The sequence below is a fragment of the Oxyura jamaicensis genome, chromosome 1, assembly GCF_011077185.1.
Source record: "Oxyura jamaicensis isolate SHBP4307 breed ruddy duck chromosome 1, BPBGC_Ojam_1.0, whole genome shotgun sequence".
Lineage (NCBI taxonomy): Eukaryota > Metazoa > Chordata > Aves > Anseriformes > Anatidae > Oxyura > Oxyura jamaicensis.
In genome coordinates, this window is record NC_048893.1 from 80,403,619 (window position 1) to 80,526,660 (window position 123,042).

The 123,042-nt window shown below is 41.2% G+C and overlaps 3 protein-coding genes across 12 annotated transcripts; all 3 read left to right on the forward strand.

Moving 5' to 3' along the window:
- The first annotated feature begins 11,892 nt into the window (after nt 1-11,892).
- Nucleotides 11,893-17,555, forward strand: TMEM139 (transmembrane protein 139). Of its 3 annotated transcripts, none has more exons than XM_035313675.1 (4): nt 11,893-11,959; nt 12,181-12,373; nt 13,480-13,788; nt 16,251-17,555. In XM_035313675.1, the coding sequence occupies exons 3-4, from the start codon at nt 13,514-13,516 to the stop codon at nt 16,654-16,656; spliced, it is 681 nt and encodes a 226-aa protein (XP_035169566.1). In that variant the 5' UTR covers nt 11,893-11,959; nt 12,181-12,373; nt 13,480-13,513; the 3' UTR covers nt 16,657-17,555. The 3 variants fall into 3 exon arrangements, with proteins under 3 accessions (XP_035169566.1, XP_035169552.1, XP_035169560.1); XM_035313669.1 differs by lacking the exon at nt 11,893-11,959 and adding an exon at nt 12,019-12,052; XM_035313661.1 differs by lacking the exon at nt 11,893-11,959 and having other exon boundaries at nt 12,014-12,373.
- Nucleotides 17,556-19,976: 2,421 nt separating this feature from the next.
- Nucleotides 19,977-39,827, forward strand: CASP2 (caspase 2). 2 transcript variants are annotated; one of them, XM_035313623.1, is made up of 11 exons: nt 19,977-20,179; nt 20,243-20,400; nt 24,630-24,797; nt 26,475-26,550; nt 29,055-29,149; nt 30,681-30,857; nt 31,773-31,901; nt 32,339-32,429; nt 36,107-36,256; nt 36,350-36,459; nt 37,068-39,827. In XM_035313623.1, the coding sequence occupies exons 2-11, from the start codon at nt 20,251-20,253 to the stop codon at nt 37,200-37,202; spliced, it is 1,281 nt and encodes a 426-aa protein (XP_035169514.1). In that variant the 5' UTR covers nt 19,977-20,179; nt 20,243-20,250; the 3' UTR covers nt 37,203-39,827. The 2 variants fall into 2 exon arrangements, with proteins under 2 accessions (XP_035169514.1, XP_035169520.1); XM_035313629.1 differs by lacking the exon at nt 37,068-39,827 and adding an exon at nt 32,543-32,604 and having other exon boundaries at nt 36,350-36,464.
- Nucleotides 39,828-44,220: 4,393 nt separating this feature from the next.
- Nucleotides 44,221-116,136, forward strand: CLCN1 (chloride voltage-gated channel 1). 7 transcript variants are annotated; one of them, XM_035313584.1, is made up of 23 exons: nt 44,221-44,467; nt 82,353-82,506; nt 83,001-83,132; nt 84,295-84,423; nt 84,526-84,659; nt 85,003-85,080; nt 89,543-89,621; nt 92,512-92,637; nt 96,024-96,108; nt 100,272-100,373; nt 101,515-101,599; nt 102,012-102,161; nt 104,508-104,577; nt 106,156-106,266; nt 106,400-106,613; nt 107,314-107,447; nt 107,950-108,176; nt 108,293-108,398; nt 110,102-110,184; nt 110,919-110,957; nt 111,601-111,705; nt 113,884-113,970; nt 114,805-116,136. In XM_035313584.1, the coding sequence occupies exons 1-23, from the start codon at nt 44,417-44,419 to the stop codon at nt 115,201-115,203; spliced, it is 2,880 nt and encodes a 959-aa protein (XP_035169475.1). In that variant the 5' UTR covers nt 44,221-44,416; the 3' UTR covers nt 115,204-116,136. The 7 variants fall into 7 exon arrangements, 6 of the variants coding, with proteins under 6 accessions (XP_035169475.1, XP_035169480.1, XP_035169494.1 ...); XM_035313589.1 differs by lacking the exon at nt 44,221-44,467 and adding an exon at nt 73,121-73,308 and having other exon boundaries at nt 84,295-84,436; XM_035313581.1 differs by lacking the exons at nt 44,221-44,467; nt 89,543-89,621 and adding exons at nt 73,122-73,540; nt 85,826-85,904.
- Nucleotides 116,137-123,042: the final 6,906 nt, after the last annotated feature.

The window sequence follows — 123,042 nt, forward strand, 5'->3', positions numbered from 1 at the left end:
GAGTATGTTAAGCAGATAAGGGGAAGGTCCCACTGTACCAAAATAAGGAGGATAGCTAAGTAAAACAAGATGAGCAGTACGAAATCAGTAAAAATAAAAATCATGGGCTCTCTAGTCATGAGAGAAGAAGGAAAAAAAAAAGAAAATGAGACATTAACGGTTAGTCAAATAAAATTGTACATATATGGTATAGAAGTGCGTCGAGTAGGTTGTGAACCTGTAGTATTCAGCCAATGAGGAAATGGGACAAATCAGGTGTCGGGTAATAGGGAATATAAGGTTATGATAATTTTTTACTGTGTGCTTCTGCTTGCAGGACACCCGCCATTGCAATTGCAAATTCATCAGGAGATCCTGTCTGAAGAAAATTATTGAGATTTTTCTCACAATATACAAAGCCAGTACATGTCAGTGAATTATACATGGAATCACAGCAGAAAAGGAAAAGGATTGCCAGGATTATGTTAAAACAGCAATGGCAGATTTTTCTGATAGCAGAGAGTCAAGTCATTATAGTGAGGATGGACTGAAGAGCACAAAGCTAAAAATATGGGCTTTATCTCAGTTGGATCGACAAGTTAAAAAGTTTGCAGCAATGAAATGGTATTCAAAGGAGGGTAATAAGAGCACTCAAATTGAAACAGAAAGACATGGTGCATATAAAAAGTTTTTGTGCTATGTATGCACCTACAAGTTTCCAAATTCTCAGTAGGACTGCTAGAATGCAGACACTGTATACAGAAGGAAGTCAGACCTAAAGGGATGTATTGTGGTTAGGAGCACTTTCAGGGAAAATACCTGGATGGAAAGGTAATTGAACAGCTAAGGTTCTTGTTCAAAACTAGAGATAAAGCAGCTTCCAATTTTTCTCTGTCCAGATAATCTGAACCTCTGAAACTTTGAGGGGATTTTTCATATTCTGATAGGGATGGACGTGGTTAAAAGTGTCTGAAGTACAAAGGGTGGTAGGGAGTAACCTCTGCTAGGCTCCCACAAGCTTGGAAACCCCTAGGGGTACAACACCACCAGTCCAGAGCCCTCTTCCCTGGCAGGAATCCTCTCCTTTTGTCAGGTTTCTGCGAAATGAGAAAGATGCAGATGGTCCTTTAAAAGCATGAGCAGTTGCCTATTAGTGTGGACAGCACAACCCACTGCAATGTACAAGCAGGCTGGAAGCAAGGAGTATCCACAAATCATTGTGCCTTAAAAATATTAGGGAAATCCAACATGGCATAAACCCAAAGGTATAGAAGTTCACTTAAAAATACATTGGACAGGGGGAATGTTCATTGTCCTAATTTCTTACATCATCAACACTTGAAATGTTGTGAAATTACATGTTTCAGTGAAATATTTCTAGTCTTGGGGGGGGGGGGGGGGGGGGGGAAAAAAAAAAGGGGGGGGGAGAGGGAGAGAGAGGGAGAGAGACAGAGATAGAGACAGAGACAGATAAAGATATTGAGGGAGGCTGTAAAGACAGCTTAGTAAGATCTTGGCCTTGTTTGCAAAGCACTAAATAGGAGTCTGTCCCCATCCTAAAAATACTTGTTCTCCAAGAGACCTGCAAGGAATCTGTGTGCTTAAAGTCACACCCAAGATAGTTTGTTAGAACTTGATATTTAATTCAGATTACCTGAATCACAGTCCAGTTCTTTAGCTACAAGAACAGTCTCCTTGCTTCCTCTTTCCTTGCTCTTACTACTTAACAGATGAAAATCATGGGGAAAAAAAAAATGTCTTTCTTTAATAGACACTGTTACTTAAATCAGAACAGTATACAAACAATATGCAAACTGTTTACAATTACTTCCTCACGATAATGTGATCAAAAAGCACCTACCTACCTTGGAAGCAAGGAGTATCCCACAATGACAGGATATCAGGAGAATGGAAAAGATGGTTTATGTAGAGCACAGGAATATGTAGGAAACAAAACCATGGATCATTTATCATTTATTTGTTTGTGAAATAGTAAGGACACATAAAAATAAGGTAGTCTAGTGGTACAACTATGTATGGCAGCAGAGAACATTTGATACGTGCTTTGACAAATATTTAGCATACACAATAAACATGAACCACACACTAAATACTCAAAGAACCTATTAATGAAGAATCTGGGAGACTTTCTGTTTGTGTGAAGGACTAAATATCTCTTACTGTGTTTTTATAGCACATATCACAATAGAAAAAAAAAAAAATAGAAAAATCACCAGGTACCAAAGACCTGGAGTTTTTGTCAATATCAATGGATCTACACCCAGGTGTAGACTGACAACTGGCAAGACATCTGGGTGTCACATACTGCCTCACTTCCAAGCATGAGAAGTAGAGGGTCTTGTAGCAGTGACTCTGACAGGAGGTTATTAAGCCTTTTATCAAGTAAGACAAAATTTGGCGGGAGCTGGGAGGAACAGAGAAGGCAGCAGATGAGAATATATACCTCATCAGTAGTTCCAATGTATTTAAACAAGTCTCTGCAGCCTGGATTATGACCTACCATGCACTCAAAGTGAGAGCACTCGGATGAGAGCTTTTCAAAGAGTTTACAATGTTTCCTGAATCACTCTGATGTCTTTCAACTGCAGGTAGGGTCACAGAACAGTCTTACGAATCAGAGGTTGCCATCAGACTCAGCAACTCTTCTCAATAAACAGTGGAATTATCATGCATATCATTTTTGGCATCAAATATGACTTCAGTCCAACACAGATGGTCCCAGCACCCAGCAGCCCTCATGAGGGTGGTTGATGTGGCTTGGGCAGAGCCAGGAGCACCCCTCTTCTGTCATACAAAGGGGGCCCCTGGGTAGTGCAAGTGGCCAGGGCTGGCTGTCAGGGTGTGGCATGCATGCAGGGAGGATGCTGAAGCTTGGCCAGCTCATCCCAAGAGTGATGGTATACACCTAGCAGCCACTACATAAGAAATGAAGGTTCCCCTACCCCCTCAAAACCACGCAGAGGGAGGGGATCTAAGAGACAGGGGGGAGTGGAAGCTGGTTCCTGTTTGGCACAGCAGGCGAACCCCCCTGCTGCATACCTCACCTTCCCAGGTGCCCCTACACAATAGGTATGAAGCTCTGGAACTGGCTGGGCAAGCGAATGACAATGTGGACAAAGGTTCATCCATATTAGGGGAGTTGCCCAGGGCAAGTCAACCTATGCCCCACATCACAACAACCCCCACCAAGAAAAAAAGAAGGGTTATAGTCATAGGGGACTCCCTTCTGAAGGGAACAGAGGACCCAATTTGCCATGCAGACACGACCCATAGGGATAGGGAAGTCTGCTGTCTCCCGGCTCTCAGGTAAGAGACATTGCTCGGAAAGTCACTCGCCTGGTATGTCCCTCTGATTATTACCCTTTATCAGTTTTTCACATTGGCATTAATGAGGTAGCAAAGAGAATTTTGGGTTTCTTGATGGTGGGAATGTCTACATGACACCAGGCCTACTGGCTCCTGATGGAAAGCACCTTTCTCAGAGGGGATTTTTGCCCAAGAGTTAGCACGGCTGATTCATGGTACTTTAAATTAGATTTGAAGGGGGAAAGGAACAAAACTGGGCCTGCCAGAGATAGGCTATGAGACTGCATGCCAAAAAATAAGAGACTGCGTGCAAAGCTGGCAAATGTGGTCCCAATTTTCAAGAAGGGCAAGAAATAAGATCCTGGCAATTATAAGCCTGTCAGTCTCACTTCAGTACCTGGTAAAATTATGGAGATTATTCTTTATTGAAAAACACCTGAAGGACAATGCAGTCATTGGTAAAAGCCAACGTGGGTTCATAAGAGGAAAGTCATGTTTAACAAATTTAATTTTCCTTTATGATAAGATCACCCACCTAGTTGACTAAAGGAAGCCAGGTGATATAATCTTTCTGGATTTCAGCAAAGCTTGTGATACTGTCTCTCACAATATCCTTCTGGACAAAATGACCAGAATACAGTTAGATAAAAGCATAATAAGATGTGTGAACAATAGGCTGACGGGTTGGGTTCAAAGGGTTCTTGTAAATGGGGTTACATTGGGATGATGACCTATCACTAGTGGGGTTCCCCAGGGCTCCATTTTAGGACCATCCCTCTTCAATGTTTTCATAAACAATTTGGATGTATGACTTGAAGGTTTTTTGAGCAAGTTCATGGACAATACCAAATTGGGTGGAACTGTTGACTATATCGGGGGTGGTGAGGCCTTGCAGAGAGATCTAGGGAAACTAGAGAACTGGGTAATCACCAACAATATGAAGTTTAACAAGAGCAAGTGCTGGATTCTGCACCTGGGAAGAGGCAACCCTGGCTATACATACAGACTGGGGGATGAGATGCTGAAGGGCAGCCCCACAGAAAGTTATCTAGGGGTTTTAGTTGACAGCAAGCTGAACACAAGCCATTAGTGTGCCTTGGCAGCCAAGAGGAGCCAACAGTATCCTGGGGTGTGCAGAACTAACAGATCTTTCTTTTCTGAAAAGTCACACTTAAGAAGTGTTTTCAGGGCTGCTTACCCATTTAAAGTACCCACGTATTTAAGATTAGTGAAGCCAGGAGGATCCAACTGTATCCTGGGGTGCATCAAGCACGGCATTTCTAGCCAATCACAGGAAATGATTGTCCCAGGATTAACCTGGATTGCCTACTCTGCACTGCTACTGCCCCACCTTGAATACTGTGTGTAGTTTTGGGTGCCACAGTATAAGAAAGATATAAAACTGTTAGAGGATGTCCAAAGGAGGGCTACAAAGATGGTAAAGGGTCTGGAGGGGAAGATGTATGAAGAGTGGCTGAAGTCACTTGGTTTGTTTAGCCTGGAGAAGAGAAGACTAAGGAGAGACCTCTTTGCAGTCTACAGCTCCCTCATGAGTGGGAGCGGGGAGGCAGGTGCTGATCCCTTCTCTCTGGTAACCAGTGATAGGACATGAGGAAATAGCTTGGAGCTGTGACAGGGGTGGTTCAGGGTGGATATCAGGAAAAGGTTCTTCACCGAGAGGGTGGTGGGGCACTGGAACAGGCTCCCCTGGGAAGTGGTCACAGCACTGAGCCTGCTGGAGTTCAAGAAGCATTTGGACAACACTCTCAGACACATAGTCTGATTTCCTGGGTGGTCCTCTGGGGACCCAGGAGTTGGACTCAATGATCCTTGTGGATCCTTTCCAACTAGGGATGTTCTATGATTCTATGGCTATACAAATAGTAGCCTGGTCTGGCATGGTGCTCTTTATGAGACTGCAGCTGTTGGCTGACATTGGAAACAACAGTTCATCCCACAGAAAAAAACATGGAAAACATGTTCGCAATGCTATGCTTGAATGTACCAGGATAACAATTCAGATGTCATACAAACTGCAATACTATGGCACATGATCATGGCATATATCAGAAATTCATTATGATCTACTCTTACTAATTTGTCAGTATCCATCAGAAATGCAAATTCATGTTAGAACTGGATAAAACCCGTACTTACCACTAAGTAAACTGACAGCTCAGACATTGCAAACCATGACGAGATAAAAGATGCATTCTTCTCCGCTCACATACCTTCTTGCTTTCATGGTGTAACAAAGAAAATGCTCTTTCACTGACACATATGAATGCCTATTTGAAGAGATGTAACACTTATTTTTTTCCTGAGCCAAAAAAGGAAAGCTTCTAGCTTCCTCTCTCCAAGGTATGCTGCTTCTATGGTATGGCTGGAGCAAAACATAGTGAAAACTTGTGCTTTTTTCTTTTTTACTTTGTTAGCTTTATGTCTTGTTGGAAATGCAGAGCGTGTCAGGAGGGCAACCCTATGTGTTGGCAACATAAGCAGCAAGAATATGTCACTAGGACCAGGGGGAAAGACAAGGGCACAAGAAATATGCAGCAATTACATGTTAACTTTTCTCACTGCATATCATCTGTTTTGGCTTTATGTCTGCAGAAAGGGACTGCAAACACTGCTCTACAATAAAGCTGCTCAGCATATTCAAGTCTCATTCTCTCTTATTTGCAGCATGATCTAATATAGTCTAGTATGACAGTACATGATCTTCCCATGTTCTTTTACCTATTCTCAATTGGTTTATTAATTTCATTTTAAAACTATTTCTTTCTCCTCACTTCTTCCTTTCACAATAGGTATTCCACTTGATTCTTTCACAATATTCTAGCAGTTGGATCTTAACTGCCCTCCTTCCTTGCATCTAGTCACAGTCAAGTTCTCTCCTCCTCTTTCTGATCCACGTTAGGAGCTCCCAATTAGCATGAAAGGAGAAGTGATTCTTGTGCTCTATTTAGTAGCATTAAAGTGACCAGGGTGTTCTCCTTCAAAAGAGTGTATACTGCCAATTTACATCTTACCTGTAGCAACATCTGATTTTTCAGCAATACAACTATTGCATGTGCAGAGATCCTACAAAGTATAGAAAGTCCTCCAACAAAAGACAAATGATACAGACCACACTAGGTTCTGTCATCAAACATAACAAGCTGCAGAAAGGTTTACCAGTGCAAATGAAATCTCAGGTTTATAGCTTCTGTCATAAGCAGGCTGCAGAATAAAAAGCTGAGGAAGTTTCTAGATTTTTTCCTTTTTTTATTATTTATTTTCAGAGAAAACACTAAAAATATGAATATAAAAGGCTGAAATAAGAGACAAAATTCTCAAATACCACAGCCCTGGTAAATGCTTGTTACTCTTCTGCCATACTCATGCCATAAAAGGGGGCAGTGCTTCACTAATTTTAAATACTTGAGTACTTTAAATGTGTAGGCAGCCCTGAAAACACTTCTTGCAGGCTTTTCAGGTATCCCTGAGACAGATGAGGAGTTATTAGCAAGAGCAGAAGCTCTCCTTGCAACAGTAGAAACTCTCCCTGCAACATCAGTCTTTCTATGAACACATTTCTACAATGACTGATACAGAAAAGTCACTGCTGGTGGAAGACAGACATGCCAACAAAACACCATAGAGTGACTACACATACAATGACTTTCACCTTGATCCAATAAGAACTGGAATAAGCTGGAAGACAGAAAGAATCTGCTGGTTCCCAAGAAACGAATGTTTATTCAACCATGAACGTTCAAGCATAACAGCCATTCTCAAAATTACACACATTTTTGAACATCCAAGCACAGGTGTAACTTTGGTGAGGTTTTACTTCCTCATAATTGAGACATCAGACTGACCAAAACCATATCAACCACAGGTCATGGCAGCCCCATAGATACAACATAATCATGCCTTTGACACAGAGTAGTCTCAACAGAAAAAATGAAGTCATGCTTTACAAAGGTGACTAAGCAGAACCTGGAAGTCAAAACAAGTGGTAGACAAGACAGGAAAAGGTGGTTCTGTACTACTTTGTTCATAATACTTGTGCAGACTCTCAGAAATTGCTTCAGGAAAAGGTTATAGACTTAGTGATTACAGAGATTAATGGTGCCATGGTACCTACGTCACAAGCCCTTGGGAATAAAGCAAGTTCTCTGCATACCCTCCTGATAAATGAGGTTACTCTAGGTACTAAGTTAATTAGTAGCAGCCTAGGCAGGAGGTAAAATAGATAGTGAGAAGAAACAGGGGAAAGGTGAACTGATACTTAAGAGACTGAATGAAGAACAAAGATCAATGAGATACTGGAAGAAAGACTACAAAACAAGACCTGTGGTCTTAGGAAATCTGCTGTCAAATGAAGACTGATCCCCACAGCATGCCTGAACAATAGAGAACGCAAATAGAGAACGCTTTTTTATAAAAAGCATCTCTACTTCACATGTAAGGGAGATAGTTTAGGATGACAGTATAAATGTCCTTGTTTACTCTCGTTGACTTGCACCCCTTGTTTTTTAACCACCGCATAGTAATACCTATCAGGCCTTTCCCAAACAATTCTGGGTTGTTTGGGAAACTTCCTGATGTGGTCATGTGATTGATTTTTCATTGTTAAGGATAGTGACACACTGTAAGCAACATCTGTCTGAACCAGACTAGGGAGATAATCAGAATGGCAAACAGAAATTTCACAAATCATTCAAAAATGAAAAATGTTCATACAGCATTGTATGTTTAAATTCACAAAGCAGTCTATTATATTGAGAGAAATGCTGAATTAATGCACTCACAGATGCATTACAAAGTATTTTTCTTGTAAATGCATAAAAATCATTCCTAAAGATTCATCTCAGAAATCCCTAAAATTCCATGAATTACTAGAGTGTTAATGCTTATGTGAATTAATCGTAGAGCTTCATAGGTCAGTGACACCTGTTTATTTTTGTAAATGCCTACCTTAAGAATACATTAATCTGGTTAGGTAGTATTTTTCTCAGAGTTGATACAATGTGAGATATGAGTTTCCTGTAAGAGCTGAGAAAAGTGCCCATTTATCTGAGCTAGAAATGTTTTGGCACTTGTGTCTACATCAGCGTACCTGGCAAATACCTTGGCACTTGTGTCTACATACCCTACCTGGGCAGCCTGCTCTAAGGAACCTGCTTTGGCAGGGGGGTTGGACCCGATGATCTTTCAAGGCCCCTTCCAACCCCTACAATTCTGTGATTCTGTGATTCTGAATTAAATATACAGTAGTTATATACTGTGGTGGTTTTACCCCGCTAGGCAGCTAAATTCCACCACAACCATTCTCCCACTCCCCCTCCTCAAAAGAAAAGGAGGAAGAAGAAATTATGATGGAAAGAAAAAGGTTCATGGGTTGAGATAATGATAATTTAATTAAAGGGAAAAGGAAGAGTGGAAAGCAAAAAAAGAAAAAAAAAAAAAAAAGCAAAGGCTGAGCAGAAGCAAAGAGAAAAAAAATATTCTCTACTTCCCACCCACATGTGATGTTCAGACATGTCCTTTGAACCAAGGCCTCAACACACAAACACAAATAGCATTTCTGGGGGGAGGACAGATGTCTTCATAATGAGGGGCCCACCCCCCACCCTTTCTCCTTCCCCTAACCCAGTTTTTATTGCTGTGTGACATCATATGGTATGCAATATCCCCTTGGTCAATTTAGGTCAGCTGCCCTGATGATGTCCCCTCCCCACCCTTTGCCCACCACCAGCCTCCTGGCTTTGTGGGATTTGGAGAGGGTCTTGATGTTGTGCCAGTGCTGCTCAGCAATAGACAAAACACTGGTGTGATACCAGTGCTGTTCTAGTTACAAGTGCAGTGCACAACACTATATATGGGCCACTGCAAGGAACGTTAACTCCATCCCAGCCAGACCCAGAACAAGCTGAAATAAACTGAAGTAATAAGAGCAACAACTAATGCAACAGAGATACCCACTATTTGTAGCTTTTGTTTTTGTCCTGGTATATAGACTGTCTATAAATACTTTTAAAAATGGTGCACCAATAAAAACCACTACAAAAAATCTCAACAAAACCTATTTCTTTTTAGTTTTCCACAAATCAAACAGAGCCTTTCCAATTGCAGAGATAGTTTTCCATAAAATAATGAAGATTTTTCCACCTTTATAACTTTCTCCTGACCTGGCAAAAAGGCCTAGCTCCTAAGCAGTTTTTACGTGTCTACTTCCCACAGCAGAACGTGCAGATGACTGTAGTGCTGTGGCTCTCTGCAGAAGGAAGCTTGTAGAAAGTTAAGTACTTTAAGATGGGATTTGATAGTCATTGTAGATACCAGAGCTGGAAGTTGCCTCAAGTCATCAGTCTGTGCTAGAAATTCCTGATACAATTAACAGACAAGGTGAATCAGCTTCTACACCTTTCTCCACGGCTTTGTTGTTTATTCAAAGAACTTCCTTCTACCCCAATAGTTTGGGCTGGGTTGATCAAATGGTGCACACTGCAGACCTAAGAGATATGTCTGCTCTTCCTCCCTTCCCCTCCACCACTCCAGTTATACATTTCTATTGCTTCCCTTGAATGGGGATCTAGTGATTAGATGATCATTTGGAGATCAGATTCTGCCCAATAAATTGGCAAATAATCCACTCTGGAAAAATATAAATACTTTCTGGCTAGCATAGACAGCTGAGCTGGCTCCATGAGGGATAAGCTGATCACTAGAATCCCTGCAAGGTCAGGCCTTGATAGACAGCAGATGGAGAAGAGAGCAGAAGGAGAAAGGGCTACCATTTTCCACAGCCGTTATCAATTAGTTTTATTCAGCTGCCTTGTCAAATCATACTTTAACTTGCTACTTTAAAAAGTGGAAACATTTTCTTTGTAAATAATTCTTCTGATAGTAATGCTCTTTTATTAGAATAGCTCAGCAAGTAGAACACTTAGCCAAGGTCTAAAGTGTATTTTTATTCCCTCCTGAAACAAGTAGGATTTAAATCTTTTATCTCTAAGGAACAGTTCTAACAATTACCAACCTACTAGCTACCTGGTTAGAAGGAAGTTGCTGTTTGTATTCAGGCATCAGATTCCACCACCATTCAGTCATACTTTCTGTGCAGAGAAACTGTGAAAACAGTTTTGTCAAATCCTCCTTATCAGTTAAGGTGTTCTCAACACTAGGTAACCCCAGAACAGAAAAGACTATAAGAAACAAATCAGTTTTCCTATTTAGATGATAGTCTTGCAGAATGACATGCTCACACCAGAAGCCTGACTTCCTTCTCTTTACATGGATGTTAAGTCTTGCATCTTCAATGGAATTCTCTTGAAAGTAATGAATTGGCAACAACCAGAGAGCCGAAAGCTTTTATATGTCACCAGCCAAAAAGGCAACTCTAAAGGTAAGAATAATAGAAACACAGAAGCATAAACAAGTCTATGCCTCAAGGGCAATCATCTAGTCCGAAACCAGGGCCTTAAACTCAGCTGAGTCTTAAATATTTCCAGCCAAGATGATTCCATCACTTTCTGGGCAAGTAACTGCAACATTTACTTGTTTTCACATTGAAGATTGTTTCTCACATTCAGAAGGCTCCCCTCTTCCCTATTGCCTCCTGCCTGTCACCATGCATCCTTGTGAAAAGAGTACCATCACCCTCTCTGTAACTACCTACTAGGTATTGGAAAACCATGAGTAGGCATTCCCCACCTGTCCAACCCTTCCATTCTCTAGGCTGCACAAACCCAGTTCCTTCAAATTCTCTTAACTTGTCAAGTTCTCCAACACTCAAATCTTGGTGGCAGTTCACTGGGTCACATCCAGTTGTTCAATTGTTGGGAGGACCAACACTGTACACAATAATCTCGGTATGTCATAACAAGTGCTGAGTAGAGTGAAATAATCATATGCTTGGTCTCTTGACTATACTCTTACTGACGCAGCTCAGGATAGTTTGCTTCCAGTGCTTCTAGCACAAGCTGCTGACTCCTGCATAGCTTGTTGTTTATCATGACCACCAGGCCTATTTTGGCAGAGCTCCATTCCAGACCCCAACCTGCTTGACATTATTCCACCTATCCATGACTTTACGTTTATCTTTGTTAAACTCCATACCATACCTTGTTGGCCCATGGTGAATTATAACCTCAATACTAATTAATAAACAGTCAGCAGGACATATCCCTATTACAAATAAACATGAGCTGCAGCTAGCCCCTTGACATAACTTATGTTCAGTGTTTGAGAACTTCCAACGATTTTCAGACATAAAGGTACAGGTGGCAACAGACTTCAAAAAGAAATTCTGTACCTGCTCTGTTGATTACCAATATTCCTCATTCCCAGATACACCTGGGAGTAAAAAGGATTTTAATCCAGCCCTCTATAAAATAGTAACCTGTTTTTTTCCTTTTGTCTGTAAAATCAAAGAGGGCATAAAACAATACCTGACATGCATCATCCAATCAGGACAGAAAAATGTACCAATTTACATTTTACAGAACTCATAAACAGGTTTATATGTGGGCCATGAGATGTGGGCTGGACCTGCAGTCCTTCCTGCTTTGTGAGGCAGAGATCAAGATTCTTCTGCTGTATGGAGAGAACGTAATTTTCAGAGCAAAGTTTCTCTTATGAAAGTAGAACATATCTGACGCAGGTAAGCACTCCCCCTCTGTTTACTCCGCCCTCTTTTCTAATGAGTTTCCTGCTTTTGTGGGACAGACCTGGAAGAGCTGGAAAAGTGTAGAAGGTATGTGATCGTCCAGAAATTTTTTCAGAGTCAGAACCTGGAAAGCTGAGGTTCTACTTTCCCACATAAGACTAGCACAACAGGATCTCCCTGTGGTTTTGTGCCTAGCCATATTCACTAGTTTCCAGCTTTTACTTTCAAAATAAATCTTCCTCGTCTCCCTGAAAGAAGACTCAAAAGGAGGAAGGGAGAGTTTTTACTGGTATCCTGTCCTCAGGTCAGAAGAGGAAGAAGCAGGGACAGAAGAGCTTGCATGAATCTCCTTGTGATGAAGATAGAAGTTAAAACATGACTGTTCCTACCTGCCAAAGCCTCATTCTGGTAAGTCCATGTTTAAAGCTGACAGTAAACAAGGTAGTAAGAACAATAATCTGCTCAGAAATAATGTGTTTCTTTATCTGGCATTTATATATACATACATTTACATATTTTTTCTGTGTAATGAGAATACATTTAGTGTGCAAAAGCACACAATGTAATGTGGAACTATATAACACTGTATTTGTTTGGATATTTATAGTAATAAAAACATGCCTATTTTGTCATACTTTTTTCATTCAAAGCAGTCTTCATCAAAATGGTGGGATATATGTTAGTATAACACATACTAGATGACTCTTTAATGATTGTATTTCTTAGATACCACAGATCCTTGGCATTCATTCCATATTGACTGTACACAACAACTACTGTCTCTTTCAGAGATATGTGGTTTGGAACTAAGGATAGGAGGAGCACTGGTGAGAATAGAATGGTGAAAAAAAAAAAAAAAAAAAAAAAGTAGATCAAAAGAAAAGAACTGAAGATACAGACTTGTACTTAAATGTGTCTATATTTTACAAAAACAGACATACTGAAGCTATATCTAGAACCTAATATAACATTATTGCTAAAATGCTACACAGAGGACATTCAATTACTGGGACAGAGAGCACCTTTGGCTACCTTTATTCTGTGATCTGAACTAGTACCTGAATGTTCATTATGCAACTTTAAAATGTCCTCGAATAAACCTTTACATCTATTCCATCTGTTACTTTTATGCAAAGTGCACAGAATGAGATTTGCATCCTAGACTTAATAGGTAACTCTACCACTTTAGATAAGCCTGAGAGTAAGTGCTGATGGTCTATTTATGCATTTTATGTTTTGTGCCTTCAAGTCCAAGCATTCCCATTATTCAATATGCACTCACACAGGAAATGCTAGTAAATTTACATTGGCATCTATTTATGCACAGATCTCCCAGGCTTACTACTGGATAGTAATTCCATGATGGGTAATATTCCATCATGAGGACATACAGTTGATAGCTGCATGTTCTCATGATGGAATAAACTTGTGCATGCATGTTATTTTGGTCATGATACTGGTAACGTGTTTGTATGGCCACATTTCAAGCTGAAAAAATATTTTATCTTCCACAGATGTCTGTCCCCTTAACTGGTTACCTGTTCTCAAATGTCTGCTACCACCACCCATACTACCATGTGGTTAGAGTCACACTGGAAGAACATCCGCCAAGCCTTGTTGCTTCTTTTCACTGCTGCTCTTCTCATTGGGGTCACCATGCTAGCCATTTCATCTAACATTAACCCAATAGGCTACTTCTTCCTAGGGGTAGGTGGAGTATGCCTGATTGGCTATTTGCTGAGCGTGTTTGTTGAGTGTTACTTGAAGAATCAACACCGACGTGACACAAATGAGATACCTCCAAACAGACAAACCCAAGCAGGGTAAGCACCCTCTCAGTTATTCCTCTGTAACTCTGTCTCTCTCCTTAAAATCATTTTGTTTTGCTGCCCTTCCACTAGGAAATCAAACACAGAAACCATTCCAGAAGACAAAAGTGTTTTTTTGTTGTTGGTGGTGGTGGTAGTGGTGGTGGTGGTGGTTTTTTTAGGTTGTTTTCCTTCATTACTCTGCTATAGCTTATAAATTTCTGTGCTATGGATCTCCTTTGTTCTGTTCAATATATATTTTCTTCCTCCTGGGAACTATTCCACTATTTCCAAGGTTACCAAGGTTAAACAGATCAGGCCTAGTTTTATCTTCCCTTGAGTAATCAAGTCCTGCTGCCAATGAGTCAGACAAGGAAAAAGAAAAAATGCTGAGGTAATACTGAATCTTAGCTGGGTTTAGTTCTATAAACCTGACCTCCAAAGCAACTGTTCTTTGGCAAACTTTTAAAAAAGAACCTGTAACTGGGTGTGTTCCCAGTCTTAAAAACCCAACTTGACACTAACAGGACCTGATTTTGAGAGTCTCTGAATACTCACACAGTTTTTTTGGATTCATGTATGTTTGCAGGTTGCACTTTATTATCTAATTTACCCACAATCTGTGTACTGTAGTTGAAGGGTTTAACTTTATTTGTATGTTTGCTTCCTTGTCTGTATAATCCAGACAATCATTATCCAGCTGCATAATTTGCTCGATGTTCTGAAATTTACGGTGTTGTAAGAATGCAAAAATGTTATTGTGTTTATTTTATCAAGATTAGAGAGAAATTCTGTAGTTGTCTTTGATAGTTTGGGGGCATAGTAAAGGAAAACTAGTATCTCTGTATTTAAACATATGTCCTAAAAGGGAAAACATTTCTAAAGTAACAATTTTCACAGAATCACAGAATCACAGAATAGTCTAGGTTGGAAGAGACCTCCAAGATCACCGAGTCCAACCTCTGACCTAAGACTAACAAGTCCTCCACTAAACCATATCCCTAAGCTCTACATCTAAACGTCTTTTAAAGACCTCCAGGGATGGGGACTCAACCACTTCCCTGGGCAGCCTATTCCAGTGACTAACAACCCATTCAGTAAAGAAGTTCTTCCTAAGATCCAACCTAAACCTCCCCTGGCGCAACTTTAGCCCATTCCCCCTTGTCCTGTCACCAGGCACGTGGGAGAATAGACCAACCCCCACCTCGCTACAGCCTCCTTTCAGGTACCTGTAGAGTGCAATAAGGTCACCCCTGAGCCTCCTCTTCTCCAGGCTAAACAGTCCCAGCTCCTTCAGCCGCTCCTCGTAAGACTTGTTCTCCAGACCCTTCACCAGCCTCGTTGCCCTTCTCTGGACTCGCTCAAGCACCTCCATGTCCTTCTTGTAGCGAGGGGCCCAAAACTGAACGCAGTACTCGAGGTGTGGCCTCACCAGAGCTGAGTACAGGGGAACAATCACTTCCCTGGCCCTGCTGGCCACGCTGTTTCTTATGCAAGCCAGGATGCTGCTGGCCTTCTTGGCCACCTGAGCACACTGCTGGATCATATTCAGCCGACTATCAACCAATACTCGCAGGTCTTTCTCTGCCTGGCAGCTTTCTAACCACACATCTCCCAGCCTGTAGCTCTGTTTGGGGTTGTTGTGCCCCAGGTGCAGGACCCGGCACTTGGCCTTGTTGAACTTCATACCGTTGGCCTCGGCCCATTGGTCCAGCCTATCCAGATCCTCCTGCAGAGCCTTCCTACCCTCGAGCAGATCGACACACGCACCTAACTTGGTGTCATCTGCAAACTTGCTGAGCGCGCACTCGATCCCCTCGTCCAGATCATTGATGAAGATGTTAAAGAGGACTGGCCCCAGTCCCGAGCCCTGGGGGACTCCACTAGTGACCGGGACTCCACTAGTGACTCCACTAGTGTCTCTGCAGACATTCTTCTTAAGACAGAATAGTAAATCCTTGTTTAAATTAAATGATTGATTTTTCTCCACTTACATTCTTAAATACTGATGAACACCGAGCTAATGTGTTAAGACAGAGATAAAAAGTCCTGTTTTATTCAGAGAAATAACTAGTAATCAGTAATTCCTTCTAATTCCTTCTAATTCCTTCTAATGAATTTTAACTGCTGGCAGATTTCAAATGAGTAGATATCAAGCTAAGCCTAACACACTGAACTGAACAGTGTGTTTTTGTGTTTTTTCTTTTAAACTTATTCTGGTGAATGTAGGAAAATGGTCAGATGAGCCATTCTCTAGACCAGGAAGCAAGGTATTAAGCTTGCTGGATAAGTGAACTGATGGAATAACAGAATATGACATGCAATAATACCACATAAAATATCCTGCCTCAGTTCCATCTACTGATTCTAGCATGGTCCCTATTCTACATTACTCAAACTACAAGCCTCTACATAAAAAATAAAATAAAAAATTAGTAAAATGTCCAGTGTAACTGACATTCTGCTTTTGTGCATAGGGTGAATGCTGCCTATGAAGCACCTACATACGAGGAGGTGATGACTATGTCAGTTCCAGCGATATGGACAATTGCATCCAATCCAGGCTCAGTGCCCTCACCATTGAGCGAACCCCCCCCTTACAATGTAGCTATTGAATCACCTGCCCAGGAAGAGACTGTGATGGAAACCCTGAGGGTCTCAGTGGCATCAGACACAAGGAACGCCTCTGAGACAGACAGAGGCTCCAGGATGCACTTGCAGCTGGTGCTGCCCCCAAGATTGAGATTTGCTTCAGACATCCATGAAGTGAAAGGTACTACAGACAGGTCTGAGCCATTGGAGCCGCTCACTCCACCACCTGCTTATGAGAGTGCCATCAACGATGAGGTCTTTGAAGATGTCTTCCAGCCCTCCACAGTATGATTAATTCCACCTTCTATGAAGGCAGGACCAAACCCCCACCTGGCTGAACATCATGGTTCTCCTGGAGGGAAGGTGAAAGAGCTGATTTTTTTTTTATGCCTGAAACAGGAGAAGTTTGTCTTATCATTCCTTGAACCAGAGCTGAACTACAGACATAGCATCTAATTTCACTACAGACTTTGCACACTATACAATTCAGTGCAATACCATGATGCTTCATCTTGGCACAAAATAAGCAAAGCCACTGAAGAGAAAATTGTGTGAAATACAGCAACAACTGAAACTGGAGATACACCTTTATGGGAGAGAAGAGCAAATCATAAGGAAAGACAAGCTGCCTTGGAAAAGAGAAGAATAGAAACAGCACTGAGTTGATTCTGCCTGTGCATTACAAACAGTATCACTGAGTTTTGTGATCATCAACCACCCTAAATTTCCTATTGAGAGACTGAGACTGCAGTTCCCTGACTGTAAAAGTTTTGGCAGCGACACAAACTTAGGTTCTGTGGTGTTTGTTGCTACGCCTCTGCTGCACTCACAGCACATCCTCAGTTGTGCTAACACGGAGAAGAGGGGGGCTGTATTCATTCGGAAGCTGGCACTACCTAATACTATCACTTTGCTACCAATCAGCTCGAGGTTGAAAACCTCACAGCGGTTGTGGCATTATGAAATGACGTGTTGTTTAGAAGGTTCTCATCCTACACTGCCTGCAGGTGATGAACATAAGGAAGACAACGCCATTTTTTATTCCAGTGAGAGAGAGGTCAACAATGGAACACATATACATACACTCTGCCTGGATGGTTGGGCCAAGAAGAACCTCATGAAGTTCAGCAAGGGCAAGCGCAGAGTCCTGCATCTAGGGAGGAATAACCCCAAGCACCAGTACAGGCGTGGGGGTGACCTGCTGCAGTGCAGCTCAGCAGGGAGGGACCTGGGACTGCTGGTGGACAGCAGGCTGACCGTGAGCCAGCAATGTCCCCTTGTGGCCAAGAAGGCCGACAGTATGCTGGGGTACATTCAGAAGAGTGTTGCCAGCTGGTCAAGGGAGGTGATTCTCCCCCTCTTCTCAGCCCTGGTGATGCCACACCTGGAGTATTGTGTCCAGTTCTGGGCTCCCCAGTACAAGAGCGACATAGAACTACTGGTGTGAGTTCAGAGGAGAGCTACGAAGATGATTAGAGGACTGAAACACTGAAGCACCTGTCATACAAGGACACGCTGAGAGAACTGGCCCTGTTTAGCCTGAAAAAGAGAAGACTGACAGGAGACTTCATTAATGTATATAAATATCTGAGGGGAGGGTGTCGGGATGATGGAGCCAGCCTCTTTACAGTTGTGCCTAACAACAGGACAAGAGGCAACAGGCACAAACTGAGGCATAGGAGGTTCCGGCTCAATATGAGATGGCACTTCTTTACTGTGAGGGTAACAGAGCACTGGAACAGGTTGCCCAGAGAGGCTGTGGAGTCTCTTTTTCTGGAGATATTCAAAACCCACCTGGATGCCATCCTGTGCAATGTGCTCTAGGTGATCCTGCTGTGCAGGGGGGTTGAACTAGATGGTCTTCCAAGGTCCCTTCCAACCTCATCCATTCCATGATTCTGTGGACCACCAGTTTTGACAGCTCTACAGGAGGGCTTATTACTCTGTTACAGTACAGGCCCAACCAGATCACTTGATATACTTTGTCATCATGAGGGTGAACACTGCAAGTTCACCATAACAACCCCATGCATGCATGGGCATTTCTCTCTGGTACCTGGAGAGTGTCAGTCTGTCAAGGCTGTGACTGTAGCAGAGAGCACCTGAGAATAAGTCACAAAGCACAGGGGGTCTTCATTATGACAGTTCTGGTTTGGAGCCAGGTTCTAGCTTTCATCAATTAGTGATGTTATTCAGTCTTTTAAAATAGGCAAGTTTAAGTGTTAGACTCTGTTAAAGTAGTTTGCAGTAAGAAAAGAGACATTCAGGTCTGGTGAATGTCCAAATTAAAAGAGAAAGACAAAGGAGGAAAAACAAATAAGGTCATCCAGATCTCCTTATGACTGCAGGCAGCAATCATCACAGCATTGTTTCATACACCTACATCATTTTTTAACTCATATCATCGGCTAAAAGCAAATAAATTATTTTATTGATTCTTTACAAGTGAAAGAAAACATTTTGTATGTTGTTTATTAATAAACAAGACGTTAAAAATACCTAGTGTCATTGTTCACTTTTCTTCTCAAAATATGTATTTCACAAATCCACGATTTATACCTGCTTACATTATGCTTTTTTGATAAACTTAGCTTAGAAAAAAAAGTGATGAGTTCAATATCTAAGTCTACAGCTGCATCTCTTTATTACCATTAACGATGAATCAGCTATGAAACCTGTCATAAAAGCAGTATGAGACAAGTTTGCTGATAGATAAGGTGATTTTTTTTTAATGTTTTTTAAAGTCAATCATTTTCTGCATGTTTCAAAAGGTGTCCTCTGCTTCCTGTATCTGCAAAAGAACAAACCACAATAAACAATACAGGTGTATAACATGGGAATAGACTTATGCCTAAAGTAGGCAGCCAGGACTTCTCTCGGTGTCAGGAAGAAATTCAGTTCACTGGCACAGATAAAAAAATAGCCAAAAGACAAAACAGTCACCAGTTATGAACACTAGGGCTTTGTTTTCTGCATCTGCAGTGGTTATGAGAGCCTTCAAACACCTGCCAGGTTTTACCACATGCACCACCTGTGCACCAAGGAAAAACTGCATGAAGCTTTACAAGAGCTAAAAATTTGCCTGTGCTAAAACAATGCTTGCTTGTTTTTCAAGTGTCCCCTGTGCGGCCTGCGTGCTACTTCTCTTCCCTTTTTCCTTACTGAACACTAATTAAGCCCTTCACTTTTATTTCTGCTGAAACGCGTTAATAACAGAAGCGCTAAAATAGAAAATAATAACGATCACAGAACTGGCGTGCTCGCAAAGAAAGCACACCTGCTAATTCTTATCCGCTCGCAGAACCCCTTCCGTTAACCTGATTCTGCTACGACGCTGACTTCTCTGCCTCTACGACGCGCTCTGTGGGCCCGTTCCCCAGGGAGCGCTTTCACCACAGCCCTTCCCGCGCTGGGTACGCCACGCCCGCACGCACGCGCCCACCCGTGAGGGGCGGGCAAGCCGGCGCACGCGCACTGCGAGGCGCAGGGGCCGGTGAGCGGCGGGGCGGGCGCTGGCGCGCACGCGCAGAGGGCCGAGTCTTGTTTTGTTTAGTTTTCGCAGAAGCGCGGAGGGCGGGGGAGGGGGGCTTTCTGCGCAGGCGCCGTGATTCGGCGCCGTTTGAATCGCTGGGCCCGCGGCGCGGTGAGCGGTGGCGCGCTCGGTGCCGGGAGGGCGGGAGCGCGCTGCGCGACCTCGGAAACCGGCGGTGCGAGGGGGAGCGCGCAGTTCCTTGGCAGGGCCCGCCGGGGCGGGTGCTGGAGGCCTCTTCCGCTCGTTGTGGAGCGGCTCCTGCCCGCGGAGGCCCCTCCTGGGCAGAGCGGTGGGAAGGTGAAGGGCGGCTCCTTGCTAGAGAGTCCGGGTTTGGCGTCCCCTCTCGCGCTGGGATGCTGGGGGCGTGCGGCATGCAGCGCTGTCACCAGGAAGCGCTAAAGAAGAACCGGGTGATGCTGGCAAAGCAGCTGGTTTTGAAAGAGTTGATGGAGCATATGATAGAGAAGGACATCATCACCGCCGAGATGGTGGAAATGATACAGGTACGCGGCTGCCGGCTTTATTTCTGCCTAAGCTCAGTGCCAGTCTTGGCCGTGGCAGCAGAGCAAAACTCTCTATTTCTGCTACCGATGTTCTGTTGTGTGATTACGTGTGGAGAGCATGCACCGAGCATAGATAGGGCCTGTCTGCAACGTGCACGAGAACTGCAAGTTACTTTTGGAGATCTGTATTTCGACTGAAAATTAATAAACTATTAGTTTGCATGCTGGCATGTAGTTGTGGTAGACTGTTCTTCATGAGCCTGGTGGTATCGTCCAGCCCTTTATTGTTATTTTGTGCTTCTCTTTTTTTCCACTTATAAAGGCAGAAATACTACCAATTTCCAAAATAATCCTGTGGGAGGAAATAAATAAACGTATTATAAACAAGTTTGTTCAGGCACTTGCACACCTTTCACATTCTTGAAGTATTTCATGTGATTTTGTACATTTTGTGAAGAATTTTACATGACCCAAGACTCTAAAGATGACAAATACTGATCATAAGCTTTTGTTACTTATGCTGAGTGGTGGGCACTTACGAAAAGAAGTCATTAGAAATAGTTCAGGATTAGCCTGAGCCTTACAGTAATGCACTGAAGACTGCAGAAAGGAGATGCAGGCCTACAAAGAGAAAGGAAACAGAAGGTGATGACTGAAGGTGGGAATCAAGTACGTTTTAAGGGTCATGTGAGCAAGGGAGAGGCGTTTTGTCAAGTAAGGTTGATGGTCCTGTCTTATGAACAGATTCTGAAAAACAAGAATAATGAGCTGTTTGCTGGGTACTAGTGCAGGTGGTATAACCCTGAGACTGACAAGGTTTTGGTAAGGAATAAGGAAAAAACTTTGAATTTTGGCTTGGTGTGCACCAAAAGATAATGTGAAATTCTTTGAGACACACACATCAAGAATACTTGTGTCAAGTTGTGGGAGTTGAAAGCAGTCTCACCTGAAGTAGCTTCTACTCCTAGTGAAAGAGGACAAAGATAATAGGAAGATGGTGAAAGTCAAAGGGTGATTCAGGAACTTAAAAAGTATGGGTGGTTACTAGAGATGCTCAATTGCTGACCTGCAGTTAGTCACTGGAGGAAAAAAAAAAAAAAAGTCCTCTCGAATTCAGGATAATGACAAGTACAATTAGTGTCTTAGAAAATACTGCTGTAGTCAAGTTGTTTTAAACTAAGACAGAGAGGAAGAAGATTGAGGGAGTCTTCCCTTCTGGTTATAATAAGTAAAAGAAGACGCAGAGTTACTTACTCGTGGATAATCTGTAAGGAGGAAGTTTTTAGGATGGAAAAATCATGTAAATAGTACACTTTCTACACAAAAGTGAGAGCTTAGATCTATATGAATAGAAATAGCAGCCTGATCAAGAGAACAGTGACTTAAACAGCTGTTGCTGGGTATGAAGTTGGAAACTGCAACTAAAACAGAAATTTGACAGGGGCAAGAGGACAACTGAAACAGTAATGCTGCAAAGTATACATTGCACTTGCAGGATAGAAATGATGGCAGTATTTGCAGTATAATACTAATCATTAGAGTGCAGTAGATAAATAAAAAGTAACAGGCATTTAAAGAAAAGATCTTCTGAGCCAAAACCTCTTTGTCCTTTTTGCAAATTCATAGTACCCTAGAAAAAAACAATAGTATTACACTCTCTGGCTTAAATGTGTGCTAAGGCCTTAGGAGAACTGTTATACAGACTATTCTTGAAAATGTATTGACACTAACTATCATGTACCTTTGTGGAAATAGCAGGAGAGAAATGCCACTGTCTGACAATAGAGTGTAGGCTTTCCTGGAATTAATTTCTATGTACGCCTTATCCTACACACACACAAAAAAAAATAGTCATAGAATGAAGAAGATCTGGATAAATAATTGGATAAATACTTGGTTTAAATCATCTTGTCTTAAAAAAAATACGCTGGTGATATGTTTCTTTGATTTTAAAATCAAATGGAAGAATAAACAAATTGGTTCTGGAAATATCTTAAACTTTTGTAATCTAAGGGAAGTGAGATAAACCAAGGAGCTAAGGGAGATGAAAGAAGCATAGAATTTAGAATTATGGAATGGTTTGTATTGGAAGAGACCTTTAAGATCATATAATTCCAACCCCTCTGCCATGGACAGGGACGCCTTCCAGTAGAGCAGGTTGCTCAAAGTCCCATTCAGCCTGGCCTTGAACATCTCCACAGATGAGGCATCCACAGTTTCTCTGGGCAACCTGTTCCATTGCCTCACCACCTTCACAGTAAATAATTTCTTCCTAATATCTAATCTAAATCTACCCTTTTTTAGTTGAAAACCATTACTAGTTGTCCTATCACTACGTTCCACGTCAGAGCCCCTCTCCTGCTTTCTTGTAGGCCCCCTTTAAGTACTGAGAGACTGCTATAAAGTCTCCACAGAGGCTTCTCATTTTCAGGTTGAACAGCCCCAACTCCCTCAGCCTGTTTTCATAGGAGATGGGCTCCAGCCCTTTGATCATCTTCATGGCTCTCCTTTGGACTTGTTATAATACTTCCATGTCCTTTGTGTGCTGGGGGCCCCAGAGCTGAACTCAGCTCTCCAGGTGGGATCCCCTGAGTGGAGTAGAGGGGGGATAATCACCTCCCTCAACCTGGCCATGCTGGCTATGCTTCTTTTTTTGCAGCCCAGGATATGGTTGGCTTTCTGGGCTGCAAGCACACATTGTCAGCTCATGTTGAGCTTTTTAGGACCCAACACCCTCTGGTCCTTCTCCTCAGGGCTGCTCTTGATCCATTCTCCACCCAGTCTGTATTTGTGCTTTGGATTGTCCCAGCTCAGTTGCCAGACTTTGTGCTTGGCCTTGTTGAACTTCATGAGGTTTACACAGGCCCAGCTCTCAACCCTGTCCAGGTTTCCTCTGGAAGCTTGTCCCTTCCCTCCAGTGTGTCAACCGCACCACACATCTTGGTGTCATCAGCAAATGTACTGAGGGTGCAGTCGAACCCACCGTCCCCGTCACTGACAAAGATGGTAAAACAGTGCCAGTCCCAATACTGACCTCTGAGGAGCACCACTCATTACTGATCTCCACTTGGTCATTGAGCCATTGACCACAATTTTTTGAGCGCGACCAACCAGCAAACATAGATTTGATTTTAGTAAGAACTTTGTTAGATAATGGAATGGACAGAACACTGAAGTCAAGGGACTTTGTTGATACAAAAATAAGTGCTATTGGCCAATTATGAATGAACATAGCTTGAAATTATAGTAGTAGCATAAGATCAAAAAGATTTTGCAGTATCCTTCCAATGCTGCAGGACAAAAGCCAAACTACTTTGAAGAACAAGCCGAATATATTTTATGAAAGAAAATATGGTGTGAAAGTCTTGTGCAGCATAGGATTTACACATGTGCCTTGAGGTATTTTGTTTGATTTTCCTATGATTGCTCGTGCAGTGTTAGTGTTTGGTTCTGTGTAACCGGTCACTTCTTATCATTTAAAAAAAGAAGAGTTCTTGGATCATAGTGGTAATTTAAAAAATGTAAGGTCAATTCCATGGAACCCATAAAACTTACTTTCAGTAGCCAGTATTTTAGTATGTGATGTTTCCATTTTCTACACAGGGAAGGCTTTTATAAATTAGATAGTTTGTTAGCAGATGTCCTGCTAACATGCTAAAAATGAGAACTTCCTGTGAATGTTTTACAGGAATGTAAATTTAATTTTTGATTGTTACTTTTTTTCTCATATACTACCATGTATTGCTTCATCAGTGTAAATGTAACACATTATACATATACAGTGTCTTTTTGGAATTGACTGTATGAAATACATATTTTCATTCACACTTTCCAAGGGATTTGTGTATTAGTGCCTGAGACCATAAATACATTGAGCAGTAGTGAAAACGGGTTCTGGACTTTGTGTGTTGAAGGAGGATAAGCAGATACTATTCAGACAGTAACTGGAAGTAAGAGGTTAGAGAGAACAAGGTGTATTACTGTATGAGGAAATGTATGAATTGTTGGCTTGCTTCATTGTCATACACTCTCCGCCTTGAGCTAGTAGGAACAGAGGGGTGGGAGTGAAATCAGCTAGGAAAAGCTGTAAAAAAGGATCTAGCACAGCTAAGCATGGTGACAGGATATTTACATGAAGGAAAAATGAAGTTGTTCTGAAGCTTAACTGAAATGAAAATGAATTGTGTTGGCGTGTTACTTTGAGTGTTGGTTTTGTTCTCTGGATCTAGGCCAAGTCTGGGAGCTTCAGCCAAAACGTGGAATTCCTCAATTTGTTGCCCAAGAGAGGCCCTTATGCCTTCTCAGCCTTCTGTGAAGCTCTACGAGAAACCAAACAGCAGCATCTGGAGGAAATAATCTTGAAGACAGAATCCAACCTAAGCAATGGGATTGCACGGGTATATCAGTTTTAAAAATTAAAATGGATGGGCTGCATTTGGGGTTGGGTTTGGGCACACAGGCATTTTTTTCAAATGTTTAGAAAAAAATGCTTATAGTGGAAAAGATGGGATTTAGTTGCAAATTGAAACTTGCAGTAGCCTCAGAATAAAAGGACAATGAAAAGAATTTGAGATGAAGATAATTTTCACACAGAAGCAGAGAATGGTTGTGGTTGGCAGCAAGCTCTGGAGGTCAACTGGTCCAATCCCCCCCTGCTTCAGCAGGGATACTTAAAACAGGTTGACTGGGACCATGTGCAGACAGATTTTGAATATATTTAAGGAGGGAGACCTCACAACATCTCTGGGTAACCTGTGCCAGTACTCAGTCTCCCAGCTGTGTCGGGATGTTCAGACAGAATCTCTTGTGTTTCAGTTTGTGCCCATTGCCTCTTCTCCTGTCTTGACACCACTGAAAAGAGGCTGTCTCCTTTCAGATATTTTTGCACATTGATAAGATCCCCCTGAGTCTTCTGTTTTCTGGGCTAAGCAGTCCTAACTCTCAGCCTTTCCTCATGTGAGAGATGCTCTGGTCCCTTAAGCATAGACCCTTTGGCCCTTTCTTAGACTCCCTCCAGTATGTCCATGTCTGTCTTGCACTGTCAAGCCCAGAAGTGGACACAGTACTCCAGGTGTGGCCTCTCCAGAGTTAAGTAGAAGGGAAGGGTCACCTCGTTCTATCTAATCTGCTGGCAACACTCCTAAAGCAGCCCATGATACTATTAGCCTTCTTTGCCACAAAGGCACATTGCTGGCTCATGTTCAGCATGGTTTCTACGAAGGAACCCAAGACATTTTATTTAAAGCTGCTTTCCAACCAGTCAGCTTCCAGCATATGGGATTGTTCCTCCCCAAGTGCAGGATTGTGCACTTCTTGTTGAATTGCATGAGGTTCATGCACATTCTTAAGTTTAACACATTCTTATTGATGTGTCATCAAGAACACAAAAGCTGCATTTTTTTTTTCTCTAAAATCTTTTAATTTAGCGTTCAAAGATTCTCCAAGTAGAAAGCTACTAAAAGACAGTCTTCTCTGCCGAAGGGAGGGACTTCCCTTTCCTAATTTTGTTATCTTTATTTTCACCTTTTCACTATCTGCTGTTGTTAACACCAGACTAAAGGAAGAATTTAATAAAGATTCAGTATTCTCAATGCATTGAGAAGGATGGGAACTTTAAGTAAGCATGCTTTATACTAAGGAAGAAAGACCAGGTATTTCTGAGCGGAGATGTTGCCTTATCAGAATGTATAATTTATTAGACTAGACAGACAATGAAATTTTGAAAGCAACCAAAAAGAGGAGTTACTGAACAAACCAAGTTTTGGCAAAAATAAGAGTAAGGTGTCCCAAAAGCGTATTTGGGTAAAAGTAGAGATGAGCAAAGAAGGGAAGGAATTTTGCATTAACAGAAAGTGCTGCTGCGATCTTGTCATGATTTGTTCTATTCAGATGTAAACCATAGTGTAGTGTTTTATATTAAATTGTATACAATATATATAGAAGGTATCACAGCAAGTCATATATGTGTGTGTAAATACCTTTATATTTGTTCAGTGATACCTACAGCATTGTACTAAAGAAAAAAATAGATGTCTTTTGCTAATCTTCTCATGGATTTATTGGATGTCTTGTAGCTTGAACACTGTTACGGATCAAATCTTCCACTCCCTCCAAGTGAATCATATAATTCAAAGAGGCCACGCTGGACTGGTGAGTCATACATTACGTCATGAATACCTGATTGGTTATCTGGTTGGTTGACTCTATTAATATTCTTATTTCAATTTTACAAATAAGCTTGCCACCACTTTGCTCATCCTCAGAATGCGAAGTTGAAAATGAACTGACTATATTATGATCAGATATAAGAGGCAGAAATAGGCTGGAAAATTATATTTAAATAGCATAGTGGAAAGAGAACCTAATTAATTCTAGTCAGCTTCATTTATTCTTACAGGAAATTTCATTGCTTAAGTAGAATGTGTCAGTTGTAAAATTTTAGATCTTCAAGGGTTTTCTTCTTCATTTAAATTTACAATAGAGTATAAGTGAACTAGAGCTGTGGAAAGATACTGATTATTGACAGTATTCTTCTTAAATAATTGTAAGGTGATATGTAAGGTGGGCCCAACGCAGACTGCTGTAGCTTCCCATTGAATTCAGCAAATCTACCTTTCATTAGCAAGAATTTTTGACTTACATCAGGGATCTGGTTGTTGGAATTAATCTCCTTGTTAGTTTATATGTTATATCTGGTAACACCTGGAGAGTACTCATGCACCCTAACCACAGCTTTAACTGTGCTGGTTATTAGGAGCTGTCTCTGGTATTAAAGAACAGATGTCTAGTTTTCAAAGGTTGGTTTTGTTAAAGCTACAAAGGTTATAGTTTTTTTTATAGAGCATTGTCGTGGTGGTTTTACCCAGCTGGGCAGCTGAACACCACAACCATTCTCTCACTCCCTCTACGCAGACGGAAAGACAATGAAAAGGGCTCAAGTTTTGAGATAAGGACAGGAAGAAAGGTCACTCAACAATTATCGTCATGGGCAAAACAGAACAAGCATAGGGAGATTAATATAATTTATTACCTATTAGTAACAAGCTAGAGCAGTGAGAAAATAAAAACCAACTAAAACACCTTTGCCCCTCCAACCTCTTCTATGTCCTCCCCCTGAGCGGCACAAGGGAATAGGGAATGGGGGCTGCTGTCAGTCCCTAACACTTTGTCTCCGCCACTCCTTCACAGTCACTCTCTTCCCCTGCTCCCCGTGGGGTCCCTCCCACGGGATGCTGTCTTTCCTGAACTGATCCTGCTCAGGCTTCCCTCAAACAGCAGCTCAAGAACTGCTCCAACATGGGTCCATACCAAGGGGGTCCCGACAACTCCCAGCAACTCCCGACAGATCACCTGCTCCTGCATGGGCTGCTCTCCACGGGCTACAGCTCTGGCCTAGAGTCTGCTTCTGTGGGGGCTCTCCATGGGCCGCAGCCTCATCCAGGCCACATCCACCTGCTCCACCAGGGGTTCCTCCACGGGCTGCAGCATGGAGATCTGCTCCATGTGGGACCCATGGGCTGCAGGGGGACACCATGGGCCTCTCAGAGGCCACAGGGGAACTTATGCTCCAGTGCCTGGAAGACGTCCTGCCGTCCTTCTGCACTGGCCTTGGTGTTTGCAGGGCTTTTTCTCACTCCTCACTCTCCCAGCTGTTGTTGCACAGCAGTTTTTTCACTTTCTTAAATCTGCTCTCACAGAGGTGCAAACAGTGTGGCTTATTGGCTCAGCTCTGGCCAGCAGAGGGTTCCTTTTGAAGCCAGCTAGAGCTGGCTTTTATCTAGCATGGGGTAGCTTCTGGACTCTCCTCACAGAGGCCACCCCTGCAGCCACCCACTACCAAAACCTTTCCACATAAACCTAATAAAAGTATATGGTCCTCCAGCTGGGAGAACTGTGTCTCAAAATGCTGAAAAAAGGATTTCAAGAGACCATGAATGTTATTAGCTCAGTCTCTTCTGCACAGGAGAAAGAATGTCTGTAAATGGCAAATAGTTAACTTTCATCCCCTTTATCTGCTGCTGAACAGAGGTAAAGGGTTGTTCAAAGGCAGATAAACTTAAAAAACAAAAACAAACAAACAGAAAAAAAAATTGCACTTTATGGAAATTAGAAATGTCTAGTTTGAATACTAATGTACCTGTTCAGCATAAAATGTGAAACAAAATTGTGTCCAGTGAGAATGGGAATCTTTTATGGAAGGAAGAACACTTTTCTATTTTAATATTTCTAGTTCATCAGGTTCATCAGGTTCATTTAAGGTTCATCAGCCTTACTGGGAAATGGGTGAAATACTGAACAAAATGACAGAAAAGCACACTGCTCTAATTTTAGATATAAATTCTGTTTTCACACTCTTTAGAACTAACCTTGATAGGCCGTAGGTTAACCCACAAATGAGACAGAATATTAACGTTTGTTGCCAATAAAAAATATAATAAATATGCTGTACCAGTATGGTTTTTTTTTCTGCTGTTTTTCATCATGTGTGTACAGTCCCTAATCAAACAAAATTTTTAGATGTATGAATAGAATAATACAGGAGTGTGCCTTTAGACATTCATAAATATGTACTTATTAATATCCAAATTACTACCTTATGCAGAGGCTATTTAGTTAGTATTTTTTGTTGTTACTGGTATTTTTGTTTTGCATAGAACCAGTGGAACATTCCTTGGATAATGGTGATGGTCCACCGATTCCTCTAGTGAAGCACTGCACTCCAGAATTCTATCGTGATCACCAGCACTTGGTAAGTAGTTGACAGAGAAAATCTCTTTAAAATGTGAGGTATTTGAATATATCAGCTGAACATGTACTACTTACAACTGAGTTGAAACATGTACTTCATTGGGATGCAGATTAGTGTTACGCTCCTGCTGTAACTGTGAGCTCTTACCAATCTCATTTGATTTGATGTAGTTCTCATTTACAAGTGACAAGAAATTCTGAGTTCTGTAATTCTGTGCAAATCTCTGTCTCTGGGTTTTGTTTATGAAGAACTTCATGGAATGCCTTCTGTTCTGTTGCTCTGTGCTTGTAAGCTGTCTATCTATATTACTGCCTCGTATTTATTTGTCTGCATCCCCATCTACCTCCTCTTGTGTTCTGTGTGCTGACACACTCTGCAAATGTCTGTACAATTTTAGAACTGTTTTTCAGCACGCTGTCACAATCTTGGCTGTTTTAATTGCTAACTGTATCGGGAAATGTCTCCTTAGGCACAAAAATTAGATCAGAGTTCTGTGCAGTCCTGGGTAGAACAACCTGAATTTCTAATCCTTTTCTGTAGCTGCAGAAGTTATGTAGATAGTCGTAACTATTTTCTTGATTGTTCTGTGCGTAAAGCATAGGTTGTGGTGATGGTGAAGGCTTAAGGAAAACAAAGCATTTCATGTAATAGGGCAGATACTTTACTAGGGTTACACTATATGCTAATACTTAACATTTCTGTTAAAGGCTTGATGTTGTCACAAGGCAAAGCAGGCTTTGTTTTGCTTTGTTTAGGTTTCCCCTACAGAAAGTTACAATTGGGCAACATCAGTATGAGCCTAACTCAACTCTTTATATCTGTGTCTGTTTACACCCTGTTTGATATGGTCCTTCAGTATTAAAATTTACTTCTGATTTAGGTCCTTCAGTATTAAATTTACTTCTGGTTTACAGGGATTTGCTATTACTATTTACTATTGGTTCATTGTTAGAGTGGGAGAGGTAAGCTTGTTTCGAAGACACCTTTCCTAAGTTAGTTTTTTTCCCTGTTAACATTTTTTGACATCTTCATAATTGTGAGAACAAGTGATTCATTGTCCCTTTCTGCTACCGTTGTGCTCACATGGTGTTTTATATCTCTACTTGGTCCCAACCAAAATTAAGAAATGTTGTGCTAGGCTTTCAATGGGTGTGATGAAAATATGTTTGGTCATACCGGGTTGTGTGTGAAAGAAGGAGAAAATCATTAGCAAGAGTTAATTCACAGTATGAAATGTGTAAGCTGTTTTCCTTTTAAAATAAGAAATAAGGCAAGGTATTACATCTTATTAATAGTTTTGTAAGAACACTAGTTGTGGAGACTTGCAGAAACAGTTGCCTTTGAAACCCTTTGCAATATAAGCATTTGTTATGTTAAACCACACTTTTTTGACCTCTACCATGCCTTCTCAAAGTAGAAATTCTGCATATTATTAGTAATCAAGCTAGGACATAGGGCTTAGTGTTCTACTCTGAGACTCTATTATTTCCTTGTATAGTCTAAATTTACCAATTTTAAATCTTCTTCTCAGGCATATAAACTGATATCGGAGCCCCGAGGCTTAGCACTTATTCTCAGTAATGTCCATTTCAATAGTGAGAAGGACTTGGAGTATCGCTCAGGTGGAGATGTGGACTGTACTTCCCTGGAGCTGCTTTTCAAGCATCTTGGATATCAAGTGACTGTCTTTCACGATCAAAGTGCAGAGGTAAGTGGGATCCTAGTACTTCACAAACAGTATGGCTGAGTTTGTAGCTGTTACATGAGCATCTTAAGAGGTCTGCTTTGGTTTAGCTAAGCTTGATCAGGAAGACATGAGTAGTCACTTTTGAATAGAAAAGGAGGCTAAATGGGATGATGTCTGGTAGCATACCAAAAATAAGAAGCTTGTAAGGCAAAGGAGTTACCTTATAAAGTAGGATCACAAAGGACCACAAGAGGTACTGCCCTTGTAGTGAGAGATGCAAGAATATCTAGACCACACCTGGCATGTGTGTTAATACTGAGAATGAACAGGCTCCAGTTTACTCTAGGTAGCCCTTTCCAGTGTTCTGCTATCCTAAAAGTTATGGTTTGCAAATATTTTAGTGGTACAGAACCTGTTAAAGAGTGTTTTATTCAAGAAGGCAGCTTTTACAACATTTTAAGTCTTACACACCTGCCACGCTATCATATTTCCTGAAGTTTTCTGCCTTAAATAGTTGATGTGTTTTGATCATATTTGAATGTCAGAAGTACGAGAATATGTATCTGTTAAGATGGTCCAATATCCCAGCCAGACTCCAGTGTCAGTATAAAACCTCTGTAAAGTATCAGTTGCTTTCTCCTATGTTAAATCCACATATACCAACTCTGGTATTTGCTGTGTCCCCCTGTTGGACAGTATGGAAAAGCAGAAGTCTTAAGTTATTCCTACTCTACAATGTTATACTTAGGACTAAATGATACACAAAAGAAAAAAGAACATTTTGCTATTTTTAATTGAACAGATGTCTTTTGTCCTGTAAATCTTATGTATATAGCTTATTCTGTAAAAGGAGGACCATTTTTATTTTTCCTTTCACATTAGCCCATTTTCCATATGTAATTCTGGGAAGGATTAAACATTTTTTCTCTCTTCCAGGAAATGCAGAGTGCGTTGGAGAGATTCTCTAAGCTGCCAGATCATCGGAACGTGGATTCCTGTGTAGTAGCTTTACTTTCCCATGGTGTAGAGGGTGGAGTTTATGGCATTGATGGCAAACTGCTACAGGTATATTACTTTGTCCTGGTGTGTTGTAGGTTACATCTTAGAAAGTAAAAATGCAAGGAGAAAAAAAAAAAAAGGAAGGTGAATTGATGGGGAAGCTGAGGATTTACATTTAAAAAAAAAGCAAAAATAAGAGTTTGTGGGAAGAAAATGGCAGGGAGAGCTGTGAGAAGTCTGTAAGATAAGGAATGACAGATATATGCCAGATAAGAAAGTTGTTACCCCATTCTCTCTTCCTGTTGCATGTACTAGGTAGAGTGCATGATCTCAAACTAATAGGAGCTTGGGGTGCGGTGGATGTTTGTCATAAAGTTAGTAGATAAAGGATAAAATATCAAGAGTAATGAGGTAATAACTAAAATACAGGGAAGCAAGGTGCCACTGAGTTTGGCTCACAGAAGGCTGCAATAAAGCATACTTAGCTTTTTTCCTTCTCTCAGTTGCAGGAAGCTTTCCGGCTCTTTGATAATGCAAACTGCCCAAATCTCCAGAATAAGCCCAAAATGTTCTTTATTCAAGCCTGCCGGGGAGGTGAGTGCCCAAATACTGGAAGCCATGATTTGGCATGCCATTAAGGCTCATTTTACACACATACACACCCTCACATTCAACTTGCTGTCAACTCTCCTCTTTGCTTCTCTCAGGTGTAAGTGGGATCCATATTCACCTCCCTCTGCCCTGCTGCTGCCACTGCATCTGTTGCTCTGTAAGTGTCTTTTGCTCTGCATGAGGTGTGTGCATTGACTTGCAGACCCCAGAGCACCTCAGATGTAAAGCTCTATCATAGCCCACTCATATATTGAAACTTTCTCTTGCTATATCTGCAATAGGGGGAGTGGGGCTTACGGTGCATCAAATTACAGCACAGCATGGAGTGGTACACTAGCACTGGAGTCTTGTCTGATTACCTGTCTCTCTCGATCCTGGATATGTTGTCTCTTGTTGTCTCATGAGCTATCAAAGTTAGATGTTACTTGTTTTTTTGTTTTCTTTTTCTTTTCCAAATCTCCTGCTTTCAATCTTTTTTTCACATACTATTGCGATTATAAAATCATTCTCTTAATTCTCAGATTTGTTCTTTTTCCACTCTTTATGTTCCTATAGTTTTTTTCTTAATTTTGCTATTCATTTTTCCTCCTGTTGTAACTAAACATATGTCTATAACAAACTACTTTTCAGATCTGATAATGGCCAAATTTTTCCCTAAAGTGGACTTAAAAAGATAGCTCTGAAACCATGAGTACTCCAAAGAGAAGTTCTGTCTTAAAAAGCTTTGTTTTTTTCTCTTATGATAGAAAAGTTCTCTTTTCTAACATGTACGCTTTTTCCCCTTCTTTTTTTTTTTGTTTGTTTGTATTTAATTTTCTGTTTGTTTGTTGTTTTTTTTTTCCATTTTAAGCTGAGCTTTATAGTTTGTCCTCTAGGCAAGAGCATGTTTCCTTCACCTATTATCATGTTTCACCCTAATATGGGAAAAACTATAAAGTCTAGGTAAAGTATCAAAAATATTTGAGTATATTTTAGTATCAAAAATACTTGATCCTTTAAGCATTTGGGAATATTGTAATGTGTATCTTTACACTATAAATTTAATGCAATTCTGTTCCTTCTGTTATTGAATGTTTAAATATTCTTGAACTAATGTGAACATGCAGATTCTTAACAGTATGGAAATAAGTGTAATAAACCAGAATTGAATGCTGACCTGATTAGGTAATTAGGTTTATTTGACTGTAATGTTACTATAATGGATCTGTTCATGTAAAGACATCCTGTTTGGCTTTCCTCTTCCCCAAAAAATTTTAGTTAGGAAAGAGAAGCTTGCTATGCAGAATGCTGCAGAACTGGGATATTGCAATAGGCAAAGGATGGAGACTTGAGCAACTGAAAGGGGAAAAAAAAAAAGTAACTATTTTATTTAAATAGATTTTTTAACCTCATGTGTAAAGCTTGATTAATAGTCGGAGTGGAATACTAGTTATGAAGTAATTGAGCTGTCAACAAAATGTATGCCTTTTCATGCTGGCATTTAAAGGTTAGACTAGCCAATGCTGCTTAAAAAATATATATATATATTAAAAATATATATATATATTAAAATTTTAATATATATATATATTAAAAAGTAATCAATATCTCTATGCCTTGCAAGTTAGCTGAAACCAGTTGAAGTAAAGTGAGAAATGCAGAGGATATTTTTTCTTCTAACTATATGTAGTATTTTTCCCCTAACTATATGTAATAAGCCTTATCTTTCTTCTATTAATGACAAATGAAAAAATGTAGATAAAGAAGAGTTGATATGATCTACTTCATTTCCAAAGGACCTTTGGAGGGAGTCTACTAAAAAAATGAAGTAATCCACTTACTGTCATGGATCAAAAAACAATGGTGACAAAAATCAGTGAGAAAAGATAACTAGTCAGATTTCACTGTTACATCAAATGAGGCTTTAAAGCTGTTTATCTGTGTTTAATATAGTAGTTGGTTCATCAAAGTGAAGAACTGATAACTATTGATAAATGTGCAGTTGGCAGTTATTGAAATCAGTTGGGAAAAGTGAAATCTAGGAGCTTCAGGGACATTTAAACAGATTGGATCTGTTTGGATAGCAGTTATTGGTGATACAAATTAGAGCTTGAACATGCAAAGTAATATCTCGACATAGTTAATGCTTTATACTTTTTAGTTAGATTAGTAAGTTGACTGGAATGATGTTTGAAGATAAATGCATAAGGAAGACCTCTAATTCTGAATTTTTAATGAAAAAATATTTGATTTGATACACTGGAATATGGAATGATGGCAGTGTGAATAATATAGCTTGGCTATAAAATTATCTTCTTATCTGAAGTAACATATGCTATGAACAGTACACTGAAGTTTTAAGATCACATAGAACAATAAGGGATTGGAGAAGTGTGATAAAAGGCATGGGGAAAAAAAGTGTGGTTAAAAACGGGAAAAAATGCATTGCTATCTTAAAGAGAAGAGGAAGGAACATAATGGAGTATTCACTAAATTTTGAGCTATGGAACCATAATCATAGACTATATGTAGCCTATAAGACAGTTATACTTTTCCCGCTGTTGCTTTCATTTTGGAGGAAAAGAAGAACCATCTTGCTGCATTATGAACTATCTCCTGTGTGTACTTAAAAGATGCAACTAGTGCCACTGCCTGTAAAGGGGTTAGAAATCCAAACACATTTCTTAGGTACAACATAGCAACAGAGACATAGCACCATCATAACAGGAAGGCCTCTGAAGTGGATGCTTATGCTTCCTAAATCTAGAATCTGATTCATGCTGTTAGGAAGTAAGTAGAGCAGTAGATTTTTGTCTTACAATACAAGAACAAAAGGGCAAAATTACATAGAAAGCCTGTAAAATGTAGCTTTATTTTTCTTGCAACATAGCCGGACTCTTAATGTTACTGCCACTATTGTTAGTCTAGATTACAATGGAAAATCTGTGTCATGTAAACAACCAATTGGGGCTATCTAGTATTGTCATAATACATACTAATGAATCCTAGAAAAGGCATTAAATGTTCAAAATATTCAAAATAGTCAAAATATTTTTGCATTTTCCTATTGCACATATTACGGTTTTGATTGAAGCAAATGGTCTTATAGTTAGGATTTCGAAGGTGAGATATCTGGTTAATGTTTTCTTGGAGTTAAACCATAGCAACTAACATTACAGCTCTTGTTTGCATTCTGCAATAAGTAGATACTAAGCACCTCAAATTAGACTAGTCATTTTTTGAATTTCTAAGATAGCCAAAAGCTCAAAATAGAAGCTTTTAGGGCTAGATATCAAATCCTTCCACAGATCATGAAGAACTCTCAGAAATTTCTTTGCTTTGCCAGTTATCTATATTAATCTGCATGGGAAAGAAGGAAATAAATCAGTTGCCATGCAGACTATCAGTCACATTATATTGAGCAGGTTCAGCACTTGTTGGTGTCTGTACTAGTTTGTGCAGGAGAACTTTTAGATGAGTTTTTAAAACAGCTGAAAAAGTTAACTGTTCACACAGAAGCTTTCAGCTTGACATCAGTTGTGGCATTATTGACAGGGGCCCAAAAGTAAGGAAAACTGCATCCAGTAATTCAAGATAATTTCTTCTTTTCTTATATATATATATTTTTTCCCTCTTATTTGTTGTCCCTCACACCCTTCCCCCTCCTTCTCCCCCCCCAGATGAGACAGACCGGGGAGTGGATCAAAGAGATGGGAAAGAACGGTCAGATTCTCCAGGCTGTGAGGAGAGTGATGCAAACAAGGAAGAAAATGTCAAGCTGCGTCTCCCTACATGCTCAGATATGATCTGTGGATATGCATGTCTGAAAGGTACTGGGGAGGGGCACTAATTCTTAGGGCTTAAGCAATTTATAAGTGTCTGTCTTCCACAGGAACTTCATTGTATACGCTCTTTCTTCTCAGGCACTGCAGCCATGCGAAACACCAAACGTGGATCCTGGTATATTGAGGCACTCACCTCTGTGTTTGCAGAGGACTCCCGCAACACTCATGTGGCTGACATGTTGGTGAAGGTGAGATGAAATGCCTTTTCTCTCCCACACTTACCTGGTTTCTGAAGAACCTTCTGTTGCTTTAACTTGCTAGGATTAATATACTCTTTAACTAAGTGTTGTTGCTCCATTCATAGCAAAATTACTACTTCCTTTCCCATTTAAATATATATTTATATACAATTCCACATCAGTTTAATCAAAGTAAAAAACGCAGTGTTTGACTCTTTCCATTACACTTATGTGGCCACATGATGAATTTAGGAGGCGAATTAATCTGACTTGACAAGCACCACTTTTCTTATATAGAAATAGTATTTTTTTTTCAGGTGGATTTCATTGCCTGAACTGTCTTGGTACATAGCAGCAAACACTTGTACTTACATAAGGGAAAGATTAAGAAAATGGGAGGACAGAGAGGGAAGACTGCAGTGTGACCACAGTAACTTGAGCTACTGTGGAACTGCACCCCAGTTCTTTATCCTTCCTGTAGTTTAGAAAAGCAGTATACCAGCAACTAATTAATAAAATAAACAGAATAATTTGTGAGTAAGGAAAGCAATGACACTTTCCTTACTTCCGTTTTCTTTATCCTTACAGTCACTTTCTTTTTTTAATCTTATGTTTAGGTGAATAGACAAATCAAGCAACGAGAAGGTTATGCCCCAGGCACAGAATTCCACCGCTGCAAGGAAATGTCAGAATATTGTAGTACACTCTGTCGGGACCTTTACCTATTTCCTGGCTATCTGCCAGGAAAATAACCCTGCCAGCTCCACTGGAAGAGAGATACTGCCAAAACTGAACTCTTGAGTATGGATGTCTACGTTTCTGTTCTTACGGGCTGTGGCATCAGATGCCCAAGCAAGGAGTGCATCTTTATGTTTGGCCAGACCGATTATTGATGGTTTTTTCTAAGATAATTTGGGAACTCTTTGTAATCTGATTCAGTTCAGGTTTTAAAATTCTAATATTCTGATTTATTCTGTATGTATGGACGTTGATGAAAACAGATCAGCACTGCAACTAGGAAAATGTGGGAACATCCTTTGGAATGAGACATAAGGACATTTGTTAGAAATGTGAAAGCAAAAAGGGAAACAGACTATTCATATAAATTTTGGAAAAGATAAGTATTTTTGAAAGGAAAAAAGTTTCATAAAATGCTACTTATCTTATGCTTTTATTTTTATTTTTTAAATACTTTCTGCTTGGTTATTCATGCATGACAGTCAGGTTCTGTGTACATTAGAGAAGAACTCTGTAGTGAAGGAGAGTCCGTCTCTCTAAAAAGGAGTTTTCCTGTTTTCAGTACTTGACATTTACCACTACTACCATCTTGATTACTTAAGTCTATTTTTGTGCATTTTTTGGTAGTCAAGTTAGCAAGAGAACTCGAGAAGAGTTATGCAAGACATCCTGGGTTATTAGAAAAACTAATGGAAATCCAGTATTCCCCATATAGATGAATGAGTCTCATTAAAATGCCGCAGAAATAATTTTGAATCCAGAAATTCTAGATTAGCTCACCTTAGTCCAAGTGGAAACAACTGTATAGAGTATTACTTTTGATGATTTTGTTTGCTATAGTACCTATATGCCACAACAGGCATAGCATTCAGACACTTCACCAACTTCTCAGGAGTCTATAAATGGCACTGTATAACTGAATCCCTGAAATCCTACAGCCTTGTGGAAAGGGATCTCTTTTAATAAAAATATTCAAGGCAGCTCTTTACAGTCTAAGCATGTTGCTTAGATTATTGGTCACTGCAGTCTGTTTCCCTTTCATTTAAAAGGGTAGAGTTTCATATTATTACCCTGACAAATGAGTTTTCAGCCATGATCATTTTAAAGCTGTTTGTTCAGCTAAATTGTTTGCAAAGTGTCATTTCAACTGGTCAATCAGAAATGTGCTATAATCCAACACTTTGTCTGGAAGTTTCCTGTTCATTCTCTTCATACTGTAATTTGCCTCTTGCCTATATCCAGTTGCAGTTACTCCCATGTGATGTAATGGTGGGAGATGGGCATTAACATTTTCTGCAGTTGCTTAAATTCTGATATACTGGGTTATGTATGGGCTACAATCTGTATACTTGAGTACTTGAATCCTTGTCTTCTCCATTCTGCAGCAGTAAGTTAGCACAGTTCCTGGTGTATTCTTTATGCGTGTGTTTTTTGTTTGTTTGTTTGTTTTATCTTTCAGGATAGAATTATGAATAGAAAGCACAAAGAGATGTGGAGGGAGGCGGGAAAATTAGGCATGTGCTTTTTTATTGTTCTGCACAGGAAAACAAAGGCTGTGTTTTCTCAAAACAAAGGTGCAGCATTAATATGAATCTTGCACTTACCTTACACACAACATGTGATAAACAGAAGAATCATACCTGCCAATTGTTGCCTTAGTCTGAAGATACCACTATAGGGCCCTGCAGCTGTACCTCCCTGGTGTAGACACACTTCCTTCCTCAGTGCTCCCTCTTTGAAATGGTGCAATATTTTACAGATACGTAAATTGACAAAGCAGTCCACTCTGAAAGCTTAGATTTCTGTAGGATTGCATCAACTTGCATTATCACTGCCACTTTCGTATATACATTTTGTATACTTGTATTTTACTGCCTTGAGGTGTCAAAATAAAGAATTACTGTTTGATTAATTAATCTGCGCAGTATCTTCCATTTGGAGAGCTGTACCTCTGTGCAGAAATGGAATATCTATATAAGGAGAATTTTGCATAATTTCTTAAGATAATACCTCCCAGAGGTACTTCTGAACTCTCAGGCAGAATCTTGCGTCTTGCTAGCTGGATCCAGTATGGGCTACTTGTGAAGTCTGATAACACCTGAACTAAAAACTTACTAAATTCATAAAGAGACATGAGACAGAACCATCAATTATGAGGCTGATGTTGTCATTCAGCACATAGAATATTTAGACGGGGTAAGCCAGGGGCTTGGTGTTCCAGAAGGAAGAGTTGATGCCAAAAGGTTTCCAGAAAAAAAAAAAAAAAAAATGGCGGGGGGGGAGGGGGAGGGGGTGGGGAGGGTGGCCTTGTAAAGAGGAAGGACCCAAACAGGAGGCAAATGTATGAACTGCAGAAAAAATTCTGAAAGTGCTGAGGAAGATCCGCGGACTCAGCTGCATAGAAACTAATGTGAAGGGATGCCCAGAGAGCTTGACCAATAGTGGCCAAGACTGGTAACTGCAAGTAGCTGTGCAGCACAGAGCTAACACAACTTTCTGGCCTGCCTTTAGAAATAAACAGTGATCTCTCACTGCTGGGAGTTGAGACCCAGGTAATGCACGTGGGGGGACCCAATGTGTGTGTATGTGAAATAAGAAGATTAAAGTCCCATTCTCGTTAGTTCAACCAAACAAACAAACAACTATCCATATCACACTAAAGTTTGTTGTTTCACTCTCAGCTGTGACACCTAGAAGACTAAGGTGTCTTTTTATGAAAAGTATAGTGGTTTTTCAATAGTACCTAATTCTGGTACAGGAAATCCAGTAGGAATTCATTGGAATTATTAACATCTATCTGTGCAGAAACTGATGAAGTAAATATAATATTTGTAGTTTTAGAGAAATAAATTTAAGTTACTGGCATACTTTAATGAATGACTGTAGTAGTTGGGTTAGCAAGAGCATGTTAACTGTTCCAAATTTTGGCTTAAAACCAAAAAAATAAGGTCAAAAGTTCTGTTATGTGGGAAGGGGAGTAAAAACAGTTAAGGAGATGTAGGTAAGCTATATATATTAATCTAAGTTACATGAAAATCATTTTAATTTGTGGAACAATTCATTAAATTATTACAGTTACAGTAATTCTAAAGTATTTTTGTTTCCCTATTTGCCTTTATAAAAAGCGATAGATACTCAAATGATCTGACTTTGTAAAATGTCATAGTTCTTTCCTTAAAAATTAGGATGTACAGAATGATATTGTAAGAAAGCATGCTTTTCAAAACATCAAAAGATGTGGCTGAAAATCTGTAAAACATCTTGTAAAATAAAATTTACACGAAGATGAGATTCCTAAAATACACTGTACATGTTGCAGGGAGCAATATGCTTGTAACCCTGAAGAAAAAGCTAAGAATATTTTTCACCACATTGCATCACTACATTACTAAGTTTGGGAGAAGGAAAAGCAAGTAAAGATAATATTGTTATGTAATAGTTCATCTTCATTATGAAGTGATGATATTATCAGAGCATGTATACAGAAAATGGTTTCTTTTAAAGGAGAAGAACGAAACAATCTCCAGAGAAGTTATAATCAAGCATTGTCACAGGAGTAGCCTTGGCAAGGCCAGGCTTCACTAGGAACAAGTAGTAAATCCTACACGGTGCTGTTTGGCCTACTGGTGCTGCTATTGCCGATTCTACTTGTAGAACTCTTTCCTTTAAAGCTCTAGGTTTTTTTTTTTTGTTTGTTTGTTTGTTTGTTTGTTTCATTCATCTGCATTTTGTACCTTATTTATAGTTGCAGTTTATCGCTTGAAGTCTCCAGACCACATTTTTGCATAAACTGTTAAGCAGACACCTCCTGTGTAATTGTCATCTTTTGAAGATGTAAATGTCATCTTTTGAAGAGCTCAGTTACATTCAGACTTACATAATTTATGAAACATAACTGGAATTACTATGTTTAGGCTATTGACTTTTTTGTCACTACTGAAAATTCTGATCTTCAGATGCCAAATAACTGCAAATCAGCTTAGAAATCACCTTTCATAGAAACAGTGCTTTAACAAAGGTGAATATTGTGCTGCATTGAGAAAATATATAGATTATGATTTGTTATTTTCATGTTGTTAACAAATCTACACAAACTAGCCAGTCCCATCCCTGACCTTAACTATTCCATGAGTTTGCTGTTTGCTGGCTAGTCCAGCTTAATACTTGTTTGCAAACAGATGCACTCAGACACTTTCACAGGCACTTCACGCTCATGGGTCTCCTTGAATACCAACACAGCCCCTCTGCTCTCCTGATACCCCTAACTGGACACAGGTCCTCCTACTCACTGACTAGTCCAATTTAAAGTTCACCACCAAATTACATACACACACTCCCAGGCAGCCCGGGTATGAGGAAGATACTGATGCTCCCATTCAGCAGCCAGTGTCTGACACATGGGCTGTGTCCCATGGTCCTTCTTATCAGTTACAAAGTCCAGGCCGGCTCTCCATATGCTAGCTATGTAGTTTCTTAATGGCCAATCAATTAAATGACTAGACTCTTGGACATTTTCATCATCTCTATTACCCGTTCTCTGTCAGTTTTGATAGTCTATGTAGTTTTGTTTGTAGCTTCACCTTCTTCACTAGAAAGATCTTTGACTAGATAACCTTAATGAACTAAGTGGTTTCACATTTGACATAGCCTTACAAAACCTATCTTTATTTGGTAGGAGAAATAGCTTGGAAAGTCATTGTGTTGCCCAAAGTAACTGTCTGCTTTGTCTAGTTAAATAGAATTCATAAATTTCCCTGAAAAACTTTACAGATAGCAGTGGAAAAAAACAGCAGGTATCTGTGAAAAAAAGCTGTGACCTGTTGCACTGGGCTTCCATGACAAGGTTTGTTTGTGGGGGGTCTGCAGGAGTGGCCTCTGAGAAGAATCCAGAAGCTGTCCCAAGTTAGATAAGAGCCAGTCCCACCCAGCTCCAAAAGGGACCCACTACTAAGCAACACTAGTTGCACCCCTGGGAGAGCATATTTAAGAAAGGGAAAATAAAATGCAGTGTGACAGCAGCTGGGAGAGAGAGGAGTGAGAAAAAGCCCTGCAGACACCAAGGTCAGTGCAGTAGGAGGGCAGGAGTTGCACCAGAGCAGAAGTTCCCCTGCAGCCTGCGGAGAGGCCCCTGGTGGAGCAGGCTGTCCCCCTGCAGCCCATGGGTCCCACATGGAGCAGATCTCCATGCTGCAGCCCTGGATGAGCCCCCGGTGGAGCAGGTGGATGTGGCCTGGTGGAGACTGCGGCCCATGGAGAGCCCCTGCAGGAGCAGGCCCCGGGCCGGAGCTGCAGCCCGTGGAGAGGAGCCCACACAGGAGCAGGGGGCCTGGGGGGGGCTGCCGCCCATGGGGGACCCGTGCTGGAGCAGTTTGCTCCTGGGGGATGGACCCCGTGGTACAGAGCCATGTGGGAGCAGTTCTTGGAGCTGCTGCCTGCGGGCAGCCCCCGCAGGATCAGTTCGGGAAGGATGGCATCCCGTGGGAGGGACCCCACATGGAGCAGGGGCAGAGAGTGACTGAGGAGCAGCAGAGACGAAGCATTAGGGATAGGGACTGACAGCAACCCCCATTCCCTGTTCCCTTGTGCTGCTCGGGGGGAAGACAAAAAATTGGGTGGCTGGGGGGAAGGTGGTTTTAGTTTGCTTTTAATTTCTCACGGCTCTAGTCTACTAGTAATAGGCAGTAAACTGTATTACTCTCCCTATGCTGAGTCTGTTTTGCTTGTGACAGTAATTGGTGAGCGATCTCTCTGTCCTATCTCACATCTTGAGCCCTTTTTCATCTTCTCCCCTTCTGTCTCTGAGGAGGAGGATTGAGAGGTAATGTAGTGGAGTTTAGCTAGCCATCAGTGTGAAAGCACCACACCTGTCTGTTCCATTCCCTACAGAGCTCTGGGCTTGCTGCTGCCTCAGGTTATGGGAGACACTAGCTACCACTCAGCTGAGGATGCTGTGTCTCATGGCAGTCATCCAGAACAACACACCCTGACTCTGCCATTCTACCTTACTAGTCCCTCCCTCTTTTTTTTTTCCTTTTTTTTTTTTGGGGGGGGGGGGGGGGGGGCCGCCGCGGGGAGGAGGGAAGGCACAGTAAAGGCACAGTAAACACAGAGGTACAGAAAGGAGGACCTCCCTTCTTAACACCTCTGCTGATGTTCTTGCATCCTCAGTATCCTATCAACCCTTCCAGAATGTGCTGAGTGGCTTTGGACTGACTTTGAATATAATGAATTGGGTTTCTTCAGAATATTTTTTTGGTTGTCTTTATGTTCTAAAGCCATTTCTAGTCAGAGATTAAGAGGAAAATCCACTAAGAGAAGAAAAATATGAGATCTTTTAAAGGTAGTTCTCAGAAATTAGATGACATTTAGATGTTAGAATGTGCATTCTTTTTGTCTATCCATCTATCACTAAGTGTTTCAAAACTTGAAATTCACTTCAGAGGATGATGGGCAAAATTTTTTAAAAGAAGGAAGGAAAATGGAGAGGAGAACTTTCAGTAGTTGAAATGATACTGAGTGCTGGTTATAACAGTGGATGAATATTCATGAAGGGATGTTCAAACAGTAGGAGGAACATGGTTTATCTGTGGTGAGTTATTATGGCCAGGAAACCAGCAATAATGTGTATGCTTGAAGGTAAACTATGTTAAATGTAAGGACAGTATGTAATTTATGTAAGGAATAGTCTTCCCTATACTGCTGAGAGAACTTGCCCTCTTAGATGCTTGACACTTCACAAAGTTGCTTCTAAAGGAAATCATAGGAATAATTCTGATCAAGCTGCAGGAAGCTTCTCTTGTCTAATTTTGGTCATTTTATATTTCCATTCTCATCTTCTCAAGTCTCTGTCATCATCCCCCATTCTTTCAATGGTCCCACTGTTGACCACTTCTAAATGCAGTGAAGAGTGATACTGCCTGAGAAAGGAGAGGGAAACCTTACCTCCTGTTAATTTACTAAGCTGTCCCAGTGCCAGCGCAGCAGAGATATTAAAGCAGGGAAATGCTTGCCATTTCCAAGCACAGATTGAACAGGAGGGGGCAGGGAGTCTCTGGTTACACTCTCCCTCTCTGTCTTTCCCTCACCAGTAACCTTCTCTCTCAGGGTTCTCTGTGGGATTTTAGCTGAAGCCTTGTGTCTGCTTCGCTCCATGATTTTGCAGTGGAGAGCAGAAGGGAAGACATTGTCCTGAACAACCCCTGCTCCACAAAAGGTTGTCTCTGGGGACATGACTAGGGATGCCTCTCCAACAAAAGCATTCCGATACCAACAAACTCTGGTGAGTACAATACCTGCAGAAGGACATAATATTTCCTACATAATAGCTGTTCCCTTCTCTGCTAAAGGGGCTAAACGCTTTCTTTGCTTACAAATATTCTTCCCTGCTTGTATTAGGAAGAATTTGTGAAAGTTCTGCATGAGCACATGCCCCAGAAGTGCCAAGAGAAATGGCACTTCTCTTTTCCTCATTATGAAATTGGGAATAGTTTCTAATCCCCATGGGTGAAAAACGTACATCATTGAATTCACCAGATGAGGAAAAATGTGCTGGAGAGACTCAGGGCTGAGTCTGTAGGGACACCTGATTTGCAGAGCTTCATAGAAATCCAGCTGCTCATTGCGAATTGGCTTCCGTTTTTTTTTTTTTTTTTCAGAGAACCTCTGAAACCTTTAATTGCCCTCTGTTATGGCTCTCAGAAGAGGTGGTTAGAATTCTGCCATGCTGGGTGTTAATGCATGCTACAAGAGTACAGACCACGTTGCTCTCATTTGCATCTTTTAGGCACATCCCAGTGGGATCTTGCACTGCTTTGTTTTATGGATATGTAGATGGAGATTGTTGCTCCATTTCCTGGTTTAAGTACCTGCCAACCGTGGTACTAAGATTTATTGCATCCCCTCATTTCTCCTCAGACTTTTCTGGACAGGTTGAGGAAGCAGTTTGTACGACATCTAAGAAACCACATCCTCTATTCAAGGAAGTGGTGTTTGAAATGAGAATTAGCATCAAACACTACAAATCATCTAATGAACAGCATGAATGGAAACCCCAGCCTCTGAAAATGTATGATGGTGACCTGTTCCTACCTGAGCATCCAAAGTTTTTGTAGCAATGTTTGGAGAGAAATTAGACTGTATCAGGGCTGCAACAAGCATGAAATCTCACCTTTTTTGAGCTACTAAAAGAAACATGGAGGCCCTCTTTATAGAAGATAGCACACCCGCTGTATTAAGGGAGTTGTACAGTTGCTTGTGGGAACAGAAGGCTGAGGCAAAGACCAAGAGAGTACCTTTTTTTTTTTTTTTTTCTTTCTTTAATGCTATTAAATGACCCTGCTTTTGTGCATGACCTAGTGCATTGCAGATGAGTGAAGAATTTTATGATCTTTTATGTGACCCTAAAGCCCTTTAAGACTGAAAGCTTGATTTCAAATCCTGTCTTACATAATGGATCTAAGTTTCTCAGTGCTCTGCATAGGCACACCACAAGCACTCAATCTCTTGGTATTTCAGCTCAACTATGTTTTACTAAGAATGCTGCTTATCACTTGTTAAGTGCTAACATTGCTGAAGAAGCCAGTTATCACAGTGGATGGGATGAATTTCATGTCTGTCGTTTAGTTTCTGTAGCTCAACACTGAAAGTAGCTTCCTCAGTGTCAGGATTAAATTGCATAAATACTAGAACACTGAGACTGTGGGCCTAATGTACAACACAATGGGATTGCAGTGGCCTGCTCGCACAGTATACAAACTTGTAAGATTTGTGGAAGGAGAACAAGAGTTGAGTTGTGAGATAAAAAATTCAAACTGAGTTGGTTTCTGAGCTGATCAAATTGCATGAGGTATTGAACTGTAAGGAAATGCTACAAAATTGAACAAAAGCATTAGTAAAGAAGGGAGCATGAGATTGCAAAAGATCCAGAAACAGAGAGTATGCTACTTATAAAATGGCTATATTTCTTCTGTAATTGTAACACACTCATGAACCCTTGTGGGAAGACACAATTGTTATTAGACTTCCTGAGTTCAAAGAGCATAATCTGTATAATTCAAGAAAAGGCAAGTCTCCTTTGGCAAAACATTTGTAGGTTACTAAGCAGCTATTCAGGAGAGAAAGCAATTCATAGGTCTGCATTTATTCATAAACGTGACTCAAATATTTGTCAATGAGAGCTTTCGTTGTCTCAACAGGATAGGATTGTGTAATAAATGGTAGCTGTTTGATCTTTCAAATATCTGCATGGATAAACTCAAATCATTTAGTATATTAGTTGAATTCAAGTAAGCCACACCTCAGATAAGCTTTAGACTCAGAAGACAACTATACTACAATCTGTTTCATTTAATAGTGGGCTATAAATATAGGCATTCTTTGAGAATGATCATATATTTGAGTCCTTTAGGATCAAGAGGAGCAGCTAGTTACTGGATCTATTCAGGCATCAGTGCAAGGTAGATGCTCAATCACTATGATGAAGGATAAAGTATTATTCAAAACAAGAGAAATAAAGAACAGTATAAGGCTTATATAGCAGGTGAGCATGAGACTACAATTCTGGATGTAGACATTTCAAGTGGATTCTAGACACTTTGGGGACTTGAGTGTCTTAGCAATTTATGTTTGAGAATTCTACCCCTGGCAACATACTCTTATCAAGGATCATCATTATCACCATCCACTCCACATAGTCAGTTTTGTTAGTTCTTTCTTGTTTAGTGAAGAGAGAGTAGCAGAAGGCATATGATTGCTGTCAAACTGATACTACAGACATTAGTTTTCATACATAAAGTCACTGCTCTCAGAGCACACTGGCCTGTAGTCAGAGAGTAGGTCATCACCTGGCTTCAAAGGCTGTGCCAATGGCTGCTATTTTCCTCTAATTTTTAAGATCTAATGCAGTGTCACAGTCCAGTACTTAAGTCGTTATACCTTGGGAAGAGGTGAGACAGTAGACTGGGTACTGGCTAGTCAGCATTCCAGGTCACAAATCATCTAAATAACAGATCTGATAAGTCAACTGACCAATTCCTGTCTGTGACTAAAGCATCTCTGTTCATTTATGTAACATGGCCACTTTATTCAATTTCTCAGATACTGGCTCAGTCCTTCAGCCATTTATCTCACATGTTCTCTTTAAGAGATTTCTTTCCCATGTTTTTATTACTTTTTTTTTTTTTTTTGTAATTTACTCCATCATTCTCTTGTTATCTTCATGTACCTTTCTCCCACTTTGGTCTTCTGCTGTGTCTCCTCAGTTTGTTTCTCTGATGCTCCTGCTCTCAGTATATATGAAGCCAAGTGTTAAGTTTCACAGCTGTGTTTTTCTCTGTGCCTTCTCCACGTCACTGCCATTGGATTCTTTTCTAAAAATATCCCATGTGGCTCTTTCCCTGTGCTGTCCCAAGGCTGTGGGGGGATCCTCCACAGCCCCTCCTCTTTTGCTTTCTGAAGTTATTGTCAATCATACACAAAGTAATGTTAGAAGGAAGAGGAGACCTGGAGATCTGAGGTCATGAGAAAGATCACTTGTGCAGATTTGTACTGCTAATTCCAAAGCTGGAGATGGCAGATGAGGCAGACGAATATAGGGTCATGCTCGACCAGACAAGACATAAGCTTCTGACAATGACAGTAAAAAAGAAAAGGAAAAAAAAAAAAAAAAAAAAAAAAAGGAAGTCTTCAATTACTTGCTCTATGATTAAAATGCAGACATGTAGAGAAGTATCACCTACTGTTACAAGGAAACAATTTTTAGCTTCTTACCTCTTGTATGTTGACAGTACTTGTTGGCTCACAGGGCAGCCTCTACTGAAATTAATAGAGGTGAACAGAAGAGGTCCATTTGTCATCTTCCCATGAGACTGGAATTTAGTATCTACTGAAGATAAGAGCTTGCTATTCACTTATCCACAATATCCACCTTGCTCTCTACTTCCACTTGCTTCAGCATCTGCTGAATCAGTTCTATAGGTATGTGTGAAGGTTGGCATTCATTTCTCTTCTCCACTTCCCATTAATGGGATCACAAATCTTGCTTTATCATAAATTCGCTACAGAAATACATGGTAAGATCTTTTCCAGGCTGCATGGTACAAATGCCTGGGGAGTTAAAAAACAGTCCCCTGCAATGCAGACATACTAGTGTTCCTCTACGCTTAACTGTCAGTCAGTTGCTGGAAAAATAAATCTCCTCTGTTTGTGCTGTAGGATTGTGCCTGGACATCTTCTATTCAAGGGATGGATTAATTTTCAGAACCCCTGCAAGTATCAGAATGATTCCAGTGTGACCTGACATTCCAGTAGGAAGGCTGAGGAAGACAGAAATGAGAACAGGCCCAGAAACAACTGGCTTTTTCTTAAAATAGCACTGACTTTATTTTTAAGATTTTAATAAGGCAGAATACACATGGCATTCACTGATCCTGGATTAGTAGCAGGCTGAAGCTTGGTCAGAGTGCAGATTTACTTCTCTGCAGTGCCAGACCCTAGAGACGTATCATGAGACACTGTTTATAGCTCTCCTATCCACACAGTTTGAACCTCTTCCACAAACAACAAAATAGTGCTCTGTCTATCACAGCATGGAAGAGATGTTTAGATCTGCCCCTACCTGTGTAAAATACGGGGATAGGAAATTCTTGTATACTTTGCTGTGCTTATAAGCTCCACTGTGAGACCAAGCAGGTGCTTCTTGAAGAATTGTTCTTTTCCAGTTTATGTTGCTAGCAGACCCAGACTTTATAGTTCTAGTAATAATCTACGCTTGTCTGGCAGTATTTTTTTTATCTTCCTGCACCTGATATATTTTTATCATCCAAGGAAAAAAAAAAAAAAAAAAAGTAACAGAACGATTCAGATGGGAAGGGGCCTCTTGCAGTATACAGTCCACACGCCTGCTCCGTCATAGATCTCCCTTCTTGCAATCCGTCTGTTACCTCTTGGGCATTCCCTGTGCCCCTCTGAGAAGAGTCTGGTTCCATCTTCTCTATACCCTCTGTCCAGGTGGAGTCAGAGTATAGAGACCCCCCTCATTCTCCTCCAAGGTCAAAAAACCAGCTCTTTCATCTTCTCTTCACAGGCTACATGTTCTTTGCTGACAATGCTATGAAAGTTAAGCTTTTCCAAAAACTGTACAGACCTCCAGCCCAAGAAAATAAATGTCACAAGCTGGCAGGATGCTGATCAATCTAATCCTTGATGTTGATCTTTTGTTACCAAAAGTAAAAGAACCTGCTTGTGTGTAAATGACATAAGAGGGCATCCCACATTTGTTTGGAATCTTTATATGGTAGCTACGTGCTATAAGCTCTTTTACATGGACAAAAAAAATGCATCATTGTTTTGACAGCTGATACTTGCATAAAAATTTAGCAGTATAGCAGATTAAAGTATTTCAGACAAGCTTATGGGGCCGAGTGAAAGACAACTTTTATTAGCATTCCCGGTATTTCAAAAAGTTAGATCAGTTTCTAGTAAAATTGTCAACAATAGTAAGTGGTGAAATTGGAATACAAATACTACTGCCCAAGCTGAACAGCAGGTGGCATAAGAGGTACAGTACATGAGAAGTAATGCCTCAATACAGAAATGCACAGCAAATACAAAATTTTCCTGGTAAGCTTGGCTACTGTTGTGAATCTATACAAATCAGCAAACAACTTGGGTGTTCTGGAGGTAAACACTGAGTAAAAATAAGTTGTTGTGTTAATACTTGATTTAGTGAAGCAGCAAGAAGTTGCTACTCTAGTTGCTGCTGTTAGTATTGATAGAACAGCTCCCAGATACCTCCATGATGCAATAACTGTGTTCTCTTGTCTTGTTAATGCAGAGGGAGGACAGGCACAGGCTATTAATGTCGGAGACTAAGTTACCTGAATCTGCTTATTCACACTGTTTTAATTTACCACTGAGTAACCCACTAATCACTAAGTGATTTACTCTTAAGTGACCTGGGGAACCACATTTCATTGCTGGTTCTCTGCACGTGATGGCATACTATGCTTTTGGATTTGATGATGATGCAAGTGGTACAAATCTCATTTAGCATATGAGTAGCAAAGAGATCCTCGACAAGTTGTTATAGCAACACACAGTCGGTGGACACTACTAAAGATATAACTAGGCTAATGGATTTGCTTGCATTATTACAAGTGAACCACACATCTGTACAACAAATTTCTGCTGCCTAGTGAAGTAATTGATTCTTATGTGACCTTAAAGGAACCAAATGACTGCCGAGATTGACAGTCATTCATTTCGAGAGAATATTTATAAGAGGTTCAGGCATGTTTGACAATCAGCCATGGGCATGAGAGTAGATTCTAAAAGTGGTTAAGAATACACAGCAACTTCACTGTATTTATTACACAGTGCTAATGCAAGTGTGTGTGGCACCTAGATCTTTTCAAAGAAAGTGATCACCTGCAGCTCTGAAAACTCCAATAAATTATAGGTAGTATGTTTTTTTCTAATTCGATGATGAAAGGAAGCATGGTGTTTAAGAATATTACCTTATGTGTAAAAACATTACCAGTGTTTAAGACAATTACATTGTGGACCCTCAAGTTCAGACTGAAGTTATGCCAGCATCATCATCAATGATCTGGATGATGAGGCTGAGTAAATCCTCAATAAATTCACAGAAAGTAGTTGATACATGAGATGGTTGAACAGCCATTCAGATCCCTATAGGCTTGAGGAATGGGCAGAGAAGAACCTCATGATGTTTGAAAAAAGGAAATGTAGACTCCTGCACCTGGATAGGAATGACCCAATGCATTAGTACAAGCTGGGGGCTGATCATCTGGAAAGCAGCCCAGCAGAAAATGACATAAGGGTCACATTGGTCACCCAGTTGAACATGAGCCATCAATAGTCCCTTGTTGCAAAGAAAGCTGATGGAATCCTGGGCTACTTAAGGAGGCAGGATGCCACCAAGTCAAGGGAGGTGGTCCTTCCTGTCTGTTCAGCACTGGTGAGGCCACACCTGGAGTACTGAGTCCTCTCCAGTACAAAAAATTATAGACTTACTGGAGCAAATCCAACAAAAGACCAAAGATAATGAAGGTACTGGAGCATTTCTCATATATGGAAATGATGAGAGCTGGCATTGTTTAACCTGGAGAACATTGTTTAGCCTGGAGAATAAGATACTGTCTGATGGGAGGCTGAAACAGACCAAGGCAGATTCTCCTCAGTTGTGGGCAGTGACAGTTGCCTCACCAGAGATTATTACAGGGAATAATTACTTCTCTAGTCCTGCTGGTCACACTGTTTCTTATGCAAGCCAGGATGCTGTTGGTCTTCTTGGCCACCTGAGCGCACTGCTGGATCACATTCAGCCGACTATCAACCAATACTCCCAGGTCTTTCTCTGCCTGGCAGCTTTCTAACCCCTCATCTCCTACCCTGTAGCTCTGCTTGGGGTTGTTGTGCCCCAGGTGCAGGACCCAGCACTTGGCCTTGTTGAACTTCATACTGTTGGCATCGGCCCATTGGTCCAGCCTATCCAGATCCTCCTGCAGAGCCTTCCTACCCTTGAGCAGATCAACACACACACCTAACTTGGTGTCATCTGCAAACTTACTGAGGGTGCACTCGATCCCCTCATCCAGATCATCGATAAAGATGTTAAAGAAGACTGGCCCCAATACCAAGCCCTGGGGGACTCCACTAGTGACCGGCCTCCAATTGGATTTAACTCCATTCACCACGACTCTTTGGGCCCAGCTATCCGCCCTGTTTTTAACCCAACAAAGTGTATGCCAGTCCAAGCCATGAGTAGTCAGCTTTTTCAGGAGAATGGTGTGGGAAACAATGTCAAAAGCCATACTGCAGTCAAGGTAGACCACATCCACAGCCTTTCCCTCATCCAGTATGTGCATCACTTTGTCATAGAAGATCAGGTTTATCAAGCAGGACCTGGCTTTCATAAACCCATGCTGACTGGGCCTGATCGCCTGGTTGCAGGCATCATCCTTGTGTTGGACAAGACACCAGATGACCCTTCCAAGCTCAAATATTCTGTGATTAATTAAAGTGCTCAGAGGAACAGTAGTGCAAATTACCTAATGGTCAACAACATTTATGTCTTCTAAATATGACACAGTTGTGTTTTTTTTTTTGCATTCTTCATCTGTAACAGACTGTCTTATCTACCCTTATTTTTAAAGGACTCACAAAAAAACTATTTACTTCTGTTACTGAAGAGCAAATTAAAACTGCATCTAAATTCCAAGAAGCTGTGACTTCAATATAACAAGATGCGTTTTGTCTGACCAACAATTTATTTCTTTTTCTTGTTGTGGTTTAAAACTGGTAGGCAGCTAAGTACCACACAGCTGCTCTTTCACTCCCCATCCTCAGTAGGACTGGGGGAGAGAAGGGCGGGGGGGAAGAGGGGAAATGACATGGGAAATAAAAATAAATAATAATGAGATAAGGAGAGGTTTAATTAAGGAGAAGAAAAACAAGCAAAGGACACATGGAAGCAAAAGGAGAAAGAAAGATATTCTCTATTTCCCATCAGCAAATGATGATCACCAACTTCTTGGGAAGCAGGGCCTCAATATGTTTAGGAGTTGCCTGGGAAGACAAACAGTTTCATAACAAGCGTGTGCCCCTCCCTCCTTATTTTCCCCTAGCTGTTATTGGTGAACATGACATCATAGGGTATGGAATATCCTTTTGGTCAGTTTAGGTCAGCTGTGCTGGCTATGTCCCCTCCCCTCCTCTTGACCACCCTCAGACTACTAGCCTTTTTTGGTGGGGGGTTGGAGAGAGAGCCTTTACACCGTCCCAGTGCTGCTCCGCAATTGCCAAAAAGGTGGTGTGATACCAAGTCTACAAGTGCAAAGCATAGTGCTAAATGAGCTGCTGTGGGGAAGGCTAACTCCATCCCAGCCAGATCCAGTACAGTTCTGAAGCCACTACCTACCTCCTGAGATATAACAGAAGTGTGAATAAACCTTCTCAGTTCACTTTTTCCTTATCGCTCATGATTTTATTCATGTTCAGCCATTGTTGCTCTTTCCAGCCTGGGAGGTTCAAGTCTGCTTAGTTGTTCCTCATACAGAAGCTATTCCCTAATTTTAACCATCCTCTGTAATTTATCCAATTCTACCACATTATTTTTGAAATCAGGGGAAACAGAAATGCAAATATTATTCAGAATGTAAATGCACCCTGCATTTCATGTAGTTTTCTTTTCCTATTTCTGAAACAATGGTTCAGAATATTGAGGGAACCATTATCATGTACAATCTCTTTAACTCCAAGACCCCACTCTTACATAGTAAGAGTTAACTTAAAATAGCAGCAGTTAGCTTATTCTTGTGCTAGAATGTCTGTTCCTCCCCCGAGTCATCACTTTATACTTATTGAGATTGTTTCATCTGCCATTTTATTATTCAGTCATTCTGTTAAGGTCCTTATCCAATTCTTTACTCAGCCTTTGGTTTTACTTCTTTTATTTTACTGGATTGGTTTCCCACATCCTTTGGGAGATTGCAACTTCTTAGGTATAAACTGGGAACATCATACTGGGAAATTCCTAAAGCATGCTGAAGATGACTTCCTGTCACAAATGCTTAGTGAGCCAACTAGGAAAGGTGCCCTCCTAGTTCTGTTGTTTGAGAATAGGGAGAAGGCCTTGTGTGAGAGGTGATGGTAGGTGACTGTCTTGGCCACAGTGATAATGAAATAGTTGAGTTGAAAATTTCGGACACAAGGAAAATAAGCCACCCTGGACTTTAAGAGACCAAGCTTTAAATCACTCTGGAAGATAGTTAGCAGTGTCCCCTGGGAATCTACTCTAGAGTGTTTAGGAATTCATGAGAACTGGTCGCTTTTCAAGAACCACCTTTAAAAGCCCAGGAGCAGGCAATCCCGCTGTGCCACAAGTCAACTAAGTGGAGTAGAAGACTACCTGGATGAACAGCAAACTTCTTCTGGAACCAGGATAGAAAAAGAAAATACCTTTGGAAGCAAGGTCTGGCTTCACAGAAAGAGTACAGAGCTGCAGTTTGCATCTGCAGGCAGAAAGCAAGAAAAGCCAAATCTCAGCTTGAGTTGACATTGGCCACTGTGGTGTCAGACAAACAAAAAGGCTTTTTCAAATATGTCAACACCAGGAGTTCTAAGGAAAACATTTGACTGATATTTGATGAAGTTCATCACCCAGCAAGTAGGGATGAAAAGGCAGAGCCATTTAATGCCTGTTTTGCCTCAGTTTTTAATCTTAATGACAGAACTTGGGCTGCCCAGTCCTCTGAGCTGGGACACCCTGACTGCGGGAACAGTGATTTTCTACCTGTGGTGACCAACATTGGACTCAATTCCAGGGCTGGTTCTGTTCAACATTTTTATCTACTAGCCGGATACAGGACTTCATAGAATCATTAAGGTTGGAAAAGACCTCCAAGATCATCTGGTCCAACCATCACCCTACTAACAAGGTCACCCACTAAACTATGACCCTACGCGCCAAGTCCAACCTTTCCTTAAACACCCACAGGAATAGTGACACCACCTCCCTGGGCAACCCATTCCAATACCTAACTAGTCTTTCTGAGAAGAAATGTCTTCTAATTTCCAACCTGAACCTCCGCCTGGCACAACTTCAAGCCATTCTCTCTTGTCCTATCACTAGTTATCTGCAAGAAGAGGCTGACACCCAGCCCCCCACAACTTCCTTTCAGGTAGGTGTAGAGAGCAATAAGGTCTCCCCTGAGCTTCTTCTTCTCCAGACCAAACAACCCCAGTTCACTCAGTCACTCCTTGTAAGACCTGTGTTCCAGGCCCTTCACTAGCTTCTCTGGATATGCTCCAGAGCCTCTATGTCCTTGTACTGAGGGGCCCAAAGCTGAACACAGTACTCAAGGTGCAGCCTCACCAGAGCTGAGTACAAGGGGATCACCTCCCTGGTCCTGCTGGCTACACTATTCCTGATACAAGCCAGGATGCCATTGGCCTTCTTGGCCACCTGGGCACACTGCCATCTCATGTTCAGGCGAGCATCAATCAGCATCCCCAGATCTTTTTCCACTGCACAGCTTTCCAGCCACAAAGCCCTAAGCCTGTAGCACTGCATAGGGTTGTTGTGACCAAAGTGCAGGACCCAGCACTTAGCCATGTTGAACCTCATCCCGTTGGCGTCTGCCCATTGACCCATCCTGTCCAGATCCCTCTGGAATGCCTTCCTACCCTCCAGCAGATCGATACTTCCCCCCAGTTTGCTGTCATCTGCAAACTTACTGAGGGTGCACTCAATTCCCTCATCTAAATCATCATTAAAGATATTAAAGAGGGTGAGCCCCAACACCGACCCCTGAGGAACACAACTCATGACTGGTCACCAGCTGGGTTTCACTCCATTCACCACTACTCTCTGGGCCTAGCTGTCCAGCCAGTTTTTACCCAGCAAAGAGTGTACCTGTCTAAACCATGGGCTGCCAGCTTCTCCAGGAGAGTACTATGGGAGACCATGTCAAAAGCCTTGCTGAAGTCTAGGTAGACTATACCAAGAGCCTTTCCTTCATCCACCAGGCGGGTCACCCGGTCATAGAAGGAGATGAGGTTGGTCAGGCAGGACTTGCTTTTCATGAACCCATGCTCATTGGGCCTGATCCCCTGCTTGTCCAACATATGTTGCATGATTGCATTCAAGATGACCTGTTCCATTACCTTTCCTGGCACTGAGGTCAGCCTGACAGGCCTGTAGTTCCCTGGCTCCTCCTTACGACCCTTCTTATACATGGACTTCATATTAGCAAGTCTCCAGTCATCTGGGACCTCCCCAAATGACCATGACGGCTGATGGATGATGGAAAGCGGCTTGGCAATCACATCTGCCAGCTCCCTCAACACCCTCAGGTGGATCCCATCTGGCCCCATGGATTTGTGACAGTCCAGGTGGAGCAGCAGGTCTCTAACTGTTTCCAGATGAACTGTGGGGGTATCTTCTGCTCCCTGTCCCAGACTTCCAGATCAGGAGGCTCAGTACTCCAGCCTGAATTATCACTAAGGGGTAATAATCAGAGGGGCGAACAAGGTCAGGAAGTTTCCTAGTGATGTCCATGACTCGGGCCCCAGGGAAGCAGCAGACTTCCCTATGCATAGGGTCTGGCTGACATATGGGGCACTCTGTTCCCCTCAGAAGGGAGTCACCTATGACTATTACCCTTCTTTCTTCCTTGGTGGAGGAAGACTTGAGGAGTGGAGTCGACTTCCTTGCCCTAGACAGCCTCCTGGGTGGACTTTCCCCCACATCCTCACCACCCTGTCCCTCGAGCTCCAGGGCCTCAAACCCGTTGTGTAAGGGCAGCTGGAGAGGCAAGGCATGTAATGAGGGGGGTCATGGTGATTCCAAGCAGGACCTGTTTCCATTCTTCTGCACCTCTCAAGCCCCCTCCCTCTGCCCGACAGGGCAGGAGGTCCATCACTTTTTGGGGTGTGGCACCCTCTGTGCAGAAACTGCCACACCATGCCCTGTTTGCCTGCCCTGGTCACCCATGCTTCCCAGGGGCTGCCTTTGTACAATGGGCTTCTGGCTCCACCAGTGCCTTGTCAGCCGCCCTCACGAGGGCTGCTGGGTCCTGGTGGCTCCCTTGGCTACCTTAAGTGGCCTCAATGCCAGAAAAACACCTGCCCACTGCAAACCCCCACTCTACTGCAGGACAGGACTGCCTCAGAGCTGATCACCTGGCGAGCTGAACACATCCTTAGCAAGTTCACTGATGGTATTAAATTGGGAGATGCTGTTGACTGAGTCGAGAAACAAGAGGCTTTACAGAGGGCTTGCAAGAGGCCTTAAAGAGGCCTCCGATCTAGATAAATTGGAGCATTGGGCAATCATCAGCAGCATGAAGTTCAGCAAAGGAGAGTGATGGGTTCTGCACCTGGGACAGAGTAATACCAAACCCAGGCATGGGCTGGGAGACAAGTAGCTGGCTCAGCAGAAGGGGGCTGGTAGTTGACAGTAGGCTTAACATGAGGTATCAGTGTGCCCAGGCAGTGCCCAGCAGTGCCCAGCAAACATTTTGCGTTGCCTTAAACACAGCATAGCCAGCTGGTCAAAAGAGGTGATTCTTCCACTGTATTTAACATTGGTGTGGCCTCTCCTTGAATATTGTGTGTAGTTCTGGGCTCTGCAAAATAAAAAGGATAATCAAATACTTGAATGCATGCAGAGGAAGGCAGCAAAGACTTACAGTCTTTGGTTGGAAAGAGCTGGAAGGCATGTCCTAGGCTGAGGACACTTAGGCTGTCTAATCTGGAAAAACAGAGTCTAAGTGGTGACCTCATTGCTCTCTGCAACTTCCTGAGCAGGGGAAATGAAAAAGGAGGTGCTAATCTCTCCTCCCTGATAACCAATGATAGAACATGAAGGAATGGCAGAAATGTGCACCAGGGAAGGTTCAGACTAGCTATTAGGTAAAAAAGTTTTATAGTCAGGGTGGTCAAGGACTGGAACAGGTTTCCCAGTGAGGTGGTTGATGCCCCATGCCTGCTGATGTTCAAGAGGCTTTTGAATAATGCCCTTAATAATATGCTTTAACTTTTGGTTAGCTCTTAGGTGGTCAGGCAGTTCAACTCTTTTCAGGTTCCTTCCAACTGAACTATTCTAATTCTAAATGACTTATTGGTAAACTGTCACTCCTTTTCAAGACCAAAGGGGAATTTGCTGCCATCAAGTTTATAATCAGCAGTAGAGGACAGTACACTTTGTGTACTCTGCTTTTAGATCTGATTCCATACAGAAATAGGACATGTTGGAAAGCTCATTTCCATTAACTAGAAATACACAAATGCCCCAGGCCCATAGAGTAAAAGAACTGCAGATTCACCTAAGCTTTGCAGGAATGGTAAAGTCAAATGCAACATTAAACAGATCTCAGCCCTGCTACGTACTAGTGACTAAAGAAACAGTGTAGTAAAGGAAGTTTAGTCCATAATTACATGAAAATCTTTCTGTTGGGAATAGAAATACAGGGTTAATTAAAGGTGAAGTTCTTCTCTTGCCTAAGCATGTGTTTTAATTCTTCATTTGAGAGTATATTATAGCTGAGATGATCTATTGACTAGCACATGTAGGAGCTTCTTAATGCTGCTTCCCTGACCTGTTGTGAACACATTCTAAGCACGACACTTGAGAAGTTAACCACATAAAGACATGAATGTTTTTCTATCAGTTTACCTTCCAGAATGCTAAGGCCACACATATCAGAGCTGGTGCAAGGCAGAGAATGTGACTGCCCTTTTATGCCATTCACAGTTGTGAGTCAGCTGTGAAGGTTCAGGTCAACTCTGAAAAATCTTGAACTACTGTGTGTTCTCTCTCTTCTCTATCTTTCAAAAGTTGTCTGGATTACTCTTCCCCTGTGACCCTTAAAGAGTTCTTTTTTCTTTTCAACTTACACCTCATGTTATACATACGGCTTATATATATACCTAATATATGCTGCCCTTATACCAAAAGATAAATGACCAGACTTCAGACTGTCTGGAAAGGGAAGACCTTTCCAAACAGGAAAGGAGAAAGGAATAAAGAATAAAGGAGATTAGGTCCAAGATCCTATACATTACTGACTTTTGATTAGGCAGATGCACAGTGTGACAGGCAGCATTTTTACTGCTTAGGGCTCAGGTAGTGTGGGATATTCAAGCCCAACTGGTAGCCCTTTAACACAGGCCCACAGGAAGACCCAAAATATCTGCAAGAATTAGGCATCTTTCACCCTCCGTCACTAGCCTTCAACCACTCTGTGTCACCCTCACTCTTTACAAACCGCTTTATCACTGTGGGAAACTGTTCCAATACTACATAGGCTGTAAAGCTACCCGCAGGCATAACTGTGTCAAAGAAACACCACTCTTGAAGAGCCAATCAACCACAACAGTTTAAATTTGTGAGGCAGTAACAAGAACTGCCCAGTGTGCCCCCCTGGGTCAACATCTGTGAGCCCTGCTCTACTATCTCAGCAATATCTTAAGGAACAGAATATCAGGGGTGAGGCAGGTGCTGGATTGACCTCTTTCATTCCAAAGAGCTAGTCCTGGGAAAGAAAAGGAAGGAATTCATATTTCCTCAGTTGGCAGCAAGATATTCAATAAACATAACTTGCTTATTATTTCTTGATGTGCTATTTCTTCCAGCCTTGTTGGTTTTATATTCTATTCAACCATCTAACTTCTGATACCTTACAAAACGTGGCATCATCATAGCAAGTATGTAGTACAATTTAGTATAAAGTGATAACAAAACACCCTTAGATACTCTGGCATTTGTTAACTGACGGCATTTTTGTACTGAATCTTGAGGACTATGGGATTGACACAGCCAATTCCATACCAGTACAACAGCTGACTACACTTTTGAGAGTAAAGTTTCTCTTCAGTCTTCCCACAGGAATTACAGTGTCCATGTTAGAATGGACAGCAGGCCAACAGGAAGCGACAGCAGCCCTCACAGAGAGTAGATGGTTGTATGGGAAGGACAACAGTCCAGTGTCAGAGGCAGTCCATGAGAAGTTCCAGTGTAAGATACAGAAGCTATCCAGTCAGGAATGGCTCAGCCTGATCTCCTTCATCTGGATGTAAGGTGAAAGAAATACTGTTGAATGGCTGGAGATGGCACCAGGTATCTATTAGGGAGGGCTGACGTCCTGCCTTCATCATGATATCAGCCTCGCATTTCCAATGCAACTCTGTGGACAAAAGTAAAATTCACAGCCAGGGCCAGACGTTCCTTAGTATTGATACTGCTGTGGAAGGCCTCTTCATAAAAATAACATTGCAGACCTGGTATCAGAACATAGGTGCTAAAGGCTTTAGTGCACTTCCAAAAAGACCTGAATGTGCAGTAGCTGATTTAGTAGAATGATCATGTTCCCCAAAACTCAAGACTATAGGTCAAGAGAGGGGATAGGACTGTAATGATCAGTGTGGCAAAATTCAATATGAAACCAAAGTGTCCAAGTGGTCCTGCCACAAAGGACAACATATGTTCATCATGTCTTCTGGGTTCTTTGTGAGTAGTGACAACACTTCCTGATCTCTGCACCCTTCGTATTGTCTCTGAACAATATATACAAAGGGACCAGTTGAGGTGTATCACATGGTTTTCATTCCACGTGTTTGTTTCGACCTTATCTGTGGCATGGGGCTGGTACAGTCAGGAACCCATTCAGTGCCTGCAAAGTTCTTCCTCTTATCTGTAGTGTCTCTTGGTTTTCATGGCTGTTCTTCGTTTTGATTCCATGCATGTGCAGCCTTCTTCTAAAGCCATTGCTCTGCCATTTCTTCCAATGCCTTTACCTTTACACTCTCATTATTGCTCCGTGTAAATGTAATGTTTCCATTAAAAACATTTACAGAATCACTGCTTCATCAGAGACATCCATGAGGCAGCTAAAGTAGACCATTCTCTACCCCTGCAGCAACTAGCTTGGCAATCAGATTGGTGAAGGTCTCCTGAAGGAACACAATGCCTAAATCAAGGAGGGTAAACCAGCCCCTACAAAGATCTTACTTCCATCCCATGGCGTTTAATGAAGAGATTTTGATCTGTTTCACCAGGAGACTGAGGAACCTGGTGCCTAGCAGTGGTGGTGCCAGTGGTAACAACAGAGCTGTATGCCAGCAAGTCATATAGACAGAGCTACAGTCTCAAGGATGCTGGAAAGCATTCTGTCTCCTGGGTCCCCTTTCCTCCTTGAACAGGGCCCTCACTGATGAAGATGAGGTGGTAATCTGCCATGGCAAGGGTCAGATGTATCTTCTTCCCAGAGCAATGAGTTTTCAGTAGGTAGCACAGCTTGTCCCTCAGCATGATGGGTCTAGGGAGTCTGCAGACCTGTGTAAACCCACAGTCCTTGTAGTGCCCAAAAGCTTCTGGACTGAGACATTCCTGCCCCTCTCTTGCTAAACAAATAAATAAATATATCTACAGCACAGCACAGCCAGTGCACCTAACAGAGAACACAGACTCCTCCCCAGACAAAGACAAGCAGCAGAGCAAGTGGTCTAGCTTTTCAGGGGCCACATGAACACCAAACACCTCCTGAAGGTTGCTCTATGTAGTGGGAAGATAACTTCAGGGACAGCAGGGAAAATCAGGGGGTGGGGTTAGAGGCTGGGGTATTAGTGGTTGTTCAAGAAGCAGGCACATTGCAGACACATAAGCTATTTATTTTTTGGTTTGGGGGGTGGTCCTTTGGGGACCCAGGAGTTGGACTCGATGATCCTTGGGCTCTGGTCAGTAGCTTATAATGTTGATCCACAGCCACTCCCTGGATTCCTGTTCCAAATTTAACATTTTCAGATGATGTGGTCATTAAATGTCAGCCCTGGTACCCAATGCCATTTGCAGTAAACATTCTTCCACTTATTCTGCTGACTTATTTTGTCCTAGGCTTGAAATACAAGGCTACCTTGAAATACTACCTATTCCTGTCTCTTCGGTATCTGGAGACTGTTTCTCCCTCATTGCCCTGGAGTCCTTTTTCCACTTTCTTCCCCCTTGTGACAGTCAAAATTGGTTCTTACTGATAAGCATACAGCAGCTTTGTTTTAATGAGTTCCACAGAGAAATTTCTGCAGCCTTCATGGCAAAGAGTGACTCAGCACCTCAACTTGGGAGCACTTGCTACATGCAGTTCTTCCCTTTCATCACCACTTTCTTAAAAATCAAAGTACAGGGCTGATAAAAGAGGGAGAGAGTCCAGTGACTGTCATGCTGACTCGCACTATCATCCCTGTAACAACAGCCAGTGATAACAAGAAAGGTTATTTCCACGATGAAATTGCTTTGACCTTGTTTGTGATGGATTTATTTATTTATTTATTTTGCTATCAAAAGAACTACTCTCTTCCTTCTGTTTATCTTCATCCTTATCTCAGATTGTTATCAGGGATTGTTGTATGGGAAACAGGGAAGATTTGTTGTTTTGAGGCTACAAGACTACTTGTATGCAGGAAGTTTATGTGTGCTTTTATGGGTAGCTGCATTTGGATGGAAGAAGGACAAGGGAAACGGGAAGCATAGTCAGAAGTGTACAAGATTTAAAAGACTAGCTTTTGTAGTAAATGGTATTTAAAAGTATTAAATGGTAGTGATAATATGTCTGTGCTATGACTTCTATATTGACATCATTTATCTCAGCTATGACTTCTATATTGACATAATTTATCTCAGCTGAGACAGGACAGGACACACTAGTACAGTCAAAGCAAATAGTACTTGACATCCATGGAATTCATGAATAATTTATATCACTTGCACTAGTAATACAATTAAAGTGGTGAAATTCTGAAATGTAGGCAAGAGCCTAGTATTACAAAGAAAAGGTTCATAGTTGCTTAAGACAGCCCCTTTCTTCATTTCTAGATGTGTTCCTGCCTCTTTCTTTCCTAGCATTCCTGTGTCCATGCATCAGCTAGATGCTGATGCTGCCTGAAAATTATTTTTTTTATTTTTTTCTTGCATAAGCTTCTTGATCATTAGTTCCAGTATCTTACAAAGTCAGACTGTCCTTTTCAACCAGCCTGTTCCGTAGGTCCCCTATGCCAGTAGTGTGATCACATTCTCAGAAACATTAACAGATTCTTGGAGCTCAAGGAAATGTCTTTTCAAGCATTTCAAATTTGAACAAGAATCAGGAAAATGAAATCTATTTTTGCTTTTCTTGTTTTCTTTTCTTTGCTTTTTCTCTAATCCTAGCCATGGCCTCCCAGAGATGTCTGTCCATACTTAAGGCCTCTTCTTCCTGCCCAAACACATCTCAATGTTCTCCTAACATGTATTTTAAACCTTACCACAAAGTTAAAATAATTTTATTTTATAAGTCTATCTTCCTCCTAAACTTTTCAGCTATGATCACGCTTTTTCCTGGTTGTCTGTGGTTGGTGTAGGAGGCAGCAGTCTTCTCTTGAAATTAGCCAAGTCCTATACAGAATAAAGAGCCCTAGCACAGTCTGTGCCAGCCCATTTCTATACAGCTCATCACTGCATTTTCTTCCCACCTTTATGATGTCAGGCATGCTGCTTTCAACCAGTATAACTGCATGACTGACAGATTAAATGTGTGTCTATTAATTTTACCTGTGCAACGAGCAATCTGCAGGGAAGAGGGGAATAAAGGCATAAATCATCTATGGGAGCACGGTCTGCCTCTCACCTCTGAAGGATGTTTTTTCTGACAATAAAATACAGGACATGGTGCAGATGGCTTATTAGGGAATATTCACTATTTGGAATTAGAGCTTGTCATCTAGATAGAGATGTAAAGAGTGATTGCCCAGAGTTTGTAGACTCTCCATCCTAGAACAATAAATTCACAAGTTTGGAAGCATCCCTAATGAGTTTTGATCACTAGAGATGAACCTGAATTTCCTAGACATTCCTTAGTCTCTTCTCATAAAAATGCCTTCAGGCTAATACTTCAGATCATGTTTGTTAATGCAGCATTATTCTAGAAAATAAGCACAGATCCACTGAACCCACTTCAAACGTACATTGAGTGTTCTAACTGACTAGCTGCTTTTGAATGCATAATACATCTGTAAAAATTTTGTGCTTCTCACCAGCATGTAGTCTATTTTTAATTTTTCTCTCTTCTTTTTGATATACCTCTTTGATATTTGCATACATACTATGTGCATTTGTTCTCAATTTATTCTAAGGCAAGGCAATCAGATCTTCCCCCATCAGCAAAGTACCTCTTGTTTTGGAGAGCCATTTTGGTTTAATAGAAGCTATACGGTGCCGTAGGGTAAAGAGTCTCAGACAGAATTGAGGGTTGCAATTTACGAGGAGCAAACACTAGGGGAAGAACCTTAGAAAGGAGCCCAGCCTTAGAAGTGTGGAAACAATCTCCTAGGCAACAGAGCAGGAGCACAAAATTTTAGCAGCTCAGAAAGTCACCATGTTAATTGCAACCAAGCTGGACCTGGACGCAAGAATGTACTCTGCAAAGTCACAGTGGGTGGGAAAGTGTTTTGTATAAACTATAAATTTATTGCTATACTGCATGACATATATGCTTGGAGTTTTCTCTATTTGAAAAAAAAAATCAAATAATCTTGTTTTTATTCTAGTAAAGACTAGTGTGTTTATTGAATATGAACCCTGTTGATCCTAACTGGAGAGCTCACCAGGACATCTAGACAGATCTGTCTTTAAGTTCTGGATGAGTTGGGATCAATTTAATTTTGCTGTCTTCTCTTTCTTCTGGTTTTCTGTGTCTCACTCTTGCTGCTGGGTTTGTTAAATTTCTCTCTATTTGTTCTTTTCACAGGCAGGTCCAAACTGTGACCATACTGCAATGTAAGATAAGACAATCCCAAATTAACAGGTTATCTACCCATCTCACTTCATTTTTGGCAAGTCATGGTATATCATGATCTGTTCAAGTTTCCTTCTGGGTTCATCTATTTCAGCATTTACTTTAGTGGGACCTTCATGTCCCTGTTTTCCTTTAAGAGTTTATCTGGTTACAATCATGAGATCTTCTTTTTTAAATTCTGCCTCTTTTCTGATAACTCCGTCATTCCCCTATTTAAGTTATCACATCATAATTCTTAAGATCTGCCCTGTTTCTGTCAATTCTGTTCTGTTCAGTCTGGTATTAGTCAGTACATGTCCTCTTAAATACCTTCGTATTAGCTTATCACCTCTCAGTGATAAAAGCCCATAAAGTTTCTGGACAACTTATTTTTACTTTTCACTGTGAACTGAACCTGTCTTTCCAATTATCTTTGAGTTCCCTGTCATCATCTCTCCATATTCAGTCTTGCTTACAATGTGTTATTGCACAGCTTAAATGTCTCACTTTTTCTGCTGTTCGTGCCCTAGTCCATGGTATATTTCTTTCTTTCACTATAAAAGCATCTTTTCTCCATCTCCTTCTCTCTTCCTAACTCAAAGCATTCTTTCTCTCCCAGAGTTCCAACTGCATTTTATAACGTTTTAAAACCTCCACAAGTATCTTGTCTAATAAAATGTCCCATTTAAACACCTTGCTCTCACATACAAGTCTTATGTCCACTGTAGTCTTTTTCCTACCTTCTCACTCTTTTTTTTCTTCATCTGTTGCTACTGTTTGAGGCAAGGTATATTTGCTGTGGCTAACTTCCTATCCCTCATCTCATCCTTCATGTCTTTTCATGCTTTCTTTGTCTTCTATTGCCTCCAGGTTTATCTCTTGTAGCTTTTGTTACTGTTAAGTAGTCCTCCTTTCGTCATCTTCCTCTTCTTCCTCTTTTAAAACTACCTTTTTTCCTTTCACCTTTACAGTTTTTGTCTTATAACCTATCTTTTATATTGTCTGCTTCACAGCCTTATGGACCTCGTGGACTAAGTTGACTGAAGCACAGAATATTATTTTTCTTTTATTCATAAATGACTGCTTTTCTATTCTGCATACACAGTTCTGAGGAACAATAACTCTGCTTCCACAAAGTCATCTTCTCTCAGTCCGGGGTGCTAGAGCGCTCTACATCACCATCTCCTATAATTTCAGTATACATAGCATTCATAGTAACCGAACAAGAGGTGTGATCTTTCATTACAGAGAAAGGTGCAGTCTGTTGGTGGGCTGTGAGGTTTGTATACAGTGAGGCCATGATCTGGGTAGATCTGCTAGAGAAACAAAAACAAACAAACAAAAAACAAACAATCAAAAAAAACTCTAGTGTAAGGAGAAGTCTTAGAAGTTATTATAATATCTCTGTGGGCAGGGCACAGGGGAAAATGTTAACCTTGTCACTGTTGATTAATAGCACTGGGATTTCAGGTGATAAATCTCCCTGAGACAGGACCATTAGAGAAGTATGGGTCTTCAATCATCCCTTCCCCCATACTGTCAGAGCATTAGCTATAAAGGCTGGGGACTGTATTTCTACATCATGAAAAGCATGCAGGAGAAAGGAATAAAGGCAGAGAAAGACAAGGGGACCTGAGAGAAAACTGGGAAGAGGAGGGAGATAGATGGCTGACTGGAGAAGAGACCTGTCTGGGGTGAGAGTTCATGTAACTTATATTCTTTGCTTTTTCTTCACCTAGACCATCCTTTGGGCTGGAGCTGTAGTTTTGTCTATCAGGCAAGTGTCATGCTTGAAGGAATTACCACTGAAACACACTTTGGAGTACCAGTAGGGCCTGTTATACATAAAGAAGAAATTAGTATTTGAGCAGGCTGAAAATGTTTCCTCTTGCATGCTGTGGGGCAATCTAGAAACTGTCCTACTAAGGCCTTTGCTAGTCCTTTCAACATGCTTAGATGCACCTAGGGAACTGAGAGAAGCTGCATCTACGGGTCAGCTGTATTTGTGACTAGTACAAGATGCTTATTATATCTTCCTCTTTTATTTTTCTTTCTTTTTTTTTTTTTTTTAACCTCTTCTGACATTTCAGTGATAAGTCTCCTGAATCTGTTGGTAACCTCATGAGCAATAGCAGTACTACATTGCTGTGTCCTGCTAGAAAGGTAGTGCTAGGCCTTGGCAGTGGAAACTAGGATTGATGAGCAATAAAGAAAATATAAAGAGCAAATGTGGCAGGAAATTACAGGTGATGTGATGAAAGATTTGGCAGCAGTTACTAAGCAGCAGCAGTGTAAAAGGCAGATTTTTTGGTGGTATGCTCGGTACTCTGTTCTTTTGAGGCTCGAGTAATCTGAAAACATGGGCAAGACGATGGGTAGAGCTGGAGCAGTATGTTATATTAGGTCAGCTGTGCCATCTGGACAAAGGAAACAAGCCATTGGACCTACAAATTCTTCTTTGAGTCCGAAACAGAAGAAGATTTCAGAACTAAATACAAGTTGAGAGTAGCTGCTAGGTGTTAAGAGAGGTAAAGAGTGATAAGAGAGTGGTTGCCTCCAATAGCTGCTTTGGGCCAGGACCATTCCAGTCCAGATACTGTGGCTCAGTCAGGTGCCCAGGGACCTTGGGGGTGGAGCTGCCACTTTTGTTGTTGCAGGTTCAGCTGGTAGCAAAGCTGAGCATGTATTCCAGACACAAAACACTCACACAATCAGCCACAAATACTGCCCTGGTCAAGGGCTGCCTTCAACAGCACTTATGCACAGGACTCAAGTAAAACAGATACAAACAGCTAAGACCCTCTCCTCCTCTCTGACTGGTATAGATACAAGTTCATTAGTTAAGACACACACAGAGAGCACTCTCCAGGTTCACAAGAACACACACATTCACAGATCCTCTGACTACCTGGCATAGCCCATCTGTCCATCCAGCAGCCCTGCCCAGATCTTAGCCCTACCTTGCAGTGCACACACACACGGGAGAGTGTTAATACACAGAGTAAAATAAAATACACAGTTAAAATAAGACTTAATGAGAAAAATAAAATGATAGGATGAACTGTGGTGACCAGATGTAGGGCTCAGCCAGAGAAGTGTAGTGACAAGCCCCATTCACCAGCACTTGTTCTTGTGGGGGGCTTCAACTTCCCAGATATTTGCTGGAAATACAGTATAGCTCAAAGGAAGCAATCTAGGAGGTTCCTGGAGAGTGTGAAAGATAGCTTCCTGACGCAGCTGGTTAGTAAGCCTACCAGGGGAGGTGCCCCACTAGACCTCCTATTCACAAACAGAGAAGGACTGGTGGGAGATGTGGTGGTCTTGGGCAGAGTGACCATGAAATGGTAGAGTTCTCTATTCTTGGCGATGTCAGGAGGGGGATCAGTAAAACTGCTGTCTTGGACTTCCGGAGGGCAGACTTTGAGCTGTTCTGGACACTGGTTGGCAGAGTCCCTTGGGAGGCAGTCCTGAAGGGCAGAGGAGTCCAGGAAGGCTGGTCTCTCCTCAAGAAGGAAATCTTCACTCCTTCAAGAAGGAAAGGCTCAGGAGCAGATCATCCCCACATGCCCAAAGACAAGCTGACGTGGAAGAAGACTGGCCTGGCTGAACAGAGAGCTGTGGCTAGAACTTAGGAAGAAAAAGAAGGTTTATGACCTTTGGAAAAGACAGTGGGCCACTCAGGAGGACTATAAGGATGTTACGAGGCTGTGCAGGATCAAAATTAGAAAGACCAAAGCTCATCTGGAGCTCAGTCTGGCTACTGCTGTTAAAGATACCAGAAAATGTTTTTATAAATACAAAAACACAAAAAGGAGGACTAAGGAGAATCTCCATCCTTTACTGGATGAGGGGGGAAATTTAGTGACAAGAGATGAGGAAAAGGCTGAGGTGCTTAATGCCTTCTTAGCCTCAGTTGTTAGCAGCAAGACCAGTTGTTCTCTGGATACCTAGTACCCTGAGCTGGTGGAAGCGGAGCAGAATGTGACCCTCATAATTCATGAGGAAATGTTTGGTGACCTGCTACAGCACTTAGATGTACGCAAGTCGATGGGGCCAGATGGGATCCACCCGAGGGTACTGGGAGAACTGGCAGAAGAGCTGGTCAAGCTGCTTTCCATCATTTATCAGCAGTCCTGCTTATCAGCGGAGGTCCCAGTCGACTGGTGGCTAGTAAACATGACGCCCTCTACAAGAGGGGCTGGATGGTTGGACCTGGGAAACTATAGGCCTGTCAGTCTGGCTTTGGTGCTGGGGAAGCTCATGGAGTAGATTATCTTGAGTGTCATCACGCGGCACTTGCAGGGCAACCAGGTGATCAGGCCCAATCAGCATGGGTTTATGAAAGGCAGGTCCTGCTTGATGAACCTGATCTCCTTCTATGACAAAGTGACACGCTTAGTGGATGAGGGAAAGGCTGTGGATGTGGTCTACCTTGACTTCAGTAAGGCTTTTGACACTGTTTCCCACAACATTCTCCTGGAGAAACTGACTGTTGATGGTTTGGACTGGCATATGCTTCATTGGGTTAAAAATTAGCTAGGTAGCCATGCCCAAAGAGTCATGGTGAATGGAGTTAAATGCAGTTGGAGGCCAGTCACTAGTGGTGTCCCCCAGGGCTCAGTATTAGGGCCAGTTCTCTTTAATCTTTATTGATGATATGGATAAGGGGATCAAGTGCACACTCAGTAATTTTGCAGATGACACCAAGTTAGGTGCATGTGTTGAACTGATTGAGGGTAGGAAGGCTCTGCAGGAGGATCTGGATAGGCTGGACTGATGGGCTGGGGCCAGCTGTATGAAGTTCAACAAGGCCAAGTGCTGGGTCCTGCACCTGGGGCACAACAACCCCAAGCAGTACTACAGGCTGGGAGATGTGTGGTTAGAAAGCTGCCTGTCAGAGAAGGACCTGGGAGTATTGGTTGATAGTTGGCTGAATATGATCCAGCAGTGTGCTCAGGTGGCCAAGAAGGCCAACAGCATCCTGGCTTGCATAAGAATCAGTGTGACCAGCAGGACTAGGGGAGTGATTGTCCCCCTGTACTCAGCTCTGGTGAGGCAACACCTCAATTACAGAGTTCAGCTTTGGGTCCCTCACTACAAGAAGGACATCGAGGTGCTCGAGTGAGTCCAGAGAAGGGCAACGAGGCTGGTGAGGGGTCTGGAGAACAAGTCTTAGGAGGAGCGGCTGAGGGAGCTGGGATTGTTCAGTCTGGAGAAGATGAGGCTCAGGGGAGACCTTATCGCTCTCTACTGGTACCTTAAAGGAGGCTGTAGTGAGGTGGGAGTTGGTCTATTCTCCCACATGGCTGGTGATAGGATGAGGGGAAATGGGCTAAAGTTGCACCAGGAGAGGTTTAGGTTGGATCTTAGGAAGAACTTCTTTACTGAAAGGGTTGTTAGGCATTGGAATGGGCTGCCCAGGGAAATGGTTGAGTCACCATCCCTGGAGGTCTTTAAAAGACGTTTAGATGTAGAGCTTAGTGATATGGTTTAGTGGAGGACTTGTTAGGGTTAGGTCAGAAGTTAGACTAATGATCCTGGAGGTCTCTTCCAACCTAGATGATTCTGTGATTCTGTGATTTTACACACACCGGCCCTTTTGTACTCTTTTCTATCTATATTCCCTCTTGGTTCCTCCTGCTACCTCTTATCCCTGCACACCACCCATGGGTTTGCAGACCTCTGCAATTTGTGTACACTCCCAGTCCAGGGCCCCCTGGTTCACAGTCTTATCAGCTGCAAGGTTCATCCTTCCTGGAATTGGCACCTGTAGTTTGTTAGGCCCCAATTAGTGTGACTGGGAAGCTTTGTTTTTGTGATTGTCTCCCAGCTTAGAAGTCCTGCATTAGATAACTCCACTGGCATAAACATTTCTACACTCTCCCCTGCTCTCATAAATTAGTGTTACTGACCAGATTTGGTTCCCATTACTTCCTGCCTTTCTTATTATCCCTTGTTGCCTTGGAAAAAAATCCTTGACCAGGTACCCTTAAAGGAGCAGACACTCTCCTTCTACATATCCTTACACTTTGAATTTAACTAGGTTAGTATCAAAGAGGCTGTGATGGAATATTGTTGGTACTTTGTGGAATAGAGAGGTTGTTAATCATAGAATCATAGAATCAATAATGTTGGAAAAGACCTATAAGATCATCTGATCCAACCATCCTTCTATCACGAAAATCACCAACTAAATCATAACTCTAAGTACCAAATCCAATCTTTCCTTAAACAGCCCCAGGGATGATGACTCCACCACCTCCCTGGGCAACCCATTCCAATGTCTGATCACTGTTTCTGAGTATAAATTTCTCCTAATTTCCAACCGGAACCTCCCTTGGCACAACTTGAGGTCATTCTCTCTTTTCTTACTAATAACTATCTGCGAGGTGAGGCCAACCCCCAGCTCCCCACAACTGCCTTTCAGGTTGTTGGAGAGAGCAATGAGGTCTCCCCTGAGCCTCCTCTTCTCCTGACTAAATAACCCCAGTTTCCTCAGCCACTCCTCACAGGACTTGTGTTCCAGGCCCTTCAACAGCTTCGTAGCCCTTCTCTGGACACAATCCAGGGCCTCAATGTGTTTCTTATAGTGAGGGACCCAAAACTGAACACAGCACTCAAGGTGTGGCCTCATCAGAGCAGAGTACAGGGGGATGATCACCTCCCTGGACCAGCTGGCTACACTATTCCTGATACAAGCTAGGATACCGTTGGCCTTTTTGACCACCTGGGCACACTGCCGGCTCATGTTCAGCTGAGCGTTGACCAAAACCCCCCCCCCCCCCCCCCAAATCGTTTCCTCTGCACAGCTTTCCAGCCACTCTGCCCCAAGCTTGTAGCACTTCATGTGGTTGTTGTGCTCCAAGTGCACAACCCGGCACTTAGCCATGTTGAACATCATCCCATTGGTCTCTGCCCATTGATCCAACAATGGTGCCAAGACAGCTGGTAAAGTGCTTACCTCTTAGGTGAAAGGTGGGAGGGGTGATTTATAATCTGTGGAATATGATAAGATTAGTATTCAGAAAACAAGAAATAATGTGGCAGAAACCCTGTATCTCTACAGATGGCATATATTTTTTCATTTACTGGAATGGTTAATTTTTATTTCTCAGTCTTTTCCTTTGTAGGCAATACCTGGATACAGAGATGAGAGGTGGGAAGACTGTTTTATAAGTGTTCTCCCACTGGAGATTAGGTAAATGCTAGGTTCTTAGTTGCACATATTAGAGTGTACACATGTACCATTCTGTGCATATTGATTGTTCATTTTCTTCTGTATAGTTGTCAATCTACTGTTCAGTGCACTAAATGAGGTATATTACCCTGTGGAAAGTGTGAACTTGTGTATCAGAGAAGGAAGAAGGAGTTAATAGCATAGAATCACAGAATCATAGAATATCCAGAGTTGGAAGGGACCCATAAGGATCATTGAGTCCAACTCCTGGCACCACACAGGTCTACCCCAAATTTTAGACCATGTGATTAAGTGCACAATCCAAACATTTCTTAAAATCCAACAGGCTGGGTGCAGTGGCTACTTCCCCGTGGAGCCTGTTCCAGTGTGCAGCAACCTGGAACCTCAGTGAAGAACCTCTTCCTGATGTCTAGCCTAATCTGCCTGATGTCTAGCCTAATCTTCCTGATGTCTAACTGCTAAAGCAGTTCTTTAGTGACTGTGTTTGAGGCATGTGTTTTCTCCTTTCCTTTCATACATTTTCTAGTATCGTGAACACACTGCTCTTTGCTGAATTATAGCCATCAAAAGGCATATAGTTATGGGCAGGACACTGGCAGTACTGGGAAGTGTCTGTAAGACCATGTTGCTGAAACATGCCTCTCATTTCTATCACTGTCTGGTAACTAACTAGTGGTCTCTGAGCTCATTGGTTTTTGTTTATTTGTTTGTTTTTTGCCTGGCTGAGAAACTGGCAGAGTGGAGAGGAGAAGCTGTTGAATGCATTAGCTTGTGGAAAAGTGATCATCAAGAAGAATAAATTCATAATTGAATACTCACAGAGCATTCTAGTGACGTTCTCCAAAAGTGAAATTGTTAACTATAAGGGCATATGGAAAGACTGAGATTTAGCTCTAATGCTCAGTAATTTAAATGGATTCTGGAGTTGTCCCTTAGGGCTTGCAGGTTCTCTTGGGGACTATTGATTTAGCAAAAATGTCTTGGGACACAGACTGTACACCCATCTTTTTTATCTCATCATAGTTAGTGGCATTGCCATCTTTATGACTGTTCCTTGGTCTTTTGGACAACTATTATCCAGAGAGAGAAAAAGAAGCCTACTGAATATTGTTTTCATTACAAATATGACTTGCCTAGGATGGGCAGATATGAAGGAAGAGATCCTCTGGATAATCATTCCTGCTTCCTCCTGTCTATTTCTGCGTCTGTATTTCTCTTTCTTACAGCCTCCTTTTCTCCTCTTCCCCTCCCCCTTCCCCTTCCTTCTCCTTCAGGAGTTCCCCTCTTACCCACACCTGATATTCAATCCTGGTAGGGTTAGTGCCTTTTGCTGAGATCAGACCTGGCACTGGGGAATCATGTGACAGAGGAAGGTTGCTATAAATATAGTTAAACCCTGCAATCACTGCCTTTGGTCAGGAGGAGGAGAAAGTGAGAGAGATACAAGGAGGAGGAGGAGGAAGAGAAGGAGGGCCAGAGAAAAAGGGAGTGCAGGAACAGAACAAGTCAGAGTGGTCTGATGAGATAAAGAAAGGAAGAAAGGAACAGAAGAAAGTACAGAGGCTATTCTCTGGCCAGACCATGAGGTGGTTCTAGGTAAGGACCAGAGAGGCAGCTGAGCATGAGGAAGAGTAGAGACATGGAGAGCTCAGACAGTATGAAGCAGGAATCCAGATCGAAGTCAGCTTTGTGGGGGGGCACACCGCAATACGACTATGTCTGCTTTGAGAAATGCACCCATTACGGGATACCCTTGGAGGCAGGACGCGAGGCCGGGGGGACAGGGGACGACCTGCACTACCTGGAGAACTCCCTCAGCCACCCACAGGTAGGGCTGGACATCTGGGATATTTGTGGCAGTTCAGGTCTCACTGGGATCACATAGGCTCTTGGGGCTCCTAGAACGGTGCTGTAGAGATCATGTCCCTCTCTATTCCCAAGCCTACCAACTCTCCCTTTTTCTTGTTGACTCCCAGATCAGGCATTGATTTTCAAGGTCTTGCTTAGAATTTTGAATGAAATCAGCATTTCAAGTCAGGGATTATTTCCATCTGCTATGACCACAAAATTAGAATGGACAAGTTGGGAAGGGGAAAATCAACCAGATCAGTAATGTACGTGTAAATGCAAAGAGAAACTGCATCTGCCTTCAGCTGCATAGTGATATTAAGTAGAGCAGGAGAGGAAGTAAAAACAAAGAGAACAGTGATGTATATAGATGGGTATCCATTTGCACAGCTGTATGGACAGTCATGCAGAGCTCTGTTCTGAACAGAGAGTAAATCAAGCTTGCAGAACAATGCATATATAATGGTAGTTTCAGTAGCTCCTCTAGGAGCTGTGAGGGATTTTCTAACCCTTAAACTTGACCTGACTCTCACTCTGGTTCATACAGATAATGGCTCAGAAAAATATCTATGACATAGATGTACTCTGGTTAAGACTTCTTGTTTCATTGCCCTCTGTATCTCCTTTACCTCTCCATTTGGGACAGCCTTCTGCAAAGAGGAGGTTTTACATCAGAGTCCTGGTGTCTTATTTCCTACCAGTCTGCTCAGACTAAGCTGACATAAAAGGTCTTGGAGCACTGTAGGATTTGGTCCAGTGACGAGAGGGAGAGAGAATGTGTGAATGTGAAATTCATACAGGGAAAATATGAGTGGAAGTTTCTCAAATCCCCCTACACTAATATTAAGGTCAGTGACTGGGGGATGGTAGAAATAATTGATTAATATCATTAATATGATTAATATCCCTAATCATTTTGTGAGCCAGTGATAAGAAAAAAGACACATCTGTCACCAAGAAAAGCTCTTCCAGTAGGTGAGCATACTGATGAGGATTGCATATGCCATGTTGCAAAAGACAGAAATCAGTCCCATGGCCATACCCAGGAATTTCTCTTCTAAAACTGTCTAAAACATCTGAAAGTTTGCAAATGCTTCCTCTACCAAACTGTTCCAAAACCATTCCTCATCTGATTCAGAAGCAACACCCCAAACTGGTAGGTGTCTGGACAGAGGACTGACTTGAGTAGTTCATGCTTTATTTACATTAACACAAAGCAATAGTTTGGCTGCAGTAATCACCCTAGCAGGGTGAGAATGGGGATGTGATGTGATGGAGAGGTGCGTGCACCCCGCTAGAGCTGAGCTCCCGCTGGGGAGTGGGTTATGCTGGGACACCAAGTTTAAGAAACATGCCCAGCAGAGCCCCTGCCGATAGGCAGTTGCCTGGTCGTGAGAGCTAGCTGTGCAGCCCTGCCCTCATATCCTGTGTGGGGTGGGCTGGAGGGCTGAGGTGGTTTAAGGAAACGGAATTTCACATTTTGTTACATGAACCGTTACAGAATCACAATCATAGAATGGTTTGAATTGGAAGGGACCTTAAAGATCATGTAGTTGCAGCTCCTTTCCACTAGGCCAGGTTGCTCAAAGCCCCATCCAACCTGGCTGTGAAAGCCTCCACAGTTGGGGCATCCACAGCTTTTCTGGGCAGCCTGTCCCAGTGGCTCACCACCCTCATAGTAAAGAACTTCTTCCTTATATCTAACATAAATTTACCCCCTTTTAGTTTAAAGCCATTACCCCTTGTCCTATCACTACACTTCCTGATAGAATCCCTCCCCAGCTTTCCTATAGGCCCCTTTTAGGTATTGGAAGGCCCCTATAAGGTGTCCCTGGAGCCTTCTCCAGGCTGAACAAACCCAACTCTCTCAGCCTGTCTTCATAGGATAGGCACTCCAGCCCCTTGATCATCTTTGTGGCCCTCCTCAGACTCGTTCTAATAGACCCATGTTCTTCTTGTGCTGGAGGCCCCAAAGCTGAATGCAGTACTCTAGGCGGGGTCTCATGAGAGCAAAGTAGAGGGGGAGAATCACCTTCCTCAGCCTGTTGGCTGCACCTCTTTTGATGCAGTCCAGGATACAGTTGGCTTTCTGGGCTGTAAGTGCACATCACCAGCTCATATCAAGATTCTCATCAACCAACATCCACCCCCACACCCCCCTCCATTCTTCTCCTCAGGTCTGCTCTCAATCCATTTCCCACCCAGCCTGTATTTGTGCTTGGGATTGCCCTGACTGAGATGTAGGACCTTGCACTTGGCCTTGTTGAACTTCATGAGGTTCACTCAGGCCCACCCCTCAAGCCTGTCCAAGTCCCTCTGGATGGTATTCATTCCCTCCAGCATGTTGTCTGCACCACATAGCTTGGTGTCATTGTCAAACTTGCTGAGGGTACACTCAATCTCACTGTCCATGTCACCAGCAAAGATGCTAAATAGTGCCAGTCCCAATAATGACACCTGATGAACACCAGTAGTTACTGATCTACATCTGGACATTGAGCCATTGACCACAAACAACTCTTTGAATGCAACCATACAGCCAATTCCTTACCCACCAAGTGGTCCATTCATCAAATCCATCCCTCTCCAATTTAGAGACAAGGATATCATTGGGGGCAGTGTCAAATGCTTTGCACAAGTCCAGGTAAATGATGTCAATTGTTCTTCCTCTACCCACCAATGCTGTAACCCTGTCATAGAGGGCCACCAGATTTGTCAGGCATGATCTGCCCTTAGTGAACCCATGTTGGCTGTCACCAGTCACCTCCTTATTTTCCATGTGCCTTAGCATAGCTTCCATGAGAATCTGCTCCATGATCTTGCCAGGCACAGAGGTGAGACTGTCTGGCCTGTAGTTCCCCATGTCTTCTGTCTTTCCCTTTTTAAAAATGGGAGTTATGTTTCCCCTCTTCCAGTCAGTGGGAACTTCACCAGACTGCCATGACTTCTCAAATATGATAGTGTGAGAAAAAGTCTGCAGCCAATAATCCAGGCTCAGTGAAGCAGCATTTTTATTTGCGATGGCAATGGCGGGCATCCTGCAAGCAGGAGCACGCAGCAGAAGTGTATCATAGCCCTAGGTCTCCTGTTACCTGAAGCTTGATTCTTCCCCTGTTTCCTCATTGGCTGAGTACTACAGGTTCACTAACTACCTGATGCTTGTTACTATGCCCTGTATGTACAGTTTTATTTGACCAACCTTTAATTTCTCCTTTCTTGGGTTGGGGGGGAGGGAGGGGGAGTAGGGGTATTGGAGGGGCCTGTGATTTTGTAGCTTCTTGTAGCTTCTTGATTTTGCTGATTCTGCAACTGCTTGTCTTGATTTTCTTTGCCATCCTCCTTATTTTGAGGCAGTGGAACCTTCCACTGTCCCCTTATCTGCTTAACATACCCCACACTGTTATGCCTGCGCAGTCACTTTTGAATATGCAACGTTAGTGGAATTTTCCACTGCAAAAATACAACTTTAATTCTTACAATGGACAGTGTCTTAGCAACTACATCTGCCAGTTCCCTCAGGACCCATAGATGTATCTCATTCCTCAGCTGGCATACACAAAAATATACTGATTTGTATGTATCCACCCCACACATTATTCCCATATGCCTAATAGCAGTCTCACAAGCTGGCACAGATGACATAGTAAAGCAGTAAAACCTACCTCGGTGCTCTTGCTGCCTGGCACTGGGATTTCTTTGTATTGATCTCCAGAGACATGCCAATCAATGCATGTAGACAATCTCCAGCACAAACAAGCAGACCATCATATGCATTCCCATACATGTCTTCAAGAAGTAACATCCCCAGCAATTATGCATTTGTGAACAGAATTTTCAATCTTGAAAACAGAATGCCATATTTATAGTTTTACTGAAATATGCTCTAAAATACTGTTACATAAACAATCACATATTCACGCATGTAGGTTTATGTATGAAACCTTGTATGCAGGAATCAGTTATATTCCCATACATGTCTTCAGGAAGTAACATCCCCAACAATTATGCATTTGTGAACAGAATTTTCAATCTTGAAAACAGATATTCACAGTTTTACTGAAAATATGCCCTAAAAATCCTGTTATATAAACAAACACATATTTACACATGTAGGTTTATGTATGAAACTTTGTATGCAGGTATATTGCTGTAAAACAAGACTTGCTGTGCATATGTGTATTTTGCTAGCTATTAATGCACATGCAACTAAAGTACAAACATTCATACTATTGTACACATCTTGTAAAAACATGCACACGTTATTTACATGAAAAGCTACATGCTGTGCATGCTTCCATCTGTTTCCATGTAGAATACCCACTAAGACTTTTTTCCCCACTATGATGTGTAAAAATGGCAGAGAGAGATTTTGGTTCTGTTGTGTCAATTTCTTGTGCTAGCTGTTGCCTTCTGTTTTATATGTAGGATGGAAGCTGTTTCAGACAGGATTTGTGATTTGATTGGGTTTACTCAGGGCAAAGAAAAGTGGAAACTTGGTTTGCAGCCTGGGATCTTCTGATAATAGATAGTTAAAAATAATATAGTAGATAACATAATAATTGGTAATTACAATATATACACAGTTTGGGGCAATTAAGGTAACAGTAGATATATATTAGATGAGATAATATACAGCGATGAAAAATTACATTCTTGTACATTGTGGGATTTTGTTTTCTTTCTGCATGAGAAATAAGAGCCTTTCTTCAAGCAGCTCAAACCAGTGAAGTATTTAGAAGATACATTATTTGTGCCTGTAGAAAGGGTGTTAATGGCAGAGAATTCTCTCAGCAATACATAGATGTGTGTGGTAAAAGGGATGTGTAATGGTTATTTTGGCAATGCAGTATTACAGAGTAACAGACATAAAGATGTAGGTAGGAAAGGATCTCTGGAGGTGGTCCTTAGTGGGTTGCTGATTTCAGTTTCCCTTTCCCAAACACAGATCTTACTGAACCTTGTACCATTGAGATCTCTACCCAATTTCTCAGACAGACCTGCAGAAAGATGTAGGTGGGAAGGGACTTCTGGAGGTCTCTAGGACAACACTAGATCAGGTTGTCCAAGCAAGTTCTGAAAATCTCCAAGAAGGAAGATTCCCCAGCCCCCCTGGGCTGGGGAATCTTTGATTGTTGTGGTGGCTGTGCTGAACCACTCTTAGGAGGGGGTGGATGGGTACATGTTTTCCTTTTACACATTCAGACAGCCTTGTGTTGCAAGTTTTGCCTTTTTCTTTTTGTCCTTCACTGTGCCCCTCTGAGAAGTCTCACTCTATTTTCTTTCCAGAATCCTCCATCTCTTCAGGTAAAGAGTACTGCTACTAGATCTTGCCTTTGCCTTCTCTTCTTCAGGGAGACCTATTACTTTGTTGTTGTCCCTCTGCCCATCACATGTCTCGTTAGCTGTATGAATAAGCTGTAGATGTGTGAATAAGCAGAGCCTAGACTTTTTACTGACATTAAAATGTATTTATTACATGAGTTTCAGGAGGTCTCAGCTTTGAGATGAAATATGGCTGATCATATGTTATCCATCAGAAAGATTAAGTAAGAACCCTTCAGGAACAGAAGGGTGTCTCCAAGGTAGAAGTGAGAGGGATGAGCAGTGTATAGAGCCCACAGCTGACTCATTGGCCAGGAGCAGCAGATTAAAAACAGTGTGCATTGGTAGTACTGGGGGAAGGGATTCTAGGACTGGAGTATGCTGTGGAGAATATATTGTTGAGTCTGAATGGCATGAGAAATAACTTAGGCTTTGGACTTTGGAGAGGGGAGTGCAGTTTTAAGGGGGTGCTGAGCATCAGAATAGCTCACTTTAAAGTTTTGAGATTGTGGTGTTGTACATATTTTTCCTCTGAGATTCTGTGTATCTTTTCTTCAATTATTTAGGCAATGAAACTTCTCCATCTTTGAAGACAGACCTGCTGTTTTTATGTAAAAGCTTCCTCCCTGAAAATGAATGATACCTGTGTTGTGCTTTCTCCCTGGATTGTTTTTTTTTGTTGTTGTTCTGCTCTCTCTCCCCCCTCCCCCAGCAGACCCTTCTGTTCTTTTTGCACCATTATCATGTTTTCACTAAGAATTTAGACAATCTAGACATAATAGTACCTTTTCTGGCTCAACTGTCTAGGTGATAATTGATATCTTTTAAAATTCTTTCCGGTTTTTGTGGTGCTCAGAAACCCTGTGTTCCTTGTATCAGAGAGGTAGCATCAGAAGAACAGAACGGTGTAAGCACTACTATGTTGCAATTTTAGTTTTATATGTCTACTAATGGAAAGAGTATTTCTTGCCTAACGTCATTTTTCTAAAAGGTCATCCTCTGATTGTTTGATTATTTCTCTGTCCCACAATTGCCTATAATCTGAAATAGTGCCAGAGTCCCAGAGAAACAAAGCATATGAATCAAGCATTCTTTAAGTGAGTTGAGACTAATTTATTCTCCAGGTCAAAATCTTCATCTTTGTGTCCTGAGACTAGTTCTTTTTCTTCCACATCCTGAGTCCATCATTTTCCAGACAGAAAGGATCAGTAAACTAGGATAAGATATGAGGACTTTTACCATTCATACTACTATATTGTTATGCTGTGTTCCATGTGGGCAGGTGGAAGACTCGAACATGATACTTGGCAGGGCAGTTCATAGTTTGGTTTAAATTCATAGTTTGGATTAAGCTCTGTTTGGTATAAATCCATCCCTCATGAACACGTAAAGGCAATGAAACATTAGCTAAGGTGATAAGAAGATGTATTTATCTAAAATCTGTTAGTGCTTGGCATTGCTGGCTGAAATACTGAGAGAAATAAGAAGTCTGCTATTTAGGACTGGATTATATATGTGATAGCTTACCTTGTATATGAAGGCTGGGTCCTTCAAGCTGATGATTCACTTTTCTGTGTATATTATGGGGATCAGAGCACCGTCATACTTCACTGGTAAGAGTATGTACCACTTTATTTGGCTAGGCTGCTTTGATAATAATGGGGTTAATAATTACATTAAAATATGTCAGTTTCCAATCCAGTTAGGATAATTTAAAAAGCCTAGATGTGTGTTTTGTGAAAAAACACTAGGGATTTTAAACAGAGCTATTGTACATTATTCAAGTGTCTGTTGAGACACAAAGAAGAAGGTTTTGTCCTGGAGAACAAATTAGTCTCAACTCACTTAAAGAATGCTTGATACATATGCTTTGTTTCTCTGGGACTCTGGCACTATTTCAGATTGTGGGCAATAAACTACTCAGGATTTTCAGTCATATTTGATATCTAGAAATACAGTAACTCAGAGAAGCTGGGGAATTTCTATCCTTTGAGATGCTTAGGACTTGTCTAGACAAGGTCATGAGCAGTCTGATCTGGCTTTGGAGTTAGCTTGCTATGAGTTGAGGCCTGGATGAGAAACCCCCAGAGGTGCCTTACAGCTTTAAACTTTCTATGAGTCTCTGAGTCTATCTGATCTCAAATTCTCTTACAAATAAGTCAGCTGCATTATCCCCATTCTACAGATGAAGTTTCAGTTCATGGAAATCCCAAAGGAACAGGAGCAATATCTCCTATGTTACTTAGAAAGGAGGAGAAGCAAAGCTGTCAAATAGAAGTACCTCCTAAGCACCAGGTGCTCCATATCTCTCATATGTGCTGTCATTCTCCAACTGAAGTGTCAAATTTTGCTGACTTTCCTCCTGCCACCAAAAATCTTTGAGAAGCAGATGTTGTGCTGGGCAGGAAGCAGACTCATGTTCTAGCAGGTGGGAAGTGCCTAGATCACAGGCCCAGCATCAGGTAGGATCTTGAGCTCCAGAAAAGTCAAAGTTTGCTCACTGAATGACATGTGAAGAGATGTATTCTCAGTTTTTCAAATGCACATCTTTCCCATCTATACCATGAAAGAATGAGGGAGAATAGCTGCTCCTGGGTGAATCTGATAAACAAATAAGTGGGCATTGTCAGTATCTTTCAAGTTTCCTTGAGTTTCTTTTTTGACAAGCTGGCACAACTGCCAAGCTTACTACAGATCCATGTATGAAATGTTATTGGTAAGCTCATGTAACTACTTGTGAATTGCATATTACCAAATGCATTTCAAGATTAGTATTTTATGCCAAAGACTAGATTAGGTAGTTATAAAATTCACATGAGTTGGAGATACCTGGGGATTTGGTAGGATAGTTTGGGTAAATAATGGGATGTATGTGGTACCATCTGGTATTTCTGAGCTACTGCTGCTGCTTTTCTACTGCAGGCATCATTAGTGGCTGCATGCCCTGTTAAGCATTCCTTGGCAGCAGGATGAACAGATGCAGGCCATTCCTGCAACCTATTTGGTAGTGTGATACCTCTCTAAACCTTCAGAGTTGTTTTGCAGTGCTGCTGAAGTGTATGAGACAACTCTAAGGCTGGCAGCCTCATGTGAACTATTTTGACCTTCTTTTTTGCTTCCAGAAAGTCTGATCAATCTCTTTTCCTTCATTCCTTCAGACCCAAGCTTGCTCTTTCTGATGATGTTAGAAAGCAATTAGTATTCTGTGATCATAGCTTGTTCCTCCCCCCCCCCCCCCCCCCCAAAAAAAAAAAAGAGATGCAAAGAGAAAAGGTAAAAGATAAAGAAATATATATATATATAAGCTGCCTCTGTCTGACACTTTCTGTGTCTCTGTCTCCCTGCCTGGGTACATTTAAATCCGCACTTCTGACTGTTAGTAGGTATGTCTTTTCATCTTTAATGATATTTGTGAAGGAGCATTTGCCTTACCTCTTCTTTTTGATCTCTCTTGCTTTCTGATCTTCTAGCTTTATGGCCAATACACAGACCAGATAACTGACTTTGCAGAGAAGGAAGCAGCAAAACTACTGAATACGAGGCAGATCCAGAACAACAAGGAAAGACCCCTGAAACGTCAGAGTCAAGTAGATATAAAAGAAGAGCACTATTCCAAATGTCAAGGTGGGAACAATTTATCCTTGATTACTCTGTTAACAGATATTGGGTGGACCAGCCAGAGAGATGGAATTTAAGCAAGGCAAAAAGACAAGGAAACTGACAGGGGCGAAGTATAGAAGAAAGGAAAATGAATCACATTGAATTTAAAAGAGATTTGTATGTCAGCTTTCACCCTAGGATTAACCAAGATCTCTTTGGAAAGAAGACCAGTTCCAAATTTAATCTTTTCTCCCACAACAGATCTCTATAACTGGAGGAAAAGGACTTTAGCTGCTAGTGCACAAGATGTAAAATTAAGCCCCCTCCTTTTTTTTTTAAGATTTGAAAGTTCAAAGAATTTTTCAAGACTGTAAGACAGGGCTGGGTAACGGTCCTTCAACACCAAGCCCAAATAAATCATTATTGTAGTCAGTTTTCAGCATAGGAGAAAAGAGTTCTCAGCATAGAGGCTTCATCTATGTTGCCTCAGTTTTTCTGGTTCACTCTTCCCTACACAGCCTGTGCTAGACGCATCCAGAAATACATCACCAGGAAGCTTGGAGAGGACTGGATTTTCTTGGTTCTGTTGGGACTGGTCATGGCGTTGGTGAGCTGGGGAATGGACTATGCCAGTGCAAAGAGCCTACAGGGTGGGTCTCATTCAGGTGTTGCAAAAGTATAAATGGTATGAATGTTTTACAAAGCCTGGTAACCAATGTTCCTCCTTTAACATCAGTGTCCCATCTTCACCCCCCAACTGCCTAGGAAGTTACTTGCAACACAGTAGATAAAAGGTTAACTAGGAAAAGCTTCTTTAAAGGGATCACAGGCAAAAATTTGGGAGTGTAAGTGGGAAGGGAACAAAAGATATGTGTATGAGTAAAACACAGCCCATTATTCTTACTCCCTTTCCCTCCAAGATCTTTTAGTGTCCCTTCCCTATATCTCTGTGCACACACATACAACATTGCCCTCATCCTTTTAATTCCACTGTTCCTTTGTCCTTACCCTTAGTGTCCCAGTCCCAACCTGCACACACACACCAAATCCTTTCCTCTCAGTGCTCTTTGCTGCTGATGTCCACCAGACACTATACTTCAACAAAGCTCCCAATATCTCCTCAGCCCGGTGTTCCTTCCTTTATGTCTTCCTCACATACCAGGTGTACCCTGTTAATCTCAGAGGCCCCTTGTCCTTTATACTTCTTGCAAGTGAGTTCTTTGGACCTTTGCTTTCTCCCTGGGCAGTTCATGCTGTTGGATCCAACTAAGTAGCAGTACCACTGCTTTTGTAACAGTTGGCACCACTCCCTTCGTGCTGCTGCTCTAGAAGACAAAGCATAAGCACAACTTCTGAGGTAGTTTTTAAGAAGGAACAAATCTTCCTGGGACTGAGATGGAGGAGAGGACACTAGCTGTTAGTGGACCACTTCACTGCCCTTCAGTGCCCATATATGGTCCTCCAGCTGTGAAATGAGAAGACCCTGCATGGAAATTCACCCTCACAGGTGCAAAGTAATGCACCTCTTCTAATGCCACATTACAGCACAGGTATTAGTAGTGTCTAAGAGCAGAGAACCACTTCTATCCATTCCTGCAGAATGCATATATTATTTGGGATCTTGTACTTAAAATGCAACAAGGCTTTACCCTGCTTAACCTATAAAATTAGGACTTACAGATAGTACTTATCAGGAAAATTTAGACTGGACAGGTTTAGTGGGTGTGTGCTTTTGAATGTGATTCTTTAATGTTTTTCAGCCTGCTTGGAGTACCTTTGGTTAATGACAACTTTTTTTTTGTCTGTCTACAGCCTACAAGTGGATGTACAAAGAGCTACACCCAAATATTCCTATGCAGTATCTGGCGTGGGTCACATATCCACTTGTTCTCATTCTGTTTGCGGCCATTTTCTGCCACCTCGTCTCTCCACAGGCCGTTGGTGAGGGCAGAAGGCATGGCATAATTGGTTTATGTCTGATTATTTTTCTTACTCCATTTGCTTGTGGGTTTTCTACACCCTCTGCTCTGTTGCGGTTTTCAGGGTCTGGGATCCCAGAGCTCAAGACAATTATGAGGGGAGTGGTCCTCAAAGAATATCTCACTCTCAAAGCTTTTGTGGCCAAAGTTGTGGGCCTCACAGCTGGACTTGGAAGTGGCCTGCCTGTGGGGAAAGAGGTAAATATTGCTATCTTCATATGCAGTAGTGGTCAGGGTCTTGGCAGTAGGAGGAATTGTCTGCATAAGAAGAGTCTATAAGTATTTCCTTTTCTTTGGCACCTTTCCTCTTCTCAAAGCTTTGCTCTTCCCAGCAACACTTACTTTCCACTGGCCATTTTCTTTCCACTGTGAAATACTTGATATAGAAAAAATAAAAGCACTCAAGTCAGGTAGCTTTCGAGAAGAAAAAAAAATTCTGAAGGACTGTATGAGGTGGCCAAAGAGAAATTATGAGATCTGCATCTGGTTATCAGTGACAGGGGATAACCCTCTCTTATTTTCTCCTCCTCTTCTCTTGCAGGGTCCTTTTGTGCATATTGCCAGTATCTGTGCAGCAGTACTCAGCAAGTTTATGTCAATCTTTTGTGGTGTGTATGAGGTAAGGCACGTTTCTACGTACAGCTCTTCCACAGGCTGAACTCCTAAGACACATTGGTAGGCAACGAACCACAGAGGGAACATACGAATTGAAATGCAACATGCTGTTATAGAGCAGTAAGAGCACAGACAAAGAAAGTGGTAGTGAGAGGACAAATATACAGTCAAACAACTGTGCAGGACCAACCAGGTGTGTTACCTACCACATTACACAGAGTTTGATTAATAATACGCTTTTGACAATTTTTCAGTCTCACTATGCTGATGTTTCCACCATGACAAACATCTGTGTAAAAAAAAAAAAAAAAATCTTAAGTAGCTATAGACAAAGATCAATTTGTCTTTAAGATAGATTGTCTAAAGCAGTACTAATTATAGCCACTGACACTGCCTGTAGGCTTTTGCTATTGCAGAACGGCCTCTGGAGGCTGAATGATGTATTGACTAGTTGCAAAAAATAATATATTTAGGAATTGCTTTACATGCAAACTCCTAGCAGTAACTGGCTTTGTAATACAATAGCAGGTGCTGTTTTACTTGATCTGGTCTATGCATAAGGACCAAATTTCACTGTTGAAGACCAACTGAGTCACTAAAGACTGAACTAAAATGTACAGGGCCTGCTATTTGTAACGGCTGAATTTGCTGCTGGCTGTTGCTTTGTTTCATTATTCTGGATCCTAACTCTTTGGCTTTGCTACCTCTAATCCCCGCATGCCTTTCTCTGGCTGCACTCTCTGTTCCAGAATGTGCACAGGCAGCTCGAACTCCTGGTGGCAGCTTGCGCAGTTGGAGTTGGATGTTGCTTCGGGGCTCCTCTTGGAGGCAAGTTGACTTCCTATATGTGACATTTAATGTAAAACTCAGTCTCTTGCTGTGAGATCTTGTGCTCTCAAGCAGGTTCTCCAAAGATGTGGAGAACACATCTGTGTTCTCAGACAGGTTCTTCATTTCTCTAGCATCACAAGTTCTTTCTTTTCCCATACAACTGGTGGCAGTGAAAGAAAGGAAGAGCATGATCTTGCAAAGGCCACAAGAAAAGTGACAACTTCAACTTTTCTAATAACACATCTTTGAATCACAAAATCATAGAATCATTTAGGCTAGAAAAGACTTCAGAGATCACCAAGTCCAACTGTTAACCTAGCACTGCCAAGTCTACCACTACACCATGTCCACAAGCAACACATCAACACGTCTTTTGAATAGCTCCAGGGATTGTGACAACTACTTCCCTGGGCAATCTGTTCCATTGCTTCACAACTCTTTCAGTGAAGAATATTTCCCTAATATCCAACCTAAACCTCGTGTGGAGCAACTTGAAGCCATTTCCCCTTGTCTTAACACTTAGTGCTTGGGAGAAGAGACTGACGCCCACCCCACTACAACCTCCTTTGAGGTAGTTGTAGAGAGCAATAAGGTCTCCCCTGAGTCTTCTTTTCTCTAGGGTAAATAACCCCAACCGCTCCTCATAAGACTTGTTCTTTAGGCCCTTCACCAGCTTCATTGCCCTTCTTTGGGCACGCTCCAGTACCTTGATGTACTTTTTGTAGTGAGAGGCCCAAAACTGAACACCATACTCGAGGTGTGGCCTCACCAGAGCCGAGTACAAAGGGACAGTCACTTCCCTAGTCCTGCTAGCCATTCTATTTCTGATACAAGCCAGGATGCTGTTGGCCTTCTTGGCCACTTGAGCACACTGCTGGCTCATATTCAGCTGGCTGTCGACCAATAACTCCAGGTCCCTTTCAGCCAGGCATCTTTCCAGCCACTCTCCCCCCAGCCTGTAGCACTGCATGGGGTTGTTATGCCCCAAGTGCAGGACCTGGCACTTAGCCTTGTTGAGCTTCATAGAGTTTGCCTCGGCCTGTTGGTCCAGCCTATCTAGATCCCTCTGTAGATCCTTCCTACCCTTGAGCAGATCAACACTTGTACCCATCTTGGTGTTGACTGCAAACTTACTAAGAGTGCACCTGATCCCCTTGTCCATCTTGTTCAGTCCCTTCTACCATGGACGTTGTTCAACTTAGAGAGCCCCAGGCTCTGTCCAGAAAAAAATAAAGATGCTGTAGAGAACAAAAATTAAAAAAAACTTCCCATAAGTGTCATCATCTAATGACAGGGGATGATGACAAGTGTGACAGGGAGTGATAAAATGAACAGAAAACTACATTCAACAATGGACTGGAGAACAAAAATATCAGTGTGGAAAATTTTGTGCTCCCCTTGTAAAAGAGGCTTGGAGGGCCAAGAAGATGGTTGGGAGGCTGGAGTAATGATGTATGAGGAAGGCTAAGGAAGCTGGTTTTGCTCAGCGTAAAGGACAACAGGCTAAAGGGGGACTGTCTAACTTGCATCATCAACCACCTAAAGGGGGATTTTAAAGAAGATTAAGCCAGGCTCTTTTCAGAGGAGTGCAGTGGAAGAGGAAAGGGGTACAATTTGCAACAAGGGAAATTCTGACCATGTATAAGGAAGATGTTCCCCTTCCCCAAGGGTGGTTCACCAATGGTGTGGATGCCCTTGGGGTCTGGAGAATCTGTACCCTTGGAAATGTTCAGGACTTAGCTGGACAAGATCCTGAGCACTCTGACTGACTCTTGAAGTTAGCGCAACACTGAGCAGGGAGTTGGAGAATCTTCTAGAGATACCTACCAGGCCAAAATTTGCTGTGAGCCTGTGACAACAATTCAGTGTGAGAGTGAACTGAAATCATAATTTTTGCAGCCATAGTTGGGTTCCTTTTATAGAATCACACCAAATTGCAAAATGTGACTGCCATTACCTAGGAGTCCTGTAATCTTTACCTGACCTTAGTCGAGGATATGATTTGCAGCTATACATCTTATTGCCAATGGAATATGTTTTTGATGTTGTTGCTGGTGAACACCACCCTGTGTATTTAAAGAGAAGCCCTCAAAATGCATTTGAAAAGCTAATTTGGCCCTTTAAAAGCAAAATATGTTCAGCCCTGCTTTTTCTGAGTGCACTCCGGTACTCTTTTTTTGTTCGTGTTGGTCTCTCCGGCTACTCCTATGCTGCTGCACAGCATCAGCACTCTGACATGGTGCTGGGTTTTGGGGGATACCGTATGCTATGGACTTTTCTCAGCAGTCAGTATGAATAATACCATACTGTGCTAGGATCTCTCCATCTCATACTGTTTCTTCAACACTGTTCTCATCAGGCTTTGCACTTTCAAACAGCTCTAAGCTCTACTTACCCCTTGCCATAATGCAGGCCATGTAATAAGTACTCTATGTTTCAAGCTGTTAATCACCACATTGGTAGGCTATAATACAACCCTCATACTATCTCAGACACTTTGAACTGAAACCCATCCCCATTCTGGACATGATTATGTCTTAAGGCCACAGAGGACTTTTAGGTGACCTGAGGCAAAGCTGTGAGTATGGAAAGATTCTTAAGGCTCAGAGAATGATCCATGCCTCTTTGTTGGGCTGCACAGTCATAGCCTTGACATGCTTCTTGGTTGAGGCTCAAATACCTGCTCAGGTAAGTAGGAATTCATGGCCTTTAGCCCTTAGAATTCTGCCTGGGCACTCAGAATCCTAATGTAACACAAGCCTGCCCTCTCTCAAAACTCCACTCTCATGGAAGATATAACAGGCTGCTTTAGGGACATGTAATACCAGAAAGTACCAAATATATAGGTGTTTAACCCTCCTGTTCTTTATATTAGACACCACCTTGGATTTCAACAACTTGAAAAAAATATATATCTGTTCCCTAAGGCTCTTCACCATTCTCAGGCATGTCAGGGCCCTCAGCCGCTCTTCCAAATATTGGAGGGAGTAGAAGATTTTCTCCTTCCCATGTCCTCCAAAATTGTCTCAGGAGAGACTTTGTATTTCATAACTTCACTGATGGCTTGTAAATTTATAATTTTAGTGATTGTCTTCACCAGGAAACCACAATGCTTTACTACGTGAGCTGCTACCCATTCATCTATCCAGGATGATAGAGCCTTCAGCTGTCCATGCTCTGTTGTGGATATAAATGTGCCTTGTGCATACAAACTCAGAGGGCAGGGTTTTTTTGAGGCACTCTCTGGCACATGTGCAACCTGAGATTCCCTTCCAAAGTAAAAGAGATGGAATAAAATACACACCCGTAGTCCACCCTCTGAAGAATTTTCCATGAGACATTTATTCTACAATGAAAGAAATGTGCATGTTTCAATGAAAGATGAGATGCTGCCTTCTCCTTGTGTCTTGAATATATGACTCAATGTATATGCCTGTCTTGTGCAACATAGAATCAGTCTTTGAATATTTTGAAGCCGTCCAGAATGAATAATTAAGATGTAATATTGGTGATAGAGTTGGGTGACAGCATGTGTCCATACCTGCTAATTCTGTTGCTCATTGCTTTCTTTCTTTCTTTCTTTTTTTTTTTTTTTTTTTTTTTTTTTCCTGTTTCTCTGTCTCTTCCACCAGTAGCAGCCATATTATTACACGGATGTCCTGACTGTGGGTTGTGCTGTGGGTGTTGGCTGCTGCTTTGGGACACCACTTGGAGGCAAGTGGCTGTTCTGTTTCCTTTTTCTCAGGTACCTAAATCCTCTCCTGCCTAGTCCTCTTCTCCTTTCCTGCACCCTGTTTTTGATCTTTCATATACTTTGAGCAAAAAGGCTTGCCATTAATGTCACCAATCTCTCCAGTTTCTCTGACACAGTCTTTTCTCCATGTTTTCAACCTTCTGAAGGTCAAGAGGGGAAGATACTCTAGAACAGTAGTTTCCAAGTTGACATGTGCACACCCCAGGAGGAGTGCCAGACAGTCCACTAGGTTATAGGGAGATAGTACTGGAATGTCTATTTGTATGTATTTTCTATCTAAATAAATGATTTAAAATTAAAATTATTAAAAAAAAAAAAAAAAAGCTTTGCTAATATTCAATATACATATTGACACTGGTGGCCTCACTTGACCCATATATCAGATGGCCACATCACATACAGCATGTGAGGTGTCCTGGGTGAAGAATGGTTGTTGCTTAGTGCAGAGGGCTGACAGTAATGCTCTCATTTGTTCATTTGCATTAAGTGTATTGGAATGTATTTCAGTCTATGTGCACATGGTTGATGGATGTATGGATTATATTGTCTAAGTTAACTAAAATAACCCTCACAAAATGGACAAGTGCCTTCAGAAGATTCCTGCATAGAAACTGCAGATTGAAGACAATACTATAATGTGCCTATAGGCAAATTAGGAGAAAATGGCAGAGCTGGCACCTCCACCCCCAGAGTGGCCTCTTCATCTGCTACATTATGAGGTAAAAATGGTCACAATCTCATCAGGTCTGACAAGAAGCTGACCAAAATAAATAAAGAAATGACAAAGAAATAAAATTATCAAGAGAACTGTTTGAAATATGGATTTAAATCCACCATTGTTAATGATGTATATTGTGCATTGAGATGTCAGCTATCAACAGCGTGAAGCTAGCAGAATTAGCAAGACATTTAAACACTAAGCATCCAGAATGTGAAGACAAACCTCTACTGTTTTTTCAGCAATTTTTCAAGCTATGCATTACTCGCTCCAGTACTTCACAAAATCTCACTAAACTTAATGATAATTTTTAGAAGTCTTTTTTGAGGTTTCTGACTTCATAGTGAAAAAAAAAAAAAAAAAAAAAAAAACACATCCCACTGGGGAAACACATGTTCTTCCTGCCAGAGTAAAAAATGGCTTGAATAATGCACAGAAAGCAATATCACAAGAAATTAAAATGCATTCCTTTGTCAGCAAACACTGTTGAAAGACACAGAAAACATTGCTGAAGATTTGAAGCAACAAGTATCCGAACAAATTATGGAGTGTGGGAGGCTTGTTATGCAGCTTGATAAAAGTACAGATGTTTCTAATGTGTCTCAGTTTATGGTATTTGCTAGATTCTGTTTCAACAGTGAATACATGAAGAAAAGATCTACTAGAGAAGATATATTCTCAACAGTAAATGACTTCTTTCATAAAAGCAATATTTTATGGAAGAACTGTACAAGTGTAACCACTGATGGAGCAGCTGCCTTGACTGGAATAAGAAAAGGATTCTGGTGTACATTTACCAAGACAGCACTCCACATGAAATTCATTCACTGCGTGGTTCATAGGCAAGCTATTGCAGCAAAGAAATGGGAGCCAGACTACACAAATGGGTGCATAGAAATGGGAGCTAGAAGTGCACGGCATGTCATCAGTGTTGTTAATTTCATAAAAACCAGACCTTAAAATGTTAGAATCTTTGCAATAATTTGCAATGAGATGGGGAATGACCACAAAAATCTTCTACACCACATAAAGGTTCACTGGTTATCTCATGGAAAACGGCTTAAAAGAGTTGTCAAATTTAAAGATGAGTCACATGTTTTTATTTTATAAAAAAGAAAAAAAATGTTTTCTGAATTTGCTGGCCTTTTCTGTAATGAGAAGTGGCTGTCAGTTGTATGCTACCCAGCAGATATTTTTTGGAAAAATAAACACACATAATCATCTGTCCCTTCAAGGTGAAAGTGACATTTTAACCATGAGTGAGAAAGAAGTGCTTTTCAAAAGAATATTGTACAGTTGTGGAGATTTTGTGATTTTCTTGTTGAAAATTATTTGGATCACCTATAAAAATTCTTATACTATATACGTAACAAACTTGGAAACAAAATTTTCTAACACATTTTAAAGTCGTCCAAAGGAATATTTCAGTGGATTTTGAACTCATTTGTTAAATATATAAAAATGCAACATCTTCCAATTAGTTTGCAACAAATGATTGACATCAGGGAAGATGGAAATATACTAGCCAGATTTCAGCATAAACCTTTGCTTAAGTGGTAAATGGAATTGAAAAAATGAGTATCATGATTTAGTAAGTGCAGTGAAGGATACACTTCTTCCCTTTCAATCTTCTTGCAGCATCTTTTTCAGCTCTGACAACCATTAAAACCAAGTACTGAAATAAACTGAACTTAGAACTAGACCTTTGAATCACTGTATCACAAAGAGTTAAACCAGGAACAAAAAGCTTTTGTGAGAACAAAAAATCTTCATGAGAACAAAAAGCTCTTTGTACTATTAATGAATGAAATAAATTATTTGTAAAGTATTATCTATTTCATCATCTTATCCTTTTATTTTTAATTTTTAAATTTTATTTTTTTTTATTTTTATTTTTGTGTATGCTTTATAATGTACCCAATATGTTAGTACAGTAGGACATGTTTATAATTTATAAATAAATACACATATATTGAGGTACATAGTCAAAAATATTTTACTGATAGGATACGTGACCAAAGAAGTTTGGATACCACAGCTTTAGAAGACTTTTTAGAAGTCTCTTTTGTGCTTCTGATATTACAGTTCTGATTTTGACTGTTTAACTTTGCTTCCTTTCCAACTCTTTCTAGGGGTCCTTTTCAGCATTGAGGTCACTTCTACTTACTTTGCTGTGCGCAACTATTGGAGAGGTTTCTTTGCAGCTACCTTTAGTGCCTTCATTTTCCGAGTCCTTGCTGTTTGGAACAAGGATGCAGGTAAGCTAAAAATCATTCCTACTTTCTTTGTACAAATGTTGTTCTATAAATTTATTATTTTCCATCTTTCTCAAAGCTATAAACTCCTACGATGTTTGAAACTTCTGCCATGACATATAATGTCTAGCAGTATAGAAAGAAAGAAAGAGAAGCATGTTATATCATCAAGATTATAACCCAACCTATTCCTGTGTGCTGGGTATATGACTAAAAAAAATGACTGAATATGATTTCCCATCAAGTAAGAGAGTGTGTGATGTGGGATTTTTGCATCTAGTCAGCATAATATCAAGGCTGAAAAGATAGAGGTATCTCATCACAGAGAAGGTAATTGCAGTGTATGTTGCTGTGGTCCACTGGAAACACCATCATCTGCTTTAGTAATCTCTTGACTAGAAGCAAACAAAGCAAAAAGTAGTCTCAAAAACTGGGGGTGATAGAATGATTAGAAGGCTGCAAAACTGTTGGGGTCTGACTGAAATTCCTGAGTACTGAAAGGTCAAACTATATTTGCTTCAACTGTAGCTCCGGTAGAAAAAAGTGTCTCAACTGAAAGGGATGAGTGCAATATTTGTGCAGACAGAAATAGCATGGAAAAAGCTTGTTCAGAAAACCTTTTCAGATACTGTGGGAATGAAATTCCAGCTGATGTAGAAGACTGCTATCTCTTTGTAAACTTCACGTTTTAATAACACATACGTCTCTTTTATTCTTACACTTCTATCTGTTTTTCTGGTAACGGGCTTCATGTGGTCACTTCCCTTTCTTAAAACTTAATGACTTCACAGACTTGGATTTTTTTCTGTGCTAAAACATTTTTTTTTGGCTTGAATACTCTACTCTCTTGAATATAGAAAGTGCCTATGTCTTTGTCTGGGAAATACTGCCTTGTGTTAAGGTGTATTCAGCTATCAGATCTGTCAGAAGAACACCTCTCTCTGTTCTTTCCAGAGAATGATATAAGAAATTTGAAGACGGATGTCAGGAGATAATGCCCTATCCTTCACTTCATCTACTCTAACTTGCCTGTTGATGTCTTAAATCATTAGAAATTAGCTTAATCCTGGAGCATCTTACTTATTATCCCTTCTTCAAAATCATCCAAGCAGCTTTAACACCAATATGAATGGCTCCTTACATTCTGCTTCAGTGGCTGACTGGGTTAAAAATTTTCATGCTCAAATTGTCTATGGAAAATGATTCTTTTTCATTGTTCTGAATTTTCATTGTCTATATGGTCAGTATCTTTGTCCTCATATTAGAGAATTAGAAAATTTTGTCTAGACCAGACATCTATTATTTTTATGGTCTTTCATCACGCCTGCTCTGACTTATCTTTCATGTCTTCTCTTCCTCATTTTATTCTGAAAGTTACAAGCCCAGTCTTTTCAGTCATTGTTCATGCAACAGTTTTTTATTAGGGCCCTCTCTCATGTCTTCATAATCTCTAGTCTTGACTGCTGTCAAAAGTTATGCACTTGGTAGGTAAACTGATGACTTTGCACTAGTTTCCTGTGTGAATACTATTATGACTCAGTTAGAATGCCTTTGTGTGAGGTAGGCTAATACATAAGTTGTGACCAATGCCTCTTTTCCTTTCACTGTGTATTTACAACCTTCCCATGAGGTATCAAGAGATAGCTATTGGAGCTCCCTTTGGCTTTCTCACTTTCAAGCTGAATATACCTAGTTCCTGCAGTCTCTTCCTGTGCATCATGTGCCCCATGTCCTGGACCATCTTGGGGCTCACCACTGGACTGTCTCCAGTTTTGAAACATTTCTTTTGTACCAAGTTTTCTAGATGTGGCCTCATCAGTGACATATAAAAAGGAATACCTCAATTTTCTGGTTGTGCTTTTGCTGGTGTGACCCAATATGTTGTTAGCCTTCATTGACACAAGGACACACATTGAACACTAGTTGCCACCAGGACCTACTGGTCTTTTTGTGCAGAGCTCTTTTTGTTGACTCGGTTCCCAGACTGTGCTGATGCACCTGCCATTCCAGATGCAGGACTAAATATTTGTCTTTTTTGCATTTGTGATCTTCCAACTGGTCAGCTCCTCCAGTTTGCTGAAGCCATTCTGAATGAACAGCTGCCCAGTCCTCCAGGTTATCAACCATTCCCTTCTCTCCCTCCCCAGTTTGACATGCTCAGCAGACTCACCGGTGAGTGAGTTCCACCCTATCATCCAGGAGACTGATGAAGATGTTAAACATAATCACATCCAATATTGATCTCTAAAGCAATCCATTCAACACCACAGAGCCCTAACACGACAGTTTGCAGCCCATTACAGGTCTATTGTGACATGCATAATTACATATCTAACAAGATAAACATATTTTTTCTCTCTCTACGCTAGTTTCAGATCCATGATAATATTTTCCCTTTCACCATTTGATCATATGGCTCCAGAGCCTCTTAATAATCTAAATTAATAATCTTTATCTTAATAATAATAATATAAATAAACACCATTCCTGTTAATCTTGCTAACCCACAGAGATCTGATTAAATCATTGCTCTAAGCCTGGTCTTTTTTGGAAAAAAATAATATATATATATTAATGTCTCTCTTAATTACCATATTATGCTGGAATTTCACCATTGTTTTTTTGTTTGTTTGTTCATTTTTCTCATTGTGCAAATAATTCCTTGATTCTGGACATGTTTTTATTTATATCCATACTCATTGAGCTGCATTTCAGTTCTGCACTGGATGGCCATTTGAACTTCACCTATTAGCATATAGTTATTTACTGTTTCCACACTCATACCTCCAGGTAAAGCAGGACAGCTTTCGACATCTGAGTCATTTTAGGAGTGAAACACAACCAGTGGAAGTGAGATGGGAAAAATGGAGCTAGGTTGATCTTTTCCCTGGGATTCCTAAGACATTTATTCTTTTGGCACCAGGCAAAAATTGTGCATATAAGACTTTGGAGATTATATGAGTTTTGTTTTTAGAAGGAAATCACAATTGTCTGTGACACAGCTTCTCCAGATAAGTAAGCACTGCCTGCCTCTGCAAAGAGTTTTTAAATCAGTGAGTGCACTGAGAAGAGCTTTTACTGCCTAAAGAATGGTTGGTAGAAGAAAAGAAGAAATAGAAAGCCCTTTACAAATCTGGGGTTGTAGCTAAAAATATATGTATGTTCTCTGAAAACAAATCTATACCATCAAGAGCGCTACAGTTGCAAGTGTTTAAAAATAGAGACTAACAAAATCACAGCAGTCTGCATATCTGTAATATTGTATATAATGCCATGAAACCATACAAGGGCATGTATACAACTAGGTCCCTGTCTCTACTCCTACCTTTCATGGTATTTAACTTCTCACCTCATTCCCTTTCATGTTCTACCTCTTTCTTCTCACACAGTTACCATCACAGCCCTGTTCAGAACTAACTTTCGCATGGATTTCCCCTTCGATCTGCAAGAGCTGCCAGCATTTGCTGTAATAGGGTAAGTTCCCAGGAACTCTACAAAGGATTTCAAGTAAGCTCTGATAGGAATTCTTTTGCATAACAGAATAACTGCTCTTTTTAACATTTTGATTTTTACTGAAAAGACTTCTTCTTGCTGGGATTCTTCCTTCAGCAATGGTGCCCATGTAGCACAATAGGTAAGGAACGAAACATAGGTATTACCCACATGTCATTTCTTTCCCATGTATCTTTATCAAAAATTAAGTTCCACAGGAAATAAAATTAAAAATAAAAATAAAATAAAAGAGGAAGTCTAATTTGGTCTATTGTATAAATGTGTTTAATAATGGGTATATATATTATGGGTATATATATTATGGATATAAATTGGCCCTCTAGCCATTTTGAGGGCATGGCCAAATGACCTGATCCAAGGATGGCCTTTTCACTTGACAGTTGCTATCTTCTTTATCTTGACCTTATGGGTCCAGATCTTGATGAGATGAAGTCTATTTGTGAAGAAACAAAACAGCAGCTTAGGCTTCTGCAATCTCCAAGCAGAAATGCTATGAGAGTCTGTGTTGGAGAATAAGAGGAATTGCTTGAAATGTCAAGAATAATTTGCATCTCTATTTTCTACCTTTTGGGAACAGCTCTGCCAAGGTCAAGACTTAGTTTTGAAACAAGGTCTAGACTTCTTTAATTTTAGTATCTAGAAAGTTATATTTAGTTTGTTAAGACCTAGTCAGTGAGTACATGCCAATGAAATGCTCCAAAAGCATACAGGGAAAACAGAGAAAAAAAAAAAAAACTCAGAGAATCTAGGGGGGAATGGGACAAAACATTTAACCAGGGAGTTTCCTTTCTACAAGATCAGAAAGGTTATCCTTTCCAAGAGAAGTTGTTACACTTGATATGCTGACAAAGATAGCTTAATTGGATAACTGTAATTGGATCCAGTGATAACAGATAAATTGTTAAGATCAGTCATTCCGTTTTTGGTAGTGGTGTTGGTAGTTTGGTTTGGTTTGGTTGGGTTTGGTTGGGTTTGATTTGGTTGGGTTTGATTTGGTTGGGTTTGGTTGTTTGTTTTTGGTGGTGGTGGTGGTGGTTTGGTTTGGTTTGTTTGTTTGTTTGTTTTTGGTGGTGTTTGTTTGTTTTGGTGGTGGTGGTGTTTGTTTTTTGCAGTACTGCACATAGGCTATGAAAGGTGTATGAGATGGTTGTGAAATGCTTTCAAATGTCTGGGTGTCCAATGTGCAATTAAAAACAAAGAGAGAGAGAGACTTGTACAGTCTTGGATGAAGTCTTGATGCCAGCTTGGAATGTTCACATTCTTAACACTCTTAACATTAATTCTCAAAGCTGAACTCTCTTTCTGTTCAACATACTTCTTCACTTTTCAAAAAATGAGCCAGACTAAGCACTATAAAAAGGTAGATGTTGTTCTTCTGTGTCAGCAAATGTTGATAAGTTGCAAAATGCATGCAGAAGGAGCACCTCTATTTGATTGACAAATTGATAGCCAGGAATGGAGTAATGTACTTTTTAAAATAAAGTATTATAAAGAAACTCAATTCACTCTGCAGTTACAGAAGGCGTATTTTAACAGCAGTGCTAGATAGTGCAGGCTTGAACTATTTGAGAAGCTCGTTGAACATATGTTTTCCTGTGAGCATTTTTATATTTAGTTTTAGCTTGTTCCTATGCAATTTCAAGTAATCAAGCAGGAATTTTTCAAAATACTTTTTTTTTTTTTAATATAAGCTAAAATCATCTTTGAATGAAATTTAGTAAAAAAAACTGCAGGACATATAACAATGAAAAAATCCATTCATTTTAAAAATAAATAGAATGAATAAATAGAATGAATACTTGTTTATCCGCAGTATTCTGTGGATTAATTATTTGCGACATAAAATAACACTTTCTCTTACCAAATTTAAATGCACTCTTTTTTTTAATTATTTTTATTTTTAACTTCACCGTTGAGTATTATGCCCTATTTCCCAAGGTCTAGTTAAGGTAGAGTACAGGAATCATAGAATGCTATGTGTTTTTGGCTCTATTAGGATCAGGAATGTAGGCCTAAGGAATTAGGATCATAGGCACAAGAATCATATGATCACTGAATCATAGAAAAGTCCAGCTTGGAAGGGACCTTGAATCCCACAAAGGGATCATCTGGTCCAACCTTCTGTGTGTAAAGGGAGCCTAGGTGGGATTATTTAACACCCTGTCCACTTGCACCTTGAAAACCTTCACTGACAGGGATTCTACCATGTCCCTGGGGAGCCTGTTCCAGTGATTGATGTCACTGTAAAAAAAATTCTTTCATATATCAAGATGAAGTCTATCTCACTGCAGCTTGTGCTCATTGTCCCTTGTCTTCTCCATGTGTCTCCTGGTGAAGAGAGAACCTCTATCCTCTTTGGAGCCAACCCTTAAATACTGAAATACAGTGATGAAATTCCACCACAGCCTTCTCTTCTTCAGGAGGTAAAGACGTAACTCCTTGAGTCTTTTCTCATAAGGCAGGCTCTCCAGCCCTTTGATCACCTTCATTAATATCTCGATGATGGAGTAGAGTGGACCCGCAGTAAATTCATGGATGACACAAAAACTGGGGGGAGTGGCCCAAGGGCCATGCAGCCACCCAGAGGGATCTCAACAGGCTGGACTGATAATAATTTCATGAAGTTCAATGAGGAAAAGTGCAGAGTGCATTACTCATCCAGATCATTGATAAAGATATTGAAGAGAACTGGCCCCAATACTGAGCCCTGGTGTCACCACTAGTGACCAGCATCCAAGTGGATTTAACTCCATTCACCAAGACTCTCTGGGCCCAGTCACTCTGCCAGTTTTTAATCCAAGGAATCAAATACATGTCCAAGCCTTGAGCAGCCAGCTTCTTCAGGAGAATGCTGTGTGAAATGGTGCAAAAGCCTTAGTGAAGTCTAGGTAGAGCCAATATACCTAAAGTAAGATCAGCCTTGGTAACAGTCCCTCTAATCCTGATCCAAAGAACTCCAAAGAACTTTTCATAGCTTACCTCCATACACTCAAACATCTTTTACATAAAGTGCAACTTCGCCTCCTCTTCCCATCCTGTCTTTCCAAAGGATAGTGGCCATATATAGTGGTCTTCCAGTCAAGTGAGTTTTCCCACCAAGCTTGTGTGATACCTATATCATATATATCAGACTCAACATAGAACTTCCAGTTCCTCCTGTTTGTTGCCCAAAATACATGCATTGGTATACATGCTCTTGAGGTGGCTGGGCTTAGGTTTCTTGCCTATGGAGAGAACTGGTGTGTTCAATACTCTGGTAGTGGCACTCATCTGCCCTGTTGCTTCTAAATATGCATGTCATGGCTTTTGACACCACCTCATCCCCATCCCCATCCCCACCCCCATCCCCACCCCCAGTGTGCTACTACTTATATTTGATGTAGGTGTGTAATTTTGCTGAATCAAACTCCTTTTCTTTTTTACTATTTCCTGTTCCAACCTGATGTTTAAGTTCTGACAATACATTTCTTTGATGAGCTCTTCTCCAGACCCCACTAAAATCTGGCAGTCTTTCTTTGTAGATCCTAATACAGTTCCTGTCATCCAAGTATTTGAACAGTTAAAATTAGAGACAGCCACAGAAACACAAGTACTAATAGTTCTTTGTACATTCATTCTCACTTGAACTACTAACAAACCTTGTATTCAACAAACTGTAGCTGAGATAAAAACATTATCACACTATATTGCCTACAGAGTCATGGTTCATTCACTGTTCTTCACTGATACAGCTGTGTGTATGTATTCATGTGTGTCTGTGTACATGTGCATCTGTACAAGGCATCTTTGGAAGCCTTTCTAGGCCAGGGCATATAAAAGGAAGGGAACAGCTAGAACTAAGCAGCAACCTTGCCATGTCTTGGAATTGGACATCATATCCTGACATGAGATTTCTCCATCTAAGAGAAAATTCAAGAGAAAATTCTCAGCATGTGACAAAGAAATCCAAAACCACCTCTCCCCTTTCATCAGGGAGTCAGTCTTCAAGTGAGTTACTGCATATTATGAAGTTAAAAGATGTCATAATGTATGAAGATGAAAAACATTTAAACTCAGTTTTTAGTTGGTTGGTTGTGTGTTTTCTGTTGTTTGGTATGATTTTTGTTTAATTTCTTCCACTTTAGGATATGTTCTGGATTCCTTGGAGCATTTTTTGTTTATCTTAATCGTCAAGTGGTCCTATGCATCCGGCGTCATACAGCTCTAAGCCAGTTTCTCACCAAATAGTGAGTGCCTTTGAAGATGCTCTCTTTTAGAGACCAGATTTGGATACCCTACTGATATAGGATAGTAACAAATACTTTCTGGAAGCTAGTAGAACTATTTCAAATGTAAGATAGTAAAACTAAGAGAAACTGAATTTATATCACAGTAAGATATCTGCAAATATCAGAAGAAGATATTCTGACCTGGATTTTCTTCTAAATCAGTCCCAATAATTTCAAATTGCATCTTGATTGAAAAGGGATTCTGTAATATTTATTAAGATGACAAAGGAAACTACTGATTGGACAGGAAATGTCCAATCAATCACAAAATCAATGGTTTTGTTTCTTAAGAGGCACTGTTTTTTGTGTTATTTTTTTAAAAATCTTTTTCTTTTTGCAAAAGAAAGAATTAACATTTATATTTTAAGAAACTTAAAACAACAGAAACATAACTGCATCTTTAAAATCTGAAATACATCTAAAATCAAAATGTAGACAAATATGTAAAGAAGGTACTACAGTATTGCAATCACTGAATGCTTAATAAACAGAAGGAGAAACTGATAGCAACTGAAGGGTGTGAACTGCAATATGGAAGACAAATGCAAAATGAAATAAAGCACTTAGCAGCAAAGACCTTACAGAGACTTCCCAAAAAATGTGTTGGTCAGGAATTCAAAGGAAAGTAAAGCAGTATTTTCCCATAAGAATTAATACAACAAAGGATGCATGCCAAAATGTGGGGGGGGAAGGGAAAACACATTTAAAGACACTAGGACAGGATATATTGCATGAGGGATGAAAAGGCAAAACTGAATCACACACAACTGGAGAAGAGGCTGGCTTTTGATGATGGGTCACCACACAATTGTTAAAACACATCACCACTATACATTCAACACTATGCATTTTGTACATCCCTCCCTCGTTCCCCTTAACAATAATCCTGATGGGAAAAAATGGCTTTGCTGTCAGTTGAACTCTCTATGAATGATGATGATCAATGGAGCAAGGCATTAAATTGTCAGTTACACAGTTCCAAAGTAATGGATACAGATGTGACAGAGTTTTCATGGAATAGCATTTATAATCCTGAAGTGATACTGCTACAAGAAAAAAATGCGAGGTTATATTTTAACAGACTTTTCTTTCTTTCCAGCCGCCTCATATACCCTGGGGTTATATCCTTCCTTATAGCAACTGTGACCTTTCCTCCAGGGTTTGGACAGTTCATGGCAGGAGAGGTGAGAGTGGGAAGTATATTTTCAATTCCATGTAATTCTGTAGAGCAGTCTCCCCTTCCTCTATGCCCCAGTAACATTACATCCTGGAAAGGGGAAAAAAAAATTGGGAGAACTTTGGACTGAAGAGGGACTGTACTCTGAGACTTGTGATCTCTGCTATCCTCTTCATATAAAACTTGGAAAAGGTCCACTCTTCTAAGCAAGTAATTAGAAAGATGTTACCCCATGTGCAGAATTAGTTATCCTTTCACCAGTTCCAGTAAAGTCACTCTTCTCTTTCAGAAGATTAAAAATGTGAATTAAGTCTCATAATCACAAATTACTGAAGTAAACATCTCCATTTTCTTGGAACATAGGTAGAATATTTATTCTGTCTAATCTCACAGTTTATCCCTGTTTTTTTGCTCTGTAGTTGATGCCACGGGAAGCCATCAGCTCTCTCTTTGATAACTATACCTGGGCAAAACACACAGGAGACCCCCAGATCCTAGGTAAATCTGCTGCCTGGATCCACCCCAAAGTCAGTGTCTTCATTATCATCCTGCTTTTCTTTCTCATGAAGGTAAGGAAATCTAGCTCAAGAAGCCTTTTCCAGTCAAAGTGAATGTTCCTGGTACTTTGTAAGATGATGTTATTTGACAATGGGAAGCTGCTTGGCATTTAATGAAACACTATGACTGAAATGGGGTCTTACATTTTTGATGTGATGTTTGCCCACCATGAGTGCAAAATTCCCTAATGTTATTAGGGAATAATTTCCTGGCCTTAATACACTTACCTCCTTGACTGCTCCCTAGTTTATTGTCCTCAAGCATCCTGCTGAATGAGTTTCAGGAGCCACTGTGTAGTGGCTGGCAATAAAAGACTACTTCAAGACAAGTCTCACAAGATCTGGTAAAACAAGTAATTGAGTAAAAAAACCTCTCAATTAATTTATATTTGTCCTAAATAGAGTGCGATACTGTCTACTTGATACTCCTGACTACAGACAGGAGACAAAAATGATCTATATGTGCATGAGGGTCAAGGATTTGTTAGTAGTACTCTAGCATAGTGGAGAAATGTAGCTGAGACCAGCTTTGCTCACTTCTAGGAAAGCAGCAGCAGATTCAATGTTCTGACCTAACATTGCCCATAGAAATTGCATCTGTTCGGCCTCTGAAAGGATTAACTGTGTAACTGATACATCACAGAGCAAGAGAAGAGATTTAAAAGAAGTAGTCGTTATATTCCAAAATCCAAGTGCCAAGAAAGAGGTTTTCCAGACCAGTGTGTGTGTATGTGTATAAAAAATATCATAGAAATGCTGATTTTTCTTAAGAACAAAAAGAGCTGAGGCCACCTTGAAATATCAGTTAAATATTTCAATAGATCAGAAATTGGCATTAATGTCTGACAATGCTGTTTCCATCTAAAGTAATACACTGTATCAAATTTCTGACAGGCAGCTGAGGATTCTGCTTCTGTCGTAATTTGGTGTACCAAACAGATAAGGTCTAATTTACTTGAATAAAAGGATGGACTACATGGTATATCTATCCTGAGTCTCATTTAGGCTGTTGCCTCCAGAAGACTACATGTGCTGGTCTAAGTCAGCATTTGGATCAGCCTCAGCACTAACTGTCAGCCAAGAAGGCAAACCACATTTTAGTGTGCATTTGACACAGCGTGGCTGGCCAGTCACAAGAAGTGCTTGATATTTAGCATTGGTGTGGCCTCACCTTGAATACTGTGTACAGTATTGGGCTCCACAATGTAAAAATGATATTAAGATACTTGAATATATGTAGAGGAGGGCAACCAACTGGTAAAAGGGCTGGATGTCATGTCCTATGCTGAGGACACTTGGTTTGTCTAGTTTGGAGAAAAGGAGGATAAGAGGTGACCTCATTGCTCTGTGCAGCTTCCTGGGGAGGGGAAGCAGAGGGGGAAGGTGTTTGTCTCTTCTCCCTGATAACAGATGATAGAAGTAAGGAAACCACACAAAGCTGGACCAGGGGAGGTTTGGACTGGATATTAGGAAAAATTTCCATACCATAACGGTGTTCAAACACTGGAACAGGCTTCCTAGTGAGGTATTTGATACTCCATGCCTGTCAGAGTTTAAGAGGCATCTGGATAATGCCTTTAACATGCTTTAAATTTTGGTTAGTTCTGAGACTATTCAGGCAGTTGGACTCGATTTTATAGGACCCTTCCAAATAGACTATTCTATTCTATCAAGACAGATTTTCATTGTTTTGCCCAACACAGTGAGAGAACAAGAGGCAACAGTACAAGCTATAAAAAGGGAAACATATGGGAGGTGGAATTCAGGAAAAAATTATCCCTTTAGTGTCAGTTAGGAGTGACACAGCTGCTCAGAAAAGCTGGGGAATCTCCATCCTTCAAAATGTTCAGAATTCAATTGGACAGGATCCTGAGAAAACTGATCTAACTTAGGGATTAGCCCTTCTGGAAGCAGGGAGTTGAGTGAGAGACCTCTAGAGTTCCCTCACAGTGAAAATTTTCTGAGCCTATGAAATTTTGACAACCTTGTTCTATAAAATAAAAATAAACTGTATTTATTATACAACATCAAAACAAAAACAAACAGAAACAAGCAGTAGGAAATCTCACCTTCAGAGGTCCGTGGCAAAGGAATTCTCATGTTCATTCTCTTGGTGATTTGGCTTCCCTGTCACCATAGCAGTCACCCAGAGGTCTTTTACATCAGTTTTGTTGTGTTGCTAGAGTTCTTCCATCTCCCCTTCACAGCCCACAGACCCTTTACCCTTCACTTTCTGGCTGAACTGCCACATCCCCCAGAATGTGTCTCCTTATGGATTCACCAGCTTGGCAGTAGAGTGGGATTGCTGGAAATGCTATTGCTGCTCACTAACAACTGCATCCTCTACCTCTGTTCTAGTTCTGGATGTCTGTCATTGCTACTACAATGCCAATCCCCTGTGGAGGCTTCATGCCTGTTTTTGTTCTGGGTGAGTTGAATTTAGTGTTGTGTATAGGTCTGACAGGTGGAAAGGATGAGAGAGATAGTGCATAGGTACCTGGCAGGCTTCTTCTAGAGGATGAAGAGTCTGCTTATCACTGCCTATGACAAGCTCAGTTAGTAGTTCATATACCAGTCTCTGTGCCTCTGTTGAGGGGGTCCTTTCCCACGCCCTCTTGTCCTTTTATATAAGGGAAGCAAAGCTGTGGGAAGGCATGCTATGCCATGGCCTTCTCATTTCTTTGCCTTTCTACCTACAAAGAAACTTTCATACTACAATTAATAATAGTTGCTCCTTTTGCTCCTGAATCCCAGTGAGAAGAGACAACCTCAAAATTAGTACCTGCAATACCACTTAATTCTTTTTCTCTTTCTTCTGACTGGAGTATGGTGACATGGTGACATATGGGGGTTTATTGTTTTTTAACTGTTTTTAATTCCAAGACACACACACAAAAAAAAAAAGACTAAGAAAAAGAAACACAGACACACGATGTTCAGCATTACTATTCACAACTATTAAATGAAATGAACTATATTAACAGCCTTTGGGTTCTTGAAGGCAATAACTGAACCCATCAGTAGCATGCCATTGCAGTAATGAAAGCTAACAACAAGCAAGACTTTATTAGGAAAAGTCCAGAGAGCAAGACAAAGAAAATGGTTATTTCCCAGCAATCAGTATTTTTGGGACAATTCTGCTATTTTTCACTGTTATTTTGTGTCCACTTATGCAGAAATTTTGACAAAGTGCAGTGAGTCTAGTGTAGGGCCACTGAGATTGCTGGAGCACAAAATGAAGGAAAGCATGAAGAAATTGTGATTGTTCAACTTGTAGAAGAGAAGGCCAAGATGAAATCTAACTCTAGGCTTCACCACCTAATTCACCACCTAATGCAGCAAGGTATACAGAGGATAGAAAGACTCTTCTCAGAGGCATATAGTAAACAGGAGGTAAAAGGCACAAGTAACAAGGGAAATTCTCAGAGTCATAGGGGAAAAAAAATGTTTCCCGGGTTAAGGTTTCTAGAATGAGGATGGGGAATTACCATCCCTAGATACTTTTAAAGCTGGTCTGGCCAAGGTCCTAGGTGACCTGTTCTCACTTTTAAATTAGCCCTGTTTTGAGCAGGGGTCAAATCAAAGACCTCCAGAGGTCCCTTCCCACCTAAACCTTTCTGTAAGCCTATTATTTTAGTGTTTAGACTTTCATAGAACGAGTACATGAAGGTCTCCAACTGTGGTCCTAACTAAGACAAAAAATACTCTGCCTTTTAAAAAAATTTTCCTCCTGGCTGGGAATCACAAATACCTTCACACTTGGTGTTTCTAAGGAAGAATGAGGGTTCAACTGTATTTACTTATCTTAGCACTTTTTTTTCCCTTTGGAGTTTAACTTCCATATTTTGTAACAGAGAGCTTCTCTTTAATCCCTAGTGTCATTTTAACATAAGTTTTGGTTTTGTTTCTGTTAGAAAGTACGCCAGTACTTGCCCAGCATATCTGCACAGCGCAGACTGGGTGCTCCTCATATGTTAATTCCATAACTGCTGGTGATATTTTCCAGGTGCTGCGTTTGGACGTCTTATTGGGGAAATCATGGCATCACTCTTTCCTGATGGGATCCTCTTTGATGGTATTGTTTATAAAATCTTACCTGGAGGGTATGCTGTCATTGGTGAGTCTTTATGTCTTTCTCTTTCTTCACCTGATCCCATCTTCATGTCTTTTCTGGCTGACTTGATATTCTGTTTCTATATGACAGTCTTTCCTCTTCTCTCCCAATTCCTTTTCTACCCTACCTGGGAAAGGTGCAGCAGCTCTGACAGGAGCAGTCAGCCACACTGTCTCCACTGCTGTGATCTGCTTTGAGCTGACAGGTCAAATTTCTCACATCCTGCCCATGATGGTAGCTGTCATTCTTGCCAACATGGTGGCCCAGAGTCTGCAACCCAGCCTCTATGACAGCATCATCCAGGTGAAGAAGTTACCTTACCTGCCAGACCTGGGCTGGAATCATATAAGGTATAGTAGAAAAACTGAGGTGGATGTAGGGAGTAGTGAAGAAGTAAAACAACACAGTGAGATCATGGCAGAAGAAAAGGTCATGAAAAGGAGACAGAGAGACTGAGCTACAAAGAAAATAAAAAAGCAGAATAGGTCTGGGGTGAGGAAAAAAAAAAAAAAAAAAGAGGTGTAGTAAAAATAAGGTTAATACACAAAAATGGAGAAAAAGTTCTTTTTTTCACTGATAGCACAGGTTTGAATCATCTGCAATATTACTGAATTTCTGTAAATATTACCAAATTGCTTCAGTTTGGAAGTTTTGGTGGTTGGAATTTTTTTCTCAAAAAATGTTTGAAGTATTTTATTTTCATAGTTTGCTTAGAACAAAGTTCAATTATTCATATACATGTTTCTCTATATAGTATATATAATATACATAGGCATGTATATATAAAACATATATATGTATGTGCATAGAAAGGCATGTAATTTTTTCATGGGAAGTAATGGAGTGAAATACAGCTGTAATGAATATCTAGTTAATCTGTGTTGATCCTGTTGCAAAGACCTCCTTGGTTACTCTTACAGAAGATTATTTAGCAACTGTATAGAGAACACTTTTTAAATAAGTGATCATTTTATGTGTTTCTTTGAGGAATTTATCTGCTAGACATTTTTAATATGCTAACTCTTAACTTTGTTGTCCATAAATTCACAGCAAATACAATGTCTTTGTTGAAGATATTATGGTTCAAGATGTGAAGTTTGTCTCCTCCAACTGTAAATACCGAGACTTGCAAACTCTTCTTCAAAGCACCACTGTTAAGACTTTGCCTTTGGTGGACTCACCAGGTCAGCAAAGTGGAGAGACTAGTCCTTCCTGAACACTGTCTCAACCCAGAATCAAAGAAACTAGCTCTCAAATTATACACTGAAGAAGATAGTGTGACCTACATAATAATAATAATAATAATAATAATCCTAAATATCTTCCACTATGTATCATGTATGAGAGAAGGTTGTTTCAGCTTTGTCAGCAAGGGAGGCTGGAGTGTGGGGAGTGAAGAAGATATAGCAGGCAAAAGAGGTGTGGGGGAACTTTGAGAACGGGGAGGGATCTCCATTGTAAAGAGCCTGACATGGTACTGAGAAGTGGCACAGCCTGATGGTTAGCTTCCCAGAGCCTCAGAGCATATTAGCAGCAATTAACAGGGCTGGTCAATGCCTCCTTTATAGCTCATGATAGTGCTAGTCAGAGTACTTTGAAGAGGTTGGAAGGAGGAAGGGGCAGCAAGTAGCATGAGACATTCAAAACCTTGAGGGGGTTTAACTGTTTCTCTATTCTGTTATGCAGAGACCATGATCCTACTGGGGTCTGTGGAGCGCTCTGAACTGCAGGCACTCCTCCAGAGACATATCAGCCCAGAACGGCGACGGTGCCTCAACAGAGAAATGCAGCAGAAGCTAGCTGAGGCACCTTACAATGGACACAGTAAGGGATCAGGGGCAATCCCGCCAAAGCTGAAGCATGAGTCTTTTGCTTATGTTGATGAGGATGAGGATACAGATGAGAAGGCAGAGGTGAGGGGGAAGAGAAGAGACTTCATAAAGACTGCTTAAGAAGCAGCAAGACATTTGGAGAGGCTGAAAAAGAAATGACACAGGGTGGATCTAATTTTCTCTCCTTTCAATAACAGCTGCCCCCACCACCAACTCCCACTCCTAGTTACCCAGAGGAACCCAATGGCCCAACAAGTCCTGTTAAACAGACACAAGAAATTTTGGAGCCACAGCAACCCCCAGGTATGGTAACTTCTGGCATGCCCCAGCCGTATCTGTTAGATTATGGAAACTTTAAACTTGCTGTGTGTATGTGTCTGTGCAAGGTGCTGGCTTCCCAAACACTGAGAGAAGGAATTGGTCTGTCAGCTTTCTCTGTTTTTCCTGTATTAAAAGCACTTTGTAAATGCACCTCACTGTCAGTGTAACATACCTGAAATTATCTTCTGTTTGTGATCCCCCAGAGAGCATGGCAAAAGTAGGTCCACTCAGGCTGCTCTCTCTCTGTCAGTATTCCCAACTCCATCATTTGCAATAACATCTCCTTTGACTTTTTCTGAAGGTTCTGCATGGAAAGGTCCCATCTCTTCACCCTGTGAATTAATCTTCCTGGGAAACGAAGCCTGAGAGCTAAACAGCTGTACTTATTTTTGGAGTTGCTCAACCATCTCCAAAACTGAACAACTCCTCCCTTGGATGCACATCTCTTTGTTTCAGCTACATTAATTTGATGGACAAATACCAACGTATTGTGTTCTTTTTGTGGTGCTCTACCTTTATGACCTATGTTTCCAATACTGTGTTCATATCTCATTTATGATTCCTATACCATGTACATTTGATACAGGATGGTGTTTTTTTTATTTGTGTTTGTTTGGTTGGTTGTTGTTTGTTTGTTAGTTTTCCTTTATGTGTCTTGAAACATGCAGACAGTGAGTAAGCACAGTGGTGTAGCCAAATCTTGAGAAAAAATACACAGAACAGGGCCCTGGCTCGTGCTTTTAGACAGCCAAAGGTTAACATATAATATAGCATATAGCACATTCTGGATTCTTAACACCACTCATGTATGACCAAACCTTTAAGGCATAAGAAAATCTGCATTATGCTACCATGGCAGTAGAGTGGTGGAACAGCCATTCACCTTCCTTACCAAATCATTAAAATAATCATATCAAAACAAGGACATTGTGTGAGACACTTTAAGTGACAGTAGTGCTGAGTGATCAAGGAGTGACGAGAGGAAACATAGCAAGGGTGATTTCAAAAGATTTTCCCTACCATCATTTTCAGTTTGGCTCAGAACTGTTGTTTTTTCTGACTGTGTTTTTCTCCACAGCCTTGTTCATGTCACAATAGCACCAAACCCTATCTTCTCCCCTTTTCTAATTCCTGACTGCCCTTCCTAGGAGAATAGTTCTGCAGTCATTTTCATCTCAGCCATTACACTGTTAGCCCAGCGTACACTTCTCACCCTTTTGTACCTGTCACGTTCTGTCCTTTTGGTGTTTTGTCTTTGAAGTAATTTTCAAATTTCCTTTTCATGCTCATCCTCTAAATCACATTTTCCTTATAGATTGCAGAAACCTCTACTCACAGCAGTTTCTCCCTTGTATCATATTGTTTACTGTCCTGGTAGTCTTGCTTCTGTTTTTTCCTCAGGGTCACTGATCTATGATTATCATCCACAAGCGCTATTTTGTAAATGGTTTCTTTCCTCTCCTTGAGGAAAAGATATTGCATGGAAATGTTTATTCTGGCATGTCCTAGCCACTGTTTTACAAACTGAATGCTAGACTGTGGCTGGCTGAACCCTGTCATTCACAGTTAACGTGTCCCTCATACTATTTCCCAGCCTGCCTTGGGCAAGGAGATGGGCATGGTGCTTTGTATTTTTGTCTCTCATTCATTCTTGTCTCTCATCCACGTTTGTTTTTATCTTTCAGGCAATTTCTGGAATTTGAGGCAACTGATCCAGCAGCTCTTGTGTCCTTTCAACCGTCCACTTGAAAGAGAGAGTGATATCCAGGTTAGGGATACAGAAAGCCTAGCAATACCCTGAAGAGAGAAGGGATGTGATAGAAATAGAACCTTCTACACAGAGCCATTCAGAATATGACCAAAGAGTGTACATACTTATGGTCCTGAATTCTGACAGTGTCAGTGGGGAGCTCCCTCCAAGAAGAAAGGGTGTGATTGCTATAGAAGAGTGTGCATCTTGCTAATGAGCTATTTGTGCTCAGGTGTCAAGGCTGCCATCATGACTGAGACTGGGCATCTTTTTCCAAGTAAACATCATTTTGGCTAACCTGGAACAAAGTGCATTTCTAGTCCATTTGGCAAACAGTTTTAGGTAGTTAAAAATGAAAAAAAATGCTTTTGTCTTGTGCCATGTTAGTTGCCCTTATGGTTTTGAAATGTCTGTACAGGGTTAGTGGATATCATATAGAGCCTATGGGAGACCCATTCTCTCTAGGGTAGTAGTTGGACCCCATGTGGGATGTCTGAGAGCATCTAAAGCAGTATTACATGACCATGTTTAAGCACCTAAATTGCTCCATCAGTGTTTTTTCACAAGGGAAGAAGATTAAGTATAGAGTGCACCTTTTAATATACTAGTAATAAGAAAACCTAATAACTTAGTAAATCGCTATTTGGAATAAAAAGGGGACCACAGTGGATAAGGAGGCTGTGTACATCTTTTCTTTCTGTCTCTGTGAAACTGTGTACTTCATCTATCCTGACCAGTGTTTTCTCCTACAGGAGCCGGTGGAAGTCATTGATACAATGACACCAGAAGAGGTAAGACTGGATGCTGAATGGGATTGATGTCAATTGAGTGCTTCTTTTGCCCATTCCCTATCATTTGCAATTCAGCTCCTGAAATGCAATTACAACATCAGCAATTACCACATAAAGCCAAAGATAAAGCCATTTTCTTCTTCTGAGACTTATACAGTGGGCAAGTCTCACACAATAAAAGATTGTTCTGCTAGATGTACTGAGTAAGGCTCTGAGTAATCTGATCTAGCTTTGAAGTCAACTCTGTTGTGAGCAGGTTGTTAGACTAGAGACCTCCACATTTCCCTTCTCACCTAAATCTATGGGTCTATGTTCCTTTATTCTTTGCACAAAGGAAGTATTATGTGTAATGACAAGGGAAATGTCAGCTCAGAAAGGAAAGCTAAGATGTTCACTCTCTCTAAGCAGGAAAGAGCAATGCTTCACCTTCCAAGAAAAACTCAGAGGTACTGGAATTGGTCTGTTCACACAGGGACTTGATACCTGCCACGGAAGGGGTGGAAAACATGAAAGGGGTAATATAATGGGGAAAGCAGGTGAACAATCTACATGGAGTGGAAGAACAGGCAAATGGACCTGGTTTGGGTACATAACCAGCAACACTGCTAATTACTGTAAGAGTGATTCTCCTTTTCTGTGTCAGATAGATGCTTGGGAACAGGAGGAGCTGAACAAGGATGTATGCTTTGACTGCTGCTGCATAGACCCTTCCCCTTTTCAACTGGTGGAGAGAACTTCCCTGCACAAGGTGGGTGCAGAACTCTCTCTGAGGCATAGTCTGTTTTTCTCCACCCCATCTATCATTGCAAGACTAGTCTATGACATTTCTTCTCCTTTTCTTCACCTCCAACTGACTCATTTTTTCCTCATCCAATTATAATTATCACCAGCTACTTCCACATCCAGATACAGAAGTAATTTTGTTCCCATTCCTTTCTGTGTGATACAGTATCTGTGTGATACTAGTCTCCCGGAAAATGAAAGGTTAGAAGTTAAGACATTGGAGTACATCTATTAAAATAGCTTTTGGACACAACTTAGGATTTTCCAGACATTACACTAACAGAAGCAGTATACGCTACTATAATGCTAGGAACATTAGCTGGAGAAATACACCCTGGTTTGTTGGTGCACAAGATTGGAATGAACACTCCTGAATTTCTCAGTGTTTCTGTCAAGGTGTAGAGTCTGCCTCAGCGTGTGAGAAAAGTTTCTTCAAACCAGCCTATATTATAGGCTCGTCATCGACCTGAAGCACAAGGAAAGAAGAAGCTAGGTTACACTGATGTCCAGTGATAGGACCCAAGGGAACAACATGAAGCTGCAACAGGGGAGGTTCAACCTGGATATTAGGAAAAGGGTTTTCACCAAGAGGGTGGCTGAGCACTGGAACAGGCTCCCCAGGGAAGTGATCATGGCACCAAGCTTGCTGGAGATCAAGAAGTATTTGGACAACATTCTCAGACAAATGACTTAACTCCTAAGTATTCCTGTGTGGAGCCAGGAGTTGGACTCTGATCCTTGCTGGCCCCTTCCAGCTTGGGGTATTCTGTGATAAGACTTCTAGAGTCAGTGCAGAATGAGTGGGGGAAAAACAATCGTTACATAGGTATATCAGGAGTAAGAGAAGATTGGGGTTTCACTAAATGGAAAGGGAAACTGGTCTACTGAAGCAAAAGTGCACACTGCAAGTTTTTAATCAATATTTATTTAATGTGAAGTGTCATCAGGTGCCTTGCATTAAATTAATTACTGTTATCCCAGTCTTTAGCAAAATAAGAACAGGCTAGCATACACTTAAGATGAGTTTGGTGTTTTCTAAAGGTCTAAGTGAAGCAATCTGAAAAATACTAGCATTTGAGAGTTTAGGGAGTACAAGAAAGGATACCTGAAGAGTGCAAATGAAAACAGTTCCATACTTCTTTTTAAAATGAACAATTTGCTCTTTTTCAGATAAACTCTGAAATAACAGACATAAGTTGACTTGGATGCACAAAAAAATGCAGGAATAAATAATAAATAAATAAATAAATAAGCTACTTGAGGTATGCATAGTTAGAGCTAGGTGTAACAATACTGAAAATTGAAAGAATGGCACAGCTTATCGTGATCAAATTGTATTTAACCAGCCTGATTTTCTTTCATGCTAGGGTAAAATGTCTTCTGCCTGAAGACTGACATTTTCCTTAATTTACACTTGAACATGACATTCAGCATCTCATGTGATGCTAAAGAAAAAGGCAAATAACAGCTCTGAAAGAATCACTTCATGTAAGGCTACAGGTAGAGTCCAGCTCAGTTTAAAGAAATTGGAGGTTAAAAATATTCCACAGATGAGCACTGAGAATGCTGAAAGTTTCAGAAAGCATGGAGTATATTTAGGCTGAAGAACAGAAGACTGATAGTAGTGTGATACCTTTCTTTTTCAGAAGTCTTTGTAAGAGAAAGGGAGTAACTTGTTTCCAGTGTTCCCACTGCACTGGGTAAAAAGCAACAAGCTGAAGTTTTGATGGGAAGTATTCTGGAAAAAAAAAGAAAAAAGAAAAAGGCCTCTGGTGGTAAGGAAAGTACTGGAATAAATAACCTAAGTAGATTCTGACAATGCATATTACTATGTGATAGTCACTTTCCAGTACCAAAATGGAAAAGGATCCTCACAAGTCCCTAAATGTACAGGGAGATGGAAGATAGGAAGAGAATGTGCTCTACATCATGAACACATTCCTAACTCATAGCTCAGCAGAAGGACCAAAGGGTAGTATTTGCTAGCTACAAAAGGGGAATAGAAGTAGTAGTTCTCACTGGGGTAACTTCAGTATTGTATACCTTTGGGATTCCCATTTATAAATCAAAGGTCTAGCACCTGATATCACATTACCAGTTTCCAAGGTCTCTAAAATGTTTCTGTGTGTGTGTTTTTCCTTAGACACATACATTGTTTTCATTACTGGGACTCAGCCATGCCTACATAACCAGTATGGGGAAGCTGAGGGGAGTGTTGGCTTTGGAAGAGGTAAGTACAGATTCTCTCATCTCCTAATCAACTGCAATCATCCTGTGAATCATTGTGAAACACTTACAGGTTGGGGATCCAGCTAGGAATATATATAACTGTGATCGCTATATTTTCAATTGAGTGTTGAGTTCTGAGTCATAGAATCATTTAGGTTGGAAAATACTTCAGAGATCACCAAGTCCAACCGTTAACCCAGCACTGCCAAGTCTGCTGTTAAACCATGTCACTAAGCTCTACATGTTTTTTGAAGACCTCCAGGGATGGTGACTTAACCACTTCCCTGGGCAGCCTGTTCTAATACTTCACAACCCTTTCAGCGAATAAATTTTTCCTAATATCCGACTTAAACCTCCTCAGGAGCAACTTAAGGGCATTTATTCTTGTCGTATCACTTAGTGCTTGGGAGAAGAGCCCAATCCCCACCTTGCTACAACCTCCTTTAAGGTAATTGTAGAGCATGGTAAGGTCTCCCCGAGCCTTGTTTTCTCCAAGCGAAACAACCCCAGCACTTTGGAAGCCATGTAGTGGAATGGATGACTTTCAGAGAAGGCAGCAGGGGTTTACAGGCATGTTAGATGGTTTGTCCTTTTCCTGAAACAAGAGCTCTTAACTGAGTGGCTATTACTGTCTCACTGGTGCAGAATTTGTTATTTACCACAGAACAAAAATTACAATACCTGTGTAAAAGGTGATCTCCCCAGGCTCCAGAGGTGGAGATGTTACTCTATTTTTAAAGCCCTTTATTCTTGAGAGCTGATGAACTTCTGCAGTGTAGGGCTGAGTCAGTCTCCCTCTCATCCATTTTTCTCTGAACTTTTTCTCTTCTAATAGCTTCAGAAGGCAATAGAGGGCTCTACACGCTCTGGAGTTCGCCTCCGCCCTCCCCTTGCCAGTTTCCGTGACACAAACCGGACTTCAATCAGCAGTGAGAAGATCAGCCAGGCCACTCAAGCATGGAATCAGCAGGACAGCTGCATGGTGGCAGCACAGAATGCAGCAGACCTGGGGACAGAAAGCCCACTACCTCCCTACTCACACTCCCCACAACCCTCTCACTTGCATGATGAAGGGGAAGGCCTGTATTCCAATTATGCCACTGATACAGATTTGGAAGAGATGGAGCTGACAAGACCAGTTGCTGAAGACATCTCAGACATCCTCAAGGACATAAGCCTACGCTCCACTGATCTGTATGAGGATGAAGATGAGGATGAAGATGTCCCTTTATAACTGCTGTGAGCCCACTGTGATCTTCCGTTGAGCCAGTCTTCTCGTGCGTGCTCCTCAAACAGAAGCCTTTGGATGCTCTTGGCAATAACAGAGGATTGATTCAGCTGGGGGAAGAAACAGAGGACTGGCCCTTTTTTGCCATTTTATGTGCAAATACCAGTTGGGTTACTGGACTCTGTGGGTGTGTACAGGAGTCAGATGTGGATTGCAAGGTGCCTAAGGGGCAGGCTCATAATGTTTAAGGCCTCTGCTTTCACTTGAGGTGAGGTGTCTACACAACATGTCACACAGGATCATAAGAGGACATGAATAGTGCTGGACACAATCAGCATGCTCTGGGTCAATCTACTATGTAAAAAGTGGAGGAGTAGCAGCTCTTCTCATTCTCTATTGGTGTCATCCTTCCAGTCGCACCTGACCTGCATACACCAGTGCAAATCAGAACTCCAGCCAAAAAGTATATTGCTGCTTCTGTCTGCAATCCTGTCCATTTTGCCACAGATCCTTTTGGCTAGCTCTTACCTTGCACTCCCCAAAACATTCCCATCAAGAACATTCTTCCTCTTTCTTAATTTTTACTCTGGGATTTTGCTGGGTGGAAGTGCAGTTAGGAGCTTCTCCTCTGTCCTTTAGCTGAACCAAGCCCGAAAAACAGGTGGGAGGAAATATATTTGGTCTACACCTCATGTCTTGAATTCAGCCACAGCTTTAAGAAAAGCACTGCAAGGGAGGAAAGACTCTTTGCTTTCCTACCTCTATAATTTTTAAATTGTACGTGGGGGCATCCTCTGTGTTGGAAGAAGAGGAGTAAAACAGCATGTATGTGCCTGTATTTCAATATCTGTGTTTGTCTCTCTAAAGCACTGTTCAAAATTTTTACAGAGTTATAGTCTTAAAATACAAGAACTTAAAATAAATTAAAAAATAAAGAACTATGGAGTGTTAGCAGGCTGACAAGAAATACAGCAGAGGCAAGTCACATTTTCTACACTTTGAAAACAAGTTATCTCTCAAGTATGCTCTTTTTCCTGGTAATTCAACCTTACCTACTTTCCACATATTTCTGCATAGCTCAGATCTGAGAATTCCAGCTCTCGCTTTTGTCAGTGTCTCCACCAGGACTAAAAGCAGAGACTTCAACCCTTGTCTGCAGCATCCCTCTCTATTCCAGATTTAGATCTGGAGGAGATTTTGATCTGTTTCCTGCTAAGAGATGTCTCGTCACGTCATTTCATAGATGCAAAACCTTTGCATTCAGAGATGTTGCTTTAACTCAATGTCCTTGTGGGGTTTTCTTGGTAAGTATACAGAATTTGATTTTGTCTATTCTGCAGCTTTCCTCTAACATTCTACTTCTCTTTCAATTATGTTTTTGGTCTAGACACTTAGATGCAGTCCCAAGCAGTCCCTTGGATATGTTTCCATTTATCAGGAACAGGGGAGAAATTTAGGCTCTGAGACTATGTTTTTGGGAGTATTGCCTTGGATAGTGAGCCACATCCTCTTCCCTGATATTTATAAAAGTTTATCTTAATGAGAGTGACTGGTTTCACCTTAACAGATGGTTTTCCAGAGGCTGTCTCTGAAGAAAGTCAAAAATAGTTACATCTAGCCCAGTCTCCCTAGGAAAATTCTCTTTTGGCTTTAGTTCCAAGGACTGACCTTTTACCAAATTCACTTTTATGGTAGTCGTGCATGGGGAAATCTGTAACCAAGTGATGGTAGAGGGAAATCTACATAGCTGGTCTCTTGGAGAGGGAGAGATTTGCTTTTGTTCTCTGAAATTCAGAGCCCACCAGCCTACCATGTATTCTTTTACACACAGTTCCTGTGTTTAAGCTATCTAGGGACAGCCTTTACCTGCCAAAGTGATCTTCACTTCTCTGAAAGTCACCCTGTCCTTGTGAGAAGACAGTGGCAATCTGAGGGCAAGTCTCTCATTCACAGCAGCTGCCTGCCTCCACCAGAGGTTTGGGGTACATATCTGATTGCCAGGCATTAGAACACAGCCTTCCTGCTACCTTTGTGTCACCTTCCCCTCCCTGCAAAGAAGAGACAACACAACTGCTATTTTTCCCAGGTAACCGTGATATTCCTATGTATAAGCAGAAGAGAGACAACATTTCTTTTATATACCCATAAATGCACAGTGAGTGACAACACTCCAAGACCAAATATGACCTGAGGGTCCACACACCCTCAGGACGGATAAGTTTCTCCAAGTCTGCCCCTACCTTATTACCAGCAAGTACAGACTTGGTTCTGCCACATTTTGCAGCTTAGCCAAACAATTGCAATGAAACAGATAAGATGGGAAGAAACTTAGAAGCTAGAGTCAACACACCTCCCCCAACTCTAGCCTGAATAAAGATATATGTTCTGCTCGAGTTCCTCACTTCTCCTATGGTGTGTTACAGAAAAACAGAGATTTGACTGGATGAGAAAGCAGATGGAGTCTATAATAAAAGCCAGAGAGTGTGTGAGTCATGACAGACAGATTGTGGGCTGGGAGAAATGAAGCTCGAACAAAAATGATTCACATGGAAGGGCTTGGGAAGCTCACAGGAAGCCACAAGCTAACCTGGAAAATTTCATGTTTTGTCACCTGAGGGTATAAGGACACAAACACGCCTCCCTGCACATGCACACACACTTAGCTCCTCCACTCCTATCGCCCTTAGCTGTCCCAGAGGAAATATGATGAATTGGACTTATTTTTGTGGGGAAGCAGAAAGATGGATGTTGTTACTTCTGCTCTTTAAAGACATCATTCAAGATCCACTACAGGTATGCCCTGTCCCCACCCTTTGAGCAGAAGCAGTATTCATCTGTGCCACTTTCTCACCAGAGAAAAAGTATGCATGCATTAATGTGTACAGGGAGCCAGAAGGAGACAATAATAATAATAATAATTTTTAAAAGTACTGCAAAGATAGCTTGTGATGTCTGGAGATGTTTCCACCTCCATTTTTACTAATAAGATCTTACTGAATTGATGCCAAGTACTTGAGTAAGTGTGAAATGTGCAGTTAGCTGACTTTTGTCACGAACTCTCTAAGCCTACACCCCCTCAGGCAACCCAGTACTCCTATCCCCTGCCTCCTCCCACCCCAAGTTTAAACTTGAAACCTTTGTCCTGCATACAAAGTGACATTGATCAGTCACTATAAAACCTGCATCTCTTATCCGATGAAAGTACAAGACTTGGCTACCTACCTACAAAAAAACATTCTTCTCCCAAATCAAGCTCTCCCCAGATTTTGTATCATCAATGAGACCTTCCTATTCATTCAGAAAATCAAACCTCAGCTCTACCCAAAAAAAAATCCAAGCACAAGCCTTGAGAAACAAGAAGCTCTGAGACTGTTTGAAATCACAAAAACTTGCTTTTGTCTTAAATAACCTATGCAGTTGCTAAGAACCACTTCTATTGGTCAAAGATTCATGTAAAACCAAGCTTGTCACTGACACTCAAAGCATTAAAATAGAGCTGATCTTGTTCAGCATTTTCTGCTCCAACCACCTGCTGAACTACATTTGATACCCAACATATAAGGAAATACTCTGCGAAGAACACAATGGTTAAAAATCTCCATCAGAGCAGAAATTTTGGGGAAATCACCACCACCATACGCACACACAAAAACAAAAACAAAAACAAAACAAAACAACAAAAAAAAAAACCACCATCCTTTTGCCTTCTATCTTCAAGAAAAAATGTAGTCCTAATCTCAACTAATTGCCAGATTACCGATTTTCAGTTAACAAGTGCAAGAAGTTATCTATGAAATTCTAGTCTAGCAAGAAGTTGAACTCTTCCTTTTAAATGGCAATTACATTTGAAAGCGGAAATCCTGTTTTTAAACTCATTAATATGAATGCATTAAAAATAAGGAAAGCAAGCCTAACAAGAAAATAGACAGGGCTTTGGGTGGTTATGACAAGGCTAAGAGACTTTGTCATGACTTCAATAAAGGAGAAAACACACGGTGATGAACAATTAGACAACCAGAAAAAAGTGCTTGAATAAAAAACATGTAACTGTTTTTCATTGGCATATTATTTCAGTCTATAAAAAATCTAATTTGCTAATCCTATGGACAAAGCTACTTAATATATACATGAAAAGAGAAACAAACAGAACGAAGAGTTCATAAAAAATAACTACACACACACACACAAACACACCAGATGTGCAAACACTGTATAGAAGTGCATGTTTTGTGGCCAGACAATACAAGCCAGGGCAATCACCAGCTAAGCAAATAAAGATCGCTCTGCCAAATTAGTCCAATCCTGGCAGTGGTATAATTAAAAACACACTATTAAATATACTGTCACAACAAGCACTAAGTTGTTCCTGGCCACATAAAAAGGATTTGGGCACAACTCTAAAACTTAGTCAAGACTAGAGACCAGTAATTAATATGTCTGCATAAAAGCCATGACAGAGCATTAGCATTCTCAAACAGATAAAAACATCTTATTTTATATTTTAATTTTAAGCCACATGATGCAAAATTTTAAGGCTTTATTTGTGGGAGGCAAGCTTAAGCTGGTCCTGACCATAACTGCAAGTTCTCATTGTGTCCCCTTCCCATACAGGACAGTCAACCAGTCAACATGTACAAATATGCACAGATGCACAAACATCACCTTTTTCAAATCAAGGGTGTGAAATACTAGGCAGCTCTGCAACTGGGATGCCTGTGATTTAAGCCACATCTCTCCCTCCCTCAGCTTGCTGGAAGTCAGGAAGTCCTGATGCAAACTCGTAGTACTAAAGACAAAACAGTGGACACCCACTGGGATTAGGTTGCTGAATAATGAAGCCAGTCTCAGACAAACTTCCTACGAGTTCAAGCACTGAGCTTTCAGATGAACATTCACTCACATTCCAGCAGTTCCAATGTGCTGCTTGTGCAAACACTGTATGCTCCATATCTAGCCAACTTGAAGGATTGGACCTGATATGGAGGACAAAGAATGCTGAGCAGTCCGGTAGCAAATTGATAAGGAAACAATGTAGAGGAAATGCTCATAGACTATCTACATGATGTACAGAACTGTTTGCTTTATATGAACAACAATCTAAAAGCTGTTAATATCTAGCTGTTTACTGAATAGCTACTCATTTAATTTAAAGGACAAATGATAAAATAGAAGACCTACTAAAATGGCGTCAGAGTTAAAGTCACACAAGCTTAAATTAGAAACTTCTCAATTACTCCTCACAGAAACAAATGCAAAAGACAGTAATGGGAGGCTTACGAGAAAATATAACTGCCAAAAAAAAAATCATCTGCTTTTTTTGCCCTCCTCAAGCTTCTATAGTGCACTTAAACAAATGGGCTGTAAAAAGAAATGGTAGTTGTGAGATGGTTGGGTTATGACCAACTTTATCACATAATCTTATGCTTAAATCAAATTTGCAGTTAGAATAATAGAATATCCTGAATTGGAAAGGACCTACAGGGATCACTGAGTCCAGCTCCTGGCTCCACACAGGACCACCCAAAAATTCAGACCATGTGTCTGAGTGCGTTGTCCAAATGCTTCTTGAAATCCAACAGGCTTGCTGCTGTAACCATTTCCCAGTGGAGCCTGTTCCATTGTCCAACTACCCTCTCAGTGAAAAAACTTTTCCTGATATCCAGCCTGAACCACCCGTCGCAGCTTCTTGCCATTCCCTCTGGTCCTGTTGCTGGTCACCACAGAGAAGGGATCATTGCTTGCCCCTCCAATCGCCTCATGAGGAAAGCTGTAGGCCACCATGAGGTCACCCCTCAGTCTCCTCTTCTGTAGGCTGAACAAACCAAGTGACTTCAGCCACTCCTCATATGTCTTGCCCTCCAGACCCTTCTCCAACTTCATAGCCCTCCTTTGGACACTCTCTAATAGTTTTATCTATTATATTGTGGCACCCAAAACTGCACATGGTGCTCAAGGTGAGGCTGCACCAGTGCAGAGTACAGCGTGACAGTCACTTCCCTCAACCAGCTAGCAAGGCCGTGTTTGATGGACCCCAGCATACAGTTGGCCCTTTTGGCTGCCAGGGCACACCATTGACTCATATTCAACTTGCTATTGACCAAAACCCCCTGGTCACTTTCTGTGCGACTGCTCCCCATCCTCTCATCCCCCAGTCTGTACATATATCCAGGGTTGTCAAGTATCAGGTTCAGAATTTGGCACTTGCTCTTGTTAAACGTCATATTGTCGGTGATTGCCCATCCCTCTAATTTGTCAAAATCTCTCTGCAAGGCCTCTCTACCCTCAAGGGAGTCAACAGATCCTCCCAGTTTAGTAACATTTATATCTACAAACCTGCTTAGTGTTCCTTCAAGTCCTGCATCCAAGTAATTTATGAAAACAATGAAAAAGAGATGGCCCTAAAATGGAGCCCTGGGGAAGCCCACTAGTGACTGGTCACTAGCCTGAGGTAACCCCATTTACTATAGCCCCTTGGGTCTGACCCATCAGCCAATTATTCACCCATCATATTATGTTTTTGTCTAGTCAATGTTCTGGACATTCTGTCCAGAAGGATACTGTGAGAAACTATATCAAAAATGTTGATGAAATCCAAAAAGATTACCTCAGCTGCCTTCCCTTGGTCAACTAGTCGGATAACCTTTTCATAAAAGGAAATTAAGCTCATTAAACAGGACTTTCCCCTCATGAACCTGTGTTGATTATGACCGATGACTGCATTGTCTTTCAGGTGTTTTTCGGTAACTCCTAGAACTATCTTCTCCACAATTTTACCAGGCACTGAAGTGAGACTGACAGGCCTGTCAGGGTCTTCTTCCTTGCCCATCTTGAAAACTAGGATATTTGCCAGTTTTCAGTCGACTGGGAACTCTCCATATTTCCCAAACCATTGAAAAATAATTGAGAGAGGTCTCGTGATGATATTGATCAGCTCTTTGACCACCCTGGGATGACTCCAGTTGGGCCTTATATGCATCCAGCTGGATCAGCAGTTCCCACGCAAGTTCAGAGTCAGATGGGAATTTATCATTAGCACAGTCATAGTCCTTCAACTCAGGTTCCAGGGGTCCCAGGGCCCATCATCAGTGTTGAAGACAGGTGAACACAGCATTAAGCATCTCTGTTTTGTTTATGTTGCTATTTGTGAGACGAGTATCCTCATAATGTAGCAGACCAATGTTGTCTCTGGTCCTCCTTTTGCTGTTAATAATATGGCACAGAAACTATGAACTGTCTGAAGGACTATATAGAAAATACCCTTGCAGCTGGCAAAGTGCAGAGCCAGTGAGGTGTACAGCAAGAACTATGCCCTTTATATTTACTCTTTTCATTAATTACTTGAAAAAGTAACTTAAGAGAGCTTGTAAGACTGTAAGATGAGAGAAGCATATAGTAGATTTGCCATCTAGTCTAAACAGAAAAATGAGAAGGAAATAGGAATGAAAGTCTGGGGCAAATACCACAGAGTGAGGTTCATGCTGTTGCTAAGCAGCTAAATCCAGAGAAGTACTTAACTGAGGGATAAATCTAGAGTAGAATGATGACAAAAGAGTTATGTTAGGTGAAGCATTCAGCAGCTGCACACTATCTTTGTAGCATAATGTGAAATTAAGAAAAAAAAAAACATTCTTGGTACTGCTTCCAACCTCAGAGTTGGGTTCTTTTCCCAGGGACTCAAGTCTTAAATGTATGTGGAATAACTGATTTCATTTAGGACATTACATTTCAATAAAAAATATATAGTGACAATTTAGATGCCATGAGGGGGGAACAACACAACAACAAAAAACAATGAGAGTGAATACTAGGGGACTTTCAGGAGTGGAGGGATAAAAAACTAAAGGA

Bases quoted from the DNA above. Each gene is read 5' to 3' on its own strand.
- TMEM139 (XM_035313675.1), top strand. From the start codon at position 13,514: ATGTCTGCTACCACCACCCATACTACCATGTGGTTAGAGTCACACTGG. The intron at 13,789-16,250 runs GTAAGCACCCTC...TTTTGTGCATAG, and splicing joins AACAGACAAACCCAAGCAGG to GGTGAATGCTGCCTATGAAG.
- CASP2 (XM_035313623.1), top strand. From the start codon at position 20,251: ATGCTGGGGGCGTGCGGCATGCAGCGCTGTCACCAGGAAGCGCTAAAG. The intron at 26,551-29,054 runs GTGAGTCATACA...TGTTTTGCATAG, and splicing joins AAAGAGGCCACGCTGGACTG to AACCAGTGGAACATTCCTTG. The intron at 36,460-37,067 runs GTGAGATGAAAT...TCTTATGTTTAG, and splicing joins TGGCTGACATGTTGGTGAAG to GTGAATAGACAAATCAAGCA.
- CLCN1 (XM_035313581.1), top strand. From the start codon at position 73,334: ATGAGGAAGAGTAGAGACATGGAGAGCTCAGACAGTATGAAGCAGGAA. The intron at 84,424-84,525 runs GTGAGGGCAGAA...TGCGGTTTTCAG, and splicing joins CGTCTCTCCACAGGCCGTTG to GGTCTGGGATCCCAGAGCTC. The intron at 96,109-100,271 runs GTAAGTTCCCAG...CTTCCACTTTAG, and splicing joins CCAGCATTTGCTGTAATAGG to GATATGTTCTGGATTCCTTG.